Source organism: Cervus canadensis, chromosome 2 (genome assembly GCF_019320065.1).
Source record: "Cervus canadensis isolate Bull #8, Minnesota chromosome 2, ASM1932006v1, whole genome shotgun sequence".
NCBI classification, from domain to species: Eukaryota; Metazoa; Chordata; class Mammalia; order Artiodactyla; family Cervidae; genus Cervus; species Cervus canadensis.
This window is the reverse complement of record NC_057387.1, coordinates 792,424-913,827: the sequence shown is the minus strand read 5'-3', so window position 1 is coordinate 913,827 and position 121,404 is coordinate 792,424. Positions and strand designations below refer to the sequence as shown.

At 42.3% G+C, this 121,404-nt stretch overlaps 3 protein-coding genes, 2 non-coding genes and 1 pseudogene across 6 annotated transcripts in view; 2 read left to right on the top strand and 4 right to left on the bottom strand.

Moving 5' to 3' along the window:
- The first annotated feature begins 6,531 nt into the window (after positions 1–6,531).
- Positions 6,532–6,603, top strand: TRNAP-CGG. The gene has a single exon. It is a non-coding gene; the product is annotated as a tRNA-Pro (tRNA).
- Positions 6,604–7,256: 653 nt separating this feature from the next.
- On the bottom strand, positions 7,257–7,328 carry TRNAP-AGG. The gene has a single exon. It is a non-coding gene; the product is annotated as a tRNA-Pro (tRNA).
- Positions 7,329–10,111: 2,783 nt separating this feature from the next.
- LOC122437379 lies at positions 10,112–11,577 on the bottom strand (annotated as a pseudogene).
- Positions 11,578–11,751: 174 nt separating this feature from the next.
- LOC122429628 (putative 60S ribosomal protein L39-like 5) lies at positions 11,752–11,883 on the bottom strand. Its single transcript, XM_043450126.1, has one exon. The coding sequence runs from the start codon at positions 11,881–11,883 to the stop codon at positions 11,752–11,754; it is 132 nt and encodes a 43-aa protein (XP_043306061.1).
- Positions 11,884–15,727: 3,844 nt separating this feature from the next.
- Positions 15,728–94,443, top strand: MPZL1 (myelin protein zero like 1). 2 transcript variants are annotated; one of them, XM_043450114.1, is made up of 6 exons: positions 15,728–15,844; positions 67,041–67,207; positions 74,792–75,005; positions 75,936–76,068; positions 78,525–78,627; positions 91,908–94,443. In XM_043450114.1, exons 1-6 carry the CDS (start codon positions 15,763–15,765, stop codon positions 92,007–92,009), a joined length of 801 nt encoding a protein of 266 aa, XP_043306049.1. In that variant the 5' UTR covers positions 15,728–15,762; the 3' UTR covers positions 92,010–94,443. The 2 variants fall into 2 exon arrangements, with proteins under 2 accessions (XP_043306049.1, XP_043306040.1); XM_043450105.1 differs by lacking the exon at positions 15,728–15,844 and adding an exon at positions 16,008–16,309.
- A 23,513-nt stretch (positions 94,444–117,956) lies between these two features.
- Positions 117,957–121,404, bottom strand: part of ADCY10 (adenylate cyclase 10) — a 79,027-nt gene continuing 75,579 nt past the window's right edge. Inside the window, exons 31-32 of the mRNA XM_043450092.1 lie at positions 119,374–119,562; positions 117,957–118,603 (exon numbers count right to left, since the gene is read on the bottom strand). Coding sequence (XP_043306027.1) covers positions 118,442–118,603; positions 119,374–119,562 — 351 coding nt within the window. The 3' untranslated portion in view covers positions 117,957–118,441. The remainder of the gene's footprint in view (positions 118,604–119,373; positions 119,563–121,404) is intronic.

The window sequence follows — 121,404 nt, the reverse complement described above, 5'->3', positions numbered from 1 at the left end:
CATATTTGATCTGTTTTGCGAGAACATAGAGACCCTATTCCCAGGCATTGTTATTGGTGACTCCTGGTGGGGAATTCATGAAGCGTACGCAGGACCCTGTTTCTTGTTGGTGCTGCAGCCTGGGTGTTTAATGCTCTCTCTTCTCGAAACACTGTGGTTCAGCAATGCATCACCTTAACTGAGACTAGGACTTCACACTGGGGATTAAAGAAATCCATTCGTGTTTTAGGTGGAACAGAGTCATCACCAGGCCAGGAAGACATTCTTTCATTCAGGCTCCGTTAATAGGTTGAAGGAAAACACTGTTTCTTCACAGCTACAAGGTTGAAGAAAAGAGTCAGAATCATTCTTCCAATTCCTTTGTAGTCCAGCTTGAATTTTAAACTGTGTTTCTCCTTTCTCCAGAGAGGGAGCATGAAAAAAACCTGACTGTTTTGAAGGAATATGAAAAGGGCACTGTGATGCTGTTTGAGCGGCACGTATCCTTAGGTAACCAACCGGCTATGACCACAAAAACCCGGGAGACTCGGGACTCCACTATCTTCACTGAGGTCACCCTGAACAGGATCCAGTTTGCCAGACCAGTTTTGGCTTGTGACCAATTGACTAATCATTAATATATGTTAGATAATGGAATAAAGGAGTGCATGGACAAATAGTTCATCATCATCTTTTGATTAAGTGCTCTTAGAGGTATAAAAGTTTAATGCAGTTGAATGAATGAGGACCTTTGGCTGCTAATGAAAGGAACTCAAACTGGCTGATACAAAACAGCTATGTCTATGAGTCTCTCTCTCTCCCCCTCCCCACCCCGCCCCCTTCCTTTCTCTATTTGCCTATACACTGAATAATATACATTGACAATCCATGGACAGACCTGAATACAATCAATTAAGCAATGTCAGAAATCTCTATTACTGGCCTCTGCTCTCTTCTGTTGACCATAGTCTCAAGTAGGCTCTTCCCAGCCTGCAAACCCAATAGAAAGAGTTTATTGTCTCCTAATAACTGTAGGGAAAATCCTACAAAGGTTTTCTGTAGGCTCCATGGGCATCACACATCCACGTTATGAACAAGGAGATACAGCGATCACATGGGCCAGTCCTTGGTCACATGCTCTCTCCTGCAGTTAGGGGCTAGGTGAGTTAGTTCTGTCATCTTCCAGGACTGTGAATGGAAGTAACAGGGTGTCTCAAGGTTAAACCAGAGTACTGTTACTAAAAGAAATGATGCTGGGTAGGCAAAAACGAAAAACAAAACAGAGTCTGAGCAAAATTTAAGTGCTACTCAAATAAAACAGAATTGGTTTTCAGAAGCCACCAAAGAAAATCAGTCTCATTTTTTATGTGATGTTTGCTGTGTCCAGAGCCAGTCCGGAGCTCCAATGGGTTAAGTCAGTGTCTATGTTGTTCATTGTGCCAGTGCCTCATGTATTATAGGTGCTCAATAAATACTTATTAAGTAAGGAATGATTGAGCTGATTTCAGACTGGAATAGGATTATCCTCAACATTTATCACTGCCCGATGCCCTCGCTGGTACCAGATGCCTGAAATGATTTAATTAGCAACTGATTCCACTGCCGCTAGTCTTCCCAGTCAAAATGCATATCCTGAGAAAGAGAATATTTTAGACCTTTGTCATCACATCTTGAATTGAGTTTGTTCTAGAAAACCTTCTAGAAGGGATTGAAAAAGAACAGCAGAGTACATGAACGTCTAGGAGCAGTTTCCACGCTTTCCTGACTTCCCAGTCCTGCTTAGAGTAAGGCAGGCCCAGTGACGTCATGGTCAGAGTGGCTGTGGAGGCTGAGAAAACCATTACTCCAGCTCTGCCCTCAGAGTCAAGGAGAGCTGTGGGAATTCTGGAGAAGCCACAACTGCAGTCAAATGGGGCAGGAAACTGTGGTTCTTTGATCCTCCTCAGAGAAAAAGGAGATGATGAATTTGTTAAATGCCTCCCATTATAAAGGGAGCCACCCACTTCAAAAACAGGAACAAAGAGAATTCTTGACTCCTCTTGGAAAGTTCTGGGCTCTCCATGGGACCTGTAACACCCTGGCACAGTCAAGGAGATGCTATGAGGGAAACAAGATGTAGAAAGAAGAGGTTGAAATGGGCTAGGATTCCTCATGGGGACTCTTGTCAGTAATGACTCTGGCCCTTGATGGTGTAGTTGTATGTGAAGTTTTGAAAAAATTACGTGTATTTAGAGAAACCTATAATGTCAGTTGCTTCCCAGGTGGCTCAGATGGTAAAGAACCTGCCTGCAAAGCAGGAGACCCAGGTTCAATCATTGGGTTGGGAAGATCTCCTGGAGAAGGGCATGGCAACCCACTCAAGCGTTCTTGGCTGGAGAATTCCATGGCCAGAGGAGCCTCGCAGTCTACGTCCATGGCGTCTCAGACTGGGACAGGACTGAGCAACAAACAATTTCACTTTCATAATGTCAGTTGGGTTTCCTTAGTGGCTCAGTCAGTTCAGTCGCTCAGTCGTGTCCCACTCTTTGCAACCCCATGGACTGCAGCATGCCAGGCTTCCCTGCCCATGACCAACTCCTGGAGCTTGCTTAAACTCATGTCCATCGAGTAGATGATGCCATCCAATCATTTCGTCCTCTGTTGTCCCCTTCTCTTCCTGCCTTCAATCTTTCTCAGCATCAGGGTCTTTTGCAATGTGTTAGTTCTTCGAATCAGGTGGCCAAAGTATTGGAGTTTCAGCTTCAGCATCAGTCCTTCCAATGAATATTCAGGACTGATTTCCTTTAGGATGGACTGGTTGGATCTCCTTGCAGTCCAAGGGACTCTCAAGAGTCTTCAACACCACAGTTCAAAAGCATCAATTCTTCGGTGCTCAGCTTTCTCTATGGTCCAACTCTCACATCCATACATGACTACTGGAAAAACCTAGATGGACCTTTATTGGCAAAGTAATGTCTCTGTTTTTTAATACCCTATCTAGGTTTGTCATTGCTTTTCTTCCAAGGAGCAAGCGTCTTTTAATTTCATGGCTGCAGTCACCATCTGCAGTGATTTTGGAGCCCAAGAAAATAAAGTGTGATTGTTTCCCCATCTATTTGCCATGAAGTGATGGGACTGGGTGACATGATCTTTGTTTTTTGAATGCTGAGTTTTAAGCCAGGTTTTTCACTCTCCTCTTTCACTTTCATCCAGAGACTTTTTAGTTCTTCCCTTTCCGCCATAAGGGTGGTGCCATCTGCATATCTGAGGTTATTGATATTTCTCCCTCCAGTCTTGATTCCAGCTTGTGCTTCATCCAGCCCAGCATTTCTCATGATGTACTCTGCAGATAAGTTAAATAAGCAGGGTGACAATATACAGCCTTGACGTACTCCTTTCCCAATTTGGAACCAGTCTGTTGTTCTAACTGTTGCTAGAGTCTGTCCGGTTCTAACTGTTGCTTCTTGACCTGCACACAGGTTTCACAGGAGGCAGGTAGGGTGGTCTGGTATTCCCATCTCTTTAAGAATTTTCCACAGCTTGTTGTGATCCACACAGTCAAAGGCTTTAGTGTAGTCAATGAAGCAGAAGTAGATGCTTTTTTGGAATTCTCTTGCTTTTTTCTATGATCCAACAGATGTTGGCAATTGGATCTCTGGTTCTTCTGCCTTTTCTAAATCCAGCTTGAACATTTGGAAGTTCTCAGTTCACATACTGTTGAAGTCTAGCTTGAAGGAGTTTGAGCATTACCTTGCTAGTATGTGAAATGATTGCAATTGTGCAGTAATTTGAACATACTTTGGCACTGCACTTCTTTGGGACTGGAATGAAAACGGACCTTTTCCAGTCCTGTGGCCACTGCTGAGTTTTCCAAATTTGCTGGCATATTGAGTGCAGCACTTTCACAGCATCATCTTTCAGGATTTGAAATAGCTCACCTGGAATTCCATCACCTCCACCAGCTCAGTTCGTAGTCATGCTTCCTAAGGTCCACTTGACTTCGGACTCCAGGATGTTTGGCTCTGGGTGAGTAATGACACCATTGTGGTTATCTGGGTCATGAAGATCTTTTTTGTATAGTTCTTCTGTGCATTCTTTCCACCTCTTCCTAATATCTGCTTCCATTGGGTAGACACTGTTTCTGTCCTTTATTGTGCCGATCTTTGCATGAAATGTTCCCTTGGTATCTCTAATTTTCTTGAAGAGATTTCTAGTCTTTCACATTCTATTGTTTTCCTCTATTTTTTCATATTGATCACTGAGGAAGGCTTTCTTATCTCTCCTTGCTATTCTTTGGAACTCTGCATTCAAATGGGTATATCTTTCCTTTCCTCCTTTGCCTTTTGCTTGTCTTCTTTTCTCAGCTATTTGTAAGGCCTCCTCAGGCAACTATTTTGCCTTTTTGCATTTCTGTTTTCTTGGGGATGGTTTTGATCACTGCATCCTGTACAATGTTACAAGCCTCTGTCCATAGTTCTTCAAGCACTCTACCAGATCTAATCCCTTGACTCTATTTGTCACTTCCACTGCATAATTATAAGGGATTTGATTTAGGTCATACCTGAATGGCTTAGTGGTTTTCCCTATGTTCTTCAAGTCTGAATTTTGCAATAAGGAGTTCATGTTCTGAACCACAGTCAGCTCCCAGTCTTATTTTTGCTGACTGTATAGAGCTTCTCCATCTTCATCTGGAAAGAATATAATCAATCTGATCTCAGTATTGACCATCCTGTGATGTCCATGTGTAGAGTCTTCTCTTGTATTGTTGGAAGAGGGTGTTTGCTATGACCAGCACATTCTCTTGGCCAAACTGTTAGTCTTTATCCTGCTTCATTTTGTACTCCAAGGCCAAACTTGCCTGTTACTCCAGGTATCGCTTGACTTCCAACTTTTGCATTCCAGTCCCCTATGATGAAAAGGACATCTTTTTTTGGTGTTAGTTCTAGAAGGTCTTTAGGTCTTCCTAGAACCGTTCAACTTCAGATTCTTCGGCATTAGTGGTTGGGGATAGATATGGATTACTGTGATATCGAATGGTTTGCCTTGGAAACCAAGATCATTCTGTCACGTTTGAGACTGCATCCAAGTACTGTATTTCAGAGTCTTGTTGGCTATGATGGCTACTCCATTTCTTCTAAGGGATTCTTGCCCACAGCAGTAGATAAAATGGCCATCTAAATTAAATTTGTCCATTCCTGCCCAGTTTATTTCCCTGATGCCTAAAATGTTGATGTTCACTCTTGCCATCTCTTGTTTGACCACTTTCAATTTACCTCCATTCATGGACCTAACATTCCAGGTTCCTATGCAATATTGTCTTTTATAGCATCAGACTTTACTTCCACCACTAGACACATCCACAGCCCGATGTTGTTTTCGCTTTGATTCAGCCTCTTCATTCCTTCTGGAGCTATTACCCTGCTCTTCTCTAGTAGCATACTGGGCACCTACCGAACTGGGAGGTTCACCTCTCAGTGTCATATCTTTTTGCCTTTTTATACTGTTCACGGGGCTCTCCAGGCAGGAATGCTGAAGTGGTAATTACCTTGTAGGAGAATCAATACAACACACAGGTTAAAGTAAAAAACAAAACAAACAAAAACAGATACAATATGGAATCAGATTTGTTCTTCCCTACTACAGAAGGGGATGAAGGGGAGGTGGTGCTAGGTCAAAGGTTCTGCCCACTGCCACTGCCTTCTCTGTTCCTCCAAGCTAACAAGGCACCAAACCCTGTCTCCCTTCCTGCCCCTTTCATGATCCTCCCCATCCACCACACCTTCTAAGACTTGCGTAGTTGCTGTGCCTACCACACCGCTTCCTCGCCATGTCGCCTGAAATACCTAACTGCGAAATGAGGTTAGTACGTTAGACACAGACTGTTACAAATAGGCAGTGAGTTCAGTACACGCAAGGTGCGTGATCTCAAAATGAACGTTGGAAAAAAAGTTATCTGTCAATACTCTCCCCTTTGAGAATTCTTTACCGCAACACTCCCTTGCAGGGATAAGGTGCATCCTTTCCCATTTCTCGCCAGCTCGTCGAGGTTTTTTCCCCGCTCCACCCACCCATGGGCGTCGTCGGCAGCCGAGCGTCTTCCGGCGGCCAAGCAGAGGCTCGGAATGCCAAGGAGGCGCGCTGCACACAGCCAAGCGCTCTGAGGCTGGTCTGAGCTGCGAGCGGCGGGACCTACCCGCAAGTAGCGAAACTGGCGTATGGAGACCCTGGGCTGCCAGCGCCTGGCGGAGTCCGAGGCGTCCGCGGGGCCTGCCTGCGCCCTCCCAGCCCGGGCTTCCACCGCCCTGCCGTCCCCGCCTTCCAGGGGCTGTCCTGGCTCGTGGAAGGCGGCTTCCCGGATCTTGTGCTGATGGCCGCAGGCGGCGCCGGGAGATAAGGCCGACCCCGCCGGGGAAAAATGCACGTCCCTTCCTGGGGCCCCTTTGGGTGGCGAAAAGCGTTTTGACCCCAGACCTGAGAAAGGAGAGGCGATTCTGCAGCTGAGATCGGTCAGGTGGTGCAGACGGTGGTCGGATACGGCTGAAGGAAGGCTCTGGGATGGTTTTTGCTGAGAGCGGCTCGTTGGTCTAGGGGTATGATTCTCGCTTCGGGTGCGAGAGGTCCCGGGTTCAAATCCCGGACGAGCCCAGGCTTTTTCTTGCATAAGCCGTAAAATTTAAAACTTTTTGCCCCCCACATGGCTCGTTTAAAGGCTGAAATGAAACTATTCTAGCTCAAACCTTGAATATGCTCAAACCTTGATCAAGACGATCAAAAAGTAAAAGATCAAATGAGATCAATTCATACAATATGTGGTCTTTTTCGTCTGAGGGCAAGATATGCAAATACTTGTACCATTTTGAAACACACGTGCTCGGAAAAGAGACATGCCTCGTGCGGACCCCGGGGCAGCCCCGGAACACTCCGAGCGTGAGCGGGGGCGCGGAGGGTCGGCGGGCCGGGAGAGCGGGCGCGCAGTCCGCCTCCCACGGTCGCCGTGCAGGCGGACGAGCGCGGGCGTGAGCAGATTTAGGTCGCACTTGTAGGCACCGGAGATGCCCAACAAACGTGCTCGACTCTGAAGCTGGCAGAAATGGGGATAAGTCTTTTCAGAGCATCACATTGCTCTCAAACTTGCTACGTTTTCATGTTATGTCTTTTAATGGTATTTGAACTTAAAGTGTGCTATAAGTTCAAAAGGTCTCAATTTTGTATTTTTCGCCAACATGTATTTATTACATTTATAGATCTAAAGTTAATTTCTTTAGAAATGGATTTAATTCAAAGGGGGGAAAAAAAGAGGGCTCGTCCGGGATTTGAACCCGGGACCTCTCGCACCCTAAGCGAGAATCATACCCCTAGACCAACGAGCCGCCGTTCTTGCAGTCTTCCTGACACCGTAAAGGCAGGAAGAATTGCTGACTTCCGCGTCTCTAAGTGGTTGTTTACTGTTATGTATTTATATTCCTCAGCTGTTTTGCGCTTCAGTGTAAACGGATTTTCTTTTTCTCTTGATCTTTGAAAATCAGTGACACAGAAGAAAACAACGGTGTCACTATCAGTGGAATATTTATAATTTTATTTATATTTATGGCTGATAAATTGCAGTGAGTGTGTGGCAATTTCCCTGTGGCAGGTAGATTCCAGATTCTCTTCCCTACTGAGTTCTGGATGTTGCACTTTCCAATAGTAGTACAATCGTCCGTTTCTTGCGTACACCTTTTATCCTAGTGTTCAAAGCACCATCTTTCCAGCCTTGAGTATTGCCATCTATGCGGGTGTTTTGTTTTTTGTTTTTTTGCATTTGAATAAAATATTTATTTTCTTCTTCTCAGGCAAAACAGGAAGTTAGGGAAACACACTACATTTTATAGCCCACATTAGTTTGTTGGTCCTAACTCTTCTTGGCACAACTGTCAACAGCATTAGCTGTTTTAACCAGATCCAAGGTGTTCACCCCCAACAGAATGTATATAGACAACACTAAATGACTGCAGGATTTTCCCTGAGAGAAGCACTAGGCAGAACTTGTTGAGAGCCATCTTTCCAAGCAGCCCCTCCCTTTCCCTTGTGGAGGATTTGCCAGCACTGGGGCAGCTAGTCAGCACTTACAACATATGCCTCTTCTCCCTACAGAGGCACTCACCTTGCCCCAAAGCACTTGGACTCCCTAAACCCTTATCACAAGCTGCTGACCAAAATATCAATTTTAGATCCTCCTTTACATTTCAGCACTCACACCTAGTAAAGTGAAGACGGGGCCCCTAAATTTCATCAATTTACCTCTCTGTGCTTATTTCCACAACTGGCTATGGGGAGACAGGCCTTTCAGTCGCCTTAACTAGATCTTAAGATTAATTAACTACATAAGGTGCTTTTAGGTCCTTAGAGATAGACATGATATAAATAAGTGGTTTCTGATCAACAATGATAAATACACAGATAAAAAAATAGCTCTAGCTAGATGACCTTAAGGCTTAGAGATGGGCAGGCAGAGCAATTGGTCCCTTATTACATTCTTAGTCATTTTATTCATGTCTATTTTCGTCTGGAGTCCACAAACTAAAGGTCACATTCAGAGGCTGAAGTTTTCAAATGATCCTGGTTCCACTATAGTTTTCTTCGGTTTACTAGTAACTTTTATATAACTTTGAGGTTTAACAGAACCCATCAATTTTAAGTGAGCATATTCAAATGCAAAGGTACCTAGAGAAAAATCACCTAAGAGTTGTCCCCTTCTCTGAAATCCCCTAAGGGGACTTTTGAAAATTTCTCCCCAGAGTTAAGCAACAACCAATAAGACACTAGTACAAGAAGGGACTCTTCTCACCTCATGACTGTTGCTGTCAACATCCACTGTACTGCCATCTCCTAAGATAAAATTCAAAAATGAGGAAGGTCGGTGGACTCCATGGGTGGTCACTTAGGTTCCTAATGCCAAAAAATAAAAGGGCTAGTAAGAGTTCAGGAATGGCAAGGTAAAATTGTAGGGACTAATATAAATATGTGTAGAGGAAGCAGAATAAGCAGCAAATATTTTAAGGAAGGATAGGAAATAAACAGTAAGTTAGATAAAACATCAAGTCTGAAAACTATAGAGATGCCAATGTAAAAATCTGAAACAAAGTTCAAGAATCATTAATAAAAATGAAATAAGCATTTGTTTTATTCACAGGCCAGGCTTAGACCTGTGTTTAACAAGCAAGCCTAATAATAGCACCATGGATAGACTATAGCTTGCTTTGCCAAGCCATTATTGTACAATTTATTAAGCAAATAGGGATCAAGTGTCTCTCATCCACCTGATGAGATTCTTGAGGCCATGAGCAGAGTCTTGTCTGATAACAAGTCCCATTTGGAACAGCTGAAAATCTTTTAGCAAAAGCTTTGAAGATGAGCTCATGCACTCAGTTTAAATTGCACCAGTTAAATTACGTCAAATGGAAGGAACTCAAAATAAGTAGTTGCCCAATCAGAGCCCATCATCTGAAAGTCATCAGCCAGTGTGTTCCGCCCCCCAAAATAGATCTTAAAACCTTGACTCAATTATTGAAAACCCAGGTGTAACAAAGTGAAAGGATTAACTTCCATTAATTTCTCAGTTCCAGGTTAAAAAAAAACAAAAAAAACCCAAACAGCATTTTAAGAAATACTTACCCAAATCAAGATAGGAAAATTAAAGCCTGCATAGTTATCAGAATTGTTGTACTACACCAGGTTGCATACAATCACATCAGCTGGTTCTGTATACAATCTAGTATTGACTAGAACAAAGATTAGAATAGAAAAGCTGTAAGAAACAGGTTCCTAACTATAGAAGCTGTAAATTTAAGGGTATGAAAAAATGAAAGTAAAATTTTGTTTTATCTCTTTTTTGATTAATACTACTCTGCAAAAATATAAACAATTTTTACAGACCAATGCAACTTTTTCAAAACTCAACGTTCCAAATTTGTGATTCTATTCCAACTTTCAGTATTCTTGGCCATGACATTAGGCAAATAAGAATCGCTCAAACCCAGCCAAAGCAGAACAGGTATAAACATCCTGAGCATTTGGTCTATTGAAGAATCACACCTGGGAAAGCTAACTACAGAGGAAAAAGCTTCCCTTCACACTCTGTGGTACAATACTGAGGCTTCTTGTCATAGTTCTATTACTTGTGGCTTAAAATCAATTTTACATACTCCACTGGCATTGTTAGTCCTTCTATTTTAACACTATAGAAGTTTATGAATTCAGTGGGCGTATCTATGACTAGCCTGTCCACTGGCCAATTTCCTGTTCTAGGTAAAGTCTCTCCCCTCTAGCATCTTCACTAAAACTAAAATGTCCATCTCCACAGCTTCCCAAAGTTTGCCTGTTGCTGAAACGGAACTCAGCTTCTTTCAGAGACTGACTCTTCAAGGGAGATTACTTTGCTCATGTATTTATTCCTGTTAGCCACAATCTTCCTGTCACTTGGTTTTATCCATTGTTAGATGATGGCCTGCACAGCGTGACGTCCAACTTCACAGATACGTGTGAGTTCACAGCGGTGATTTTGGTGGCTGTTTTGGTGGCTGAAGAGTCAATTATTGCACTTAAAAGGCTATCTTATTAGATATGCCAAACCAGCTCCTACTCCCGCAACACTTGCAAAAGCCAGCAGCACATTTCTGATGCCGCCTTCTAGGTCCTCTACATGGAAGAACTCCACAAACCCATCCCAGCCTCTTTGACTATCCAGTCTCGTTTTGACCTTAGGAGAACATCTGTGATGCTTTCTGCTAGTGGTTCGATGCAGCTTTCTCGATTTATACTCTTCAAGTGTTTGGCCACATAGGTACCAAAAGAAATAAGAGTCACAATCCTGCCCCAATTTGTTACTCCGTCACTGAAAACATGAACCATCACTCGAGACAAAGATTGACATCGTCTTCTTTTTTGATGTCCAGTTTCCGAAGCATGCCTTGGAAAGTCGTCTTGTGGTTGCGCTGCACCCCATCCCCGACTCGTCGCAGGGTCTCCAACGCCCTCCGGCTGGTGGCCCCAGACCCGCCCAGGGGCTTCGCGTCCTTGGCGCCGGTTACCTGCTCCCGGAGGTACTGAGAGAGAATCTCCAGGGACTGCTGATATAACTCGTCCTCCTCCTTCTCTGCTGGAGCCTGGACTGTTGTTACTGGCTTCTCCGACCAACAAAGGTAAAGTCCGGATGGCAGGCCGCTTCCCGAGAGGGTCTGACTCGCACCCGCCCAGCTCCTCTTCCGCGACATGAAGGCGCGGAGATCGGGGATTCCATCTCTTCAGGCCCATCTATGTGTTTTGACTCGATCTGTTTTCTTCAGCTGGAAAATCTGTTTCTCATTCTCTCCTTTGACCTTCTCAGAAAGAAATCCTTTAACAAATTAAAAACCAATTGTGTGTGGTATATAACTGGGTTGCAGTCTTATCTCTTCTAATCATTACTTGTTAGAGGACATCAACATTAACAGCAATACTGAATTCTACTGTATAACTGGCAAACAATTGTTATAATTGGCTTCCAATCGTATCTTTAAGGCATGGATTCTTAACTATATTTTATTTATTTTTAATTTTTTTCCCCAAACAATGTTTCACATATTTATTACTGAGCCACATGGACCTCTCCTGAGGAAACACGAAGAGTCAAACATTCCCTTTCTCCCATGAGCTGTTCAGACAGCAGTGAGTTCTCACTACTGTGATTCAAGCAAGGTGTAAGTGACCTTGCCATAGCACAAATGAGTGCCAATTGGTATATGAGGCTCCTTAGAGACTCAACTTGGGTCTTCTCTAGTGTCTTTTCTTGGACTTATACCTGATTTTATTACCAGTTTTCATTCGAATCCATTGGGGAATGGAACGATTCTCCTTTTGTTTCTTGGTCAGAAATTGCTTGATCTTCAAATTCTTGTGAAAAGACATGGGGAGGAGTAAATTCAACCACACAGAGGAAAATGGAGAAGTGAAAAGAGTGTCTTTACTATATTTTAAGTTCTTAAATACTTAGTATTGAGGCTTATGCTGGCAAAGCTGGTGCTCAATGACTAATTGCTGAATGAATGCAATATGTTCCAAATCCCTTAAAACTACAAATTTTGGTACTTGGACAATCAGTATTTGTGAATTGCAACTCTAACAAATAACGAACCAGACAGAAAACTACAAGTAGACAGAGTGACTATCCTAAATAGGCCTATTTATTTTATTTCATGTACCATTCATTCAGTTTATTCATTCGATCGCTCATTCATTCAAACATTTAGAGGCACTATGTGTTGTTAAGGACACTCTGAAGTTGTTAACTTTCTACTTTTGGTTTGATGTGAGTAAATTATAGTTCTGGGGTTCTAACATTCAGACCCCACCCTTTGTTTTATTTGAAAACGTCCTAACTTGAGTCTTCAGTTCTTCTTAGGTCCCAAGACAAGGAGGATAAGAATACCCTTTAAAAATATTCATTAGTTCTAGATGCCTGCAGAGTTTATTCATTAGAACCTAACTGGAAAAAAAAATGTGCCCTGGACACTTAAGAAGTTTCTATTTCTCCTGGAAATGAGGAAACTACAAAATATAACTCATTAGGTAAAATAATGTAATCACTTCTGTTTTCTGGGAACCTCCATCTCCACAGTTACCAAGAGGTCTGTTTTTATGTTCACCTTTCCCACTTGAACTTATTATTAAGTTATTATCATTTTAGGGCTTTTATTTTTCCTATTTCTTCTTCTCTAGTGATTGCAAGGGTTTGTCTTTTATTCTGCAAATGCCACTAGACTATCACATTTCCTTCCCAACAATGATATAGGAAGACTGACAGTAACAAAACTCAGGATATCAGTTGCCCAACTCACAGTAAGAAATGTTTCTATCCCCGCAAGAGGAATGCCTGTGATATCTCTCCAGAGCACATCTTTCCCTCATAGGTGAAGCAGAAGTTGTATTGGGTGAAGCACCCTCATAGGTGAAGCATAGGTTGTATTGGGGTACAGGGAGACAGAGAGCCTTGAGGAACATTTTTCCTGGCCACAGTGAATGAAGAAGCCTGGTGACACATCCCTCTCCTCCACAGTAGACCCTAAAGACCCCGTTATCGTGTTCTCCCAACTTGTGCCTCTGTGCCCAGGGGCACCAGAGGCACTAGAACTCGGATTTTCAGATTTTCAAAACTTTCCTAGGAAAATGCAATCCCTTTCCTGGATTGAGACGTCTCTGTAGAAATGTTAATGAAACTGATTTAGCTCCAGATAAATCTTTCTCAGTGTGGCCTGGATTCATCTTTGAATCTATCTGATATCCATCGAATCTCAGTACTCCTGGAATGGCTTGCTATCACCACCCACAGATCACAGCATTCCAATCTTCCTCTGGCAACAGATTTTAAAATACAAGGAGGGAGACAGTACCACTGAGAATACAGGAATTGGAAGAAAAGTCTACTACAATCACAAAGATGTTGGAAATTTTGGTGCCTGACACTGTCTTTTCTACTTCTCCCATTAATTCCTGCTCTAGAAAATTCTGCCCATATATATTTGCTAGCACTAGCTGCTCCTGAGTGCCTCTTATCTGATCTCTATTAAGAGAAGACTTAAAGCCCTGAGATGTTTCCAAGGCCAACACTCCTTATTGCACTTACTATATACTACATGGGGCAGGAAGTCTCAGAGGCCAATGGATCTGTATACAGATAACTATTATCAGACAAGACTCTGCTTATGGTTTTCCTTCTTATTGACTTTGTAGGCAAAATTCTCCCCAAGAAGTCCACTCCTTTCAGAGGTAACACAGCCCATTAAAAAGACTTTTCTCATCTGATGGAAAGTCTTCAATTGATTCTGACTGTATGCCTGGACTGACTGAGTTGAGAAGAGGGTTTCCAGGAGGAAGAAGCAGGTATCTAAGGAGGAGGAGGTTTGTTAAGTGAGACTCTCAAGTGCACAATAGTGATTGAAAATCCAAAGGTTGGTTTCTTTTCCATTTACTATCTCTACAGAAGGATCCGAAACGAGAATGCAAGGACTATGGCTAAAACAACCTCACATGACTTTTTGTTTGTAACTTCTCTCGATTAATTTAATAAACATTCATTCATCTCTTCACTCAGCAAATATTTATAATCTACTTATGATCTGATATTGGTTTTTTTGTGGAAACACTTTGCCACCCTTGCAAGTTCTGATTTCATGGTAGCCTCTCCTGTTGATTCCTTGGGCTCCAGACCTACATATCTAACTGCCTTCTAATTGACCATCTGGGTTTTCTCAGAAGTTTCAGCTGTGTTTAAAGCCCAGTTTATTAGCTTTCCTCACAGACCAGGTTCTCTTTCTGTTTTTCTTTTTTTTGTTGTTTTTTTTTTTTTGGTGGGATTTTTTTCCTTTATATATAGTATATATATTTTTTATTGTGGTATAGTTGACTTCAACTATACTTTGAAGTATAATTCTCTCTTTCCCCTCTTTCCCTCACTTCCCTGAAGTTCCAAATCACAAAGGATTAACCCACTGATCCTTGCACTTGCTTTCTTATTTCTGAGTTCGCTTTTCCTGTTTCTCTCTGGTAAAAATTTATCCAGCCTATAAAATCCACTTCAAATGCTATTTCCTCAATGCATCTTTTCTGGACACCTCGTGGGCCAGTGGTTCTCAGAAGAGGAAATTATCTGTATCGAAGTACATCAGGGGCAGCAGAGAAGCTTTTAACATGAAATGTATCTTTGAGGATCACTGTCCCTGTTGGCCTTATATTTCTTCTTGATTCGACCTTCTCTTTAAGCACTGAAAAAAAAATTTAGTTCAGTACTTGCTTGCTACACTGACTGGTAGACTCTGTGCTTCTTGAGAGTAAAGCCTGGGTATTCTACATCTACAGCACATCGTAGGTGCTCACTTAATGCATTGTAGTCTTTCCATCATATGGCATTCCAAAAACACTTCATGAGGATCTTGCTGACAGAGAAATAAGGTGAAACGGTGTTTTCTTGTTTGTTTAGTTTTCTCTCACTGGGACTAAGGTAATTGCTATCAGTCTGCCATACTACAAGGTTAGCAGGCTAAAACAGCAAAAATATCAGGAAGGCTGTTCATAAGATTGACTTGAGACAAAACCCTGAAATGAGGGGCTGCAGGGGAGTGCTCCTACCCTGCTCTTCTCCCCCTCTCATCCTAATTGTCTAATACTTGTTTCCTTCTCTCACACTACAGGCTTCCCACCTGCATTCTTCCTTTTCTTCCTACACCCTCATTTTTCTTGTGCTCCTGCCCTTCCGTTTTCTCCCTTTTGTAGGGTGTTCTCATAAGGACCCTTCCACTTTCCAGAATTTTGGGGAAATCAGTAAGTGGCAGACACTGCTTTGGACCAAGCTAACCAACTGGAACCGGCTCAGGCATGGCACTTCAGTCAGGAGGGGGAACTTGCCAATTTTTGATAAATCGAGGGACATTTACAAGGGCAAAACCCCATCCACACGTGCTCCAGGTAGTAGGAGAGAATTCCCAGTTCCCAACGCTTCTTAGCCAAAAGTGGGGGAGGGAGGGTTCCTTAGAGGAGAGTCAGACAAGATGGAGACTTCTTTTTAAGCTATTAGATTTCTCAATTTGCACATAAATTATCTGAATCCAGGCAAAATAGACCTGGGATACAGGGCAAGGGGGGAAATGTGTTCTATCTGAACGACTGAATCAGAAGTCTCTCCCCATCTCATTCCTTTTTTTTTTTTTTTTATTAATTGTGTAAACGAACTGCTTCTTTTTCTCTAGGTGGGGCTCAGAGAAACCGAGAAGAGCAGAAACGGAGGCGAAGACAATGAAGAGATCCGCGGGGCTGGACGCTCAGAGACGCAGAGGAGACGCGCCTGGCCAGAGAAGACGGGCGAACAGCCACGCAGGCAAGCAGGCAGGGAGCGGGCTCGGCGGCGGTCGCCTCGGACGGCCAGGGACCTCCACCGCTGGCAGAAGGAGCCCTGGGTGGGACCGCGATGGCGGGGCCCCGCCTGGAGAGAGGGAATGATGGACAGTCGGTGCCTTCCAATCGCGTCCTTCAAAGTGTGCGGGGCAGGCCAATGAGCTGACGGCTGCGGCCGGCGCGGGGCCCAGGCCCTGGCACAGTGCTGGCAGGCTGTGGCTGGGGCCGGGAGCGGGGACCGCGGCGTGGAGGTGCTCGCTGATACCGGCGACGACGAGTCCAGAGCCCTCGGCCAGGAGCCTAGCTAACTGCAGTGGGGACCCGGGCCCAGGGCCGCGAAGCTGTGGCGGGAGGACGATGGCAGCGCCCGCCGGGGCCGGAGCACTGATTGCATCCCCAGACCGCCGGCGCTGTCTGTGGTCGGTGCTGGCGGCGGCGCTCGGGCTCTGTGAGTGATGCCGGGGCCAGAGCGGGGGCGGCGGGACCTGGTGGCCGGCCTGGCGCTTGCGGGGCACAGGGGTGGGGAGGGGGCGCGGCCTGCTTGCCCTGGGGCCCGGAGAACTGAGCTGGCGGGCGGAGAGCGCGGGCCACGCAACCGGCTGGAGAGGCGCGGAGCCTCTTTCTTCTTCCTGGATCCCTGCGTGTAGAGGAGGCGGGGAGAATTCCCTACTTTGATCTTTCTGGGGGGCCGTCTGGGCAGCGGGCCCGGCGGGCGGCTGCCTTGTGCCTTCGCTGAGTCGCCCCCCTTCTCCGCTTGGTGACTCTGGGTCGCCCAGGCCCGGCTGGGATTCCGGTTCAGGAACCCGGGCTTCTGGCATTCTCCACCTTTGGGAGTCGGCGGAAGGTTGCAGGGTTTCTTCTGTGGGGCCTTTGTTGGTTTGTTTCCCTGTTGAACGACTTTTGTTTTGCCTTGTTGGTTCCATTTCCAGTGCTCTCCAACCCATTTTTAAGTCTCGGAGATGAAAGGGCCCCAGAGTTTCGTATGTCTTAATCTCTGTAACCTGCAGAGCACCAAGAAGAAATTAGCATTACTTCTGGGTTAGGGTGCAAAGAGCTGAAATACCACTGGAATGACTGGCTTAACAGAGTTTCATGAAATCCGTAATTCCAGACATAGTCACCATAGTTTGACAAGACATAGGATATTAAAAGGCACATCTGTCTTTATTTAAAAAAAAAAAAAAAAATCCACATTTTTTCCTTTGCCAGATATCATAAGTGAGATATAAGGTTAAAAACCTCAGGCTGGATTTACTGAATTGGATGAATTGTTTTATGGACATCTGCAGTGGTGTCTGCCATAGAACGTTTTTGTGTATTGTTGCTCAAAGCAGTGAACTTGTTGCTGTCTCAGAATGTGGTTAAGTTATGGTAATAAAGAGAGGCAGCTCCTAAGAAACTGTGGAGATTTGTTCATTTCTTTGTTTTGCAAAAATATCAGTTACATCACAGTATCTGAACATGAAAAACTCAATAATAACTTTCACAGAAAAGCCCTGTAATGTAATTTTTGGAGCCAGGAAAAATATTTAATGAATGACTTCAGGAGCTATAAAGTATAAATGTAAAAATCCCTTCACTCTCCGTGGTTGGTAGGTGAAGATATACTTTGTATATATAAGACAATCCATTCTGTATAAATGTCTCTTCTGAAAGGGGAGGGGGGGGAGGTTAGGAGCATTTGGTGGTGGTGGTGGTGATGGTAATATTCATGTTTTAGTGAACAAGTAGAAAATAGCTTAAAACTAATGTGTATCAGAAATCTTGTTTATTCAGACAGAATTATTATGCATGAGAGGTTGACCTCTGTCCTTATTGAGAACAAAAACAGTCAGAGAAATCTTAATTAAATTCAGAGTACTAAAAAGTAGCTGAACTGAAGAAATAAATATTAATGGATACTAATACAAAAAGATCATCAGAATTACATCAGTACTACGTTGGACATAGCTAACTCTTTAGTAATGGAAGATGAATGCTGATGTCTGAAAGTCAGCAGCTGTTGTTATTGGTTAATTTTAGAAAACTATTGAATGTTTCTTCTTTCAGGCTACCTTTTCTTGTCATGAATACTATATATAGCAGTTCATGTTTTACAGAAAGCCTTCTTAAGTTTGATCTAGATACAGTTATTCCACAAACATTTACTAATCATTTTTTAAGTACTAAGCACCGAAAATATTCCAGGAAAGATCATCCCTGGCCTCACATAATTTGCAGTTCAGTGGGAGAAACAAAGTGTGATAAGCAATAGAAGTCTTTCATTAATGGTTTGCTGTAAAAGCACAGAGGAGAGTCATCATCTCAGACTGAATTTCAGGCTGCTAAAAGAAAAGGATGCTTGAACTAAGTAGGTATTGGGAGAGAACAGTATATGCAGAGTCATGAATGAACCCGTTGGTCAGTCGGCGTGGTGAGAGGTTGGAGTGTATAGCAGAGATGGTGGGAATTGAGGCAGGAAACCCAGCCAGAGGCTCTAACTCCCAACATAAGGCTGAATCTTATCCTAAGGGTATAGAGAGCCTGTGAAGGATTTCCCTGACTGTTGAGATGTGAAGGGTGGGTTTGAATGATGTCAGGCTGAAGAAACCAGAATGTTATGTAAGAAACAAGAGCAGGAGGATTGAAGACCTGAATTAAAATCCTGGGTTGTGAAGAGAGGACATATCCACAAACTTGTTAGAGAGTAAATTTGATGGGGCTTGGAAATTGATTTGATGTGGACTTAGAAGAGAGTAAAATGATCCTAAGTTTTGCGCTTGAGAAGCTGGGCATAGTTCTGCAAAGTTATGCTTTTCACAGATGAAGAATATGGGATGAGGGAAAAGGAGTGTTGGAGGAAGAGGATGATGAAGTTACTTTTGGATATGTTGAGTTTAAGATGCTATTGAAATATCTCAATAGAAATGGGACAGTTGGATAGATGGTTCAGTTGGGTAGGTGAGGAGGAAGTTCTGGAAGGAGATATGAATCTGGGAGGCTTTATGTGGGTAGTAGTTAAAGCTATGGATTGCTTGGATGAGGTCAGCAAGAGAGAGAGTCCTGGAAGGAAATAGTAGAAGGCCAAGAACAGAGTTCTGGGGTTATGGAACCTGAGAAGGAGACTCATTGAGTAAGAGAAGAACCAGAAGAGTGCTGTCTTGGAAACAGAGAGTGTGAAGTTTTAAGGGAGTTTTAACTGTGTCAGATGAAGAGTGTGAACACTTCAAGGATTCACTGAATTTGGCAGTTGGAATGTCTTTAGTAAGCCTTAGGTAGGCTTGAATACACAGAACCTGAAGAAGAAATCTCAGTAATTTGCACCACCCACTTCAATAAATGGCACGATCATCCATCTAATTGCTCAACCCAGAAATCCACCCTAGTTAACTTCCTATCTTTCAGTCCCCACATGCATTCAGTTCTCCCATCTCCAAAATACCTCTAGGACTCACCCACTTTTTTTTTTCCCTCACCCACTTTTTTCCTATTGGTCTACTCCTAGATTTTTGGTCGAGATCACTGTCATTTCTTGGCTATGTTACTGTGGTAATAGTAGCCTCCCAGCTGGTCTCCCCATTTCCCCCTTGCGTCTTTTTAGTTCCTTCTTTACACAACCGCAAGAATGATTTTATAAAAATGCAGATCAGTTCATGTAGCGCTCTTGTTTAAAACTCTTAATGGCTTCCCATTGCATTCTGAATGACATTCCAACTTCTCCCCCTGGCATACAGTTGATCTGGCTTCTGCCTGCCACTCTGACTTCAACTTTTGCCCCTTACTCACTATATTCAAGCCATGCTGCCTTCTTTCTTGGAGAAGGAAATGGCAACCCACTCCAGTGTTCTTGCCTGGAGACTCCCGTGGACAGAGGAGCCTGGTGGGCTGCTGTCCATGGGGTCACACAGAGTCAGACATGACTGGAGCGACTTAGCATTCATGCGTGCATTGGAGAAGGAAATGGCAGAAGGAAATTGGAGAATCCCAGGGATGGCGGAGCCTGGTGGGCTGCTGTCTCTGGGGTCGCACAGAGTCGGACATGACTGAAGCGATTTAGCAGCAGCAGCAGCAACCATCTTTCTGCTCTCCGACACTCATTCCCGTCTCAGGCCCTTTGCCCTTGATACCTGATGTGCTCTTTCCTCAGAACTGCCATAGCTGTCTCATTCTCATCCGAGAGGCCTTAGCCTAAGTGTCGCTTCCTCAGAGAGGCCTTTTCCAATCCCCCTATCCAGTGGGCCTCCCTGTTTTTATTTCTTGGCCCTTTGTTTATGTCCTTATTGTAATTTCTCACTGTTTGGTGGTTCTCTTTTCTCTTTCACTAGAATCCAGGACAGAGATTGTGTTGATCTTGTTTATAGAAGTATCCCGAGGGCTTAGTGTAGTGAATATGACAGATACTAATAAATATTTATTAAATGGCAAGGAGGCTTAGGCATGTCTTGATAACAGTTTATTAGTAATTTGCTGCATGTGTTAGGATTTGGCCTGGCACATAGGAGGTATCCAAGAAATGTTTGTTGAAAGAAGGAATATTTTTTCCAAGTTGATTTTTATGCATTATCTGATAGTTTTCATTCTAAAGTACTAGTTCATATTCCTCAGATATATATGGAATAAGTTAACATTCTTTGATCACTTTAAGCACTATCGTTCTGGAATTACTACTTATTATGTACTATAATTGTTTTATCATGTTTGTTGTAGTATCTAAGTGTTTTATCAATAAAACTTTTCTGGTTTTTGGTGCTTGTTGCTGCCTCAAATGCAGACTTGAGACACTTCCGCTGTAGTTCAAAGGCCACTAATCTCATTACCAATTCCCTCACCCTTTTAGTTCTTATTTACTAGTTGGGATAATAAAATAAAAATTTAGTCTTTTTTTTTTTTTTTTAATATTCTACCACACATTTTGGTCTGAACTCCAGGGTATTCAGTGGGCTCAAGAAGCTGCCAAAAAAAGAAAGACAATATTAAATGAAAGATATATGTATAAAGTACATAAGATGCAAATTTGTGTTTTTACAAAGTCTTTATTCACTTATTCAACCAAATAAACACCTTCTGGATGCCAGGCACTGTTCAGGTACCTTGGATGCAGCAGGGAGCCTAGATTCTAGTGGGAGGTGACAGACTATTCAAAGAAATAATGAATACCAAAGGGCAACTGGTCCTTTGGTGATCACAATTTAAGATATTCACCAATTGTGGAAGTTTGCAGTAAAAAAAGAGACTTTTCTATTGTGCCTGCAGTGCTCCCGATGCAGGGGGCATGGGTTCCATCCCTGGTCAGGGAACTAAGATCCCACATGCCATGCAATGTGGCCAAAAAGAAAAAAGAAAAAAAGGAGAGAGAGAATACTATTGGCATTACAAAATAGATGTTTTTTAAACTTACGAAGGATCCACTGTGGGATTTCATTAATGGTTGCTCTTTCCTACTGAGTTTAAAATGTGATTAATTGGGGGAAACATGATATAGAGTTTTTCAGAAATATTGCTGCCTCCTTTCTACCTGGTAAATGCTGGCCTACCTAATAGGTATTTCTCACATTCCTTTCTATTGCAACTAAGGCTGATTTAGTGTAGCCTTACTCACATTTCTCCTGGATGAGTAGAATCATCTAATTGGAACCCAGTTGTGTTTTTACTGAAGTTGTATCTTTTACCTGAGAATTTGGATTCTCCGTTGTAGGATATGCATCTCACATGAACCTAAACCTTGCAAAGATTATTTTTAAAAATAAAATAATTTTTTGACATATACACACTACTATATTTATTATTTATTTTTATTTATTTTTGGCTGCACTGAGTCTTCAATGCTGCATGCAGGCTTTCTCTAGTTGCCAAGAGTGGGAGCTACTCTTTAGTTGCGATGCACAGGCTTCTCATTGCCATAGATTCTTCTGTTGCAGATCACAGGCTCTAGGCACGTGGACTTCAGTAGTTGTGCCTTGCGGGCTCTAGGGCACGTGGGCTTCAGTGGTTGCAGCACAGAGGCTCACTACTTGTGGCTTGTGGGCCCCAGAGCGTAGTTGTGGTGCGCGGGCTCTAGAGGGTGGGTTCAGTGGTTGCGGCACCTACCCAGACCAGGGATCAAACTCGTGTCCCCTGCATCGGCAGGCAGATTCTCACCCGCTGCACCTCCAGGGAGGTCCCACAAAGATTTTAATCTTGCTCTCCAAGACTATTGGTGTCATTTTTTGAAAAAGAGAATAAATAGTTTGCTTTGACATGGAATTCATTATAGATTAGTTTGGTCTTTCTAGCTTCCATTTAAGGAAATTTAATTATTAAAAAAACTAGAAGCATTGTCTGAAGTCTCAAGTATCTTGAGGCTCTTGGTTTTGCTCCCTAAGGCTGGTGAGATATGAAGCCTTTGCATATCTTGAATGATAGTCCTTTCTTCCTTTTCTACTTTTGTTTTGCCAAATATTTGACATTAGCAATGCCCAAAGTCATTGGAATTTTGGCTGCTTAGAAGGTGGAGGTCAGTTGGCTTTGTGATCATTCAGTTCAGTTCAGATGCTCAGTCATGTCCGACTCTCTGTGACCCCATGGACTGCAGCATGCCACGCTTCCCTGTCCATCACCAACTCCCGGAGCTTATTCAAACTCATGTTCATTGAGTCTGTGATGCCATCCAATCATCTCATCCTCTGCTGTCCTCTTCTCCTCCTGCCCTTAGTCTTCAAATGAATCAGTTCTTCACATCAGGTGACCAAAGTATTGGAGTTTCAGCTTCAGCACCAGTCCTTCCAATGAATATTCAGGGCTGATCTCCTTTAGGATTGACTGGGTGGATCTCCTTGCAGTCCAAGGGACTCTCAAGAGTCTTCTCCAACACCACAGTTCAAAAGCATCACTTCTTCGCCGCTCAGCTTTCTTTATAGTCCAGCTCTCACATCCATACCTGACTACTGGAAGAATCATAGCTTTGACTAGACGGACCTTTGTTGGCAAAGTAATGTCTCTGCTTTTTAATATGCTGTCTAGGTTGGTCATAACTTTTCTTCCAAGGAGCAAGTGTCTTTTAATTTCATGGCTGCAGTCACCATCTGCAGTGATTTTGAAGCCCAGGAATGTAAAGTCAGCCACTGTTTCCACTGTATCCCCATCTATTTGCCGTGAAGTGATTGGACCGGATGTCATGATCTTAGTTTTTGAATGTTGAGTTTTAAGCTAACTTTTCACTCCCCTCTTTCACTTTCATCAAGAGGCTCTTTAGTTCTTCTTTGCTTTCTGCTATAAGGGTGGTGTCATCTGCATATCTGAGGTTATTGATATTTCTCCCAGCAATCTTGATTCCAGCTTGTGCTTCATCCAGCCCAGTGTTTCTCATGATGTACTCTGCATATAAGTTAAATAAGCAGGGTGACAATATACAGCCTTGACATACTCCTTTTCCTATTTGGAACCAGTCTGTTTTTCCATGTCCAGTTCTACCTGTTGCTTCCTGACCTGCATACAGGTTTCTCAAGAGGCAGGTCAGGTGGTCTGGTATGCCCATCTCTTTCAGAATTGTCCACAGTTTATTGTGATCCACACAGTCAAAGGTTTTGGCATAGTCAATAAAGCAGAAGTAGATGTTTTTCTGAAACTCGCTTGCTTTTTCGATGATCCAGCGGATGTTAGCAATTTGATCTCTGGTTCCTCTGCCTTTGTGACCATTTGTAGTGCCTAAATTGAGAAATTGTCATCTTCTCCTGGGACCTTTATATCTTTGCCATTAAGCCTCTATTTGTAATCTTTTTGAATGCATGTGGGCTGCTATGCAAGGGCTTCCCTGGTGGCTCAGACGATAACATGTCTGTCTGCAATTCAGGAGACCCAGGTTTGATCCCTGGGCTGGGAAGATCCCCTGGAGAAGGAAATGGCAACCTACTCCAATATTCTTGCCTGGAGAATCCCATGGACAGAGAAGCCTGGTAGGCTACTGTCCATGGGGTCGCAGAGTTGGACACAACTGAGCGACTTCACTTGACTTGGGCTGCTATAATTTTTTATTCATTTATATCTTTACCTTGGTTCCATTAGGCCTTTATCCAAGAAGAGAAAGATGATTTAACTGATAAATTCTCTTTCAGTGCATTCTTTTTTTTTTCTTCTCATCCAAACTCAGAGTCTCCTAAGAAATTAGGATCTTTTGTAATACCTCTGATCTGCTGTCAGAGCCTGTGGCTTCAATAGATTTCCAACAGCTGTGATACATTGTACCTAGTACTTAGGTTTAACTAATTGGGGTTAGAGATACAATATGTCTTTGCTGAGCCTGGGTTATTTATTCTTGTAGATGAGATTGACCCATAGAATGAAATCCATGACTTAAGCTTGTTAGTACTGGGCTGTAATCAACTGAACAAATGTTGATGAATTTGCAGTGAACATGGTCTGTACTGAGACTGTGATAGTCTATAATACTTTGGGGTCTGGTGAGTTTGTTATGTGGAATTTAAAGCCATTTTTTAAATGCTTTTTATCAAAGTTAAGAAATGTATTCTTTTCTCTCCAAACATTGAAGGTCACAGTGTTCAGTTATGTAAATTTAACATAACCCTGTGCTTCTTCCACATAACACTTGAAAAGATAAAGGTGCTTTATTGTAGGCTGAGCTTCAGTGAGAACTTGGATGACCCTATACTGGCCTGTTTCCCACAGTTATTCACATCCAGGTCATAATTGCTATATACCCTCCTCTGAAGGATATTGCTACAAAACATAAGTAAAGGACTCAGCCTCCTAAGAGAAAACTATGTTAAAATGCAAATATTTGACATCTCCTAAATGGTTAAGAAGGGTAGAGAGAAAGTGAGTAGTGAGTAGTTAGGAGGAAATTTTGAATTAATTAACCCCATGAATCGCAGCACTCCAGGCCTCCCTGTCCATCACCAACTCCCAGAGTTTACCCAAACCCATGTCCATCCAGTTGGTGATGCCATCCAACCATCTCATTCTCTGTCGTTCCCTTCTCCTCCTGGCCCCAATCCTTCCCAGCATCTGGGTCTTTTCCAATGAGTCAACTCTTCGCATGAGGTGGCCAAAGTATTGGAGTTTCAGCTTCAACATCAGTCCCTCCAGGACTGATCTCATTTAGGATGGACTGGTTGGATTTTCTTGCATTCCCAGGGACTCTCAAGAGTCTTCTCCAACACCACAGTTCAAAAGCATCAATTCTTCGGCACTCAGCTTTCTTCACTGTCCAACTCTCACATCCATACACAACTACTGGAAAAACCATAGCCTTGACTAGACGGACCTTTGTTGGCAAAGTAATGTCTCTGCTTTTAAATATGCTATCTAGATGGGTCATAACTTTCCTTCCAAGGAGTAAGCGTCTTGTAATTTCATGGCTGCAGTCACCCATCTGCAGTGATTTTGGAGCCCCAAAAAATAAAGTCTGACTGTTTCCACTGTTTCCCCATCTATTTGCCATGAAGTGATGGGACCAGATGCCATGATCTTAGTTTTCTGAATGCTGAGCTTTAAGCCAACTTTTTCATTCTCCTCCTTCACTTTCATCAAGAGGCTTTTAGTTTCTTTTCACTTTCTGCCATGAGGGTGGTGTCATCTGCATATCTGAGGTTATTGATATTTCTTCCGGCAATCTTAATTCCAGCTTGTGCTTCTTCCAGCCCAGCATTTCTCATGATGTACCCTGCATACAAGTTAAATAAGCAGGGTGACAATATACAACCTTGACATACTGCTTTTCCTACTTGGAACCAGTCTGTTGTTCCATGTCCAGTTCTGAGTGACTGAACTGAACTGAACTTATCTTTCTAGATATAGCTACAGGTATATATATCTTTCTCTTTTCAACCAAGTATAACTTAGAAGTTTGGATATAAAACTAGGTTCACGTTATTTCTTTTGTTCTGCTCTCATTTATTGAGTCTGTACCATGTGCCAGGCCTTTGCTAACCAATTTATATGCATTATTTCATCTCCTTGTAATTCTGTCTGATAATTATTATTTTTATTAATTTTACAGATGAAACTAAGAATCAGACAGGTTGTGTAGTGTGCAAAATCACTTAGCTAATATGTAGTAGAGTTGGGACTCAAAACTGCAAGGCATGTATTTGCAACCACTCTGCATTATTATGGGTTTCCCTGGTGGCTCAGATGGTAAAGAATCTGCCTGCAGTGCAGGAGACCCAGGCTCAGTTCCTGCATCAGGACGATCCCCTGGAGAAGGGAATGGCAACCAACTCCAGTGTTCTTGCCTGGAGAATTTCATGGACAGAGGAGCCTGGTGGGCTGTAGTCCATGGGGTCACACAGAGTTGGACATGACTGAATGACTAATACTTTCACTTTCTGCATTATTATAGAATTTCTCCTTCAAAGTCTCTAACCACTTTTTCAGAGGTTTCCAGGATGTCTTAAATGTTTGCAAAGAACCCTGTAACTGTCTCAGGGCATCCACCAGTGTCCTGTGTCTGTGGTCCCATGCCTTGATGCTGCTGACTCCAACCTAGAGGACCAAGCTGACATGCTGAAGCCTTCCTCACTGCTAATGCATAACTGTGCCCTGCTGCTCCCTAGGAATTGTGAATGGTGTGATTCTTGTAGTTTCTCACTCTGGTATTGCTCCCTCTGGCTAGGACACAGCATGAATCCATTTATCCAAGTGTCTGATACTGTATGAGGCTCAGAAATGTTCCTTGCCCCTCTTGTGGACCAAGCCACTGAGCCTTCCCTCTTCACTTGGGCTGAGTTTCTCCCTGGAAGCTGTACCGATCCTTCTGCAGTTAGACGCCTGGCAGGCTTGCCTTACAGGATGTCCAAACATCTCAGAATGTTCAAACCAAAAGCTCCTCACTGGCACCTTTCCTGGCCCTTCCACCCCATTGGCAGAGGTTCTGTAGCCCCACTGCCTTTCTGCCTGCCTCCAGCAGGAGTTCCAGCTCTTGTCTCTTAACTCATAGGGACTTTTGGCCTGGATCACTTTCATCTGTTTGGAATTTACTCCAAGCCCCCACCCCCAGTGAATGCAAATATAGAAGAACCCTGGTAAGGCTTGATGAACTTTATATACTAGAGAAATTAGAGAGTATTTTAATAATAAGCAGAGATGATGCTGATTCGTATATGGATTGCAGAACAGAAAATGCTGAGGGGCAATTTCTCATTTCAAATTACAGGTTCACAGTTTTATCAGCAGTTCTGAAATTCCCAAATGCTCTGAAAACTGAAAGTTTTTTCCTAAGTTTGATACATACTCTTTTAGCTGCAAAATTTGACCTGAACTAGTAATAGACTATTTCAATTGTGATCCACTTGGAAAACTAATCATATGTTTCACCACAGAAATACTTACATGTTTGATTGTGGGATGCTGTCTTACACCCGACTGGGGCTATTGTATAATATATAGTATATGCATTGTGTTAATTTTGTGAAATCTGAAAAACTCTACCTCCTGAGACACATCTAATACGTAAAGCTAGTGGCTTGCTACTTAAAACACCTTCATTCAAACTCGTTTCTTAACTTGTGCTAGTTTGGACCCTGCGGCCTTGTCTTTATTCAACTGATTTAAGTCTGAGAATTGATGGAGGAGATGTCACTTTCTATTTTTATGATTCAAGTTAGACTTTTATTCATGTGACCTAGAACTTTTCTGCTTATACAGATCAAATAAGAATTTAGTGGGCTGCCCACCTGTATCATTTCCAGGAACACTATGATCAACTAGCCAGTGCTGCCGGTCTCTGAGTCAGACTATTCTGCCTACTGCTTGCCCTCTGCTGTTGCTATGGAAACGCACTTGCCTTTGGCAGCTGAGTGCTGCCACTTGGATCCACTTCCTTCCCTTGCCATTAGGGAACATCACATCGGTGTTAGCAATTCCCGCTGTAAGTTCTGGCCTACTGAGAGTGGTCCCAGGACTCTTCAGGGATGCTGGGGCTCTCCTCACAAATTATTTTCTCATAGTTATGCAGAAAGGCATGTCTTTTGGACCTGGGCATGGATGATTTGTCTTAAGTGAGAATCCAGATCGGGAGATGGGAATCGATGTACATGCACTACTGATATGTGTATAAAATAGGTGACTAAGGAGAACCTCCTGCGCGGCACAGGGAACTCTGCTCAGTGCTCTGTGGTGGCCTCAATGGGAAGGAAATCCAGAAAAGTGGGGGTGTGTGTAAACACATAGCTGATTCACTCTGTGCTATAGCAGAAACCAACACAACATTGTAAAGAAACTACAATAAAGTTCATTAAAAAGAAGACAAATTCCCTCTAACTTTCCAGTTTCCCTGAGCCTTTGAACCCCTTCCTCTTCATTAAACCAAGGCAGATCTGGCATTTCAAGCTCATTTTCTGTGGGCCACTTTTGGCCGATGTTTTAGCCAAGGGACCAATACAAACTGTTAGCGCTGTTTCTAATGCTCTTGAATTGCAACATTAAATGCAGAATATCTGTTTAATGGGCTCTTATCGACCAATTTGGCCTGATTCAGCTTTATGTTCCTACCACCATTGTTCTGCATACTTAGTGGCTATTCTACACATATTCCTTGGATTCCTGTCTGTTGTTATTCGGTCACTCAGTTGTGTCCAAACTCTTTGGGACCCCATGGACTGCAGCACACCAGGCCTCCCTGTCCATTACCATCTCTTGGAGCCTGCTCAAACTCGTGTCCATTGAGTTGGTGATGCCATCCAGCTGTCTCATCCTCTGTCATCACCTTCTCCTCCTATCTTCAGTCTTTCCCAGCATCAGGGTCTTTTCTAATGAGTCGGCTCTTTGCATCAGGTGACCACAGTATTGGAGCTTCAGCTTCAGCATCAGTCCTTCCAATGAATATTCAGGACTGATTTTCTTTAGGATTGACTGGTTTGATCTTCTTGCAGTCCAAGGGACTCTCAAGAGTCTTTTCTAACATATTGGTTCGAAAGCATCAATACTTCTATCTGTGTGAATTAGAAAAATCAATAGTTCTTTTGGAGTGTAATGCATCTCCTCATGGGTCATACTCTGTAGCTATAGGAACCTTCTGTGCCTTGAGGCTAGTGATAAGCCTAGAAACCAAGAGGAGTGGTTGGGCTGGGTCCTGAGGACACTTTTCAGTGTCTTTCAAGGCAGCTGCCTCAGGGGAGTCCATTAATGTTTCTGGGCAAAGCAGGGTTAATCCCAGGCTGCGATATGCTTATACTGGTAGAGAAAACTCAGTCATAGGGGGTTCACATGCCCAGCTTTATCAGGGTCCTCATTACTTCTCAGTGCCCTTCCTTTGATAGTAGGTACCTTGTGAAGTTGGAGATTCAAATTGCTTTGTAATTCAGCCAGTCTCAGGATGAGATTTTTGGGTTTGGTTTTCGTAGTCTCAGCTCTATGGCTGTAGGAGATAAGTACCCCTTTCAGGCAAGAAGTTTTCTGGTCATTTATGAGCTCTTGAGTTGGGAATTTGAATCCCTGAGCTCATCCCATTCTTTCTGACTTTGTCTAGTGACTATAGGAGCAAATTAACCAACATCATTATCCTCATTAGTTTGACAAAAAAATGTTCAAAAGTGTTATATACATGGTCATCCCAAACTCCTCCTTTTATAATTGTTCGATTAGGAGTATTCATTGGTGATGTTTGTCTATCTCTGTTGCCGCATTTTGCCAGGGACTATCAGTGCTGTCTTTACTAAATGGTCATTAGTGCTTTAAATCTAATCAGAGTGGAGAGCCAATTCCCAAAATTCCAGAAACAATTCAGAAAATTCATCCTTAAGATTCTGTTCTAGAAAGAACCACTCTTGGTACCAAAACCTGTTTTAGGCAGAATTGTCCAGAGACACAAGACCAGCAGGATAAATGGATGGGTTCATGGATGTTTTAAGGAAATGAATCACACAGTGGTCTCCACCACTTTGTTCTTGTTCAGTCATTAAGTCATGTCCATCTCTTTGCAATGCCGTGGACTGCAGCACGCCAGGCTTGCCTGTCCTTCACTATCTCCCAGAGTTTGCTCAAATTCATGTCCATTGAGTTGGTGGTGCTATGTAACCATCTCATCCTCTGCTGCCCCCTTCTCCTTTTGCCTTCAGTCTTTCCCAACATGAGGATCTTTTCTAGTGAGTTGACTCTTTATATCTGGTGGCCAAAGTATTGGAGCTTCAGCTTCAGCATCAGTCCTTCCAATGAGTATTCAGCATTGATTTCCATTACGATTGACTGGTTTGATCTCCATGCTGTCCAAGGGACTCTCAAGAGTCTTCTCTCGCACCACAGTTCAAAAGCATCAATTCTTTGGTCCAACTCTCACATCTGTACATGACTAATGGAAAAAACACAGCTTTCACTCTATGGACCTTTGTCCGCAAAGTGATGTCTTTGCCTTTTAATACTCTGTCTAGGTTTGTACAAAAAAGGTCTTAATGACCCGGATAACCATGGTGGTGTGGTCACTCACCTAGAGCCAGACATCCTGGAGTGTCAAGTGGGTCTTAGGAAGCATCACTGAGAACAAAGCTAGTGCAGATGATGGAATTCCAGCTGAACTATTTCAAATCCTAAAAGATGATGATGTTAAAGTACTGCACTCAATATACCAACAAATTTGGAAAACTCAGCAATGGCCACATGACTGGAAGATGTCAGTTTTCATTCCAATCCCAAAGAAGGGCAATGCCAAAGAATGTTCAAACTACTGTACAATTGCACTCATTTCACATCCTAGCAAGGTAATGCTCAAAATCCTTCAAGCTAGGCTTCAGCAGTACATTAACCAAGAACTTCCAAATATACGAACTGGATTTAGAAAAGGCAGAGGAACCAGAGATTAAATTGCCAACATCCGTTGGATCATAGAAAAAGCAAGAGAATTCCAGAAAAAATCTGCTTTTCTTCATTGACTACGCTAAAGCCTTTGACTGTATGGATCACAACAAACTGTGGAAAATTTTTAAAGAGATGGGAATACCACACCACCTTACCTGCCTCCTGTGAAACCTGTATGCAGGTCAAGAAGAAACAGAACAGGACATGGAACAACAGATTGGTTCAAAATTGGGAAGTTTTGGGAAGGAGTACATCAAGACTGTGTGTTGTCACCCTGCTTATTTAACTTATATGCAGAGTCTGTGCATGTGTGCTAAATCGCTTCAGTCATGTTCAACTCTTTGCGACCCTGTGGACTGTAGCCCACCAGGCTTCTCTGTGGGATTCTCCAGGGAAGAATATTGGAGTGGGTTGCCATGCCCTCCTCCAGGGGATCCTCCTGATCCAGGGATCGAACCACCATCTCTTATGCATTGGCAGGCAGGTTCTTTACCACTAGCACCGCCTGTGAATCCCATCTGTAGATTACATCATGTGAAATGCAGATGATACTACCTTGATGGCAGAAAGCAAAGAGGAACTAAAGAGCCTCTTGATGAAGGTTAAAGAGGAGAGTGAAAAGCTGATTTAAAACTCAACATTCAGAAAACAAAGATCATGGCATCTGGTCCTATCACTTCATGGCAAACAGATGGGGAAAAAATGAAAACAGTGACAGACTTTATTTTCTTGGGCTCCAAAATCACTGCATACAGTGACCACAGCCAAGAAATTAAAAGATGCTTGCTCCTTGGAAGAAAAACTGTGACAAACCTAGGCAACGTATTAAAAAACGAAGACATCACTTTGCTGACAAAGATCTGTATAGTCAAAGCTATATTTTTTCCAGTAGTCATGTATGGATATGAGAGTTGGTCCATAAAGAAAACAGCACTGTAGAATTGATGCTTTTGAATTGTGGTGCTGAAGAAGACTCTTGAGAGTCCCTTGGACACCAAGGAGATCAAATCAGTCAATATAAAGAAAATCAAGTCTGAATATTCATTGGAAGTACTGATACTAAAACTGAAGCTCCAGTACTTTGGCTACCTGATACAAAGAGCTGACTCATTGGAAAAGACCCTGATCCTGGGAAATATTGAAGGCAGGAGCAGAGAAGGGTGACAGAGGATGAGATGGTTGGGTGGCATCACTGATTCAATGGACATGAGTTTGAGCAAACTCCCAGAGTTAGTGAAGGATGGGGAAGCCTGGCGTGCTGCAGTCCATGGGGTCACAGAGTCTGACACAACTTAGTGACTGAATTCAGCTTTACTCAGACTCTGCCAGTTTCACTGGCAATCTCATCCAAAAACACACCTTTATAAAAACATTCACAGTAGTCTTTCAACAAAGATTATTGGCCCAGTTGGTGGCTCAGCCAAGTTGACACATAATATTAACCACCATATCAGTAATGAATTATAAAAGATAAGCTGTAAGAGGAGATCTTAAATAGTTGATTTCCCTTCACTGTAAACAGTTCTCTTCCTTGCTCTATTTTAGCACTTCTTACATCTCAAGTCAGTGTGATCTGACTTCTGCCTCCTGTCACCTATTTGACACTTTAATAAATGCTCAGACAATAAAGAATCCACCTACAATGCTGGAGACTTGGGTTTGATTCCTGGGTTGGGAAGATCCCCTGGAGAAGGGCATGGCAACCCACTCCAGTATTCCTGCCTAGAGAATCCCATGGACAGAGAAGCCTGGTGGGCTGCAGTCCACGGGGTTGCAAAGAGTTGGACACGACTGAGCGACTTTCACACACACACACACCTGAGGTTGCCAAATTAACTGACCTATTTCATGTCTTTTCTTTCTGGACTTCTTTGCTTCCTTGACATTGTTGACCACTCTAATCTTATTTCCGTTTTCTTTGTGACATTACTTCTGATTCTCATTCTCTTCATTGTCTGTTCTAAGTGTTCCCCCAGCACCAGCCTATGCCCTAATATTGATTTTTCTTTTGGTTCTGCTCTCAGCCATCTGCTAGTCTCATCATGCTCATCTTTAGTGATCGCATCTAGTTTTGTTCTTTTTTTTTTATTGCAATCCATATCTGGCAGGTAAGGCATTTGATAAAGATTTATTAAATAAATGGTCACTCCCAAATATATCTCCAGTTCTTTGAACTGCAGACTCTTACCCACTGAATGTCCAGAGGCAAGTTAGACTTCCTATTTTTAAAATTTAACTCCATATGTCTCTCCTTCCAAACTGTGCCTCTGCTTCAGTCCACTGGCCATTGTTCTCAGAGTTTTTCACTGTCCCGTTTGCCTTTCTCTCAGACACCTAAGACTAAAACTTGAACATCATCTTAGAATCCTTCATTATCACCCCACCTCCGTGGATTTAACTAGAGTCCTCCCAATGTTCACCTTCTTTTTCTGAATCCATCTCTTCTTTCCATTGTATTAGCTGTCAATCTTTTTAAGTCCAGATGATTGCAAGAGCCTGTAATTGATCTCCCTAATGCTAGTCATGTTCCCCTCTGGACTACCCTCCCAGGTGTTGCCAGAGGGATCTCTTGTGGACAGACTTGATTGTTCTGCCCTTCAGCTAAGACTCTCCATCCCTCTCCATTATCTTCAGGATAAGCTTAAGTCCTTAGCTCCTGCTGTTAGCTTTCTTGCACTTTGTTTGCAACATTTCTGCATGATTCACTATTTTGTCTCCCTGATTTTCTGCATGGTATGTTCACTCTGCCCATTGATTACCCTTCTCCCTATTTACCTGGCTACCTCTATGTAGCCTTCCCATCTCAAGTGCAAACTCATCTGGCATAGTCTGCAGTAAGGCCAAGTGCCCTGCCTCTAAGCTTCTACTCTATCATTTTATCTAACATTATCTTTTTACATGATTGTTTCACTAAATGCAGAACTGTGCCTTATCGTCTTTAGGTTTTCATTGCTTAACACACCGCCTGGAATGTAGTGGTAAGTGTTTAGTGGATAGTAGGTGAACTGTTGAACTGAATCCCATGTAGGAACTATAAACATTAGAGCAGAGAGTGAGTGAAACTAGGAAGGTAGGTCCTCCCAGAACTTGGAATCTCAAGATCTAGGGAGCAGTCATTTGACAGTGATATGGCTCAGAGGGGAAACTAACCAAACTCTCAAGAGCATTGTATCCAGTAAGGGTATCATGTCAGCTTATTGAGTTTCAGTGAGTATATAAATGCTGGGGTGTTAGAATGTTTAAGGGGATTGAGTTGTTAATGTGTTTTTCTGCCTGTCCTAACACAGACTATCCTCACAAGATTGCCTAGGGATTACAGGATCAACTCAGTGGATGTTTGACCATGATGGCTTTAGTCATTGAGCTGAAACACCCCTCCCTCCATGATTAGGCATTTAAGTGACAGACACATTGGATCGGTTGAGTCACTCTCTTCACTGGAGAGTGGTTTCACTGCTAACAGTGACACTTTAGACATGAGGGGACAGCCTTGAAACCTTAATTGGAAACCTTGAGAGTTTCCTGCATCTTCAAAGTTTTCCTAGACAGAGAGCCTGTGATATAGAGTGTATATGTCTACAGACGACCAACATTATTCATTGAGTGTGGATACTTATTCTTTTTTTAAAAAATATATTAGTTTATTTTTATTTTTGACTGTATCGGGTCTTGGTTGAAGCACACACTGAGACTCCGGGGCTTCTCTCTAATTGTGGCGTGGGAACTCCAGAGCGCATGTGCTCTATAATTGTGGCCTGTAGGCTTAGTGGCCCAACCAGGGATGGAAGCCTCATCCCCTGCATTGGAGGGCAGATTCTTGACCACTGAACTACCAGGGAAGTCCCGATACTTTTTCTTTCAAATTCATTGACCTTCCTTTTTTTTTTTTAAATAATCAGTTCTGGGGCTTTCCTGATGGCTCAGTGGTAAAGAATCCGCCTGCCAATGTAGGAAACACGGGTTCAGTACCTGATCTGGGAAGATCCCACATGTCTTGGAACAGCTAAACCCATGCACCACAACTACTGACCCTGTGCTATAAAGCCAGGGCTCTGCAACAAGGGAATCCACGGCAGTGAGAAGCCGGCACGCTGGCAAGTAGAGAGTAGCCCCTACCCACGGCCACTGGAGAAAAGCCTGAGCAGCAGTGAAGACCCAGCACAGCCAAAGATGAAATAATCAGTTCTACACGAGATTTCAAGGTACTTGTATTTTATTTTTATTTTTTGGCTGCACTGTGTGGTATGTGGGATCTAAGTTCTCCAACCAGGGATCGAACCCACACCCCCTGCATTGGAAGCGTGGAGTCTTAACCACTGAACTGCCAGGAAAGTCCCCCTGAAGGTATTTAGTGTACCAATGTTGAATGGAAAGAATGATGCTCTTAGAAGTCAGAGTGCACAAAAATGAACACAAACACAGTGAATGCCCATGTCAACTAACTTTGCAATGGCACAAAATAAAATGAGCATGCAACCACTAACCCCATTATTTTCTGATCTCCATTGCTCTAGTTTGTATTCTCCCTACTGTTTATAGCTGAAAATATATTATTTCTTCCCTGTGTGTTCATTCTTTCCTGGTCCTCCCACTAAAGTATAAATCTTCCCTAAGCTCTAGAAAGCACCTGGAACATAGTGGGAACCCAGTAAGTATTGGTTGAATATATTCGTTGAGAGTTGGTAGAATGTTGCTACACTTTGTTAAAGTTCATTAGTTAAAAGCTTTGAAACAAGGGGGCTTTTAAAATTTTTACAATAAAAATGAAAGCTTTCTAAAGCTCTAAGGTATAGTTTACCTAATACAAATGTAGAAATTGAGCTCTGAAATTCTCAGTGGGTGCTGCCTTCCCATAAGCATTGCTGTGACACCCTACGAAGCTCCAGGGAGCCCATTAAGTAGCTGTATCCCTGGGGAATGCAGCCAGAGAACTTGTTTGTCCTTTACTCCTGAAGAGTATCTGGATTTACCCTTTCATTCTTCATATCCCTGTTGACCACAGTCACCTTTAGGAGGCCCCTAGGTGCATGCCATCTCTTGAGGAGCTGTTTCTTACTACTCTGAGCATCTCCTACTCTGGCCATCTCTCTTACCCTTTTGTCTTCTCTGAGCCTCGTCATCACCAGAAAGCGCACCAACTCCAAACCTCATCCTGTTCTTCAAGATGCCCTCCTCCTGACAGTCTCACTGCGATGCCATCTGGAACTCATTAAGGTTTCTGATTCTTTTCCACTCTGGTTTACATTAGTCACTTCCTGGCTGTTCCTCTCTTCATTTCCAGTTTGGACTCCATGGTCCATTGTTACAATCATTCCCTTTCAAATACTCCCACCTCTCTTGCTCTTCTGTCCCTTTGTTGTAACCAACTGACCAACCTCCAACCCTATCATCTCTTCATCTCTTCAAGGATCTGTTGCTTTAGTCATTGCCTCTTTTTGGATCATTTTTATTACAAAATAAACAAGCTCTAGAATTTCTAATCTTTCAAAATCCTTTCCTGGTCCCACAGTCTCCCTAGCTACACTTTGAGACACGAGCTCTCAACAAAGTTTCTGAAAAGTTGTCTGTACTCTCTCCTGTCTTTGTACGGATCTCTGCCCTTCCCACCTGCTCTCCCAGCTGCCTCCCTGACACCACTGAAGCTTCTCACATCAGGATTACCAGCACACCGCAAGTTGCCAAACTCTCTTGATCCTTTTCTGTAGTCATTATCCAAGACCCCCTCTCACTCCTCTTTTCGCCTTCCTGACACCCCATCCTCCAGTTTTCTTCCCTTCTCACAATCTGCTCCCTTTCACCCACTTTTGACACCCACTTTTTCCCTCTCTGCACAGCTGATCTTATGTGGTGGTGTTCCTCAAGACTTAGGCCTGACCCACATCTTTTACTACATTACTTTATGAGATGATGGCATTTTTCTTCTGTGGTTTTAAATGCCACCTGTATGCTCATAACTTCAGAAATTTATACTCAACCCAGACCTCTGAGTTTCAGACCTGCATATTCCATTCCCTACTTGACTCCATTTGGAGGTCTCATAGACTGCACAAACTTAACATTTCCAAAAATGGAGGTTGATTTCTGTTCCTTCTCCCCAGTTAAATCTCTAGCTCTGTAAGCATCTTGATTTATCCAGGTGTTCAAACCAGAAACTCAGGCATTACTCTTGGTTTATTCTTTTTCTTCATTCTCATATTCAGTTGTTAGCAAGAAGTTCTATTGATTGTCCATTTCTCTTTCCATCTTCTCTTCGCCAGTCCAGGTTGCCATTGCTCTATCACAGAACTGTTGCAGTAACTTCTTAACTAATTTACCTGTTTCTGCTTGTATTCCTCTTAGTTCTGTTTTCTACGGAGGCAAGAACTATTTTATTTTATTATTATTATTATTTGGCCACACCATGCACCTTTTGGGATCTTAGTTCCCTGACCAGGGATTGAACTCAGGCTCTTGGCAGTGAAAGCAAGGAGTCCTAACCACTTGACCACCAGGGAATTTCCAGGAACTATTATAAATTGCATATCATTTTCCTGAAAAGTTTTAAAACCTAGGAGTCTGGGACTTCCCTGGTAAAAAATGGGTTTTAGGTGGTAAAGAATCTGCCTGCCAATGCAGGAAACATGGGTTCAATTACTGGTCCAGGAAAATCCCACACGCCACAGAGCAACTAAGCCCATGTACTGCAAATAGCCTGTGCTCTAGAGCCCAGTAGCTGCAACCACTGAAACCCAAGTGCATTAGAGCCCGTGTTCTGCAACAGAAAAAGCCACTGCAATGAGAAGCCCATGTATAGCAACTAGAGAATAGCCCTCAGTCTCTGTAACTAGGGAAAAGCCCGTGCAGCAGTAAAGATCCAGCACAGCTGAAAATAAATAAAATTTTTAAAAAACCTTTTAGTTTGATCAAGTTACTCTTATTTTCCATAATGTCAAAAGCCTGGAATATAAACATAAGAGTATATTAATTGTTATATTATGGGCTGATAGATTGATGTGTGTTGTGTGTTAATTGCTCAGTCGTGCCCGGCTCTTTGCAACCCCATGGACTGCAGCCCATCAGGCTCCTCTGTCCATGAGATTTTCCAGGCAAGGATACTGGAGTGGGTCGCCATTTCCTTCTCCAGGGGATCTTCCCGACCCAGGAATCGAACCCGGGTCTCCTGAACTGCAGGCAGATTCTTTACCAACTGAGCTACACGGGAAGCCCCATAGTAGCTTTCAAATGAAAAGGGCACTTTCCAACTTTTAAAATAAGTATACATGGATTGCTTAAAGGAATCTTGGTAAGGAGTCCCTATCAGTTATCAGTCTACCACAGTCAGAATAGGAATAAGAAGTTTCATTTTGTAATTGGTGCAAAAACTCTAGATATGTCATTTTTTAGGTGGTGCTGGTGGTAACTTTAAACCAGTGTGTACTATGTTTGATATGATAGAGAATTATAAATGTGACCAAGGAATGTCTTTTTTAACTCATTCAGTTGATAGTTTGTTGATAAGGCTTATCATTCAAAATCAGATGCTTCGTAAGAACATTTTGCAGATCTTTTTATGGCTGTTGGAGGCAGCTTCATAGGCAGGGACTCATCATAGTCACACAGGGCCTTGAACTCAGAAAGACCTTATAATGAACTTGGGGTTTAATGCTCCAAGGTCACTGTCTTGAAGGTCTTAATAATTTTTATCTTTGAATGTATATTTTGTAAGTGAAATCTGATGAGACAGTGGGCGTGCGTGGGCCTCAGAGCCTCAGCTCACATGGAAGCTTGCCTCCTGCTGCCTCCTTGCCTCCCAGGGATGGGTTTTTGGCCCACTGTTCTCCAGCCCCACGTGCCCTAGGGTGTCTTTGGGTGGCACAGCATGTGACCATTCCATTGCCCACTAGGTTGGCAGCACCCTAGAGGGTTAGGTGGGCGACTCAGCAGGGCCATCTTACCCTCCTGATCCAAGTACCACACCCTCTCCCACCCCAGTCTTGGGCCCTGCAAATTGTGTAGCTGCTGGCCAGGTAGGGTGACTTAGCAAGTCCCATGGAAAGTTTCTGGCCTAAAATTATATTGCCTATGCTTTATGGTCTAGAACTGGCAGTGTGATCAATCACTTGTACTTTAAACTGGACCTCTCCCAAAGTCATTCTCTAAGAGAAGTGCTGCTGTTGCTTGCAAGGGGCATTCCCATGGATCACCTCCCACCCCTGTGTGAGATAGCCATGCATGGTGCGATCTTTGATTTGGCACCTGTTTTTCTTTTTTTTTTTTTTTGGCACCTGTTTTTATAATCAACCTGCTATGTTCTTTGAGCTGTAAAGAATGTGGATCTACCTTTGATAATCAACACAGGCCACACTGGCTAAGAATATAGCCAGAAATGTTTTTCCAAACAACTTCTCTCAGGAGCCGGTTAAGGGAAGTGATACTTGTAAAAGGATTGTTCAAGTGATATGCAGTCCGTCTGTTTCTGTAGCTGTTCCAGGTCCTATCCTTGGTTTAGTATGTACTTGGGACAGTCACGCTTTAGCTCCTTACGCAATTGCTTTCTTTGAATCCTATTGTGGTGTGATGTCATCGGCATTTTTTTAGATGGGGTTTCATGAGGCCTCTTTTTAAAACTCACTGTTGGACTGCTCCAAGTTGTTCTTAAAGACATGCCCCCTATAGATGGTGGCCAGGAAAAGCGTTGTTTTAGCCGGTATATAGACCATATCTGCTGCGTAGATGTGTTCCATTACCCTACTCCTAATGTTGATCTTTTAATGGATATTTTCCTAGTTTTGTGTTTAATTTAATATTTATGTCTCTCTGTATTTATAGGAAGTCACCTCGGCTCCATTATATAACTAGGCAGAATGTAAATAAATGAAACTAACAATGCCTCTGATTTCTGATTTAAAGTAGTTAAGTCAGAGTGTTTTATTTTCCATTGTTCTGATCTTAGTTAACCTGGCCTGTGTCTCTGGACTCTGCATGAATGATGGTTGAACATTCTTTACTTAGAGACTACTTTAGAAAACTCTGCCTTTCAAAGAAAGTGTATCTCATGGAGGCATTGCTGAGGACACCTGGAAATGTGAAACTGAAAGTGCGTGGCAGCTACAGTGGGTACTGTGGGGATGACCTCTGCCCTCAAGGTGCTTAGAGTCCATTTGGAGAGATTATTGATAATGTGAAGTAAACGGGACCAACATATTTAGACTCCATCATTTCAGTTCAGTCGCAGAGTTGTGTCCGACTCTTTGCGACCCCATGGACTGCAGCACGCCAGGTCTCCCTGTCGATCATCAACTCCCAGACTTTACTCAAACTCTTGTCCATTGAGTCGGTGATGCCATCCAACCACCTCATCCTCTGTCATCCCCTCTCCTCCCACCTTCAGCCTTTCACAGCATCAGGGTCTTTTCCAATGAGTCAGTTCTCCGCATCAGGTGGCCAAAGTATTGGAGTTTCAGCTTCAACATCAGTCCCTCCAATGAACACCCAGGACTGATCTCCTTTAGGATGGACTGGTTGGATCTCCTTGCAGTCCAAGGGACTCTCAAGAGTCTTCTCCAACACCACAGTTCAAAAGCATCAATTCTTTGACGCCCAGCTTTCTTTATAGTCCAACTCTCACATCCATACATGACCACTGGAAAAACCATAGCCTTGACTAGACGGACCTTTGTTGGCAAAGTATTGTCTCTACTTTTTAATATGCTATCTAGGTTGATCATAACTTTTCTTCCAAGGAGTAAGTGTCTTTTAATTTCATGGCTACAGTCACCACCTGCAGTGATTTTAGAGCCCCCAAAAATAAGGTCTGCCACTGTTTCCACCGTTTCCCCATCTGTTTGACATGAAGTGATGGGACCGGATGCCATGATCTTAGTTTTCTGAATGTTGAGTTTTAAGCCAACTTTTTCACTCTCCTCTTTCACTTTCATCAAGAGGCTCTTTAGTTCTTCTTTGCTTTCTGCCATAAGGGTGGTTTCATCTGCACATCTGAGGTTATTGATATTTCTCCCAGCAATCTTGATTCCAGCCTGTGCTTCATCCAGCCCAGCGTTTCTCATGATGTACTCTGCATATAAGTTAAATAAGCAGGGTGACAATATACAGCCTTGACATACTCCTTTTCCTATTTGGAACCGGTCTGTTGTTCCATGTCCAGTTCTAACTGTTGCTTCCTGACCTGCATACAGGTTTCTCAAGAGGCAGGTCAGGTGGTCTGGTATGCCCATCCCTTTAAGAATCTTCCAGTGTTTGTTGTGGTCCACACAGTCAAAGGCTTTGGCATAGTCAATAAAGCAGAAGTAGATGTTTTTCTGAAACTCTCTTGCTTTTTCTATGATCCAGGGGATGTTGGCAATTTGATCTCTGGTTCCTCTGCCTTTTCTAAAACCAGCTTGAACATCTGGAAGTTCATGGTGTGGCTTGGAGAATTTTGAGCATTACTTTACTAGCGTGTGAGATGAGTGCAATTGTGTGGTGGTCTGAGCATTTCTTTGGCATTGCCTTTCTTTGGGATTGGAATGAAAACGGACCTTTTCCAGTCCTGTGGCCACTGCTGAGTTTTCCAAATTTGCTGGCATATTGAGTGCAGCACTTTCACAGCATCATCTTTTAGGATTTGAAATAGCTCAACTGGAATTCTATCACCTCCACTAGATTTGTTCATAGTTATGCTTCCTAAGGCCCACTTGACCTCGAATTCCAGGATGTTTGGCTCTAGGTGAGTGATCATACCATTGTGATTATCTGGGTCATGAAGATCTTTTTGCATAGTTCTGTGTATTCTTGCCACCTCTTCTTAATATCTTCTGCTTCTGTTAGGTCCATGCCATTTCTGTCCTTTATTGTGCCCATAGCTGCATGAAATAATCCTTTGGTATCTCTAATTTTCTTGACGAGATCGCTAGGCTTTTCCATTCTATTGCTTTTCTCTATTTCTTTGCATTGATTACTGAGGAAGGCTTTCTTATCTCTCCTTGCTATTCTTTGGAACTCTACATTCAAATGGGTATAACTTTCCTTTTCTCCTTTGCTTTTTGCTTCTCTTCTTTTCACAGCTATTTGTAGGGCCTCCTCAGACAGCTGTTTTGCTTTTTTTGCATTTCTTTTTTTGGGGATGGTCTTGATCTCTCTCTCCTGTTCAATGTCATGAACCTCCATCCATAGTTCATCAGGGACTCTGTCTATCAGATCTAGTCTCTTAAATCTATTTCTCACTTCCACTGTGTAATCGTAAGGGATTTGATTTAGGTCATACCTGAATGGTCTAGTGGTTTTCCCTACTTTCTTCAATTTAAGTCTGAATTTGGTAATAAGAAGCCTCCATACTAATGCAGTAATTTTTCAGAGAAAGGAGAGGCTATTGTCTATTTTAATAGATAGTCCAGAAGCATCACACTACACCAATATACCTAAATGTTCTTGCAGCTGCTTATCAAATGGAGATATGGAGATTATCATAGGCTAGGCACTCTTCTAAGCCCTTTCTAAATATTAACTCATATCATTTTTTTAATAATTCAATGAGGTAGATAGTATTATTAGAGTATATTTACAGTAGAAGAAGAAATTCCCAGGTATTTCAGTGGTAGAGAATCTACCTGCCAATGCAGGAGACATAGGAGACACGGGTTCAGTCCTTGAGTTGGGAAGATCCCCTAGAGTAGGAAATGGCAACCCACTCCAGTATTCTTGCCTGAGAGGTTCCATGGACAGAGGAGCCTAGTGTGCTGTAGTTCATGTTGTCACAAAGATCTGGACATGACTGAGCAAACCCACGTATAGTAGAAGCTGAGGCACCTAGAGGTTTTTGCCCAGGGTTACACATCACTCCTTGTTATTTCAGGTAGCCCTCTGGTTGCCAGAGTTGCAGACCGCATAGCCACATGGTGGTTTCCCAGGAAAAATTGTAGATATCTTCTTTAAAAAGTTACCTTACTAGGGGGAGAATTTTTGAAGTAGATCCATTGGAAAGTATGTCTAAATGAAGCCCAAGAGCTTTTTCTTTTCTTTTTATTTTTCTGGTTGCACCAGGTGGCTTACAGAATCTCGGCTCTGATCAGGCATCGAACCTAGGCCCACGGTAGTGAAAGTGCCAGATCCTAACCACTAGACTGCCGGGGACTTTCCCCCAAGAATTCTGTAAGAACTTACACATCTACAGATGGTTTTACCACTTCCTCTCTCTGAAATAAGTTTACATATAGGCCTTATTAAAGTCCTTATTATGAATCCTTTACAATAGTAAATAAATATTTTTATCTACTTGTATCATTAAATTTATCTACTTTAAATTGAGAGTGAATCATAACAATCTGTCGCCATCAATTCAAGAATAAATATTGCTGTGATCAGTCCACAGAGGTGAGATGGACACCCCACCTGAACCCCCCATGTTTGGTTTAGATATAGAAAGTGATGATGCTGAGTGAGAAGGTATGAAAAGATTTGTTAGTCATGCACTGAGGCTTTCTGGGAAGAGCGGGGCAGGTTTGTTAAGCTAGTCCAGAAGTGGCTTAAATAACAGGGAAAGAAGGCTGGCTTTGCTTTCATTGTGATTAGATGGTGGGGCTGACCTCAGAGCTCCCAGCTGTTCTGCGGGTCAATGATAGGTTTTAGCTTCCCATCTGCTCCAAAGCTCCAGGCAAGAATAAGAATACTGGAGTGGGTAGCCATTCCCTTCTCCAGGGGATCTTCCCGACCCAGGGATCGAACCAGGGTCCCTGCGTTGCTTCCCTGGTGGCTCAGGGTAAGGAGTCTGTCTGCAATGTGGGAGACCTGTGTACTTTTAAAAACACTGAAACATTTAACATCTCCAACGTGTGTGAGTTAACACTGATGTTGAAATGTTGGGTGTTGCCTGGGTCACTGTAGGGCAAATAAACTTTTTTTTAAGCTTTATATTTATGATTAATGATTTCTAAGTTTTATGACATTCTTTTTGTGCTTTATTAGAGACATGCTTAATAAATAGGAGCTGGTTCTTTTTAGTGATTTTTTTGAAAAAAATTTTATTTTTACACAATTTTTAAAGGCTACTTTCCATTTACAGTTATTACAAAATATTGGCTACATCTCCCTGTACAGTATATCTGTGAGTTTATCCTACACCCAGCAGTTTGTGTTTCCCACTCCTGTACCCTGATACTGCCGTTCCCTGCCTCCCCAGTGGTAACCACTATGTCTGAGTCTACTTCTTGTTATATTCACTAGTTTGTTATACTTTTAGATTTCACATGTAAATGATATCATACAGTGTTGATCTTTCTCTCTCTGACTTACTGCACTTAGCATAGTGCCTTCCAAGTCCATCCATGTTGATACAAATGGCAAACTTTCATTCATTTTTATGGCCAAGTAGTATTTTATTTTGTATGTGTATATCTCACGTGTTTTTTATCCATTAATCTGTTGATGGATACTTAGTTTGTTTCCATGTCTTGGCAATGTAAATATGCTCCTGTGAACTTTTGGTGCATGGATCTTTTTGAATTAGTGTTTCTTTTGTTGTAGTTGTTTTTGGAGATATACCCAGGAGTGAAATTACTGGGTCATATGGTAGTTCTCTTTTTAGGTTTTTCAGAAATCTTCATACTTTTCCCCACAATGGCTGCAGCAATTTACATTCCCACCAACAGTGTTAGAAGGGTTCCCTCTTCTCCACATCCTTGCCAGTATTTTTTATTTGTAGACTTTTTGATATTAGCCATTCTAACGGGTGTGAGGTGATGTCTCATTGTGGTTTTGATTTGGATTTCCCTGACGGTTAGTCATGTTGAGCATCTTTTCATCTGCCTGTTGCATTTCTTCTTTTGAAAAATGTCAGGAACTCTTATTTTTAAATGTAAGTAAGTTGGGCTCTTATTTTACACTGAGCATCTTGGGTTTTAGGTTCTGAACTGATTACTGGGAAGAATCAAATGTGAGTAAAATCCAAAATCTTACATGCTGATGGGAAACAGTTATCAAGAGATGTGTTATAGGTAAACAGATAGATGGAAAACAGTATCTTTACCTTTCAGATTTATGGGTTTTACTATATTTTTAAAATTTTAATGTACTCAGTTTTAGGCATTCTACTATCTCTAACATTAGGATGTGCCATAGAGTCACTTGTGAGCCAGAGACAGCATTTTTATTTCCTGGTGACACATAAAATAATGTGTCTTGTCATCAGTGGTATCTTAGAACTTATGAAATATCCTAATTTTTGTCACTTTGTAAGTCTTTTTAAAACAAATTCATTGAAACTTCAGAGAAAATATCCATGATTAGACCCCAAGTGTAGGGAGACTTTACAGAGATGATCACCTTGGAGCTGCCTTGAAGGAAGCATGAGTGTTGGCCCAGTTTGAGAGAGTGAGCTGGTGGAGATGGCATTTCAGACAAGAAGAGTCGTAGCATATACAAAGCGCACTGTTGTTAAAGAGTGTACTGTGTTGGGGAAAGGGCTACAAGTTTTATATGGCAGAAAGGAGGATCTGGGGTGAGATGGGAAGAGTGGTAAACTGGCCAGATGGTAACCTGGAGCCATGCTTTGAAAGGCTTGTGTGCCCTGCTACGGAGCTGAGTTATACTGACACAGCCATGCAGTCTTGTAGAGCAGCTCTCCTCCTCTCTGCATCATCAAGGGGGTATATAGCATTGGCATAATAGAAGAGTCTGGATAAAGCAGTGTATCAGATAAGATTAGCAGTACTGAACTCTTCAAAATGGAAGGCACTACACTGATTCCAGCTGGACAGTATGGAATTAAGTGGAAGGGAGAACTTCTTCACCAAGTGGGACCATTTCCTTCTGCCCCAGTTGTGAGCAGAGTTGGGGTTCAGTTACCTGTTTTGGAACCTTGTTTCTGGATTAGCTCTATGACAGGGTTGATGGAAAAACAGAGAATGGTTTCAGAGGACAATTTGAATCCATTTGGATGGAGATTTAGGAGTTGAGCATGTAGGAATTAGTATTTCTAAGCAGTATTTGTTTTTTTCCTAATGGTCATTTATTCTTAAATTTATTCCTAAATTAAGTATCATTTATGACTTTTAATTTCCTCTAAAGTATAATCAGAGAAGGCAATGGCACCCCATTCCAGTACTTTTGCCTGGAAAATCCCATGGACGGAGGAGCCTGGTAGGCTGCGGTCCATGGGGTCGCTAAGAGTCGGACACGACTGAGCAACTTCACTTTCACTTTTCACTTTCATGCATTGGAGAAGGAAATGGCAACCCACTCCAGTGTTCTTGCCTAGAGAATCCCAAGGACGGGGGAGACTGGTGGGCTGCCGTCTATGGGGTCGCACAGAGTCAGACATGACTGAAGCGACTTAGCAGCAGGTAAAGTATAATGTCTGATAGAGGGAGGTTTTATAATAAAGTAAAAAAAAAGAAAAATATGTCGCTTCTGGTTCAAGATGGTGTAGTAGAAGGGTGTGTGCTCATTTCTTCCTATAAGAGCACCAGAATCACAACTAGCTGTTCAACAGCCACCAACAGGAGAATACTGGAACCCACAAAAAAAAAGATACCCCACATCCAAAGACAAAGAAGAGACCTCCGCAGGTAGGGAAGATGGTAGGAGGGGCACAGTCACAATAAAATCAAATCCCGTATCTGCCAGGTGGGTGACCCACAGACTGGAGAACAACATACCAAAGAAGTTCTCCCTCTATCGTAAAGGTTCTGAACCACACGTCAGGCTTCCCAGCCTGGGGATCTGACAGAGGGACTAGGGATCCCTGGCAAATCTGACCTTGAAGGCCAAAGGAGTTTGACTATAGGACTTCCACAGGACTGGGGGAAACAGACTCGTGTCTCGGAGGGCACAAACAAAATCTTGCATGTACCAAGACCCAGAGGAAAGGAGCAGTGACCACACAGGAAACTGAACCAGAACTACCTGTTAGTGTTGGAGGGTCTCCTGTGGGGGCGTGAGTTAGCAGGGGCCCACCACAGGGATGGGGGCACTGGCAGCAGCAATCCTGGAAAGTCCCCTTGGTGTGAGCCCTCTTGAAGTTTGCCATTAACCCTACCTTAGAGCCCATAGACCCCAAGACTTGGTCGCCTCAGGCCAAACTACTAACTGGGAAGGAGCACAACCCCACCTATCAGCAGATATTTGGATTTAAAGCTTTACTGAGCAGGGCCCTGTCCATCAGAGCAAGACCCAATTTTTCCCACTGCCAGTCCCTCTCATCAGGAAGCTTACACAAACCTCTTAATCTCCTCCATCAGAGGGCAGACAAGAGAAGCAAGAAGAACAACAATACCACAACAGCTAGAACAAAAACCCATTACAGGAAGTGAATCACAATGAAAAAGCAGAAAGTTGTGTCCCAGATGAAGGGACAAGATAAAACCCCAGAAAAACAACTAAATGAAGTGGAAGCAGACAACCTTCCAGAAAACAAATTCAAAATAATGATAGTGATGATGATCCAGGACCTTGGGAAAACAATGGTGAGGATGCACAAATATTTACCAAAGACCTAAGAACTACAAGAACTAAGTCAGCAGGCTTCCCAGGTCTTGCTAGTGGTAAAGAACCCACCTGCCAATGCAAGAAATGTAAGAGACTCGGGTTTGATCCCTGGGTCGGGAAGATCCCCTGGAGTAGGAAATGGCAATGCACTCCAGTATTCTTGCCTGGAAAATTCCATGGACAGAGGAGCCTGGGAGGCTGCAGTCCATGGGTCACAAGAGTCAGACACGGCTGACGACTTTCACTTTATAAGAACTAAAGAACAAACAAACAGATGAATAATACACTAGAAGGAATCAATAGCAGAATAATTGAGGCAGAAGAACAGATAAATGACCTGGAGGACAGAATGGTGGAAATCACTGCCACAGAACAGAATATGGTAAAAAGAATGAAAAAAAATTGAAGACAACTTAAGAGACCTGTGGGACATTAAACACACTAGCATTTGCTTTACAGGGATCCCAGAAGAAGAGAGAGAGAAAGGACCTGAGAAAATATTTGAAGAGATGATTGCTGAAAACTGACTCATTGGAAAAGCCCCTCATGCTGGGAAAGATTGAATGCAGGAGGAGAAGGGGACGATAGAGAATGGGATGGTTGGATGGCATCACCGACTCGATGGACTTGAGTTTGAGTAAACTCCAGGACTTGGTGATGGACAGAGAATGCAGTCCATGGGGTTGCAAAGAGTTGGACATGACTGAGTGACCAAACTGAACTGAACCATTATCTTCATTACCTCCACCATAGTTTGGCCTTAGGTCAAATAACAGGGAGGGAACACATAAAATTGGACTAAAGATTTACCTCATCAGAACAAGACCCAGTTTTCCCCTCAGTCAGTCTCTCCCATCAGGAAGCTTCCATAAGCCTCTTATCCTTCTCCATCAGGGGGCAGACAGAATGAAAACCACAATCACAGAAAACTAACCAATCTGATCACATGGACCACAGCCTTGTCTAACTCAATGAAACTATGAGCCATGCTGTGTAGGGCCACTCAAGATGGACAGGTCATAGTGGAGATTTCTGACAAAACGTGGTCCACTGGAGAAGGGAATAGCAAACCACTTCAGTATTCTTGCCTTGAGAACCCAAGAACAGTATCAAAAGGCAAAAAGATAGGACACTGAAAGAACTCCCCAGGTTGGTAGGTGCCCAATATGCTACTGGAGGTCAGTGGAGTAATAACTCCAGAAAGAATGAAGAGAGAGCACCAAAGCAAAAACTTACTTTATTTTTCTGGGCTCCAAAATCACTGCAGATGGTGATTGCAGCCATGAAATTAAAAGATGCTTACTCCTTGGAAGGAAAGATATGACCAACCTAGATAGCATATTAAAAAGCAGAGACATTGTCAACAAAGGTCTGTCTAGTCAAGGCTATAGTTTTTCCAGTGGTCATGTATGGATGTGAGAGTTGGACTATAAAGAAAGCTGAGCACAGAAGAATTGATGCTTGTGAATTGTGGTGTTGGAGAAGACTCTTGAGAGTCCCTTGGACTGCAAGGAGATCCAACCAGTCCATCCTAAAGGTAATCAGTCCTGGGTGTCCATTAGAAGGACTGATGTTGAAGCAGAAACTCCAATACTTTGGCCACCTCATGTGAAGAGCTGACTCATTTGAAAAGACCCTGATGCTGGGAAAGATTGAGGGCAGGAGGAGAAGGGGACGACAGCATGAGATGGTTGGATGGCATCACTGACTCAATGGACGTGGGTTTGGATGGACTCTGGGAGTTGGTGATGGACAGGGAGGCCTGGTGTGCTTAGGTTCATGGGGTTGCAAAGAGTTGGACACAACTGAGTGACTGAACTGAACTGTGGATGTGACTGGTGATCGAAGTAAAGTCCAATACTGTAAAGAGCAATATTGCATAGGAACCTGGAATGTTAAGTCCATGAGTCAAGGCAAATTGGAAGTGGTCAAACAGGAGATGGCAAGAGTGAACATCAACATTTTAGGAATCAGTGAACTAAAATGGACTGGAATGGGTGAATTTAACTCAGATGACTATTATATCTACTGCTATGGGCAAGAATCCCTTGGAAGAAATGGAGTAGCCATCATAGTCAACAAAAGAATCTGAAATGCAGTACTTGGATGCAGTCTCAAAAATGACAGAATGATCCCTGTTCATTTCCAAGACAAACCATTCAATATCACTGTAATCCAAGTCTAGGCCCTGACCAGTAATGCTGAAGAAGCTGAAGTTGAATGGTTCTAAGAAGACCTACAAGACCTTCTAGATCCCCCCAAAAAAATAGCTACCTTAAATGTAAACAGATTAAAGGCACCAACCAAGAAACTTAGACTGGTTGGGCAGGTGAAAACATGTGCGTGCATGCATTTCCACTTAATCACATCACTCTCCTTGACCCCTCAAACTGTATGTAATTATTTTATATTGTTAGGTTAATCATGTTTCCATTTTGGCTTGCATTTGTAATTATCTTTTATTTTTTTGTCTGGCTATTGATTGTGAAAACTGGTAAACATCTTTTACCGTTGTAATTATGTGATTATGATTAACTATATTACTCACTTAATACCATTGAATCATGGTTGGTTAACAGGAAAATAATAGAAATCTATTGTTGGTCCTTTAATGGACCGGAACCTGGTGGGTCGAAGTCAACAATAAGAAAGTAAGAGAGAGAAAGAGGCTGATAGCACTTGTTTACGCGGAAAGCCAATAGAGCCCTGTTCTTAGGGCTGGCGTGGCTGCACGTAGGCACCAGGAGCCCTCTCGAGTGGGTGAAGGCACAGTGCGCCTTCTCGAGAGGGTCTTAGAAGCCTGGGCAAGAAAGTGAGCTCAGCGGGCCTCCGCACTCCAAGGAATTAGCCAGAAATAGAGAGAGAAAGACAGAAAGAAGGAATAGAAAGAAAGAAAGAAAGACACGGGGACCAAAGCTCTGATGGAGCAAAGGTGTTTTAATCAACATGGCGTGGGCATATATACTGTCTTACCAGGTGGTTATTCTCAGCAAAGACAAAGATTAAAATTCCAGACTTACAAAACATAAGATGATCCCTATCAAAGAGAGAGAGTTGCAAACAATCACCTTTTACTGTATGGCTCATAAAAAGGAAGAGGGTACTTATCACTGTAATGAGAAATGCCTGGATTCCTCAGCCCCGGGAAAGGCGTGCCTCTCCTCTTAATTCCTGAATATTCAGGAATCAATAAGGGCCAGAGGGTTCCTGACAGATCCAAAACAGCACACAGGAAGCCTCTTGTTAAATGCTTCCTGACAATCTATATCATAAAAACTACCATTTAATAGAAAAAACCTGTAATTACTTTTTAAAATCCAGATGCATATCAGAATTATCTTGGAATTTTTTGAAAAACACAGATGCCCAGATACTGCTCCATCTGTGTTGCTTGTGAGCAGCTGTATTGAAGAACAACTGCACAACTGCGCCATCTGGTTTGTTTCACTTTTTCTGTTTCATGTTCACTGCTCCCATTTCACTTCAATTATGTTTTCCAGTTTCTCCATCTCTTCTTTTTTTGATGTTCTTTCTCAAGCCTTTATCAAGTGTAGTAGAAAAGCTTTTCTATACATATATATAAATAGTATGTGTAATATATGTATATCATCAGAAAACTTATGATTTGTTGCCTAACTAAAAACTTTATGACATTTTGACTCTACTTGTTTGGCTTAGTATGAATAGAATGCTAGATTTCTAATTAAAAAAAATAGATATGCAACAGGCAACAAAGATTTACTGGATAGCACAGAGAACTATAGTTAATACCTTGTACTAACTTATAATGGAAAATAATCTGAAAAATAATATGTGTGTATGTGTAACTAAATCACCTTGCTGTGCATCTGAAACACTGGGAGTCAACTTTACTTCGATAAAATATATGTATTTAAAAAAGTACATATCTTGCTTTTTTTTTTTTTTAACAAGTTCTGGAATTTGATCTGAAGTTGGAGAAATTTAAGTTTGGGTTTCTTTTCAAGTAAGAGAGCTACAGAAAATTACTTCATCAAAGAGCCACTGAGATACAAAGCAGTAGAATACCAAAAGGGAAAAATTAATGGACCCAGAATTAAACAGTATAGAAAAGGAAACTACTGATTTTTCTGTTACTTAAGGCTAACTTTAGTAACTTATTACCATCTACAGCACCTGAGAGCATTGTTTTGCACACAGCTTTGTATTGTCAAGCCAAAGGAAGGAACCAGTCTATTAAAAACATTTTCCAATTGTATTTTATTTCTAATCAAAAATTTTGAATAGCACTATATTGACATAGTTCAAAAGTTTAAAAAGAATACATAATGGAAAATATTCCTACATCATCTTCCTATATCTCCAGTTCCCTCGCTGAGGAGGCCAATGTTAGTTTTCTAACATTGTATCTTTCCAGTGATGTATTATGGAAATGTGAGTAAATCTGTAAGCAGTAGCATTCCATACACATTGTTCAACAACCTCTTTTTTTTTTTTTTAAACAACAGCTTCACTGAGATACTGTTTGCATACTATGAAATTCACCCTTTAAGAGCATAGAATTCAAGGTTTTGTTTTTTTAATGATTCGCAGAATAGGACAGCCATCACTACTATCCAGTTTTACAGTGCTCATTACCCCCGTAATAAAACCCTGTATTCATTAGTGGTCACTCCCCATTCCCCTCTGTTCCCCAGCCCCCACCGGTCTACTTCCTGTCTCTATTATCCGTTTGCGTATTCTGGAAATTTTGTGTGAATGAGTCACATACTGTGGGGCCTTTTGTATTCAGCTTTCACTTAGCTGTTTTCAAGGTGCATCCATGATACAGCATATATCAATATTTTGTTTCTTTTTATGGCTGAAAAATATCCCATTGTATGGATGTGCCACATTATCCATTCATCAGTTGATGGGCGTGGTAACCCCATGTTTAACCATTTGAGGAACTGCCAGCCTTGTTTTCCAAAGGGCTGCACTACTTTGCATTTCCACTCTCTGCATTCCCAGCAATGTAGAGTTCTAGTTTCTCCACATCCCTATCAATACTTGTTATAGTGTTTGTGAATAGCTACATAATCAACAGTATGTGAACTGAGAACTTCAGATATACAGGCTGGATTTAGAAAAGTCAGAGGAACCACAGATCAAATTGGCAGCATCCATTGGATCACAGAAAAAGCGAGGGAATTCCAGAAAAACATCGACATCTGCTTCATTGGCTACGCTAAAGCCTTTGACTGTGTGGATCACAACAAACTGTGGAAAACTCTTGAAGAGATGGGAATACCATCTCTCACCTTACCTGCCTCCTGAGAAGCAGGTCAAAAAGCAACAGTTAAAACCTGACATGGAAGAACGAACTGGTTCCAAATTGGGAAAGGAGTTCGTCAAGGCTGTGTATTGTCACTGCTTATTTAACTTATTTGCATAGTACATCATGCAAAATGCCAGACTGGTTGAAGCTCAAGCTGAAGTCAAGATTGCTGGGAGAAATATCAGTATCCTCAGATATGCAGATAACACCACCCTAATGGCTAAAGCGAAGAACTAAAGAGCCTCTTGATGAAGGTGAAGGAGGAGAGTGAAAAAGCTGGCTTAAAACTCAACATTCAAAAATCGAAGATCATCGCATTGTGTATCACATTGTGGTTTCATTTGCCTTTCCCTAATTATTAGTAATGTTTGAGAATCTTTTCATTTGCTTACTGGTCATGTGTATTATGTCTTCTTTTGGAGAAATACCTATTCAAGTTCTTTGCTCATCTTTTAGTTTGTCTTTTTATTATTGAATTGTAAGGATTACTTGTATATTTTAAATATAAGTCCCTCAACAAATAATTGATTTGAAAATATTTTCTCCCATCCTGTGGGTTGACTTTCTTGATACCGTTGAGGCACAAAGATTTTTAATTATAAGTGCAATTTACCTATTTTTCTTTTGTCACTCATACTTTTATAATACCTAAAAACTATGTTGTCTTATAGTTTTAGTTCTTACATTCAAGTGAGTGATACATTTTGAGTTAATTTTTGTATATGGTGTGTCTACCTTTTGCTTTTTTCTCTTAATATGTCTTGGAGATCATTTCATATCAGCTGTAAAGAACTTCCTCATTCTTATGATATCAGGGTATTTTCCTATACAGATTTATTAAATTTATTTAAACAATCCCCCCATTGATGGACATTTATATAAACATTTGGGTTTGGAAATTATTTCAAAATGTCTTGTGGCTTGAAACATTTCATACTAGCTTCCTCGTATTTGACAGACTTTGTTGTTCTAAGCAGTTCTTACCATTCAGAAGCCTTTGAGTAAATGCCAGTCCTCTGAGGGGAATGATCCCAAGAAATTATTTCAAGAGCTTTCACTCCATTAGATGTTTACAGTGAGTCAGGAGGCAGAAGATTCTTTCAGTTATCAGAAAGTATCTGTAAAAATACTTTCGGAGGAACAAAGTGTTCTAACATTTTGTTACACATGTTAACTATATTTGTTTACAGATGAGTTAGTAGCAAGTGTCCTCCTTTTGCTGTTCTGTGGCATTGTTGTCTCTTGTGTATATGAATATAGGTGGGTAATAATCTAAGCTTTGGGCAATTCAGCCAGCCACTCAGTAAGCAATAGGATATCTGGAGATTTTGAAACATGTGGGTCTCTTTTTTAAATAAAGAAGAAGTTTGGGGGAAATCTTGAAATGCTCTCACCACTTTGATAATCTGCAAAGGCTTATCTGGCCATTTGAAGGTAAGCAAAAAGGCCAAGAGACAGCTAATATGATAAAGCCCACTCCTTATAGTTCCTGAGCCTTACTTGTAACACAGTTCCTTTTTTTTTTAATTAAAAAAGATTTTTTTTGAGGAAAAGTTGATTTACAATGTTGTGCCAATCTCTGCTGTACAACAGTGACTCAGTTTTACACATATATTCATTCTTTTTTTATCCCATGAGATTGTATATAGTTCCCTGTGCTATACAGTAGGACCTTGTTTATCCATTCTAAATGTAAGAATTTGCATCTGCCAACCCCAAATTCCCAGTCCATCCCTCTTTTTCCCCGCTTCCCACTTGGCAACCACAAGTCTGATCTCAGTATAACACAGTGCTTTATTAAGAGACAATTTCCTCTTATTTTATGCTCCAATCAAATTAGCATGATGTCACAAAAAGTATTTTGGAATTGTTCAAATCCCTTTTCTGTTCTTGATGATAATGGATACCTTCAGTAAGTTACTTACCCTTTCTGGACTAGAGTCTTTTCATCTGTAAAATAAATAGGAACTAGATGAATTTCCAAGCCTGTAATAGATTAGAGCAGTTAATTAGGAGGTGGAATAGGGTATACTGAAGGCAAACTGCAGTCAGCAATACTGACAAGTGATTACTTGATTGGAATGATAATTGTAAGAACATTTTTTAATTTTAATGCACAAAAGTTCAAAAATAATCATGACTGGAGGCAACTGGATAGAGGCAAATAGTCCTACATATCTGAGTGGTCCCAGAGGGTAACACTAAATTATAGTGTTCTTGATGGCCACACAAGTCCTGAGTTACCGAAGAGTTAGCCAAAATTTCAATAAAATAATATATTTATTTTTATCTTTATTTTGATATAATTTTAGACTTACAGAAAAGTAATGAAAGAATGCAGAGAATACCATCTACTGTTCAACCAGATTTCTCAAATGTTAACATTTTATTACATTTTCTTAATCTTTGTATGTGTATCTTTCAACTATGTAAAAACAGCAGAAATGTTGGTACTTTATCCTTTAATACTGTGGAGGGTGGGGGTGCCACCTTTACCCTTAAATACTTTAATGTGTGTTTTGTAAAGACTAAGGACCCTGAGGAGGGCATGGCAACCCACTCCAGTATTCCTGCCTGGAGAAGCCCATGGACAGAGGAGCCTGGTGGGCTACAGTCCTTAGGGTCACGGCACAACTGAAGTGCCTTAGCGGGCATGCACGAAGTCCAGTGGTTAGGACTAGGCACTTTCACTGCATTTTCACAGTGCCTGCCCTATTTCTCCACTGTCAAGGAACTACTTTTTCCCTCTGATTAATAACTATCTTGTGGAGGAATGCTTCACAACTCTGTAAATATTGTTTTTCTGAAAATCTTCACTCACTGTGTTATCTTTTTATGAAGACAGAAGAAAAATAATGCATTTTAGCAAGATTTTCATCAAAATAGTTATGGTGTTAAAAAATAACTTCAAGAAACTGAAACTGGCAACCATATGACAAATATGACTACGTAGCTGCTGCTGCTAAGTCGCTTCAGTCATGTCCGACTCTGTGCGACCCCATAGACGGCAGCCCACCAGGCTCCCCCCGTCCCTGGGATTCTCCAGGCAAGAACACTGGAGTGGGTTGCCATTTCCTTCTCCAATGCATGAAAGTGAAAAGTGAAAGTGAAGTCGCTCAGTTGTGTCCGACTCTTCAAGACCCCATGGGCTGCAGCCCACCAGGCTCCTCTGTCCACGGAATTTTCCAGGCAAGAGTACTGGAGTGGGTTGCCATTTCCTTCTCCAATGATTATGTAGAATTCCTTACTATTAATACTTTTTTCAATTAATTTTTATTTTTATTAATATTAATAACTTCAAAGAAATTATATATGTACAATTCTTAGTTTTAAAAAATATCCTTTACATATCTAAAGTCAATTTGTAGGTTAATAAATATAAAAATAATTTGGTTTCTTAGTAGTATTGTTGCTTTTGAAAGATTTAGAGGAGTCATTCCCAGAAGTTTTTCTACTTTGTCCAGTGTTGGGGGCAGAATGAACAAAACAAAAATTGTTTGAGAAAATATTCTAAATGCCTTTCCTTTCCTTCATTTTTCTGTGTTTCTTCAGATCTCTGCCAAGAAGCCCACTTTTACCTTATTGCCCAACTTAAAAATATGCATTGTTGCCCATTTGCTCACAGGATGAGGTTCCAGCTTCTCAGCTTACCCTTTCAACTTTATGATTATTTTTTTAATAATTCTCTTTATTTCTGGTTGCACTGGATCTCCGTTGCTGTGCAAGGGCTTTCTCTGGCTGTGGTGAGTGGAGGCTCCTCTCTAGCTGTGGTGCTCTGGCCTCGTTGCTGTGGCTTGTTGCAGAGCTCAGGCTCTGAAGTGGGGGCTCAGTAGTCGTGGCATCCAGTCTTAGTTGCTCCGAGGCATGTGGCATCTTCCCAGACAAGGAATCGAACCTGTGTCCCCTGCGTTGGCAGGCAGGTTCTTTTCCACTGTGCTTCCAGGGAAGTCCCCCCTTTCAGCTATAACATTTTCTTCTACCCTAGCCAAACTAATCTACACAGTCTGTTTGGAAACGGTGTCTCGTGCTTTTCTGTCTCTGCAAAATGCTTTTCCTATCTGTTTTGATTCTTCTCAACATTCCAGATAAAATTCTAATATATTTTCCCTAAAATACTCCCTGACCTCTTCATTTCTCAAACTTCAACTTTAATTAACTACATGTAGTCTATTTGCACCTTAGGGAGATGCTTTATAGGAACTTTTCTAGGGACAATAAGGTGGTATAAACAGGAAATAAAATACAGATTGGGTAGCCCGTAAGCCTTGTTTGGAGGGCTCTTTGTGTCCTCCCTTGTGCTCTGACCCTGCATGCTGTATGCGTCTAATATTTGCTGTATACATTCTTGTGTGTTTGTATATGTGCATAGTATTTACTGAGACTGCATCCCCACAGAACCTAGCACTTACTTGCTATAATAAGTCATTTAATTGATGTTACTGTCTTTGTTTTATTTTAACAAAGCCTGCATCTCAACAGGAAAGCGGGCACATATTTTCATTCTTGTCTTGTATTTTACTTCTGTCCAAGGGTAAGCATTTATACTTGAACTCTTTTGGGAGTTGTAAATTGGTACTAATTAATCTGGACTGTTTTGCCAGATTTTTCTAAGAGCCAGAGAGTTTGAGTGGAATTAGATTTCCGTTTTAGGGCAACTTGGTTTCCTTTCTTTCTTTGTTCAAAGGTACTTATACATTTCATTAACCAAAGCTTCACATTATAGGAATCCTAAAAATGCAACTGTTACCAGTAAACTGTTAAGTTTACTCCTCAAATGTTCCTTGAGAACTTTGTGACCACCAGGAATTGTCTCCGGTGTTGGGCACACACAGGCCAAATAAGATGAGGTTCCTTCTTTCAGAGTCTTGAGTCATAGTGAAGTTCAAGAAAATTGCAGGACTAAGTATCAGAAAGCTTTGGCTTCTCACTTGAAAGTGAAGCTTCAGTAGACTGCAATTGCAGAGGGACATGCAAGAAATATTGAGTAGTGGGGGCAAGAGGTAGGCAGATCAGGGAGATTTTTCCTGAAGTCCTGTTTAGGTGGAGTCAGGATTCTGTAGGATTTCAGAGGTGGCCTCATCCCCAGTGGTGCCCAGAAATGTGCCCGCTGCAGGGCACGCTGAAGGAAGCAAGAGCAGGCTGATGCAGCTCACCAGCAATTGCCCTCACCAAATATAAAGCAGGAGAAGGAGGAAGCAAATAAGGGAGCTTTTAAACTGGGTTTTAAATTAAAAATTAGCATGGACAAATTTGCATTTTATTCAGAACCTGCCCAAAGAATCACCAGGTAGAAGATCAGCTCTTTCAATACATACCTGTGGTCCTATAAAGGTTGAATATTTCCTCCCTCATTTAATTCATTTCCCCCTGTGTGGTTAAAATGTGGTTGGTCTGCTTAGAAAATGAACTTATAGTTGCCGGGGAAGGGATAGTTAGGGAGTTTGGGAAGGTCATGTGCACACTGCTATATTCAAAATGGATTGCCAACAAGGACCTATTGTATAGCACATGGAACTCTGCTCAATGTTATGTGCCAGCCTGGATAGGAGGGGAGTTTCAGGGAGAATGGATACATGTATATGTATGGGTGCATCCCTTCTCTGTTCACCTGAAATTATTGTTAATTTGTTAACAGTTGTTAATCAGGTGTGCCCCAATACAAAATAAAAAGCTTAAAGTTTACAAAACAAACAAACAAACAAAAATGTGGTTAGTCTGCTTGTCCAGCTTCAGGTTGCTATGGCAGTAGACCCTGGTTTTATACATTTAAACCTGAATTTCTCAAAAACCAAGCAGATAAGTGTTGTGTCAAGCTCTCATCGACAGACTTCTAGGGGATTTCAGGAACAGTACTTTAGAATTTCCAAATGTTTGATGTACATTTCGTTTGTTTCTGAAGTGTGTATGTGTATGTATGTGTGTGTATATATATATGTATATGGGCTTCCCCGGTGGCGCTAGGGCTTCCTAGAAGGCGCTAGTGATAAAGAACCTGCCTGCCAATAGAGGAGACATAAGAGATGTGGGTTCAATTCCTGGTTCAGGAAGATCCCCTGGAGGAGGCTGTGGCAACCCACTTCAGTATTCTTGACTGGAGAACCCCATGGACAGAGGAGCCTGACTGTCTACAATCCATGGGTCGCAAAGAGTCAGATATGACTGAAGCAGCTTAGCACACAACATATATACACACACACACATACACATATACATGTGTGCATATATAAATATTATAAAATAATTATTTTGTTTATTTATTTGGCTGTTCTGAGTCTTAGCTGCAGCATGTGGGGTCTAGTTCCCTGACCAGGGATCAACCCTGGCCCCCTGCATTGGGAGTGCAAAATCTTAGCCACTGAACCACCAGGGAAGTCCTCTAAAGTATGTTCTTAACAATTAAAATAATAATAAGGAATAGCACGCCAGACATTAAATTATGTACATAATTTGGGGACTTTGGATACTGCCATGCATTCTTCAGAATAAGGCAGGTTTTTGTAATTTCTATATATACATTTAAATTTGTGAGTGTACATTTAGCAGTGGAGTAGAGCATCGCCACATCTTTTGAAAGCTTCAAATCCACGTGTGTACACTAATGTGCTTCTGCCTACATTCAATTAAATGCCAGGCAAGGCTTGGCTCATCTGCTTCAGGCATAGTCTTCTTTATTATAGTATCGTAAGTAGAGTCCAACATCTCATTGGTATGTTGGATAGTGGTTACAAGTTTGTGTTAGTTGCTAAGTCACATCTAACTCTTTGTGACCCTACGGACTGTAGCCCACCAGGCTCCTCTGTCCATGGAATTCTCCAGGCAAGTGTACTGAAGTGGGTTGTCATTTCCTTCTCCAGGGGATCTTCCCATCCCATGGGGTGAACCTGGGTCTCCTGCATTGCAGGCAGCTTCTTTACCATCTGAGCCACAGCCACCAGGGAAGCCCCTGAGGGCATTTTAAAAATCTTGATGCCTAGGCCACACATATACTAATTAAATCAAAATCCCTGGGAGTAGGGGCAGGACATGGGCATCAGTATTTTTTAAATAGACTTTATTTTTCACAGAAAAATTGAGAGGTTGTATCGCCATATACCGGCTTCCCAGGTGGTGCAATGGTAAATAACCCGCCTGCCAGGGCAGGAGACGTGGGTTTGATCCCTGAGTTGGCAAGATCCCTGGAGGAGGAAATGACAACCCAATCCAGTATTCTTGCCTGGAAAATTCCACAGACAGAAGAGTCTGGCAGGCACATGGGGTTGCCAAGAGTCAGACACAGCTGAGCACATAGCCGTATACCCATTATTCCTTCTGCTTTCCACACATGCGTAGCCTTCCTCATTATCAACACCCCCACCAGGGTGGTACATTTATTACAGTGGGTGAACCTGCATCGACACGCCATAATCAGTCCAAGTCCATCATTTACATTCTTGGTGTTCTTCGCTCTTGGTATTGTATATTCTGTGGGTTTGGATAAATGTGTATAGTAAGTTTTGAGTACTTCTTGTCTGACTTGTATATGAAAACTACCTCTATCTTCATTGTGTATGGAGTTCCCCATGTTTGTTTGTTTGAATAATGTTTGTTGAAAAATGTTTGTTTGAATAATATTAAGACTTTGTTAAAGGTTGATAAACAGCGTAGTGAACAGAGCTAGGCTTTGGATCGGAGGGTTCCACAGTTGCTGAATAAGTCACTTGGGCAAGTTTTTTTGCCTCTCTGAGCTTCCATCCAACAGATAATACTCAACAGTGATGTTGGAAAATAATAAAAGTACCATAGTTTGATAATGTTTAACCCATAGTCAGCACTTAAGTGGTGGTTTGCTATTGCTCTTTTTCTTTTTGTCCTATTTTGGAGACAAGGAATATCCTTCTTGTAATCAACTATAGGCACATACTTTACCATCTTTTGTTTTGCTGTCCTTATAATATTTTGTATTAGGCTTTTCTGGCTTAGATTACATTTTGGCTCAAATATCTTCTAATATACTGTAAGCCTTCTAATAATATGAATTTGAGAGTTTGGAAATATATAGATTTACAGTACAGTGGCCTTTTGCTTGGTCTTTTGCCATTTCAGCACTTGGGAAATACAAAGCATGTGAGAGTGTTATTCTGTTATCCATGGATATGCCTCCAGAGCTTACAACATGGTTTTTATGCTGAGCATTTAGTTCACTATACTCTGTCAGAAGTAAAATGATCTGATTTCTTCCCCAAAGTATCTTATTTTCATTTTCTTGCTAAAAACTGAGAAATGTTTTGACAATTTTGGACAGATGTTTGGACACAGATGATACAATTCAGGTTGACTACAACTGCGGCGTTTGTGTTGACTACTTGATTGGAGACTTTGGACTTTAGTGGGAACCGCTCTGTCTCTAAGCCGTTCTGGGTACATCCCCACACCCAGGCCTGGTGCCTCTGCCACGGTACTATGGATGTTTGTTCATTTGTCTCTCCGCAACTGTCAGTCCACTAAGGGCAGAAGCCAAGTCCCAGCATGGCTGAAAGAATAATGGTTGATTGAAAGAAGGAAAGCTGTAGCAGGAAAGAAAGATGAACAGTGCATACATAGTGGAGGGCAAGCAAGAAATGCCAGGGCTTTAAGGAGTCAAATGATCAGTGCAATGACTGGTCTGATTCAGGACTTTTTGAATCTCTCATTTGAGAAACAGAAAGGTCTTTGTTGGTGTAAAAGGGTTAAGGGTACAGATGTGGCCAGTTAGCCATCAATCATGAGTGGAAGGAATCAACTCAGAGGAATCTGGTAATCCGGTGTGTTAGTAACAGTACATAACTTTTTTTTTTTTCAATTGAACATTTCAAAAGATGAGTTGCCTTTGGGATTTTCTCATCTAGGTAGGAAGGTGACTCTTGGAGGAAACCTGTCTGTCTACACTTCCTCTAAGATGATGTCAGCCTCCAAACTTGACCCTGAGGAATCTCTGCACTTTTGTGTTGAGCATTATGCTGAAGCCATTGTTTGTGAAGCAAGTATAATTTTTTATGGCTGAGCTCAAATGAGTTGAGTTTGGTCTCTTTGATTCATTTCTTTCTTTCATTCATTCATTTCCCCCCTCACCGTTCAGACAGACAGTGGAGCGCACAAAGGTGGCCCCGCCCTGGTTCCGGGCAGCTGGCCCCTCCTGTGGAGGGTGAGGGGCGCCTTGCTGGGAAAGGCAGGATGTAAAGGGGCGCAGGGTGAGTGAGGCCTGGGGGGCAGACATGGGGAGGAAGTCACTTTTGTTTAGATTGTGGCCTGAGGTATAACTTCATGTTCCTAACAAAGAGCTCAACTTATTAATACTTAGGGCTCCTTGAGTAGAGTATATTTTTGTAGCCTCTCCTCACTTTGTGCCATCAAGCTGAGGCAGACCCAGAATAGCCGTGATGCATGGCAGAAAGCCGCCCCCGTTGGCCGCAGAGGCCTCTGACTTGGCACCGGCCTTGTTTCTGCCGACACGCATGGTCCATTGACTTCCCTTCATCCACCCTGGGAGTCACCGCTGGGAGACTGGGAGAGCGCCATGAGCTGGATGCTTTCACCGGAGCCTAAAAAATACCTATGTAATATCTTATTCAGACTGGGAGTCTGCAGTGACATGGGATGATGTGGATTAGAACAATAGTTTCTCTACATCTCCGTGTTCTTTATATTTGCATTCTTTAGCCATTTTAACTAGACCCTTAAAACTCTCTTCTATGTATAATTTTACTATGTACTTCCATAATACTCCTAGTCACTTTAAAAAAAAAAGGCTGGACAAAGCAAACCATTTCCAATTGTTTAAGAATCCAGTGAATTCCTCCCTGGCTTAGGCTACATGGAATGTAGTCTGAGAAGGAGACCCATGTTTTCCTTTCTCTTTCCCCACACAGGAGAAACTTTCTAACGGGTTCATCAGAGCTGATCAGAAGCTGCTGTAAGCACTCTGGGATTCTTTGATGTGCATGTAACCACACGCAGTGTAAATCTCTGCTGAAACTTCTCCCTGAGATCAGCTGTGCAGAGTACCTTATTCATAGCAGTTCTTTTGGCTGATTGCCCTTCTTCATTCTCATGCGTCATGACTTCCTGTCTCCTCATCCGTACCATTCTCTGTCCTGGGGGCTCATCGCCGGCAGAGGCATGGCCAGGCGATGGGTTGACTACTCAGCATGTTTTGGGGGGAAGTGCAGGAGGAGATGAGATGAAGTCTGAGAGGTGGCCGGGGTTAGCTTACACTGGGCTCTGTGAGCCACTGTGAGTGCTCAGACCTGATCCTGGCTGATGTGGGGAGTCCTTGGAGCGTGTTGTGTAGAGTGATAAGATCAGAGAGGTCAAGATCTCTCTGACCCTCCGTGTATTGACTGTAGTTAAGTGGCTGAGGGTGGAAGAGAGAACCAGCTTAGGAAGTCACAGAAATAGCCCAAGTGAAAGATGATGGTGGAATGGACCGAGATGGTAGCACTGGAAGAGCATGCAGAGATCCATTTCTAGATATATTTTTAGTGCAGACATGTTTTGTGATGGCTTAGAGGTAAATTGTGAGAAAGAAAGGTGTCCAGAGTTTTGACCTCAGCCACTGGAAGGCTGGAGTTGTCACTTACTAAAGTGGAGGGCAGATTTAGAGGTAGGAATCATCTTTACATTGTTAAATTTAAGATGCCAGTTAGATTCAAGTGACATTGTTGGGTTAACACTTGCATATGTATGTGTGTGTGTGTGTGTACGGGAGTCATCAGCATTTAGGAGATATTTAAAGCCCTGAAACTGGATGAGGTCACCAAGAGAATGACTGGACAAGAGGTCAGAGGGGTGAGGGACTTCCCTGGTGGTCCAGTGGTTAAGAACCCGCCTTTCAGCGCAGGGGACATGGGGTCGACCCCTGGACGGGAACTGCAGATCCACATGTCACAGGGCAACTAAGCCCGCGTGCTGCAACTACTGAGCCCAAGCTCCGCAATAACAGAAGCCCCCTTGCACTACAACAAAGACCCAGTGCAGCCAAAATAAAACAATTTTTAAAAGTTCAGAGGGATGGCCTGGGAGTGTCTAGCATATAGAGTTCAGGGGACTAGAAAAGGAAGAGCTAATGAGATGAGAGAATCAAAAGGGATGAGATACTGATACCAAATTGGGGGAAAAAAATCGTTCCAAGGAGGGAGTGATCAATTGTATCTAGTGTAGTTCAGTCAATAAGATGAGATTTGAGAATTAACTGTCAATTTAGTCACATGGAAGTCACTGGATTTCTTAACAAGAACCGTTTTAGTGGAGTGCTGGGGATGAAAGCCTGAACAGAGTTTATTCAAGAGAAAATGGGAAGAGGGAGACTGGGCACAGTGACTGTGGACAATTATTTTAAGATTTGTAGATTAAAGGAGGGCAAAAAGATCTTACCTGGGGGGCAATGCAGGGTCAAGATTTTTTCCGCTAAAGTATATAGTGTATATAGAATAATAAATTTATATAAATGTATATAGTTCTATGGCTGATGACAGTAACTCTAGAGAATGAAAAATTCAGGAGAAAAAGTGAGAATTGCTAGACTAGTGTCTCTAGGTGGCTGAGAGAAGATGAGGCACCGTGGAGACGGGTACACACATTTCCTGCAGAGGAAGGACAGGCCACAAATGCAGATGGAGGGTAGGATATGGCTGGGGACACAGCGAAGTTCTCTTCCGACTCTATTTTCTCACGGAAACAGGAAGCACGGTCATTAGCCGAGCAGAAGCAGGGGGAGTCCACAGTTGAGGTTAAAGAGAAGGTATAAAGTAGTCATTTAGGAAAGTGGGTCCTTGACGGAGAGGGGGATGTGGGAGGATTGCTTGGCACCATCAAGGGTCCTGTTTGAAGTTAGTGGTCATGGATTTAAGGGGAAGCCCAGTCAGTGGGATCGTGTGCTTTTTCCGTCTGTGATCAGCTGCCCTGGTAGAGATGCAGAATGGATGAGACTGTAAAACAGTTGCAGGACTGATGGATTCTGGGTTTTAATGTGGCTGAAGGATTCAATAAAATCAGGGTTTTGGAGGAAATGTTCTGGAAAGATCAGAGGTGGTCAGTCAGAGGGTAGAGAGCCTCAAATAAGATTGTGGAGGGGGTACTGGTATTGATGATAGGATCTGGGGCAGCAGTTCTCAACCAGGAGCAATTTACCCCTGAGTAGGGGAAATCTGTGGTTGTCTGAAGACATTGTTGGTTGTCACAACTGGAAGGGGAGAAGACACTTCAGACACCAAGTAGAGGTCAGGGATGCTGCTAAACATCCATGAACAGGAGAGCCTCCATCCACAACAAAGACTAATGTGGTCTGATTGTCAGTAGTGCCACGGTGGAGAAGCCCCATCTAGGCTATGATTATGGGAACTAGTAGCTGGGATAAGTCTGAGGACAAGATTATTGGAAAAAAGAAGATAAAGAGTAAGCCCATGGCAGATTCATATCAACGTATGGCAAAACCACTATAATACTGTAAAGTAATTAGCCTCCAACTGAAATAAATAAATTTTAAAAAAAAGAAAATAAAAAGCTTCCTATGACTAATGGAATCTCCAAGAATTACAAAAGGAGTAAGAGAAAGAGGGTCAGGGATAAGAGGAGGTTAACTAGCTATGTATGAAGTTATTCTATTTTTCTGCAACTAGCCGATTGGTTGGAGTTGGAATTGATTTTCCTAACTCTAAAAACTACGTGTCGAAATTAGCCAGAGTGATGATATGTTGTTTTTAAAAGCCACTTGTTTTTTAACCAGTTTTGGCATAATTGTCTGTCTTAAATAGATTGTCTAAAAACCCATTTAGGGATTTGGTTGGTCTTTTTGGTCTTATATGACTGGAAACTTGGGCACTTGGCCTAGTTCCATCTGTAAATAACTTCTCAGGGTAACAGTTCTTGCAACTAGACCTTGTAGCATGGATCTTGTTTGGGAAAATCGTTGAGAAACTTATTTATTGATTTTAAAGACTGTGACTTTCCTTGCAGTGCTCCTCACAGTGGAGAAAACTAGCCAAAGTCACCCAGAGTAAATCAGGGCCACGAACCAGCGTTGCTTCCTGGAGGCAGTCACAGCGCCCAGCCTCGGGCTCTGCTTCGCTTTGAGCTCCCGCGCCCGGGGCCGCTCCTCTGCTGCCCACAGAAGCAAGGGGTGCCTTTTGTTTGCTTCTTGCTTAAAAGAAGGTCTTGTTTTGAGGTTTGGACCACGAATAATAATCTGTTGTTCTCTATAATAATAATCCACCCTCTTTAGCAGAAAAAAATCTACTTGATTCAGTGTGGCTATCAGTTTATTTAGAAGAATGGCCAAAAGTGCCCATTGTGTCCTGAGAATAAACATTTGCAAGATAGTTTGGGGGAATGGGGGAGTACTCTGGCTCTTCTTGGCCTGGAGTCATAAAGACCTCAGGAAGAAAAAATTCTGAAAATGACCATCAGTCCTTTGTGACAATACCCTTCCTTATTCTACTCATCTGTTACATTCTAAGAATAATTGGAACACTGTAGATAGGGATTCTCTCCCAAGTATTTCTTCAAAAAATATCTTATTTTGAAAATGTGTGTTTCTACTCTTTTCTGCGTTAGCTCTGTTTCCACTTTTAGGCCAAATTAGGTTCTTTCTAATCTTCATTTAGTCCATGAAAGAGTTTCTTTTTGGGTGAAGATTATTTTATCTTAGCAACAGTCCTTAATAATTCCCGCAGTTGCCTCTGATTGTCGATCTTGAAATGATAGACATTTTGATGACTACTTCCTGGGCTTAGGCTAACTGAAGAATTCAGTGAGTCGAGGAATATGTGATCCGGTGTGGTTATTATTTCTTGAGTACACATGTTCTCTGGGTAAGATTTCATTAATGAACACAAGATATGGTATGCGTTTTTCCCCCTTAAATATAGGAAAAGAGTGTGTTAAATAATGAACATGGCTTTAAAATAAAGTGATCTCTTAACTAGAACAGTTTAAATTGGTTTAAATATGGAAGATGAGAAAAGATCAACCTGATATAAATTGAAATGTATGAGGTGACTATAAGAACCATTTAAAGAATTAAAAATACAGCTTCCACATCATTAAAAACAGAGCATCAGAGAAGCGTGATGAGATGTCCTTCAGTAGATGAACTGATAAGCTGAAGTACAAAGGATGTTGTTCAGCAATAAAATGAAGTGATCTATCATGTCATGAAATGATATGAAGGAAGCTTAAATGAGAGAAGCCAATCTGAAAAGGCTACATTAACTATATGATTCCAGCTATAGAATATTCTGGATGTTAGTGATACACTAATGCAAAGTGTTAACAATAGAGAAAACTGGAACTTGGGGGAAGCAAGAGGGAATATATGGGAACTCGCTGTTTTTTTTTGCCTGAAGCTCAGTCTTAACCTCGGGACCACCAGGGAAGTCCCAGGAACTACCTACTCTCTGCAAACCTCAAACTGCTCTGAAAATTAAAGTCTGTTAATTCAAAAGAAAACATACATATTAGGTAGAACTGAACTAGTAAAAATGTCTTCTTACTAAAAAACAAAAATCCAAGACTCTAATATACAGTGGTGGTGTATTACTGTATACAGTTTGTAATGTTCTTTTATCTTTTCTTTGTCCTCAGAAAAATATGCACAGTGGTATTCATGCTAAATCCTACTCCTAAACTTTCCTTGTTCCTCTCTCTCCAGTGACATATGGTGTATCGGCCTTGGAGGTGTATACACCAAAAGAAATCTTCGTGGCAAATGGGACACAAGGGAAGCTGACATGCAAGTTCAAGTCTACTAACACAACTGGCACGCTGACCTCAGTCTCCTGGAGTTTCCAGCCAGAGGGGACTGACACCACAGTGTCGGTAGGAATGCTTATTTGATCTCTCCTGGTCCTATCTCATGGTGTTCTTTTTATTTTTTTAATTAGAGGATAGTTAGAGGATATTATGGATATATAAAGGATATATATATTATCCTCTAATTAAATGATAATTAGAGGATATTATTTTTGAGTAAACTCCGGGAGTTGGTGATGGACAGAGCGGCCTGGGGTGCTGCGATTCATGCGGTCGCAAAGAGTTGGACACGACTGAGCGACTGAACTGAACTGAATGATGGTTTTTGCCGTACATCAACATGAATCCGTATGAGGTATACATATGGCCCCTCCCTTTTGAAAGCCCCCACCTCCCTCCCCTTGCCACCCCATTAGGTTGTCATAGAGCACTGGTTTTGGGTTCTCTGCATCATACATCAAATTACCAGGGGCTATCTACTTTACTTATGGTAATGTATATGATTCAGTGCTATTCTCTCAAATCATCCCGCTCTCTCCTCCCACTGTGTCCAAAAGTCTGTCCTTTATGTTTGTGTCTCCTTTGCTGCCCTGCATATTGGATCGTCAGTTCTATCTTTTTAGATTCCATATATATGTGTTAATATACAATATTTGTCTTTCTCTTTCTGACTTATTTCACTCTGTATAATAGGCTCTAGGTTCATCCACCTCATTAGAACTGACTCAAATGCATTCTTTTTTTTAGCTGAGTAATATTCCATTATGTATATGTACCACAATTTCCTTATCCATTCATCTTTCAACGGATATCTAGTTTGCTTCCATGTCCTAGCTATTGTAAATAGCGCTGCAGTGAACACTGCCGTGCATGTATCTTTTTCAGTTCTGGTTTCCTTAGGGCATACACCCAGTCGTGGGATTGCTGGGTCGTATGATAGTTTCATTCTTAGTTTTTAAGGAATCTCCATACTGCTTTCCTTAGTGGCTGTATCAATTTGCATTCCTACCAACAGTGTTAAGAGGATTCCCTTTTATCCATAGCCTCCCCAGCATTTATTGTTTGTAGACTTTTTGACGATGGCCATACTGACTCATGTCATGATGGCCTCATGAGATTCTTTACTTCTCTAGTGTGATTAATGTTGCATTCTTCTGATTGGGCACTTGCAAAATAAGTCCGTGAGACTTCAAGGCCCTTTTCTTGCCTCAGACTCTCCAGGGAAAAAAAAAGTAATTTCAGCATCTCTTAAATGCAACTTTTTACCTATATTGTTACCAATATTAATATCTCTATCACCTCTCTCTATCATCTATCTAATGGGTTGGGATATACGCCTGCTTTCCAAATCTTTGAGTGGACTTGTGTCCCTCAGGATTTATAAAAAGGGAGACCCCTGGGTGCTGTGCCTTAGAAGGAAGGAAAGATGAGGTAAAGTCAGAGATTACAGATTTAGTTAACTTCCTCATAGGGTCCAGTTAGGTATGATTCTTGGTAAAACAGAGTCCTAGAGTGAGTGAGAGCAGGAATCCATACAAATGGGAACATAACATGGGAAAACAAAGCCAGAGGCATTCTGTTGCTTCCCGTAAACATGTTATTAATGTGGAAAATGTATCCTATAGATGCAAAATTAAACACACAGATTTACCCAGCAGAGTTCAAAGAATTATTTAAATCTGTGATGATTTCCCACTGATATCTTTTGCCAGACCAGAAGTGAGGTACATAATCTATAGAAAGTAAAGCATCAAAAAAAAAAAAAGAAAGTAAAGCATCATCAGGAAGACACCCAGATGCTCTTTCCTTTGAAGAGCAGTTCTACTTATGCTCAAAACATCTTTGTCATATGGATCATGCATGTTTACATACCCTAAGCCTTAATATTAAAAGCATGCTGGGAACTTTCCCAGTGGTCCAGAATCTGCCTTCCAATGCAGGGGATGAGGGTTGGGTCCCTGGTTGAGGAACTAAGATCCTACATGCCTCGGGACAACTAAACCTGCATGCACCACATGTAGTTGGCACCAGAGTCCATGTGCCACAACAAAGACCCAGTGCAGCCAAAAAAATAGAAGGAGAGTCTGTATTTCTGGTTAATACTATATTTTAGCTAATCAATTTATACTTACATACCAATCTGATTATAGTTAATTCCAGAATGGTCAGTTACTGATACAGGATACTTTAACCCCCAGATGTTGGTGCACAGTTAATAAGATGAGTAGGATGCTCTTCATTTTTATAGATTTTCAAGAGAAGTAAAATTAAGCCCAAAATACCAAAGATGGCTTTTCTGGTCCCTGGAATTAGGGTCCCTGTGTCTGAAACTGAGCTCATCTTTTCTATGCTATGTTCCCTTCTCTGCTAGTTGTTTTTGGATATTTATTTTCTTCTAGGGATCTGATTTTTTGTTTTTTTAATCTTGTGTTTTGTTGGTGGGGTTTTTGTCCTTCCCTCCCCCATCCTCAGCTTCTTCCCTTCCACTGCTCACACTCAACCAAGAAATAAGAACATGTGCTGGATCTTCCTACTTTGTATCTGGCATCTAGATTTTTGTTAACCTTCCTGCTTCTCTGCTCCCCATTGCATGATAAAGACTCTGCCAGGGCTAGTGCAGTAACACCCTTGGTTATTCCTCCACTTTACATCATCCATCTTTCAAGCCACTCCTGCAGTCCACCAGGTGCCTCATCTTAAAACAGTTCCTTCACCTCATCACTGCCCTCTTCAGAATCCTCATGTTTCCCATTGCGAACAGCTCTTGTCTGGAATTCAAAACTCCTCACAGCTGTGTTCCAGCCCCACTTATGTTCTCCTATGTGATCTTCAGTCTAGCAAAAAGAACTTTATGCTTTGTTTTTCCACTTCTGAGCTCTTACCATTTAAGTTCTGTCCCATCTTCACATTCTAATCCCTCTAAATACCTTTTTTGACCTTTTAGCTGTTTTTTTGTGGGGGGCCATGCCACAAGGCATTTGGGATCTTAGTTCCCTGACCAGGGATTAAAACCGTGCCCTCTGCAATGGAAGCGTTGAGTCTTAACCACTGGACCACCAGGGAAGTCCCCCCTTTTTAGCTGTTCTTAAAACTCCCTGCCCACGTTATCTTGGCCACTCCTGTGAAAGAGTGTGCCTTACTAGAGCACTTTTACTCTTCATTATCTTGAATGGAAGCATTTTAAGGATAGAGACCTATCTTACACTTTTGATGTCCCTCACGATGTTATCACTGGCTTTTGCTTGATAAATGTTGGTTGATAAGGAGATCTGATTTCCCTGGTAGCTCAGTTGGTAAAGAGTCTGCCTGCAATGCGGGAGACCTGGGTTCAATCCCTGGGTTGAGAAGATCCCCTGGAGAAGGAAATGGCAACCCACTCCAGTATTCTTGTCTGGACAATTACATGGACAGAGGAGGCTGGTGGACTACAGTCCATGGGGTCACAAAGAGTCGGATACGACTAAGTGACTTTCACTTTCAAGGAGATCTAGTCTCTTTTTTGTATGAGTTTCTTTTTTTTACCATTTTGTTACTCTTTCTTACTGATTTGATCAAATCACTATCAATCAGCGCAGTGCAGCAAACATATACAGTTCCAGTAATGTGCCAAATGCAGAGAAGCTCAGAGACAAATACAGTTTCAGAGGCATCAGGACTAATGAGGCAGGGGCTGCAGAGACCCAGCAGTGGGAAAGGGTGTAGTATAGGTTTTCATTACTGTTTCAGAAATACAGGGCAGGGAATGTCTATAGATGAGGTAGAAAGGAAAGCAGAGACCAGATGACAGAAGGACTTGCTTGCTAAGCTAAGAGCTTGTGGTTTATTTCCTGGTAAAGAAGAGAGGGTGAAGGGCTTGGGCCAGGCAAGATAAGACATGAGAGGCATTAAAATGACAGAAATAGCTTAAGCTTTGAAATCAAAGCTGGGTTTGAATTTTGTCTCTTAAGACCTGTGACCTTAAAAAAAAAAAGACCTGTGACCTTGAGTAAGTCACTAAGGTTCTGAGCCTCACTTTCCTCACTTGCAAAATATCTGGCAGGTGAATCTTACTTGTAGAGTGGTTATGAGTGTCAGAATGTTATTTTTCATGGTATTTCGCATTTCTGTCCATCTTGCAAGCAGAGGCCTTGGCTGCCTTTGTTGTACAGTGACTAGTCTTAGCAGGCAGAGAGGGTGTCTCCTTCTGGAGCAGAAGACAGGCTTGCTTACTGTGCATGATAATAATATGTCTTCCTTTGGGGCAAAGGTCAGATGGGCTTACTGCCCATTTTGGAAGATTGGGGTTTTCCAAGCTTGGGGCTCTTCAGCTGTGATGCAGAGCCTCTGTGTGCACAGCATCCACCCTAGTCCCTCCATGCTGTCCTTGTGGATTTTGAGGGGCAGGGGCCGCAGATAAAAGCATGCTGCTGGCTGTTTGTAAGTATAGGGTTCTTTGTATCCAAGTCTTCTCACAGGAGAACAAAGACTTCCCATGAGTTTTGTGTTTCTGCCAGCATCTGTAAACCTATGGCTGACTTGCAGAGAGGGTAAAATCTCAGAGCCTTCATAGTTCCTGATAAACATTAGTTTATTTTAAACACTGGGTATATATTTGATAAATGTTTTTTTTTTTCCAGTAATCATTTAAGCATTATGAAGGATGGATTACAGGAACTTGAGACCAGTTAAAAGGTCATATAGTCCAAGATAATGAGGACATAAAATCAGGTAGTATTGGTGGGAATCAAATAGAAGAGAGAAACTTAAGAGATAGAATTGACAGGGTTGGGAGACTAATTGAGTGGGAAGCAAGACCAATCAATGATAATTCCACAATGTGTGGTTTGGGAGACTGGCGTGCTGCGGTCAGTCAAGATGTCACAGGTAGAAGGTGGAGTTTGTAGGATAAGGTGGCAAATGGGAGGGTGGGGACAGCTGAGCTAAAGTAAGTAGGCGGTTGGATTAGGAGTCTAGAGCTCCAGAGAGTACTATGGATGAGAGAGAGATTAAGAAGTTAACAAAATATAGATGGCCATTAAATCATAGGAATGGATGAGATTGCACAATGGGTGAGATTTTAGCTTCATTAAAAGACTCTGAAAATGTGTTTGGATTGCTAGTATAGCTCCGTGGTTGACTAATGCTGGTTGCCACCCCCAACCCTACTATTTCCCCATCGGTGAATAAGAACAAAGACATCAGGCCTCCAGCAGAACTGCATAGATTGGAGCCACATATGAAGATAGATCCCCACCCTCCAGGCCTGACCTTATTTTCAGGGGACTGGGTTTGAGAAAGTTACTCTGAGAAATGAGTTCCTTTGCTGAAAGGAGGTCTGCAGAGAGAATGAGACTGCAAAGAGAAAGGCCTAAAGGCTGAACCTGCGAAGGCAGATGAGACTTTTGGGTTGTCTGGGCTGTGCTCCTTTCATATATCCATGACTTTTCTGTAGGAAACAAATAAGTAAAATGGGGTAACTGTCGGAGCCATCATGGGAGGTCCCGCCCGTGACGAGGTCATGAAGAAAATACCGGGCAGGCAAGGCCGTCCGGGACCCCATCCATGACGAGGTCATGAGGAAAACACCTGACAGGCAAGGCCGTCTAGGATAAGGGACCCTCCAGGTTGGCCTCGGCCTCTACCCCACCCTGTATCCTCCCCCCTTTTCTGCTGTTGTTCTTATTTGCCCTGCTGCAGATTCTTGTGTTGCCTGCCGAGAGCCTTCCTGCTCCTCTTTCACTGAATAAAGACCAACTTAAAAGCTAATTGATAAATCTCCTGGATGCTGGTACCCTGTGAAGGGGCCAGGGATGAAGGAAATGCTTCAATTCAAACCCTTTTGCTGGCATTCTGGCTTGTTTGATAAATGTGTGCTCTCATTGCACAAAATGCTCATGATTGTTCTAAACATCCTAAGCACAGTACGCTAACAAAAGAAACTATTAAGCATAGATCCCTCTGCAGGGTGAGAAAAGCTCCACAAATATTATAGCCACAAATGTGCCTAATAAAAAATAGTTTAGATAGAGATTAGCTGGTGACTTCTTGCAGGTAATTAACTTTTAGACTAAGAGCCTGTTTTGTGCCATATCTGCTGTTTTTGAAGTCCTTTGCATTTCTGTTCTGTAAAAAATGTAATCCTATCTAGTTCGCATGGAGATGACACCTAATAGAAAGAAAATAGATTAACCACAAAAAAGACAGGATCGGCTACTGAAGTTGCTTAAAGTTGCACCAGGTGCAAGCCATACATTGTCAACAGGCCTGAAGGCCAAAAGATATTATACGTAGAGATTAACCATAAAAAAGGCCCTAATAGGCACAGAGCCCTTTGGGGGGTGAGGAAGCCCTATTAGAGAATACAAAAAATATTGTTTTTAAAAGTGGTTATTAGATCAACGTTTGATTGATGTTAATGAGCTGAGGTTGTGCAGTGGAAACTATTGTTAATATAGTTGGAGATCTAGAAAAATAAGAGTTTAGCCCTAGTGTAAAAACAATAAGATAATTGTTAATTTTAACCAAGAGTGCTAAACAGGGGCTGCCTCATCAGAGCCGCAGAGTCTTTGTGTGTTAAACTTTTTAGATAAATTTAGCTGAGAACTTCTGCAAAAAGACTGACTTTTATGTCAACAGGATTGTATTTCTATTATGTTACAACTTGCTATACCATGAGACTGCCACTTTTCTGTTTTCTGCTAACCTCAAGGCCAGAAGATAATGTACAAAAAATCTATGGGAAAAGACTCTCATAAACAAAAATATACAGAGCACACCTGGTTTCGTGAAGGACAAGCTGATGTAATGTTAAACTAAGACTGTATGCTTATCTGCCCCTTAGAAATGTGCCAACTTAGGGTATAAAGGCGATGGTGAGAAATAAAGTGACTGCCAGACTCTGCTGCACATCCTAGTCTGGTCTCTCTCTCTCTCTCACTCTCTCTCTCTCTCCCCTCTCTCTCTCCTCTCTCTTTCTTTCTCTCTCTTTCCCTCGCAGACTTGGCCCTATCAAGGCCAGTCTCACGTGTCTTCTCTCTCGCCGACGCCGTTCATCCTGAGGGTTCCCCTGAATCCTGCTGGGGCTAGACCCTGGCAGGTAACCCACCAGATTAACTGATCTGTGATATTTTGGCTTCTTTTTCTTGATGCCTTCATGTATCTTAATGGTAAGCTTTGTGAATGAAGGCTGAAACTTTTGGATTCACTGGGCTCAATCATGGTGTCCGTCAGGCTTTGAAGAATCAGCTGGTCCTGACTTTGAATATACCACCTGTTATCGTTGTGACCTTGGGCAAATGGCTTTGAGTCTCAATCTCCTTATTTACAAAAATATGGCTGATAATTGCTATATCACAGGAGTATTGAGAGGATTAGAGACAATGGACAAGTTTATTTCTTCAACTGAAAAAAGGTTGGGCTCCATGATTTCTAAACCCCTGTCTGGCTTGGGTTCCATTGCTTGAGATTTGGCATTTCTTTTTTCATCACATCTTGATGATGTGACATTTCTTTCTGGATACAGTCTTTTTTCCATGTCCTTCCTCCACAATCTTGATTGGAGCTCCTCAAATGAAGTCTTTTTTAAAAAGAACCCTTCACAGTATGCCTATGCTAGAGTTTAGAACTTCTGCCTTTGAGAATAGCTCATGTGTTCTTTTTTTCTAATTGCAGTTTTTCCACTACTCCCAAGGGCAAGTGTATGCTGGGAATTATCCACCATTTAAGGACAGAATCAGCTGGGCTGGAGACCTTGACAAGAAAGATGCATCAATCAACATAGAAAATATGCAGTTTATACACAATGGCACCTACATCTGTGATGTCAAAAACCCTCCTGACATTGTTGTCCAGCCAGGACACATTAGGCTCTATGTTGTAGAGAAAGGTACTTCCTTGAATATTTTTGTGGTAGTGATACAGTCCCCTCAAGAGTTATGTTTCGGATGTGTTTGAAAGGGGTATTTCTGCCATACAGTTATGATCCCTGTTTCCATGGACTGTGGCTCTATGAAACATCCGTGGGGGTCAGGGAACTCATTCCAACTGGAGTGTTCAATTTCTGCATTTATATACCTGCTGTCTGGAGCATATGGATCACATTCCAGGAGTATGAGTTTTTCATTGTTAGTTAGAAGTAAGGCCAGATTCATTATAGTTACATGTGGTGGGTAGTGGGAAAGGAGATTAGTCTTGTTTTAATATTCTGACTTCCCTGGTGGCTCAGATGGTAAAGCATCTGCCTACAATGCGGGAGACCTGGGTTTGATCCCTGGGTGGGGAAGATCCTCTGGAGAAGGAAATGGCAACCCACTCCAATACTCTTGCCTGGAAAATCCCATGGACGGAGGAGCCTGGTAGGCTGCAGTCCATGGGGTCGCAAAGAGTTGGACACGACTGAGCGACTTCACACACACAATATTCTCCAGGAGAAAGCTTTAACATTGGCAGAAACAGTATAGCTATTTCTTCACGTTTTTTTGGAGAATAAGCCAGGAAATGCAGGTTCTGGATCTCATTTTGAGACAAAGTCTGCTTTGTTGGAGAATAGATTGAGGTAAATTCACATACCCAACTTTTCTTTGAGTTAGAGCATTGAGAGGGATTATATATATAAGTTTGTTTAGTTCTGAAGCTCATTCTTTATCAGTTAATGTTCATATGTCACCAGTTAGGTATTAGGATATCATAATTTGGATAACAAAAGAGTGTGTTGTAATTGCTAAAGGAAGACACTTGTTTATTAACTTAATACAATTTCATTTGTTCTCTCCATAGCGATGTACCTTAAACCTATTTTGTTGTTCTTTCTCTCTAGAGATTTTGCCCGCATTTCCAGTTTGGGTAGTGGTGGGTATAGTTACTGCCGTGGTCCTAGGTCTCACTCTGCTTATCACCATGATTCTGGCTGCCCTCTATAGAAGGAGAAACTCTAAACGGGATTACGCTGGGTAAGAAGCTCTGCTTTCGAGGGGAAAGTTGGAGGGAAGAAGTCAAAATATGTGAAAACTTCTATATGTTGTATGGAAAAAGAATGGTGAAGAATTAGCTACTGTTAACGTTCACGTCGGAACTGAGCTGTCTCCTTAGAAGGTGTTTTGGTGTGGGCAAGCAGAGATCAATGGACTGCCGTTAAACATGGGATATGATGCTAGCATCTGCTTCAGTTTCTTTCTTAGGTTTGGTGAAGTGGACTGCTGTCTGAGTACCTTCCACTCTGAAATTAGTATTATTAAGCCACAGATATCTTTCTCCATTATGAGCTTAATTGGATCTCTTGGTAATAATCTTACAAGGTTCTTCTTTTCAATTAGGTAAATGTAATAATCATAATAATACCTGGGAAGAGTGTGCTGGTAAATGACTCCTACCTGATGTGATGATGCAGGACTTTCCCTGTTTGTAGTTTTATAAATAGTTTATGACTTTGATTGTTCTTGAATGCATGGCTAGACTCATCCAAGGCGGGTGGTAAGAGTTGAACACCAAAATATACCAGCAGTAAAGAAATGTATACTTTCTTTTTGTTTGTGGCTTCTCAAAGAGAACACATTTGAGCAGAGGATGCGTGTCTAATTGAAGGACCCTCTCTTCTTGCCACTCCAGCTGGACAGCTAGCCCATATAAGCTCTGTAGAACTTGTGTGGTAAGACTGAGAGTGAAGCTGGGTTTCAGCTGATGGAGCACAAGCTGTGTCCCAAGTGCACGAAGGGACTGCGATCTGAGAGGGTTGCATGCCCTGAACTCCTTGGCTGGTGGATGGTAGAGACCTCTCTCTCCGGACTCTGCTGCTTTACTTTTTAGGAGTGCTGTGTTTTAAGGAGTTTGAGTGTTCAAATTCAGATATCACTTGCTTGGAATGTTTCTGTTTTGCTGACTATACTCGCTCCCTTGCATGGGGAGTAATTTATAATGAAATAGAACTGGAACATTGGTTTTCAACATGAAACTAATCCAGGTGGTGACATGCCAATCTGTAGTCCATGCTTTTGGGTTAATGAAAGCACAGAAAAGTGTGCCTTAGAACTTGCATGGCATCATGAATGCTGCTATTCTTCTTACTTGTTTTTTTTTCCCTCCTCCCCTGCCTTTTCTACCTTGGTGTGCCAAGATCAGATCCTGCTTATCTTCCACTTCTTAAGAAAAGCTGACATAGAGGACACATTGGGACTATAACAGGGCTGGGTCTCCTCTTCCACTCCCACTAGACACATGGTAACCAATCACACTGGCTGTTGCTGTTAATATTCCTCTGTGTGTGTTCAGCCCATCTCCCTTGTTGACAACTAACCATCTATCTCTGAGCTAACCCCACAGCTATCATAGTTTGTCCACAAAGATGTCCTGTGTCTGTATTAGAAACATGTTGAGTGTACCATCCCAGTGAAATTGGGTTGTCAGGTTTTATGGTCATCTGAACATATATGTTCTTCATGTAAGATGCCTGTGTGTGTGTGTGTGTGTTAGTTTTTTTTTTAATACTTGAATTGTATTATTACTGAGTTAGACCTTCTTTGTGTTAGAATACGCAAACCATTTTGGTTTGGGGTGTATAGCCTCCCAGTTCAGAGAAAGCACAGTTTGCAGAATGCTTTGTATGATTTGCTCTTAGTAACGACACTTTAAGTGATTCTCTCCATACTTCTAAGATTTTTTTAAAAGTACATCATAAAGGATTTAAGCTCTGCTGAAAACACATCCCATCAAGGAATCTGTAATGAGTTACCTCTTGACATCAATTCTCCCTGGTTTATTTATGAGATAGGCCTTGCTGTTGAAAACCCCCTGTGCCCCTGAAAAAGTTCAGCCCATGCGATGTGGCATTCCATAGTTTCTTATCATCCATGACTTCCTGGATTTTCTTTGGTTTGGTTGTGGAATTTGGTGGGGAAACAAACAATGGGGGACCCAAGGAATCGAAGGTATGAGATGAGCCAAGACTACAAGCCTGGATCTGTATCTGTCATTTTGGAAGCACATCCAGAAGAGGTTTGCCTTTGATGATCACAAAAACAAATTGCTATCAAGAAGGTATAGCTTGCTCCTTTAAACCTGTATGCCAAAGGAGGATTGATAGCAGGGGAAAAAGCCAAAGCAGCCAAAGGATAAACATGTACTACAGCCAGAATCCCATTCAGCAGGTGTCGTTGTAAACTGGGGCAAAGTGGTCATCTCACATTGGTTTCTGTACCCCCCCTGGAGTAGCATCACTGACTGGGAAGAATTAGTGTCAGGGATAAAAATTAGTTTCAAGAAATGTGATTGTTTTGATACTCATTGTTTTGTTGAGTTTTGTTTTTATATATCTGCTACTTCATCTTGTCATCACTTGCATTTCTATATTTTATGTTTCCATTTTAATTTTTTTCTTTTTTTACATTTGTTCTCCAAATTGCCAACTTATCAGCTGCAATACATCAGAGAATGTGTCACCAGTTAAGCAGGTTTCACGGAAGTCTCCCCCTGACACAGAGGGTCTAGTAAAGAGCCCGCCTTCTGGATCTCACCAGGTAACAGCTGATTGCGGTTCTGTGCCCTGTACCATGCTCTGCAGTTTGGCGTTGTGTCGTGTTCTGGGATGCGGAAAAGAATGATCCTAAGCTGTGAGAGAGTGAAACAGAAAGAGCAAGAGAAGCAGAGAAGAATGTAGGGGTTGGTTTAGGAGGAACACAAGAAAGAATGTGGAAAAGAATCTGACTTGAGTAAAGGTTTCCACCAAACCACCACTAACAGATTGGCTCAAGCAAAATTGGGAGATGACTGTCAGATGTAAACACTTCTTCCCTAATTGCTCAAAAGAATTCAAGCTAGTGAACTAGATTCTACATTGAGATGTACCTTAAGCCATGGAATTCACAGGAGTAAGTTGATTTGGGTATTGATAATAAAACAGAAAAGTTATTTTGTATGAATTCTTTAGAAGAAATAGAAAGTAAACAGTTACTTAAATAATTAGTAGCCTTAATGAACAAGGAAAGTCTGGTTTCTACTTTTTGTAGAAAGTACAGAGAAGAAATAGCTTTTATTTGGAACTTAGCATGGAATCTAGCATTGTGGTTAATACTGTGTTTTGTCCATGCTGATATAACTATAATTGTGGCATGGCAGAAATTGTGGCAGAGCTTAGTACTGATTCTGTTCTTCTGGGATAGAAAGTGTTAGAAGGAATGTGGCCAGTTATAACTCTGCTCTGAGGAGGAGGGATTAGGGATGTAGTGGGGTGGATGGATTTAAGAGGAAGTAAAGAAAAGAATAACAGTGTTTTGTGGAAGAATTACCCCACAGTCTTCATCTACAGTTGTCATATGTGGTGAGGACACTGAGGCGTTGTGATGTTAAATCATTAAATGCACAGAGAAGTTAGCGACAGAATTGGGGCTCGAACATTAGATTTCTAGGCAGCATATATTCTTTCACAGCATCAGAACCTTACCTAATCCTAGTCTGTCTGTTCATCTCTCTCATTCTTTTTATCTATGTGTCTTTCTGTCTCTCTCTCAGTTTACGCAGGATACCTCGGATACCTGATTCACTCATTTGGATTGTGAATGGGAATAAGGTTGTGAATAAAGGCATAAATAAATAAAGTTACAGGTAGACATTATACTTAGAGAAGCCCTGGAAACTTTTTCTTCTGCCCTTGAAATGCTGTAAAAGTTGTTCTCCTATTGAAAACAAACTGGGGGTAGGGGGAAGAAAGAATGAATTCTATACACTGGAAAATAGGTTGTTCGGTACCATGATTCCCGAGAGAAGGGAGTAAAGGGCAGCCCTGTGATCGTCCCGGCTTACTCCTCAAGGCGTTTTCCAGACTGCAGTTCTGAGGGGAAATAGAAATGGCTCAGTTGTCTCACTGAGCCGAGGAGACAGAAATCAGAGTTAGGGGAGGCCAAGGTGGCTAGGATTCATGAGGCACCGTACCAGAAAAGGAGAAACAGTGCAGAGAGAAGCAGCGTCAGGATCTGGGGTGGGTCCCCTTGAGCCTTTGCTAAAGACAGATTTGTGGATGCATGGGCGAGACGTCCTGGTGGCCAGAGGAAGAACTGCCTCAAAAGCAGTAGGTTGTACAGTGCCCTGAAACTTATCCAGGTCTGGAAATAGTTGTGTTCTCAGAAGCCAGAATGGAGAGAACTCATTATGTACAGGGTATTGGTTGGAGTTCCCAGAATGGTCATACGTTAGTTGGATAAATTGCATCCAACTCTTTGTGATGCCATGGACTATAGCCCTCTAGGCTCCTCTGTCCATGGGATTTCCAAGGCAAGAATACTGGAGTAGGGGAAAAAAAAAAATACTGGAGTGGGTTGTCACTTCCTTCTCCGGGGAATCTTCCCGACCCAGGGATTGAACCCATGTCTCTTGCATTGGCAGAAGATTCTTTACCACTGAGCCTTGGGGGTAATGGGACTAAATCAGCACCAGATTATGGATGCTATGGACCCACCATATAAATGAAGCATTTAAAGAATCAAACTAATCTAAAAGTAATTTAGGTGCATGCCAGCACAAAATCCAGTCTTAACAACAATATAGCAAAATCCGAGAATCTAAAAAGTGTGTGTGTGTGTGTGTGTGTGTGTGTGTGTATATATATATATATAAATAAGTATATATAGGAAAAAGTGTATGTGTACATATATGTGTGTGTGTGTGTAGCTGGATCACTTTGCTGTACTCTTGAAATTAACACAGTATTGTAAATTAACTATGCTTCAAGTTTTTAAAAAGAGAAACCAAACCAAAAATCAAAATCCAACACCTGCTATCGAAAACCTCACAATGTCTGATTGGCTGTTTGTGTGCTCCATCCCTTCAGTCGCGTCTGACTCTTTGCAGCCCTACGGACTGTGGCCCATCAGGTTGCTCTGTCCCTGGGATTCTCTGGGCACGAATACTGGAGTGGGTTTAGATGCCCTCCTCCAGGGGACCTTCCCAACCCAGGGATCAGACCTGCATCTCTTATGTCTCCTGCATTGGCAGGTGGGTTCTTTGCCACTGGCACCACCTGAGAAGCCCACCCCAATACAAAAGGTTTTGGTGTTAAAAAAAAATTAAGTTAAAAAAAATTTCACAATGTCTGATATCAGTCAAAAATTACCAAGCATACAAAGAAGGAGGAATATAAAACATATAGTCAAGAGAAAAGTGAACCAATAGAAGCAAACCCAGAAGTGACATAGATGATAGAATTCATAGACAAGGGCCTTAAAATAAATATGATAAATCTTAAAAATAAATTTAAGGTTGTAAGGGAAACCTTAACATAATATGGAGAGAAATAGAAATATAAAAAAGACCAAAATGGAAGAAACTTCTAAAAATGAAAAAAACATTGGATGGCATAAATGACAGATTAGACACTATGGAAGAAAAATTCAGTAAACTTGAAGAAGCAGTTGAAACTAACCAAAGCAAAGCATGAAAGAAAAACTGGGAGACATGAACAAAACTACAGTAGTAAGCTAGCAAACAATATTAAGCAACCTGATTGGAGGCTGAGAAGGAAAGGGAAGTATAAAAAAAAAAAAAATTTAAGAAATAGTAGCCAAACACTTTCCATTCTTGTAGTGTATTTCCTCACTTATTTTTCGTTTGCTGGATCTTTGTTGCTGCACATGGGCTTTCTCTGGCCGTGGCTGTTTTAAGCAAGGGCTACTCTTTGCTGTGGTGCCTGGGCTGCTTATTTGGTGGCTTCTCTTGTTGCAGAGCACAGGCTGGGCATTGTACGCTCAGTAGCTGGGCTCAGTTGCTCTGTGGCATGTGGAATCTACCCTGACCAGGGCTCGAACTCGTCTTCTCTACATTGGCAGGGGGATTTGTGTCCACTGTACCACCAGGGAAGTTTCTCTTTTTGCCATTTTCCCACTGATATTTATCTTCATATTTCTGAGCTACTTTGTTACTGAGTTTAGCCCCTCCCTGCAAGCCCTTCTTCCCAGCATACACTTTCCAGTATATACACAGCCACATGCTTCTTCCCAGTATGGATATGTGGTTAGGTGTTGTTTTTCACTGTTACATATGCCTGTTTTTGTCACTGTTGTACTGCATACATTTGGTCTTTTGTACATTTTTGTTGTTGTTGTTTATCATAGAGCTCATCTTTACTTTGGTTTATCTTTGCTTAGTTTTCTAAGTGCTTATCTATTAATGCACTCCATCTCAAAAACTCTCCAGGCAAAAAACTCTGAGCACATTCAGACACATCAGATATTCTGTTGGTTTCATTTTATTCATGGAGACATACCTGTTGAGATATTCTGGCTTTGTTGTGCTTTAGGCTGCTGTGTAGGAATCATCCTGGGCCTCCCCTCCCAAGAGATTTTCTTTCTCTCTCTTCTGTTGGACCTCAGATCCTCACCTTTTTACTTTATTCCCATAGTGTGGTAGGGCATATCCTCCATAACTTCTTGAGAAAGGATGCATAGCAGATACAGATGTTGAGGCTTTGTATGGTAAACAGAATAATGACCTCCAAAAGATGTCCACAGCCCATTCCCTGGAACCTGTGGGATATGTTACATGACATGTCAAGATCCTTACCTTACAGATCTTGAGATGGGGAGATTTTCCTGGGTTATCCATGTGGGCCAAATGTAATCAGAAGGGTCCTTACCAAAGGGAAGCAGGAGGGTCTAAGCCAGAGATTTGAAGACTATTCTACTGGCTTTGAAGATGAAGGAAGGGGTCACAAGCCAAGGAATGCAAGCAGCTCCCATAAGCTGGGGAAAGCAAGGAAGCAGATTCTCCCTGGAGCCCCTAGGAGAATACAGCTCTACTGATGCCTTGATTCACCCCAGTGAAACCCATCTCAAACTTTCAACCTCCAAAACTGTAAAATAATATGTTTGTCTTCAGCAGGTCTGAAATTGTTTTTATTCTCCTCCCTCAAGCTTGACTGAGAATCTGGTTGGGTAGGATTCCAGATTGGAAATCATTTTCCTTCAGCATTTTGAGGCATTGCTGGTTTTTCTAGCTTCCAATGCCAAGAAGTTGATACTGTTCTGATGCCTCCTCCTTTGTGTAGGGCCAGTTTTATTCCCCTTCTCTTAGAGTCTTTTTTTAATCCCTTGTGTTCTGAAATTTTATAAAATTGTGGGATTTTTTTCATACTTTATACTGGCTACTCAATGGGCTCTTTCAATCTGGAAGCTATGTCCTTCAGTTAGGATACGGTCTTCCATTATTCTTTGGAAAATTTCCTCCTCCATTTTCCTATTCTCTGTTTTGGAAATTCCTGTTAAGAATTGGATCATTTCCTAGAGCAGTTCTTTCTTATTTTTTCTGCTTTGCAATTTTCTTCTAGAAAATTTCTACAACTTTATCTTCCAGCTTTTATTAAATATTTAATTTCTGTTATCTTCCTCTTAATTTTCAAGAACTATTACTTATTCTCAGATTCTAATAGCCCCTACTTGTTTTCATGAATACATTGTCTTATCCCTCTGTATAATTTTTTCTTGTTTTATGTAATTTTTTAAAAAATGTTTTCTTCTGTTATTGTTTCTTTCGAATTCCCTTTTTTCTCATACAAATTTTGTCTTCATGTTAAAAGCTTTCCTCAACTGCCCAATGATCCTTGGCTGTCTGTTCATAGTGAAGGCACTCAGGAAGTGGACTTAAAAATGAAAGTGTTAGTCGCTCAGTGGTGTCCGACTCTGCGAGACCATAGACTATAGCCCAGCAGCCTCCTTTGTCCCTGGAATTCTCCAGGCAGGAGTACTGGAGTGGGCTGCCATTTCTTGCCTGCCCTGCTTTCAGCATCAAGACCCCACCCTGCTGTGCTTGCTGTCCTGAATCAGAGCCAGGCTCAGCTCTCCTGTGAGTAAGCTCCCAGGGTTCTGCCCAGTCCTGACTCTGGCATTTTCTGGAGGTTAGTGGGAAGCAGTTCGCGCACTGTGTCAATCTGTACTATCATTGTTCAGTGTTTGCAGTAGGACCTCAGGTCAGTTTTGAGAGGAAAGCCTCAGTGCTCCCCACAGTTTGATTCCCAGGTGATTTTCTTTGTGCTCAGTGCAGGTCCCTGAAGGCCTCTTCTCTCTCATTGTTGCTGGTGTTCAGTCGCCCAGTCGTGTCTAACTCTTTGTGACCCCATGGACTGCAGCACGTCAGGCCTCCCTGTCCATCACCATATCCCAGAGTTTGCCCAAGTTCATGTTCATTGCACTGGTGATGCCATCCAGCCGTCTCATCCTCTGATGCCCTCTTCTCCTTCTGCCCTCAATCTTTCCCAGCATCAGGGTCTTTTCCAATGAGTCATCTATGTTCATCAGATGACCAAACTACTGGAGCTTCAGCTTTAGCATTAGTCCTTCCAGTGAATATTCAGGGTTGATCTCCCTTAAGATTGACTGGTTTGATCTCCTTGCTGTCCAGGAGTCTTCTCCAGCACCACAGTTTGAAGGCATCAATTCTTTGGTGCTCTGCCTCTTTTATGGTCCAACTCTCACAACCACACATGACCACTGGGAAGACCATAGCCTTGACTATACAGACCTTTGTCAACAGAGTAATGTCTCTGCTTTTCAACACACTGTCTAGGTTTGTTATCGCTTTCCTGCCAAAAAGCAATCATTTTCTGAATTCATGACTGCAGTCAGCATCTGCAGTGATTTTGGAGCCCGAGAAGAGGAAATCTGTCACTACTTCCACTTTTTCCCCTTCTGTTTGCCATGCAGTAATGGGGCCGGATGCAATGATCTTAGTGTTTTTAATATTTAGTCTTCAGCTGACTCTTTCACTCTTCTCCTTCACCCTCATCAAGAGGCTCTCTAGTTCCTCTTCCCTTTCTGCCATTAGGGTGGTATTATCCGCATATCTGAGATTGTTGGTGTTTCTCCCGCCTATCTTGATTCCGGCTTGTAACTCACCCAGCCCAGCATTTTTCATGATGTGCTCCGTGTTTAGGTTAAACAGACAGGGTGACAGCAGACAGCCCTGTCGACTCCTTTCTCGATCTTGAACCAATCAGTTGTTTCATTCAGGGTTCTAACTGTTGCTTCTTGACCTGCATGCAGGTTTCTCAGGAGACGCGTAAGATGGTCTGGGACTCCCATCTCTCTGAGAGCTTTCCACAGTTTGTCATGATCCACACAGTCAAAGGCTTTAGCGTAGTTGATGAAACAGAGATAGTTGTTTTCGGAAATTCCCTTGCTTTCTCTATAATCCAGTGAACGTTGGCAATTTGATCTCTAGTTTCTCTTCCTTTTCTAAACCCAGCCTGGACATCTGGAAGTTCTTGGTTCGCATAATGCTGAACATGTTGCAAATCAGGGTTTCTGTTCAGTGACATTACCTGGAGTACCCTTTGTCTTACTTGGTCATTTTTAATCAAGTCATAATATATCTTTTATTTTACAGTTGTACAACTTGTTAAAGATATTTTCTGCCTTAACCTGATTCTGGAACTTATAAAGCCTTTGCCAGTCAACATGAGACTTGGAACTGTGATTTCCTTGCAGATTTATCTTCCAATTTTTGTTTTATTTAGGTTCTCATTCAGTGGTCACCTTAAAACAAGAGCTGCTATCCTGGGGTTAAAACATTTGCTTCAAATACTCCATAAAATTCCTAAGCACCAGAGGTGCTGGTGGGTGTTCTTACTCACCAGCATATGGCACCCTCGGTATGTGTGACAGAAATACCTCTCTGTCTGAGCACCAGAGGGTTTTATGGAAGTTGTTCTCACCAGAATCCTTTTGATATTCTATCTTCCAATTGTTTAGACTGAAGCAGAAGAGGTTTCTGTTTGGAGAAAACTGGCTTGACTTAATATGTTCATCTCATTAGGGAATTGATGAGATTAAATACTTTTTATAAATTGAGCATAACCAAACGTAGCAGTTGTTTTGACAACCTGATCTTTCCATTGTATGTATCACTTCCACACACATCTAAGTGCTCAGCGTATATGCAGTGTTAGCTGAACATGAGAAACACAGGGATGATTATCATCCAGTCCCTGCCCTACAGAACCTCAGAGGCTCCTGGGTTGTTGAGATCATCTTCAAGGTTTTCCATGATATGGAGAATTTATTTATGTGTACATCCTAACAAACAACCTTGAGAAAATCTTCATATTTATTAGATAGACATCTTAGTGTTTTAAGGGTTAGTCATGTGTTACAAACTAGTATTGACTCTTGGGTCCAGCTAATGGTGTAAGCTTGCAGGGAATTATTTAACTTCAGCATTTGTTCCCTTAATCTTTGAAATAATGGGTCAGGGCAAGTTGATGTCTAAACACCTTCTCATTAAATAATGGGTTAGGGCAAGTTGACGTCTAAAGACCTTCTCATTTTTCCTTTGCTAATTATAAAGGTTCATGGTACACTGTGGACTTCCGTGGTGGCTCAGACAGTAGAGAATCCACCTGCAACACAGGAGACCGGGGTTCAATCGCTGGGTCGGGAAGATCCCCTGAGAAGGGAAAGGCTGCCCACTCCAGTATTCTTGCCTGGAGAATTACATGGACAGAGGAGCCTGGGAGGCTTCCCATGGGGTTGCAAAGAGTCAGACACGACTGAGCGACTTACACACACACACATACAAGCAACATGGTGCACTGTGCCTTACAAGGACAGGTTTAGGCAGTCACTGCCCACGCACTGCAGTCAGATGTGGGAAATGGACACACGGCAGGAATGTTTGCAAACTATCCCTTAGTACTTTCTTCCAGTGGTTCTATCAAGACATGTTCCTTGATCCATTTTCTACCTGCAGGCATCATCTGAGAGTCTAATAGCATTAGTCATTACTATTTGAGTGAATAAATAATTCCATGTTATTTTATCAAAAGAGAAACAATACTAGTGCTCTAGGAAGGAAATTTACAAAAGATGAAAACATAATAGCCAGGCAGGGTGCTATTTTACTCATCTGTCTTTGGCCACTATTTTTTGTTATAATTAGAAGATTATTAACAGAAGACCTGACTAAAAATACCTTTAACAGTAAGAGATTTGTTAACTCACAAGAGACCCCAAAGCAGGGTACCTCTGTGTTCATTAGTTTAGTGGTCCAGTAGTGTCCTTAAGACTCAAGTTCTTTCCATCTTATTCTTTCATCCTCTGGGCATATTGTCTTTGTTCTCAGGCTCCTTCCCTCAACCTCAGAATGACTGCCATGCTTTGAGGCAGCTCACAAAAAAAGGCACCTTGTAGGAAGAGCTGAATCTCCTCCCAGGTGGTTTTTATTATGGAGGAAAATTACCAGAAGCCCCCCAGAAAACTTCTCCTAGTTCCCTTGGCCAGAGCGGGTCACATACTGATGCCTCTTGCCAGTCTTCTGCAAGGGGGCAGCAGTTATAACTGACTTTACCCCTGCGGGCAGGAGAGGTGAAAGTGAAAGTCGCTCAATCCTGTCTGACTCTTTGCCACTATACAGTCCATGGAATTCTCCAGGCAAGAGTACTGGAGTGGGTAGCCGTTGCCTTCTCCAGAGGATCTTCCCAACCCAGGCATTGAACCCAGAGATTGAACCTGGGGCTCCCGCACTGTAGGCAGATTCTTTACCAGCTGAGGCACGAGGGAAGCCCCAGGGGCAGGAGAGGGTGGAGTCAAATTACCTGAGTGAAGGGAGTGAACACCAGAGCCAATTAGGGCTGTTGGCCTTCCCTGGTGGTCCCGCGGTTAAGAGACCACTTTCCGATACAGGGGACGCAGGTTCAATCCCTGGTCCGAGAAGATCCCACATACCACAGAGTCACTAGCCCTTGTGCCACGACTGAGCCTGCACTCTGGGGCCCGCCAGCCGTGACCACTGGGACCCGCGCCCCTGGAGAAGCCCCCACAGAGAGAATCCCCCTCCCGCAGCTATCAAACAGCCCCTGCTCACTGCAGCTGGAAAAAGCCTGCTCCTAGCAATGAAGACTCAGCACAGCCAAAAATACAGTTGGTTTCCAAATTAATTAAAAAAATAAAAGGCAGAGGGGACTCCTCCCGCAAACAAAGTAGGCAATTGGGTTGGGAAGGGTGTCAGGTGGGCACTACTTAAAGAGTTTGGAGTATTGTTCTTTGTAAAGCTTAGTTTTGAATGACATTGATTTCAAATGATCTTTGTGTGTACATCTTTGGGGCAGTTGGTTTTCTAGATCCTTTTCTGGAAACAATTAATGCTTTGTATACAAAAGGCAAGTGGGAATTCCCTAGCAGTCCAGTGGTTAGGATCTTAAGCTTCTACTGCAGAGGTCACAGGTTTGATCCCTGGTTGGGGAACTAAGAGCCCACATATCACATGGCCCAACCCAAAAAAAGGTGGGGGGGGTGGGCAAGTATTTTTGGAGGACAGTGAGTGGAACAGTTATGTTTTTGTCAACTTTAGTCCATAGATATGTAATGTCTCCAGAAGTACAACACATGTATTGTCTCATTTAGTTCTCACACCGGTCCCATGAGTTAAGTTCCTTCACTATCCCTATTTCACTTGTGAGGGAACCAAGGCTGAGCTAGGTTTAGTCACTTGCTCAAGGTCAGTAGCTATGGCCAGAACTGGTATTAGACCCAGTTCTGTGTGGCTCTTAAGACATATACTTATTCTGTCCTGCCTATATCCAGTTCTTTTCAACTTTGTTTTGATAGCTAGTTTCATTTATCTCAAAGAATGTCACAACACACACTGTTTCACATCTGTATTTGGTGATATGAAATAAATACTGAAAATGTGTTTTGTGAACAGTCAGTGAGCATGTGGTTAAAGCAAATCTTGATATCTGTGTTAGGGTGTCAAGGTTGATTCCTCTAATGCCTGAAGGACCAGATTCAGATTCTAAAGGGCTGCAGAGGCTATGGAGAGTGTAATTCAGGACATAATAACTTCTAAGAAATTAATATGTGTTTAGAGATAGGTCTCCTTGCTCTTCCATAACCCTTTCTTCCCGGAGGTTCTCCCTACTCTGTCACCGGTGTGTTTTTATATTAAAATAAATTTCATGCAGGTAGTGTCCAGGGATAATTTCATTTCTAACTGGAACTAAAATTTTTAAAAAATGTTTTTGAAACATTTTTAGTAGTAAGGATTACTAGTATAATAATAATAAATAGTTGAGGAAAATATATACGTATGGAGTGATTTTTCACTTGGTTGTTGTAATTCTTTGTGGCAGCACCAAAAAAAAAAAAAGGTAGAGGATGAGGAAGGGTGAGTGTCAGGATGTATAGTACAGTAAAAACAGCTAGGTTAGCATAGGTGTTATTGTTGATATTATTCTAACTCTTAAACACCCCAAAGTGAATGTTTTAGCGATATAGCAGGTACATTTCCAAGTTCTTGGTTCACTGGCCCCTCCTGAAGTCCTCAATGGTCTTGGCCAAAGAAGACCGTTGACTTCTTGTCAAAGTCCTGAGTCATGTTCCACAGAGACTCAGGGTACCATCAGCTTCCAAATCTCCCTCAGACCAGACTTTAGAGAGCTATTCAAAATTGAGCTACATTCATTGGCAGATTCCCAATCCCAATTCTGGTGAGAATTCCTCTAGATTCATTATTTCATCCTTCATCCAACACCTGCAGTCTGCTGGGGACTGTTCTAGGCATTTAACAAAGACACTGGCCTGAAGGGGAAAAGAATGAGGACATCAGGGAGCAATTTGAAGAAACTAAACCCGTCAGTGGTAAGGGGCTCCTCTTATCCTTCAGTGTTTTCCCAGTTCCTTTCGACAAACTGTCGAGTTCTCGTGCCGTGAAAGACTATACTGTCTCACATGAAAGACCTTCCTAGTTTCTTAATATTTACTGACTGATTCAGAGATTATTCTGTTATTTTCCTTTGTTGCTTCCTCTGTTTTCTCTCTTTCCCACTCACACAGTGGACAGGTTACCTTTTGCCATGTAATAAACCACCTTAAATAATGACTTGAACAACACTTGTTTGTTTGTTTTAACTTTTTATTTTTTAGAATCACATTTAACTTGCAGCTTTCTGAGATGAGTATAGAGGGTTTCACTTTGATTCGGTGTTAACAGCATGATCTGTTGCATTACCCATGACAGCCATGAAAGTATCACACACTGACCAAAAACAAAGTGACTTTGCTTGATTTACTTGATTGGTAATGTTGGTATACTTTTAAGTCTATATGTATAGCAGTATGTTCATGGTAAAAATGATTAATGTATTTTGAATGCTGTCAGACATTGCTTAAGTTTTACTTGTAGATATCATCTAATTCTTACAACAGTCTTAAGAAATATAATACTACGTCTAGTGCCATGTTAGAGATAAAGACACTAATGCTTGGGGGGTTAAAAATATGCCTGGCCTGAGGCCACAAGGCTACTGCTCACCAGTGCTACCACCATGCTCAAGAAGCTCAGAAGGCAGATCTGCCAGAGTTCAAATGGGTCTAGCCCTTGGGTGTTATTTTGTAACTCTTCTTTTAGGTACACCATTGCACAGCTCAGTTTATCCCTTCTCTAGAAGCGAGTGAGGATGTTTATTTTATTTTATTCAGTTTTTTCTTATAAAGTAGACTTTATTTCTTAGAGCAGTGTTAAGTCTACAGAAAAATCTAGCAGAAAGTAAAGCGGTCCTATGTACTCCTTCCTCTCCAAAGTTTCCCTGATTATGAACAACTTGGATTGTTGTGGTACATTTGTTACAGTTGATGAATTAGTATAGAAAACTTTATAATTAACTAAAGTCCATGGTTTATATTACGGTTCACTCTTTGTGTTGTACATTTCTGTGCATTTCGCCAAATGCATATGTCGTGTATCTACCATTCTAGATTCATATAGAAGTTTCAAGAGTGTTTATTTTAAACAACATGCTTTTGGCTACTGATCTTACGACTTCAAAATTGAAAACTTAAGCGCAGTAGTAGACTATTCAAGGAGAAATTCCCTGGATTGGGACAATTGCCTTTGGGTTCCATTAAACTTCTTTTTACCCCTAAAGAAGGCTATTTTGTGGTAGTTGTTGTTGTTTACAGTTTTAGAACCTCTGTGTTGGAAGGGACTCTTAAGGGTTGTGACATAAAGCCAACTGTCTGATACATGAACCTTTGGTCCTCCCAAGAGTCAGGACTCGCTGTGCCCCAGGCAATCTTGCTGTCCTGGGGGGACCCTGCCAGCCCTCTTCCTTACTGCTGAGGGTGAGAGGAGGACCTCTTCTAGACCATCTAGGGCGTTTTCTTGTTAAGTCTGTAGATGTGGCTTTGGGGTTATTTTAAATTTTTAAGCAGTAAAAATGCTTACCTGATCTTAGATATCAAAGAAGCAATGTTTTTTTTGGTTATAATTAGACTAAAAGAGTCACACTATAAGTAGGTATGGGGAAGAATATAGGAAGTTTTTTTTAAGTATGTATTTGTATAAAATGATCAGTTCAAATTGATTGTATTTTCGAGTGGCACTGCATACGTTGACTTCTTGTATCATTCTTAAAGTCATGATTTCAGTGGGTCTTGGGTTGGCAGAAGTGCCCATATTTGTCCTTGAGACCCTGATCCCAGTTACAAGAGTTGAGGAATTCTGTGACAGGTATTTAAGGGTAACTCTTGAGAAGGAATATTATATTGTTACAGATGTTTTAAAACAAATGCAAAAGTAGACAGAATAGTGTAACAAATCTCTGTGTACCATCTTGAACAGTTACCGAGTATACCCAGTCTTATAAAGTCAGTCCTGGACATTCTGTTCCTAAGAAGGAACATATGTTCCTGAAGACATTCAAAAGGGAGGACCTGTTGCTCTGAAACCCTAACAATATCACTTTAATCATGGCTTCTGCCCCTGCACCTCACAAGGCCACGGGTTTTTCCGTACCTCTAATTCTGCTTCTCTTCTCCAGGGCCCAGTCATATATGCGCAACTAGACCACTCTGGCGGACATCACAGTGACAGGATTAACAAGTCAGAGTCTGTGGTGTACGCAGACATTCGGAAAAACTGAGAAGACCGTGATCACATCCTAAGCAATAAACAAATCCAAACTGGACTCTTGTGCAGAAAATGTAGCCCATAACTGTGTGTGGCCTTGGAAACCGGAACACGGAGAAGCACATGTTTAGTCATAGAGGGAGAAAAAGATGTGTATAAAGGATATGTATAAATGTTCTATTTAATCTTCCTAATGCAAGGAGCCAGTGTTGCATGATGAAGAGACGGTATGAGTCTACGTATGTATAAATTGTCTTGCTGTTTTTGTACTTCCCTTCAGGGTCATTTACAGTTGAGAAAATTCAGACACATTCCTATCACCATCATTTAGATGTGGTTTGCCTTAATGGGGAAAGTAGCAGATCTTTTAGTATTCTAATAGACATGGCCTTTTAATATAAGGGCTTAACCCACTTTTGTGTGTATTGTAGTTGCAGAGTGGAGATGCTATGATGGAAGCATGTTCAGGATGACCTTTAGCCCAGGAAATATCGCCTATTTGGCAGTTGTTTTTAGAAAGCATCCATTTGCTATGCCACTTGTGATTTTTGTTGCTATTTTCCTCTCTGAAATACCAGGGCAGTTTTCTGCTTTCAGTGTTGTGTAGACTATAAAAGTACACTCTGTAGCATATCATCTCAATTTGTGGATTCATCATAGCAAGAATAGCAAAGGATCAATGCCAGAAGTCATTTCTTTCCAGGTACTTCTAGATCCATACCATAATCAATACATAATTGAAATAGAGAATCAGGAGAGGCTTGAGGAGAACTGTACTGTTGGGAGAACAAAAGGTATGGTATATTCTTTGCTGAAGTCCTTTGTGCTTGTAACAAGTCCCCATGTAGCTGAAGGAGCAGAATTTCATTTCCTTCTAAGTAGGCAGGAATGGAATAATTAGATTGCCAGTCTCTAGGATGGCAGAGCTCTCTCTAGAGAATCTTTATAAAGCTTCAGTCATGCTTCCAGCAGCCTGGCTCCTATAATAATAGCTTCAAGGCAGTTAGATTTATAAAGAATTTTTTCCATTTAAAATTGAAAGCTCACAGTTCCAGGAGGAATACTGTCCCAGAACACACTGGGGTAAGTGGGTGTGACCGGTAATGTTAGTTTTCATCTCATTTAGCTTGAGGTCGCCTAAGAGCTGCTTCCTTTTTTCTTCCTGTCGTGTTCTCTTTGAGCGACTGAACTGAACTGAACTGTTCTCTTTCTGAGAGACTTTGAAGGCCAAGTTCTAAGGAAGTAAAGAATAATTTAGATTTAAAGATGTCTAGGAGGTGGTTACACAGAGAAAAAGTGTATGATATATTACGATCTTGTATTTTCCGAGAGACTATCTGTTGTTAATTCCATGGTGCTCCAACTTACGTTCTGTTGATACATACGTCAGCAGGACTGAGTTTTGCCATCACACACACCTGCCGGCTCTGAACCTGGTTTGTCTGTGTGTGTTGCACGTGGGAGGAAAACCTTTTGGCTGGGCTGCATGTCCCCCTCTTGTGCCCACAGGCCCCATGCAGAAGAGGAATGATGAACACTCGCCCTGAGCAGTTCTGCAAAGTGTACCCTGGGGCTTCTCTGCCTCCACAGAGAAAACTCCAGAACCTTTAGGAGACCTTTTTGTGTAGTGGGGAGCTGGGGCAGCGGGGGAGGGATGCGGGCATTCAGATGTCAGCATTCTTCAGGCTGCCAGGATGAGGACACTCTTGGTGAGCACCCCCCCACTGTGAGAATTGTACAGCCACCCAAGATTTCAAGGAAGAAGAAAATACGTTGTGGAGAGACCAAGTGTATGCATTGATGTGTGTAATTTTCTTAGTCACTGTTTTTTTTTACAGAGAAAAGGGGATTCTCCTTTTCCTCCTTTCTCAGCAGGTCCAATGAATCTACTATGTATAGAACATTCCTAACACCTCCTGAGAGCAAGAGCCCTGTTTTTCTGCGTGTTTGTGAAGCTCCCACCCAGAGCAGCAGCTGCTAACACAGCTATGGGCCTCCTCTCCCCACCTCCACCAGCAAGGGTCCCGGCCTCCTGCTCTGGGTCTGTGACTGACCAGTCTGCGGGGAGCTGCTCACCCTGGGCTGGAGCACTTCAGGGTTGGGGGTTTTTCTGAAACTCCTCATACCACCTCCTGTGAATCTTTTGGCCCTTTCTCCTGTGTCCCAACATCCTCATTCCTGGACACAGACGACAATAGTGGGGCTGCATCCAGATGGCAGGACTGTCCTTTTCATGTCTGATTCTTGGCAGAATGAGGCCTCTCAAGACTGCACGTGGTTCTTGTAAGGGGGTACCTACAAGGGATTACTTGACATTTACATTTCAAGCTCTCTGTAGTTTTTCAGTGGAACTGTATTCAGCCAGGTAAAAAACCCCTCCTGTTCATTAATTTCTCTTTTTCAATTGTTGTACTTTTGTGAATATTTTAATACATCTTTTTCAATTACTGGATTGTGTTGTGTGCTCAGTTTAGATCAAGTGAAGAAGAGATCAAAGCCCTTTCCTTAATTTAATCTCTCTCCAGCCACACAGGCTTCTCCTTCAGAAATAGCACCCATATGCCTATCTCAGGCCCTTTGCACCTTCAGCCTAGCATACACGTTCTGCACATTTGTGTGGTTTGCTCCTTCACTTCCTTTAAGTGTCTGCTCACATATCACCTTCTCAGAGAGACCTTCTGTGATATGTAAAAAAACAACGTCACCCACCCCTGGCTCTCTCTAAGCCCCTTAACCCTGCTGTTTTTCTGTCAAACCACACACGTGCTGATCTGTTTTCCCTACCAGAACATACGCACTGCGAGCCCAGAATTGAGCCCAGAATTTTGTTCACGGTTCCATCTTTAGTGTGTAGCACATTATCTGGCAATTAGCAGTTGCTCAGTAAATGTTGATGGATGATGGATAGATGGATTTATCTATTCAACAAATGTATATCCTGTCATATGCCAGGCACTGTGCTAAGCATGAGGAACACACAGCTTCTCAAGGATCTTGCCACATAGAGGTGGGAGAAGGTGACATGGTGGTAATAATAGCTATTAGATAGTAATACTTTCTGTATGCCAAGAATTTCTTGCCCTGTTTAGCACTATGAGTCAGTGCTAGTTGCAATCTCAAACTCACTTTTAGAAAGATAAAGTCAGTGTTTTACAGCAGTATTTTTTTGGATACATCTCCAAGAATAATACAATCAAAAACAAAAATAAACTAATTGGACCTAACCAAACTTACAAGCTTTTGCACAACAAAGGTTACTATAAACAAAACAAAAAGACAACCTATGGAATAGGAGGAAACATTTGCAAAGATGCGACTGACAGGGCTTAATTTCTAATATATATAAACATCTCACATAGATAAATATATTTTTTAAAAAAACTAATCCAAAAATGGGCACAACTTAAGTAGACGTTTCTCCGAATAAGACATACTGATAGCCAACAAGCACATGAAAAGATGCTCAACATTGTTAATTATTAGAGAAATGAAAATCAAAACTGCAATGAGGTATCACCTCACACCAGTCAGAATGGCCATCATCAAAAAGTCTACAAATAATAAATGCTGGAGCAGGCATGGAGAAAAGGGAACCCTTCTACACTGTTGATGGGAACATAAATTGGTGCAGCCACTATGGTGAACCGTATGGGGGTTCCTTAAAAATCTAAAATCATATCCATGATCCAGCAACTCTGCTCCTGGCCATATATCTGCAAAAGGTGAAAACTAATTAAAAACAGTACATGCACCCTAATGTTCATTGCAGTGTTAGTCCCAAGAGCCAGTTCATGGAAGTGGCCTAAATGTCTACTGACAGATGAATGGATGAAGATGTGGTACAAATATACAATGGAATACTAGCCAGCCATAAAAATGAATGATAAAATGCCATTTGCAGTAACATGGATTGACATAGAGATTATCATTACTAAGTGAAGTAAGTCAGGTAAAACTATAATACCACTTATATATGGAATCTTAAAAAATGATACAAATGAACTTATTTATAAAGCAGAAGTAGACATAGAAAGCAAACTTATGGTTCCCAAAGAAAGGTGGGGCAAAGGGTAAATTAGTTTTGAATAACAGTACTTCTCTGGTGGTCCAGTAGTTAAGACTTAGTGCTTCAACTGCCGGGTTGGGAGTTTTTCACCCCTGGTCAGGGAACTAAGATCCTACAGGCTGTGCAGCAAGGCCACACATGAAATAAGGAAGACAAATGCAATCCCTATCAAATTACCCATGACATTTTTCACAAAACTAGAGCAAAGAATCCTAAACTTTTTATGGGGCCATGAAAGACCCAGAACTGCCAAAGCAATCCTGAGGGAAAAGAACAAAGCAGCAGGAGTCGTAACCCTCCCAGATTTCAGACACTACTACAAAGCTACAGTAATCAAAACAGCATGGTTTTGGCACAAAAATAGACATATGAATAAATGGAACAGAATATGGATCCCAGAAATAAACCCACACACCTACAGTCAATTAATCTTTGACAAAGGAGGCAAGAATATACAATGGGAAAAGGACAGTCTCTTTAGCAAGTAGTGTTGGGAAAATTGGACAGTTGCATGTAAATAAATGAAGTTAGAATACTCTCACGCCATACACAAAAATGAACTCAAAATGGCTTAAAGACTTAAAAACAGGACACCATAAAACTTAGAACATAAGCAAATCATTCTGACACAAATCATACCAAAGTTTTTTTAAGTCAGTCTCCCAAGGCAGAAGAAATAAAAACAAACAAATGGGACCTGATCAAACTAACAAGCTTTTGCACAACAAAGGAAACCATAAATAAAACTGAAAGACAACCTACAGAATGGGAGAAAATATTTGCAAACTATGTGACCAACAAGGGCTTAATATCCAAAATATACAAAGAACTCATACAACTCAACAACAAAGAACAACCCATTTGAAAAATGGACAGAAGACCTAAATAGACATTTCTCCAAAGAAGACATACTGTGCTCAGTTGCTAAGGCATGTCTGACTCTAAAACTACCTGGACTGTAGCCAGCCAGGCTCCTCTGTCCATGGGATTCTCCAGGCAAGAATACTGGAGTGGGTAGCCATTCCCTTTTCCAGGGGATATTCCAGACCCAGAGGTCAAACCCACATCTCCTGCACTGGAAGGAAATAATTAAAGAGTGAACCATAGTAAAATGAAGCAATGTTTATTCAGGGAGATACACACTCCACAGACACAGTATGGGCCATCTCAGAAGAGGAGAAACCCCAGGGTACAGTGTTGTCAGTTTTTATAGGATTGGGTATTTTCATAGGCTAATGAGTGGGAGGATTATTCCAACTATTTTGGGGAAGGGGTAGGGATTTCCAGGAATTGGACCACTGTCCGCTTTTTGGCCTTTTTTGGTTCTTGTTCAGTCACTGAGTTGTGTTCAACTCTTTGCGACCCCATGGACTGCAGCATGCCAGGCTTCCCTGTCCTTCACTATCTTCCACAGTTTGCTCAAACTCATGTCCATTGAGTTGGTAATGCCAAAGAAGACATATAGATGGCCAATAGGTACATGAAAAAATACTCAATATTGCTAATTGTTGTTCTGTTGCTAAGTTGTATCTAAATCTTTGCAACCCCATGGACTGCAGCATGCCAGGCTTCCCTGTCCTTCACTGTTTCCTGGAGTTTGCTCAAACTCATGTCCGTTGTGTCGATGATGCCATCCAGCCATCTCATCCTCTGTCACCCCCTTCTCCTGCCCTCAATCTTTCCCAGCATCAGGGTCTTTTCCAGTGAGTCAACTCTTCATAGAGAAGTACAGATCAAAACTACAAGATACCACCTCACATCAGTCAGAATGGCCTTCATTAAAAAGACTACAGATAAAAAATTCTGGAGAGAGTATGGAGAAAAGGGAACCCTCTCACACTGTTGGGGGCAACATAAATCTGTGCAGCCACTATGGAAAACAATATGGAGGTTCCTCAAATAACTAAAAACAGAGTTGCCTTATGATCCAGCAATCTCACTCCTGGGCATATACCCAGATGAAACTATAATTTTAAAAGATGCATTCATCCTTATGTTCATAGCAGCACTATTCATAATAGCCAAACATGGAAACAACGTGAATGTCCCTTGACAGATGAACGGATAAAGATGTGGTACAAATACACAATGGAATACTACTCAGCCATAAAAATGAATGAAATAATGCCATTTACAGCAACATGAATAAACCTAGATATTATCATACTAAGTGAAGTCAGAAAAAGACAAATACCATATGATACCACTTACATATGGAATCTAAAATATGACACAAGTGAGCGTATGTACAAAACACAAACAGGCTTGCGGAGAGCAGACATGTCGTTGCCAAGGAGGAGGAGGAGTCAGGGAGAGATGGAGGGAGGTTCGGGGTTAGCTCACTAGTTTATACAGAATGGATAATTAACAAGATCCTACTGAATAGCACAGGGGACTATACTCAATATCCTGTGATAAGCCATAATGGGAAAGAATATTAAAATATAAAACTGAATCATTTTGCTGTATGGTAGAATTTAGCATTGTAAATCAACTATACTACAATTAAAAAAAAAAAAAAGACAATGTCAGGTTTAGGGTATATAACTTGCCCAAGGTCACTCAGCTAATAAAGTCCAGAGAGAAAGGGCTGGGGCTGGCACAATTTGATCCAAAGACTTGTTTCTTTATCACTCTGCCCTGGGGCTTTTCTCACCAAAAGCAATCTAACCTCCTTATTCAGATAAAGGCATTATGTCACTGAAATAAGGGAGGTGGTTGTGTAAGTGGTAGAAAAATGCCCAGGGGCCTTAACTTCAGTTTGGAAGACAATATGGCAGGCAATATGACCTGCCTCTTGAGAAACCTGTATGCAGGTCAGGAAGCAACAGTTAGAACTGGACATGGAAAAACAGACTGGTTCCAAATAGGAAAAGGAGTATGTCAAGGCTGTATATTGTCACCCTGCTTATTTAACTTATATGCAGAGTACATCATGAGAAACGCTGGGCTGGAAGAAGCACAGGCTGGAATTAAGATTGCCGGGAGAAATATCAATAACCTCAGATACGCAGATGACACCACCCTTATGGCAGAAAGTGAAGAGGAACTAAAGAGCCACTTGATGAAGGTGAAAGAGGAGAGTGAGAAAGTTGGTTTAAAGCTCAACATTCAGAAAACTAAGATCATGGCATCTGGTCCCATCACCTCATGGCAAATAGATGGGGAGACAGTGGAAATAGTGTCAGACTTTATTTTGGGGGGCTCCAAAATCGCTGCAGATGGTGACTGCAGCCATGAAATTAAAAGACGCTTACCCCTTGGAAGGAAAGTTATGACCAACCTAGATAGCATATTAAAAAGCAAAGACATTACTTTGCCAACAAAGGTCCGTCTATTCACGGCTATGGCTTTTCCAGTGGTCATGTATGGATGTGAGAGTTGGACTGTGAAGAAAGCTGAGTGCCGAAAAATTGATGTTTTTGAACTATGGTGTTGGAGAAGACTCTTGAGAGTCCCTTGGACTGCAAGGAGATCCAACCAGTCCATCCTGAAGGAGATCGGTCCTGGGTGTTCATTGGAAGGACTGATGCTGAAGCTGAAACTCCAATACTTTGGCCACCTCATGCGAAGAGTTGACTCACTGGAAAAGACCCTGATGCTGGGAGGGATTGGAGGCAGAAGGAGAAGGGGACGACAGAGGATGAGATGGCTGGATGGCATCACTGACTCAATGGGCATGAGTTTGAGTAAACTCCGGGAGTTGGTGATGGACAGGGAGGCCTGGTGTGCTGCGATTCATGGGGTTGCAAAGAGTCGGACACGACTGAGCGACTGAACTGAACTGAACTGATGGTGACTTTATCTGTTGAGAGCTGTGTCACAAATAACACCTTACTAATAAAGCACTGACATTTTCTAGTGACTTATAAATTAACATGGATTCGCAACAAGCTCCTGGCTTGTATAACTTGATGCTTTTTTGAACAGACAAGATCGCCTGTAAGGGTGAATCTCCTGTGAACTGCATCATGTGTGATGTGGCAAAAAAAGAACAGATGCTTCCCAAGCGTGCAAGGGCAGCAGTAATAAAATCAGGTTCTCTTGGTTCCTCCCAAAGTAGAATTAGGTGCTGCAGAGTTTCCTCCTTCTTCTGGGTCCCTGACTTCCAAGCTGCACAAGAACATACCAACCAAACACATATATACTATTCCTGAGGATGATGGCAGCCCTGGGGGAGCTGGCTCAGTGTTAGAAAGCGAACCCCACGTACTCTCTTGCCCCCTTCCAGGCTTTAGGCCCCCTTCTGGCTCCTCTGGCTGATCACATCAATAACCGCATTTAGGAACAAACGGTGGGGCAGCAGCCATGGCTACCAGGTTGAAAGGGAGGGAACTTTATAGAAGGGAGGGTGCTTATATAACACAATGGAATATTACTCAGCCATTAAAAAGAAAGCATTTGAATCAGTTCTAATGAGGTGGATGAAACTGGAGCCTATTATACAGAGTGAAGTAAGTCAGAAAGAAAAACACCAATACCATATATTAACACATATATATGGAATTTAGAAAGATGGTAACGATGACCCTATATGTGAGACAGCAGAAGAGACAACAGATATAAAGAACAGACTGTTGGACTCTGTGGAAGAAGGCGAGGGTGGAATGATCTGAGAGAATAGCATTGAAACGTGCATATTATCAGATGTGAAATAGATCGCCAGTCCAGGTTTGATGCATGAGACAAGGCACTCGGGGCTGGTGCACGGGGATGACCCTGAGGGATGGGATTGGGAGGGGGCTTCAGGATGGGGGACACATGTACACCAGTGGCTGAGTCATGTGAATGTATGGCAAAATCCACCACAATATTGTAAAGTAATTAGCCTCCAATTAAAATAAATAATAAAGAAAAAATAACCTTTATAGGTTATAGGGGAAATTGACTTCAGGTTTGCTCACTGGTTACCAGGAAAACCCGCTTCTCTGCTGGTCCCTCCTAGCCCCTCAGGTTGACTGTCACAGACAGGTGTTTCCCTTTGATAACTAGCAGGGTGGAACTGTTCTAACCTAAGGGTTAAAACAATCACTAGCTAGGGGCAGGAGTCGGGGAGGGGGGTGGAGGTGGGGAGGGGGCCCAAGCATGTGGGCAGTTCTGTTTAGGTTCTACGATGAAGGAGGAGTCAGGGGAGTTATTTGGTAGTCCGGTGGTTAAGACTCCACCTTCCAATGCAGGGGATGTGAGTTCAGCCCCTGGCTGGGGAATTAAGTTCCCACATGCTGCAAGGGATGGCCAAAAAGACTCCCTCTTTTTTAAAAAAGAGTTACGGTGAGTTAATGGTGAGTTACTGGTTCAACAGGGGGTGCGCAGAGAGCAAGAGAACAGTCATCTCGAATGGTCTGAGGGGATTATACTCTCCACCTCTATGTACTCTGCTAGGTACTCACAATCTTGGCCCACCCATCATCCACGATATCCCTCGAGCTGGGTGTTAGAGGTGCACTGCAACTAGATACCACAAATACAATACAGACAACAGAAGCTAAAGCAGATTAACAGTAAAACACCTGACATGCTAAAGATAATAGCTCTCCAGGAAGTGGGCACAGTTTAGAGCTATGTGCTCATCTGGTCACTGGAGAGGAAGTCCAGGGCAGTGACATCCTACCTAGTTATAAAGGAAAACTGCTTCTGGCTTCCGCAAACCCAGAGCCGCCCCCATGGAGTAGGGGAGGAGGGCCTTGGCTTTAAAGGAAACATTCTGGTGGCCTAGCCAGGTGTCAGCAGTCACAGTACAGGTCTGCCACCCCACCTTAGGTTGGGTGCCATTAGTAGTGGACTGGTTAGTTGTTTCCAAACAAAAAGCAGTTAATCCCACTAGTTGGATTTGTGTGGCCGGGAGCCAGGCGACTCCACTCCGCACAACATAACCTGAGGGGCCTTCATGAGCAGTAATCCTGGCAACGTGTAAAATTGTTACACAATAATGTTTACTGACGAGGGCACTTCTGACATATTGGCACGCTCCAGGACAGGAAGATGGTGAGCTGTCCCCACATGGTTGCATTACTTAGGTCCATTTTCCATGGAAGTCCAGAGGAGGACACCAAGGGCAGCTTGCTATAGACCCAGCAATTAGACTCATTTTGCAGCAAGGCCATTGTTGCTGCCCACTCCATGAACGGATTTTCTCTGCTCAAGCTAAGGATGAAATGTAAGACCTCTGACAGGCATAGCACAGGGGAAATCATGACTGTCAAGCAAATTACAAGCAGAAACCATATTCTGAAATGATACCCCTCCTGCCTGTGGTTTTTTTCTGGCCTATAATACAGTTCAGATATATCAAGTTTTCAGTTATACAGAAATGTCTAAAATCACATCTATAGAGCCATCAGCTCTATTTTGGATACCTGAACTGTAGTTAACTTTGATTTTTTATTTTTCTTGCAATAGTTTTTTTTTTTCTTGCAATAGTTTTAGTTATTAAAAAGGAAGGATAGAAAAAAATGAGGGAGGAAGGAAAAGTCAGGAAATTTGGATATAATCTGAACTTTAAAAATACAATGTTGGCTTTAGTTTGTGATTTTGTCATTTTGGCTATACAACACTATTAGCTACAGATGACACAAAAACACCTTGACCTGAGCAGAGAAACTTCAGAACGCTCCACAATGGCTGTATCTGAAGGAGACAGATGTTTGCCCTACATAAATGTTGTATGATCTAATGGATACATCCCTTGCCAAATAATTATATTCAAAGATTTTTATAGCATAATTTTGAATTTTGAATGTACTTTTGTTTAATGGTTAAAGCAGATGTACAATGAATGTTTAATAGGCCACAAACTGGCTATTTTGGCTAGCCTAAAGTTTAGTTATGTAAAGATCAGAATGACTTCTCTTAATATGTGAACATTTCTTCTATCATTTTCCCCTTTGGATTGCAAATCTTTTGATGGAAAGCATTGATGATCAAAATATTTGTCCCTTGATGGTTGCTGCCTGCCCTGGGTCCACCATGTCCCTTGGTGCTAGGCCTCCTTTGTATATTACACACACACATAAACACCTAGTTACCCATGTTGGTGTAAAACCAATCAGACAAGCTCAGAGATGTGTCAGTGGAGAAACATTTTAGAGGCTTAGAGACATTTTATTAATTACACTGAGCTGTTACATGTTGTACACTTTTAGCAGCAGACTTAAGGCAAGCAGTGCTACACCGTAGTTGTACACTATGACAACTCCACTAGTGAATTCTCTTTCTATACTGCCAACAGTACAGTTAGAAATAAACACTAACTTTCAGTGTTGATAGGGAGAAAAACACTTGTTAAAAAGTTCAGTTAAATTAGTAGGATGGGTCTTAACAGGCTGGGTCTGGATTTTTGGGTCAGTTGCCCGTGACTGTTGCCGTCTTTTTCTTGTGCTAGTGTGGATGGCATTTGGGGGTAGCAGTCTTTTCTATAGGTCAGTCCAGTGTAGAGGCCCTTCTCAAGTGGGAGTATGATTTCAAGAGTTAAGTTCCTTCAGTTCTATTGTATACTTAGGAATATCTGATAAGGGTCCTTTTGACAAAGTTTCTGTTAATCTGTTTTATCATTTGCACTCATAGGAAATACTCCCCCACTCTAGTTTGTAAGGTGAGACCTGCTATCACATCCATCCCAAGTATATTATGGGATTGGGACTATGAACACTTCATATTAGGGATGGGGGCAACTTAGTTTGTGGCATTAATGATATCCTTTTTGCTCTACCGTTCCACCCACAAACCCGTCAACAACAGAGAGGGGCCACAGAGCCAGTGGACATTTCTATATGTTAATGTCCATTCAGCCCTGGTGTTTACCATGGCTAAACAATTCTTCTATTCTTCAGGGGCCAATAAATGCCTAATTCTACTTGAGGCGTCTGGTTCCCTGAAACCCGCATTACCAAGACCTTCCCCTGAAGCCTGCGTTACTGTGACCTGGGATTTTCCGGGACCTTGACCATACCCCCTGATCTAGTAGCCTTGGGGCTGCACACTCCTCCCAGCACTGATGGCAGGGCCTCTTCCTCTGGAGGAGTGGAAGGAGCGCCTTGTTGTTCCAGAGCTCAGTTGGGTAGGACTCTCGGGTTTCTCTTATTTGGTATTTGTTCAGGTTTCAGCTTCTGCCCTAGCTCTGCTAATGTAGCACCAGGTTGCTTATCTATCTTGGTTATGGGGTCCCCACCGCCTCCAGGTCCTCCCACACCTGTTTTCTAGTAACTCAGGTGAGTTCCCAGAAACAGCAAGGAGGAGCCTTGCTTCCTTCCCCCTTTCAGGGATTAGTGGTTCTGATCCTCTGGTGCTATATCTTTTTCATTTCTCCCAACTCTACTATTGTTCGCACCACCTAGCAACTGGGTGCTCAACTAAGGGACTAAGGATGAAAACTAGAGCCCCAGACCGCTGCCCCGCAGCAGACTGGAGGACCATGTTTTTCATGCCTGATGTAAATAACTCACTATCTAGGCCCTAATAGTGCTGGCCACATGGCATATTTCATGCCTGGTTCTCTTAATGAATTCTAGTTTTTTCCATGATTTACCAACAGAGAGGAGAAGGAGGTACATCCCCTTCATTGGGCCAGGTGGCCTGGCAGTCAGCCACTACCCAAGAAAGCAGGAAAATTACTTTGCCCTCATTGATGGCTCTGTATAAGTGCTGCTAGAAGGCCAAATGCTTAGTCACTGAGGCCATCATTAACATATGCTGTTCAGTTAACATAACACCTTCCCCACTGACATCCCAGATACACAGCAACCAAGCAATGACTGGCCTAAATTTGTCACCCAGTTCAACTAACTCAGTCCAAGTACAGTCTCTGAGGGTGGCCAGTTTGCCCCACTCTAGGGCTGGGAGCAAATCATTCCTATACACTGTGGTCTAAGTTGATCTGGTTGTCACCACAGGGCTACCTACTGGCCTCACTGAGACAGAGGTTTCCGTGGCCTCACCCAGTCTTCTTCCTCACCGGTGCTCTCAGCGGAGTCCCACACTTTGAGGTCCCAAACTGGATGGACCATGACCATCTGAACTGAGGAAGCTGTCTCCTCTTAGCTAGGCCATATGGCGGACTAGTGTCTCTAACTCCCCATCTTGTCCCCTCAATCTACTCGTGTCTATAGTTGCGGTTTGGGCCAGTCTAGAATTTCTCCTGTGTTTTAACTCCTCCTCTAGATGCCCAACCTCAGCCTTGGCTGCTACTTCAGCATCTGTGGGCTCTCTTGCCACAATGAGGAAGAGTCAGTGCATAGCTGCAGCCACCACCCTATTATCTAACTTCTCTCCTCCCACTGTAAAGGAGGCCAATAGCTCTGCAATACGATTAGGAGTGTCTGTGAGTTCTGGTACTCTCTTGGAAGCCCCCATTTATCAAGGACAACCACCACAGGGCCCCACATGCAAGTGCATGACCACCCCAGGATTTTCCTGGCAACTGTCCACTCCCTGTCCTTATTTCCTGACATCTCAGCACTCATGGGAGTTTCCTTGGCCTCCTGGTTGGCTTGACAGTTGTTGGGTGCACCTCGCAGGCCTGCAAGGTATGTAGTTGCCCAGCCTCGAGACCAAAGAAACAGCCTGGAGCCACCGACAGAGCTGTCAGTGGTTTATGGGAGAGGGGAACAAGATAGGAAATCAGACACATCTAAAGCAAGGTCCTGGAGCCAACCTGCAGGCAAGATGAGGTAGCAGTCTCCTACCAGGGGGGAGGTAAGGCTACACCGGGTAATAGGGGAATTGACATCAAGCTGGCTCATTACTGGGGAAAACAGGGGAGGAGCAAGTCCCTCATAGCCTCCTGGGGCAGATATTTCCCAGCTGGATGGAGCCATTCTGGCCTAAGGATTAAAACAATCACAAGCTGGGAGTGGGGAAAGGAAGAGTGGGTGGGAGCCAAGCACTCAGGCAATTCCACTTGGGCTCTGTGATTAAGAGGCAAGTCAGAGTAGGGTATATAGATGAGGCAGGGACTGGAGGCAGAGGATGTGAGGAAAGCAAGAGAGCAGCAATCTTGCATGGACTGATCACACAGCAGATTCCGCAACACAGGTTTTTCCTGTATATTCAAGATTTTTTATTAAGAAGAATTTCAAATGTTGCAGGAAAGAGAATGGGGTGCTCTGGATGGTCACATCCCAGGTCTCAGCGAGTCCCTGGAACAGCAGTCATGTGTGGGTTCTTGACTTTGTGCAAGAAATAATTCAAGAGCAGGTCATAGTAAAATGAAAGGTTTATTCAGGGAGATACACACTCCACAGACATAGTATGGGCCATCTCAGAAGACAAGAGAATCCAGGGTACAGGGTTGTCAGTTTTTACAGGGCTGGGTATTTTTATAGGCTGATGAGTGGGAGAATTATTCTATTTGGGGGAAGGGGTGGGGATTTCCAGGAATTGGACCACTGTCCACTTTTTGGCCTTTTGTGATTCTTGTTATTCAGTCACTGAGTTGTGTTCAACTCTTTGTGACCCCATGGACTGCAGCATGCCAGGCTTCCCTGTCCTCCACTATTTTCTACAGTTTGCTTAAAATTATGTCTGTTAAGTCGGTGATGCTATCCAACCATCTCATCCTCTGTCATCCCCTTCTTCTCCTGCCCTCAATCTTTCCCAGCATCAGGGTCTTTTCCAATGAGTAGCTCTTTTCATCAGGTGGCCAAAGTATTGGAGCTTCAACTTCAGCATCAGTCCTTCCAATGAATATTCAGGATGATGTCCTTTAGGACTGACTTGTTTGATCTTGCAGTCCAAGGGACTCTTGGGAATCTTCTCCAGCACTACAGTTCAAAAGCATCAATTCTTTGGTGCTCAGACTTCTTCACGGTCCAACTCCAACATCCATCCATGACTATTGGAAAAACCATAGCTTTGACTATACAGACCTTTGTTGGCAAAGTGATGTCTCTGTTTTTTAATATGCTATCTAGGTTTGTCATAGCTCTTCTTCCAAGGAGCAATGGAAGGTCTTTTAATTTCATGGCTGCAGTCACCATATGCAGTGGTTTTAGAGCCCAAGAATTATGGTTGGCCTAAGAACTGTCTTGCTGCCTGTGAGTGTGTTTATCATGGTTGTAGTTGTGCTCAGATGTGTCTGAATCTCTGCGGCCTTGTGAACTGTAGCCCACCAGGCTCCTCTGCCCCTGAAATAATTTCCCAGGCAAGAATACTGGAGGGGGTTGCCATTTCCTTCTCCGGGGGAATCTTTGCAGACCAGGGATTGAACCAGCATCTCTCGCAGAGGGGGCGGATTCTTCACTGTTGAGCCACCAGGGGAGGTCTAGTTCTTCCTCCTGCGAAACACTATACCTTTGAGTTCTGCGGAAGTAAGGTCCCCACTTAGGTGAAGGATGTTGACCCTCCTGACTTCAATCAGCTAAAGCTTGGACTTTGTCAACCTCCTTGCCTGAATTCTATGCTGAACTCTGCTCTGCTCAAGCCCCTTCATACATATGTATATACTCTTCACTTAAAACTTCCCCAGTTTTGCTAGTGGGGAAATGCTACTTTGGGAAAAATTCTCGATGTTCTCCTTACTTGCTGCAAGTAATAATAAATCTTTCTTCCTCTTAGTCTTTGGCTTGAGTGTAACTATCGGTCTGACATCCAACAAGAGGCATGCCCAGTTTGGGGTAACAGCTGTGCCACAAAGTTGTGAACTGTTTCTGGATATTCAGGTTGTTTCCAGTTGTCTTGTTTTGAAACTTCCCTTGTGGTCCTGTGATTAAGACTCTGTGCTTCTACTTCAGGAGACATGGTTTCAATTAAGATTCTGCTTGCTGTGCGGCCAAAAAAAAAAAAAATAGTTGTACAACCAGTTGTCTTGTTTTGCCTATCACATGTGGTAACATAATTGTTGTTTGTCCATATGGACTCTTTAAAAAAAACTGCCAAAAGAGGTGATCATCTCCCCTCCCCTCCTCACATCCTGGCAGAAGGCTGCTATCAAGTCAGATTGAGTCAGGTTATAAGAAAAACAACTGGGGCAGAAGGCAGGAAGGAGCTCTAGAACCTCCAGGAGACCTGGCTACATTTGCAAGAAGGAAGTACAAATCTTTCAAGTTCTGACAGTCCTAGGAGAGCAGCTGCTTCCAGCATCTGTTTCCTTCTGAAAATAGGATGTTAAGCTATTGTCCCTTCTGGGCTCAGGGTTTGGATTTAATAATCCATCCATTCCTTCACTGTGGCTTTATGGATCTGGCCTTTCTTATTCCAGAATGTAAGAAAGGGATTTTTTTTCCTTCTAATCTCCCAACATCTGGGAAGAGGAAGTTGGACAGGTTTCATATTCTCACATTTGTTTTCAATTCCTGCCCTCCAGTGCTATGTGGCTGATACATTTGTGGTTACTTTTCCCTTTGGGGCATTAATAATTTCAGGCATGTGTACCTGAATCACTGCTCTGCTGTGGGAATGGGGTGGGGGGAGGAGGGTGGGGTAAGGGGGGAATAGCATAGCTAAGGTTAACTTGCTGAAGACCTGAGGTTTCCCTTCCCCTAATAAGGACTCCATGGAGGCTGAGTTTTGAATCTAGATTCAGTCTAGGTTCTTTCTCTTGCTTTGAATAGAATTGGTTGTGGGAAGGGGAGGACGTTGTTTTTTCCATAAGCTTTTTATTTTTTGGCCACATCACATGGCACGTGGGATCTCAGTTCCCTGACCAGAGATGAAACCCGAACCCCCTGCAGTGGACGTGCAGAATCTCAATCACTGGACTGCCAGGGAAGTCCTTTGGTTTTGTTTTGTTTTTTAATTACAGTTTCTTTCAATTAGATAAATGCAATATAAACTCTAAACTTATTTTGTAGAGACTCTCTTAGAATGTACAATAGGCTCAGAGGAATATGGATCATTTTGCAAAGCGATGTCCTTGCGCTTGCTGGCCCAGAAGAACCCCAGAGACTTTGTTTATAACATGTCTGGGTGTTCCTATCCGGTTAAAAGCCCTGATCTTTTTTACACGTAAGTCATTGCTGAAGGAAGTGGGTCTGGCAGGGGGGGAAATGGCTCTGAAAAGTGTGTTCAAGGATCTTGGTCCCAGAGAATGTGCAACATCTGTGGAACATAGGGCTGCTGGCAGACAGCAAGTGCCACGCTGTTTGTATCCTTCAGCAGTTGAAGCAACTAAACCAAGGTCCCGTGTGAAAGGACATGAGCCAGCACTGCGTCATCAGGAAGGCGTACACACCACGGAGGGCGCACATGGCTCCTCGGGCGCAGGACACCTCAGGGCATGCCAGGCTCAGACAGGAGGATCAGCTCATGACTGAATGTTGGCTAAATGAGGTTGAGCAAGAGAGAAAACAGCCCAAGGGAGAAAAGTGAAGCAAACTTAGGAGGAGAGCTAGCACTTGGCTGGAAATAACTGGCCTCCTTTCATGTCCTCCCTCAAAAATACCATGAGAGAAAGTGAAAGATTTAGGTTCATTATAAATTTTATATTTCAATTAATTTCAAGCTTATAGACTGTGACTCTCCAAGGGCCACCCTTCAGGCCTCCTCCTCCCTATGGGCCAGCATGCATTAAAGTCATCGCAAAATGCAATCCCTTCCTGCAGAGGCAAAGGCCCAGTAAAGCAACCTCACTACGGTATGACTTGGGCATTAGACTAACATGTGATCTCTTATTAAGCATTAGTTTGGCATCCTGGAATCACATTAAATGGAGGAATATTGGGTTGGCCAAAACGTTTGTTCAAGGTTTTCCATAAGATGTTACAAAAACCTGAACAAAATTCTTTGGCCAACCCAATACATATTGATAAAAGGTTTAGCTTAACTGGCGTGATACATTTTCTCTTATGTAGTAATAATTATCCTCTGATCCAAGCTGGTGTTATTCTCTGTCATAGAAATGTCCCAGCTCAACCTCCAGTGGTTCTGTTTTGGCATTTTAAAGTTAATGCTTTTATAGCACTGTCCTAGATAATAGCTCCAGGCCACATGAGAACATTAATTTAAATTAATTAAAATTAAATTTAAAATTCAGATCTTCAGTCTCAAGTACTCACTAGCTACATGTGGCGAAGGACAGTGCAGAGAGAGAACATTTCCTTCATCACAGAAAATTCTATTGGACGGTGATAGTGCAGACCATGCAGGAGTTATCAAGCTTTTGAATAGTTGTGCCAGATTATACACACATACACATGCTCACATCATCTCCCCACACCCCTTTTTTCTCCTGCTATGTGAAAGTAAAGTGAAAGTGAAAGTTGCTCAGTCGAGCCCAGCTCTGCAACCTCATGGGCTATACAGTTCATAGAATTCTCCAGGCCAGAATACTGAAGTGGGTAGCCTTTCCCTTCTCCACGTGATCTTCCCAACCCAGGGGTCAAACCCAGGTCTCCTGCATTGGTGTGGTGGGTGGGAATATGCGTATACCTCACAGTGGGGGTCCTGGTGGAGGCCACTCCGCAGTGGATAGATGGAGTTCACTATTGCCACTGTGTCCCACATACTGAGGGCATGTAGGAGGCAACTGTGAAGATGGAGTATGCTGACAGCCTTCTAATGTTTAACCCTACACCAAGTGTATCCCCAAGGGGATAGAAAGATGAGGAAGACAGAATCCCTGCCCTTGACAAGCTCAGAGGAGACAGCTCCACAGTCACAGTGAGCTCTAGGCAGTCACATGCGAGCAGCTCAAAGGAGAAAGGATAAATGTCTGGGCAATAAGGATGAACTGATAAACCCAATTCAGGGCCAGAAACATTCGAAAGCAAGCTGGGAGAATCCCGAGAGACTTGGGTAAAGACCATTCCAGTTGGAGGGACCAACCCAAAGTTTCAGGGTGGGAGTGAGGCTCCTGTGATTGCAGCATCAGATTTGGTGAAGATCCAGGTATTGAACAGAACCGCTTTAGGCTACTGAAATAACAATGTTAAGGAAAACTCTTGAGTCAGTCACACGTAAATGTTCAGTGATTCCCCAGTGGCTCAGCAGTAAAGAATCTGCCTGCAATGCAGGAGACTCAGGAGATGCAAGTTCGAGGGTTCAATCCCTGAGTCAGGAAGACTCCCTGAAGGAGGAAGTGGCAACCCACTCCAGTATTCTTGCCAGGAAAATCCCATGGACAGAGGAGCCTGGCGGGCTATAGTCCATGGGGTCACAAAGAGTCGAATGTGTAAGCACAGGTCTTGAAAGCCCCACATTCTAGGCTAAGAAATTGGAAGGTTGTCCTGAAGGCGAATAGGATTTTAAGTAGACGAGTAACCAATGAGGATTTTCTTTTTAGCAAGCTTATGCTCCCAGTTGGTGGAGGCTAGAAATCTGAAATTAAGAGGCCAGTTAATTATGTGGCTATTACAGAGCTTCATCAGAGATGACAGAACCAGATTTTCAGCAGTGGTGGGAATGTAACTGGGAAAGGTTAATTTTGAATTTATGCTGGATCTACTTCTGTGACTTTAGCCCTCATTTTGCCTTTTTTCTTATTGTAGGCATACATAATGTGAAGGACTGTAAGGAAGTAAAACTAACACATTCCCCAGCCTGAGGTTTGCCATTCTAGAGGACATTTGCAAGGATTAAATAGTCTTTTTACTTTGTTTCCTCACTTCCCCTTATCTCTGATACATAAAAGAAACTGGCAATCAGGCCCTGACAAGATGGTTATTTTGAGGCTCTAGACTGCCATCTTCTCTGTCAGCCTGCTCCCCAATAAAGTCCCTTCTTCATCCCAATACCTCATTTCAGATTTATTGGCCTATCGTACAGTGAGCTCAAACTTGGTAATAGAGATAGAGATGAGAAGGAGGGATCTGAGAAGTATTAGGCAGAACATTAAAGGACATTGGTAGAATATGATGAGCTGGTGAATTAAAGAGAGAAGAGTCATGATGAGCAGTGACTGGGACCATCAACAGAGATGACAAACTGTGTCATAGGTGATCTTAGGTGGGGTTGAAAAGCTGGAGTTGAAAGGCTGGGGTTGGGTGGGAGGGAACGGGGAGTGAATATAATACTCTTTCAGTAAGTAACGGGAAACATGCAAGTGTTTGAAACTTTTCAGTCCTTAGTTTATGCAACGTCTATGTATTTGTTCATTTTGAATGTTCTCCTTGAAAAGCCAGTCTCTGATTTCAGTACCTACTATTCTAGTATCTTTCAAGTCAGAGCCCTTATCTCTGTCTCCACTGTCCTTTCACTACTGCAGGACATCGTACCCCAGGCTTGCAATAGCAACCATGTCCCAGCCTACACGTTGGCCTAGCTTGCTTCCAATCCATTCTCCACCAAGAGGGAGGTCTTTCTAAAACAGAAACGTGGTCCATGTACATCTTCAGTAAAGCCATTCAGTGACATATAGCTGGCAGGGTCAAGTCTCAACCTCTAAACTGCCTGGCCCACAAGGCCTTAAGTGATCCAGATCCTGCCTGCCTCCTACGGCTCACTCACACCTCTCCCCTGCTGCAGACCGAGTGGAAGTACCCAGACTCTCCATGGCCTCCAAGCTTCTCCAGCACCAGTTCCTGACGTGAAATGTCTTTACCTGGCTAAGTCCAATTTCCTCTTGCAGGAAGCTTCCTAGAACCTTCTAAAGACATGTTAACATATGTGCCTCTATTTTTACTCTCCAGCAAAGTCTGTGCAGTGTTCTTCATTGCTCTGAATTTAACTGACTGACTGTTCTCTCAACAGAATTGGGGCTTCCCTGGTGGCTCAGATGATACAGAAGACTTGGGTTCGATCCCTGGGTTGGGAAGATCCCCTGGAGAAGGCAAGGGCAACCCACTCCAGTACTGTTGCCTGGAGAATTCCGTGGATGGAGGAGCCTCGAGGGCTACAATCCATGAGGTTGTAGAGTCAGACATGATTGAGCGACTAACACAATAGCAACATGTTGGGTGCATATATCTGAATTAACTCATATCAACCCTATAAGGTGCATACTAACATCACCCTCAACTTATAAACAAGGGAACTGAGACACAAAGAGATTAAATAAATTGCCCATGGACACAAAGCTAGCAACTGGTAGTATGGAGAACCAATCCAGTGAGGCCCCAGGTCCACATTTGTGGGGAAAAAAAATATTGCCTGCCATTCCAGTTCTACAAGGATCAAGCCATTAGACACTGTAGTTGCCTTTGGGGAATTCAGGGTGAAGGAAAGCAGGAAGCATTCTGTGCTTTGGATATCAGCCCCTAGATAGTTAAGAAACTTATCTATGGAAAATTTTCAGAGACCCCAGATTCTTGCATCTTCCCATACATAAAAAAACACTAAAATCATTAATCTAAGATGTCTGCTCTTTGTGATTAGCAGTAATATTTTTTATGTCCAACTACATAATTTTTCCCCAGCAGAAAAATTCATATATATCTTGGCTCCTCTCCTACCTTTTGGGAACAATTTCTCAGATCTACGTGAGGTACTAGGACACTGAATAAACACAAAGCTCTTACGCTGTGCGTGTTTTTTTAAAAAATTGATATCTATAACCACTATTCAGACTATTTCTTACCCATTGTTGTAACCTGAGTACAGAGCCTAGCCAGCAGAGCTGATGATAAGTAATTTTTGTTGATCTCCCTGACAGTCCATATTGCTTACTCATTCAATAAATATTAGGTTCCTCTTTCTAAGAGTGCCTGCAAGAATTAATTCAAGACGATCAAATGAAAATATTGTTTAATTCACTAATTCACGCTTCCTGAGCACTGATTGTATGTCCAGGCCCTGAGAATAGTGCTGGAGACAGGGAATGAGGACAGAGCCTCCGCCCTGTGAGAAGGCATGGACTTGGGGAGAAGAGTTCACAAGCTCAGGAGAAGGAAGGGAAGAGGAAGAGAGAAAGGTAGATCTTCACTTATTCGTTACTCTGTTCCTGGAAGCTTCATGAAATTATCTGCCTTCTCCTAAAAAGAATTCTAGCCAGGATCTACTTTCTCAAGTGATGTTTCTGAGAACCATATGCTGGAAGCTTCTTACAGATACTGAAGAGAGCTACCATGGAAGCTGACATGGTTCTAAGTGTCTAGGACTGAGGCTGTGGGTTGGAAGACAAAAGCTTGGCTCTCGACCAGAAAACAGTTCCCTGGGCCTCCTCCAGAGCAAAGAGCTCATGTTGCCATCTGCTGGCTACGGAGAAGATGGACCTGTGCCCAGCCTGTTTATAGGAGCTGGGAATGGCAGACTGGGAGGGGTGGGAACTTGTCACAACCTGTTTAGTTTAGAGGTGAGGAAACTAACAAAAAGGTCACACAGTCAGTCTGTGTTGTAGTCTGGGGCCAGAAAGCAAGTTCAAGATTCCTGTAGAGCCTGATGCCTGCTCCTCTGGATTCAGATACATGAAATGTAAAATCCCTCATTTGCACTTTGGTCTTTTCCTAGTTCTTCCTCTTCCTCTTCTGATCAGTCCTTGGGGAAGTCATTACACTTCCAGTAACAGACTACCCTCCCCCTGTCTACCTCCTCCAGTCTTGCTTTGGCTTGGTGGCAAGCCAGTAAAATAAAGTAAAAGACATTTTTGAAGTTTTGGAGGATGAAAGATTGTGGGTGAACCCAGCACCCAGCTTTTCCCTGGAGGGCTTCACCTGGGAGGTGCTGGTAAAGTTAATGGAAAGGAGGAGGCATGTGCTGGGGGTTGGGAGGACAACACTTCACTTCTAGTCCAACACAACATCTGCAGAGCAGACCCCCAGCTGCTGGGCTTACCTCTCCAATAAGCTCCATGTCAAACATCTCTCTGCTATAGGCCAACATTGCTCACGCTTGTCTCTGTGTGCACCTGCTCTCTCTAACACACTCACCTATCTTCACCCACATTTGCCCTCTGCCCTCCTCTGGAAGGGACAGGTAATCAAAATGACTTTGTGTCAGAGGCAGTTGAGCTAAGTCTTCAGAGACATCTGGATTTTGTGTGTGCTACTCTCTTCACAACAAACTGTGGAAAATTCTTCAAGAGATGGGACCATCACATCTGCCTCCTGAGAGATCTGTATGCAGGTCAAGAAACAACAGCTAGAACTGGGCATGGAACAACAGACTGGTTCCAAATAGGAAAAGGAGTACGTCAAGGCTGTATATTGTCACCCTGCTTATTTAACTTATATGCAGAGTACATCATGAGAAACGCTGGGTTGGAAGAATCACTGGCTGGAATCAAGGTTGCCGGGAGAAATATAAATAACCTCAGATATGCAGATGATACTACCCTTATGGCAGAAAGCAAAGAGGAACTTAAGAGCCTCTTGATGGTGAAAGAGGAAAGTGAAAAAGCTGGCTTAAAATTCAGCATTCAAAAAACGAAGATCATGGAATCCAGTCCCATCACTTCATGGCAAATAGATGGGGAAACAACAGAAACAGTGAGAGATTTTATTTTCTTGGGTTCCAAAATCACTGCGGATGGTGACTGTAGCCATGAAATTGCTTGCTCCTTGGAAGAAAAGCTATGACAGGCCTAAAAAGTGAAAGTGAAGTGCAAGTCACTCAGTCATGTCCGACTCTTTGTGACCCCATGGACTACACAATCCATGGAATTCTCTAGGCCAGAATAGTGGAGTGTGTAGCCTATCCCTTCTCCAGTGATGACAGACCTAAGACAGCATATTAAAAAACAGAGACTACTTTGCTGACAAAAGTCCGTGTAGTCAAAACTGATTTTTCCAGTAGTCATGTATGGATGTAAGAGTTGGATCACAAAGAAGGCTGAGCACTGAAGAATTGATGCTTTTGAACTGCGGTGTTGGAGAAGACTTTTGAGAGTCCCTTGGACTGCAAGGAGATCAAACAAGTCCATCCTAAAGGAGATCAGTCCTGAATATTCATTGGAAGGACTGATGCTCAAGTTGAAGCTCCAATACTTTGGCCACCCGATGTGAAGAACTGACTCATTAGAAAAGACCCTGATGCTGGGAAAGACTGAGGGCAGGAGGAAAAGGGGATGACAGAGGATGAGATGGTTGGATGGCATCACCAACTCAATGGACGTGAGGTCGAGCAAACTCCGGGAGATGGTGAAGGACAGGGAAGCCTGGTGTGCTGCGGTCTGTGGGGTCCCAAAGAGTCAGACACTACTGAGTGACTGAACAACAACAACTCTCTCCACCATGCTGTTTACTGTGTACACACCTGCAGTGTAACTACAGTGAAACACAGACTTCGCTGGTGACTCAGACATTGAAGAATCTGTCTGCAGTGCAGGAGACCTGGATTCAATCCCTGGGTTGGGAAGATCCCCTGGAGAAGGGAATGGCAACCTATTCTGATATTCTTGCTTGGAGAATTCCATGGACAGATAAGCCTGGTGGGCTACAGTCCATGGGGTTGCAAAAAGTCAGACATGACTAAGCAACTAACATGGGCTAAGTGAGTTTGACTTGTATGTCTGTTTCCTCTACTGGATGTATGAGCTCACCAAGATCAAGAATTGTGTCTTTTACATCTTTGTATTTTAATCTCTGATATTTAATCTATGCCCAAATGCACAGTGATTAGTAAAAAAAAAAAAAAAAACGTTAGCTGGGTGAGTATATAAGTGAGTGATTAAGATGAAAGATACACAAAATAATGGAGGTGGCAAGAGAGCACATGGGACAACGCTTCACCATCTAAGAATGCAACAGTCAACTACAAATTGGCACTTGCCAGGAGCATTTGCCAGCAAGTGAGCAACAACAGGGGCATTTGCCATCTGCCTGTGCTGCCGCATCTGCTGACCTTCAACACCCCCTGAAGGGAATACAGGGTTAGAGAGTGAGGCACTCTGTGCTCCAGAGAAACTGGTGGAACAGGTCTTCAGATAGGTATTTTCGGGAAACGATTTCATGATCCCAATCCTTGTAGCTCCTCGTATCTAGAAAAGCACTAAATCCTTCATGGTGACATCAGCTCCTCGTGACTAGCAGAAAACCTCGTTTAAAGTAAGCGCTTCATTGCACTGCACTCCCCTTCACCAAAATCCTATATGTCGACTCCTCCACTGCTGCTTCGGAGCAGTGCCTCAGAGCTACCTGAGGAGCTGCCTTTCAGGCTGCAGTTCTCATTTTCCCCAAATAACACTTAGCTCTCAACTCTCACGTTCTGCCTCTTTTTAGTTGACACAACTTTCAAGGTGACAGCTTTGAACAAGGCAATATTTACATGAAGCTTAATATTTGATGCATTAATTTAAAACCAGTCATGCCTGATACTAATTTTTTTCACTCATATAGCATGTTATGATTTTCAATGCCTTTTCATCTTTACTGTCTTGCTTGATACTCATACTCATGTGCTGAAATAGGGAGGTTAGGTGATGAGCCCCAGGAATAAAGTATGCTTAAAGAAAGCTTACGTTGGAATGCAATGCCCTGACCTCCCAGCCTGCTGTCCTTTTCACCAGGCCAGGGCCCAGGCCTCTGTGGCTAAACTGCTAGTACCAACTGGCATTATCCAACCTCCTTAAGTGGTTACAATTCAGTTATATCACCAGGAGGAAAAACCACGGCTTGGCCTCTTGCATTAAAGGACAGTGAAACGTTAGCCTGTTAAAAGAAGGCTCATGTGGCACACTGCTTTTGGAAATCACTATGAGAATTTGAGATGTCCATTAAAGTCAGACATGAAAAACCTCCTTCTAGGATCGAAAGGTGAATAGAGTCAACAAATCTCCCCCGGCAGCTGGGTTTGTGAAATGAACCAACAGGACGGAACAGCAGCAACGCAGGGAGCAGCTGGATCTCCACGTGCTCCAGGGGCAGCGTCAGAGCAGAGAGCCTGTGGCAATTGCTCTGTCTGCCAGGGAGAGACGGTGACCGCAGACGGCTTCTCCAGCATCTGGGAAATGAAGCTACATGCTATCACTCTGCTAAACACAGAAATATGTCAACTCTAAGCACGGAAAGACACCCACCTCAAAACTGCTCATATTTCAATTTGGAAAAGTTTATTTCCTCAGATACTGGATGCATGCAGTCAGAGGGGCTTTGGAGGCTGCAGTCAGGCACAACAAAGACGTTGTCTTTTCAAATTTTGACCTTACAGACCATGAAGAGAAGTCGCTATTTTTTAATCCTGGGCAACATACAAAAGACATAACAACTGGACATTTAAAAATAACCATTTTCAGTTTAATAGATTACATATAAGCCTATCCTATCTGTCACAAAATGTATCATTTTGTTACTAAAATTTTTCAATCTGATACAATTCTGCATGGGCTGAAAATAAACAAGATAAGCTAAAACAGCATTAAAGGCAAAGGGAATTTGTGCAAAGCTAGAAGAAAGGAAAGCATGACACTGCCAACCCTCTCTGACTCTCCAGACAAAGGAGAAACCAGAGGTCTGGTTCTGTGTCTCAACAGAAGGGAACATGCAGGAACCTGGAAGATGCTGCCTATATAGAAAGGTTAATAATGGATAATCACAAGAGAATGAGTCATTAAAATCTTTGTTCTCTTTCATGAAAGGTTAGAAAGGATTGTCCAGAATATTAACTTTCATCAGGAATTTGCTTTTCTGAATATCCTGCATATTTACCTTGCCTGATACAACTTTTTCCCATGATGGGAGATTCAAGAGTGTTTGAAGCCATTGGTCTTCTGTTAACTCGGAGTTTGAGTACCACCATTCCTGAGAGGAGAAAGAGAGAACACAGAATTCATCACTGCTCCTCAGCTTGTGTGGTCAAGAGTGGTCTAGTAACAGAAATGGTCAAATGTACCTGAGCTTCTAAAATGAACAGTGACTTTTGCTACCCAAACTAGGATAACTCTAACATACAGAGGAGAAAATTCATTTACTTATTTGACAAATGCTGAGTATAAGGCACTGTGTTGGAGACTAAATGATTTTTGTGTTCTGATTGTTCACATTCTCGAGGACAGGCAAGACATGCACATGAATACAGCATAAAGTGGAAAGTGGTGAGAGCTATGAGAAGGTGGTGGTGGTGGTTAGTCTCAGTTGTGTCTGACTCTTTGCGACCCCACGGACTACTGCCCGCCAGGTTCCTCTGTACAGGGGATTTTCTAGGCAAGAATACTGGGGTTGCCATTTCCTCTTGTAAGAGATCTCCTGACCCAGGGATCAAACCCATGTCTCTTGTGTTTCCTGAATTGGTAGGCAGATTCTTTACCAATGAGCCAACTGGGAAGCCCCATGAAAAGGTAGAGATCTTGCTAAAGGGGATTGGAAGGAGGGGAGGATCCCATGAGAACTCAAAGGGGGAGAGGAGGTGCAAATACCAAACCTATGGATATGTCATCCTTTTCAGTAAGAGTACAGAAAAGCCTCTGACGGCCTTCCACACCCAGTGAAATCCAAAGCAGGTAGTGGGCTTCTTGGGTTCCTTAACATCCCCTGTGAGCATCTTCCCCAGCTTGCTAGCTGATGCTACATACTTTGCTCATGTTCAGCCAGCACTTCTCCAGCACATTCCCTTGAGTTTCACAGAGCTGTAAAGCTGTGTTCAGGAAGAGGTCACAATTCTGCCCCTCTCCCATTAGTATACAGACATAGGCCATCAGATGGTAGAGCCTCGGGTAGAAGACAGGCCCAGTGGTGTTCTGAGCCACCAGATTCTCCAGGTTCTAAAGGAAAAAGCAACATAGTGGAATCAGAAAGGGATCCTTGACTGAAAGGATTTTTCCATCTCAGATGATTTGGGATCATTTCAACGGTATAAGCAATCAAGTAAAAAAGCACCGTACAGAAACATACATAGAACGTAGTGGAGATTAGATGATACAAGTCAAGTAGAGTGGCCCCAGTGGCCTACCCCAACCAAGAATGTGATATGGGTCTGCTCATTAACCCTTTTTGGCAACCATTCTTAAAAAATAAAACTGAGTCCCTCTGAAACTCAGTTCCCCTGCTGAGTTTATGATTAACTTCTTTACCCAAAAGTTTATTCTCTTTCTTGTCTTGCCCCATTCCCCTCAAGACTTTGACTTGAGGAGTATCGAAGAAAGCAGGAGGCTGAAACTGAGTGAACTCTGCAGGGCCCTCCCAGGTACAAAAGCCCTCCTATGTCCCCTGTTTCGTGTTTGTAGAAAAAGGCTTAAGTCTCCTAGCTCTTCCCTGAGTTCCAAAGGGCAGATTCAAGCAGTTACTAATTAGGGAAGTAGGGGAATATAGGAAAAAACCAGTCAAGAAACTATAGTTCAGTGGTAAAAACAGAGTCTGAGCTCTTCCCCAAGGAAAATACATGACAATCCAATACATATCTTTGAGTTCTTCTGCAGGAACTAAGACCTTCACCCAGCTACAGGATGCTGACTCCATGCTGACTGTAAAACAGACCCCAGACTGGTTAGAACCAGAAGTTTGATGATTAAGATTTGTGAAACACCACCCGGTTACCTCACCACCAGCCAATCAGAATAAAGTCATGTACACTGCAGCCCTCACTCCAAATGTTGCCTTTAAAAACCTTTCCTTGAAAGTCATTGGGGAGTTTGGGTTTTTTGAATATGAGCCACCCATTCTCATTGCTGGGCCTGACAATAAACGCTGTACTTTCCTTCACCACTACCTGGTGTCAGTAAATTGACTTTGCTATGTGGCCAGCAAGCAGACCCAAGTTCAGTTCAGTAACAATAGCAACATTTTCTTTTGCTTACCAAAGCAATATAATTTTTAAATTTTAGAGAATTATACCTCAACTGAAAAAAAAAATGTAAACACTGAAAAGGGGGGAAAGAAGGGGAAAAACAAACAGCACAGAATTAAAAAAAAAAAAAGAGATAGAAAAAAAAATCACTCATAACCCTAACACCTAAAAAAAATTATTTTGACATTTGTATATGCACTTTGACATTTGGATACACATGTTTATTTCTTTGCTGTGGACAGGGAATGTTGCCCACCATCCCAGTTCTACAAGAATCAAACCATTAGTCACTGCAGCCACCCACCAATGGTGTGCCTGAGAAAAACAGGAAGTGTCCTGTGCTTTGGATACTGGTCATAGATAGTTAAGATGCATATCTAAGGAATAATTTCAATGAATCCAAATCCTTGCATCTTCTATACATAGAAAAGTGTTAAAATCATTAACTTGTGATGTCGTTCTTTGTGATTAGCGGTAATCTTTTGATGTTTTTCCCAGGAAAAACTCCTATATATCCAGCCCCCTTCCTTACTTCCTCAGAGCAGTTACTCAAAAGCTATCTGTGAGGCTATCCTCCAAGCTACAGCTATAATCCTCAGAAAGAACCCTAAACAAAATCTAACTTGCAACGTCAGTTGGCACTATCTCACACACACACACACACACACACACTCATACTCACCACAACTGGTATCATACTAAACAGCAATTCAAAATATTTTTTTTCTCATTTAGCACAACATTATGAATCTTTTCCAATGACATGATTCTTTAACATCAGATCTCACAAATCCAAATGCTGACAGAGTCAAGTAAGAAA

Excerpts from the sequence above, each read along its gene's own strand:
- LOC122429628 (XM_043450126.1), bottom strand. The coding sequence starts at position 11,883 with ATGTCTTTTCACAAGAATTTGAAGATCAAGCAATTTCTGACCAAGAAA.
- MPZL1 (XM_043450105.1), top strand. The coding sequence starts at position 16,219 with ATGGCAGCGCCCGCCGGGGCCGGAGCACTGATTGCATCCCCAGACCGC. Across the intron at positions 16,310-67,040 it reads GGCGGCGGCGCTCGGGCTCT|TGACATATGGTGTATCGGCC; the intron begins GTGAGTGATGCC and ends CTCTCTCTCCAG. Across the intron at positions 76,069-78,524 it reads TCTAAACGGGATTACGCTGG|CTGCAATACATCAGAGAATG; the intron begins GTAAGAAGCTCT and ends CCAACTTATCAG.